At 44.1% G+C, this 130636-nt stretch overlaps 2 protein-coding genes across 3 annotated transcripts; both read left to right on the top strand.

Annotated features, from left to right (window-relative positions):
• Positions 1–20442: 20442 nt before the first annotated feature.
• phf12b (PHD finger protein 12b) lies at positions 20443–99516 on the top strand. 2 transcript variants are annotated; one of them, XM_078422341.1, is made up of 15 exons: positions 20443–20926; positions 21482–21663; positions 60578–60650; positions 61651–62068; positions 68832–68952; positions 71966–72098; positions 73961–74125; positions 76358–76516; positions 77448–78312; positions 81029–81163; positions 82549–82698; positions 87514–87612; positions 91076–91158; positions 94209–94347; positions 98362–99516. In XM_078422341.1, exons 1-15 carry the CDS (start codon positions 20861–20863, stop codon positions 98688–98690), a joined length of 3117 nt encoding a protein of 1038 aa, XP_078278467.1. In that variant the 5' UTR covers positions 20443–20860; the 3' UTR covers positions 98691–99516. The 2 variants fall into 2 exon arrangements, with proteins under 2 accessions (XP_078278467.1, XP_078278468.1); XM_078422342.1 differs by having other exon boundaries at positions 91130–91158.
• Positions 99517–107897: 8381 nt separating this feature from the next.
• Positions 107898–121421, top strand: LOC144606180 (dehydrogenase/reductase SDR family member 13-like). Its single transcript, XM_078422028.1, has 6 exons — positions 107898–108093; positions 108622–108740; positions 112186–112313; positions 113515–113522; positions 117620–117919; positions 120457–121421. Exons 1-6 carry the CDS (start codon positions 107967–107969, stop codon positions 120720–120722), a joined length of 948 nt encoding a protein of 315 aa, XP_078278154.1. The 5' UTR covers positions 107898–107966; the 3' UTR covers positions 120723–121421.
• The last annotated feature ends 9215 nt before the right edge of the window (positions 121422–130636 follow it).

Below are 130636 nucleotides of genomic sequence, written 5' to 3' on the forward strand. Positions count from 1 at the left end.
AATCAGTACCCCGTTCCTGCCTTCTCCCCATACCCCCTGACTCCGCTATCCTTAAGAGCTCTATCCAGCTCTCACTTGAATGCATTCAGAGAATTGGCCTCCACTGCCTTCTGAGACAGAGAATTCCACAGATTCACAACTCTCTGACTGAAAAGTTTTTCCTCATCTCAGTTCTAAATGGCCTACCCCTTATTCTTAAACTGTGGCCCCTTGTTCTGGACTTCCCCCAACATTGGGAACATGTTTCCTGCCTCTAACGTGTCCAACCCCTTAATAATCTTATACGTTTCGATAAGATCTCCTCTCATCCTTCTAAATTCCAGTGTATACAAGGAGAGGAGAGGGAACCGGGTCTGGCCCATCGTGCCCTCGAGGTGTCGGCTCCGGGAGCCCCCCTCCCCCCCACCCCGGGGCATAAAGGTGGGCGGGCGAGGATAGGAGAGGGACGTGGGTTCGCTGATCGATCCACACAACCGAGGAAGGCAACGGCTGGAGGCCCTGCAGCAGCCTGGGGCTCGCCTGGATCGGGCCCCGCTCACAACAACTGGAGCATGGACTGGAATTGGAAAATGCCCCTGTAAATTGACTTTAGTGGATGAGAAGGTGGGATAACATAGAACTAGTGTGAACAGGTAGACACAAAATGCTGGAGTAACTCAGCAGGACAGGCTGCATCTCTGGAGAGAAGGAATGGGCGACGTTTCGGATCTAGACCCTTCTTCAGACTCAAAGTCACAGGAAAGGGAAACGAGAGATGTAGACGATGATGTAGGGAGATCTAGAACAAATGAATGAAAGATATGCAAAAAAGTAACAATGATAAAGGAAACAGCGGCCATTGTTAGTTGTAGCTAGGTGAGAATGAAAGCTGGTGTGATTTGAGTGGGGGGAAGGATGGAGAGAGAGGGAATGCCGGGGTTACTTGAAATGAGAGAAATCAATGTTCATACCGCTGGGCTGTAAGCTGCCCGAGCGAAATATGAGGTGCTGTTCCTCCAATTTGCATTTAGCCTCAATCTGACAATGGAGGAGGCCCAGGACAGAAAGGTCAGTGTGGGGATGGGAAGGGGAATTAAAGTGTTTAGTAACCAGGAGATCAGGTAGGTCCAGGTGGACTGAGAGAAGGTGTTCAGCAAAATGATCGCCAAGTCTACGTTTGGTCTCGCCGATGTATAAGAGTCCACATCTTGAACAGCGGATACAGTAGATGAGGTTGGAGGAGGTGCAAGTGAACCTCTGCCTCACCTGAAAGGACTGTCGGGGTCCCTGGACAGAGTCGAGAAAGGAGGTAAAGGGACAGGTGTTGCATCTCCTACGATTGCAGGAGAAGGTACCTGGGGAGGGGGTGGTTTGGGAAGGGATGAGTTAACCAGGGAGTTGCGGAGGGAACAGTCTCTGCGGAAGGCCATCGAAGGCTGTCAGTGGATATATTTAAGGCAGAGATAGATAGATTCTTGGTTAGTTATGGGGAGAATGCAGGAGAAAGGGGTTAGGAGGGAGAGAAGGATAAGCCATGATTGAATGCGGAGTGGGCTTGATGGGCCGAATGACCTCATTCTACTCCTATCACTTATGGTCTTATGTGACTAGTGGTGGGATCCCGTTGGAGGTGGCGAAAACGTCAGAGGATTGTTAGCAGACAAATGTCAGATGTTGTCTGCCTTGGCTGATGGGATGAAAGGTAAGGATTAGGGGGACTCTGTCTCTGTTGTGACTAGGGGGAAGGGGAGCAAGGGCAGAGCTGCGGGGTACCGAGGATTCACAAGTGAGGGCCTCATCGTAGATGAGAGAGGGGAATCGCCGTTCCCTAAAGAATGAGGACATCTCGGATGTCCCGTTGTGGAACACCTCATCTTGGGCGCAGATGCGGCGTAGACGGAGGAATTGGGAGTAGAGAATTGAGTCTTTGCAGGAAGCAGGGTGGGGAGATGTGTAGCCGAGATGGTTATGGGAGTCAGTGGGTTTGTAATAGACGTCAGTCGATAGTCTATCCCCTGTGATGGACACGGCGAGATCAAAAAAGGGGGAGGGAGGTGTCGGAGATGGTCCAAGTGAATTTAAGTGCAGAATGGAAATTGGTACTGGTCGGCGTAGACCCGGTGGGCTTAAGGGCTAGTTTCCACGCTGTATCTCTAAACTAAACTTCAGAGATACAGGCCCTTCGGCCCACCGGGTCCGCGCCGACCAGCGATCCCCGCATATTAACTCTATCCTACACACACTAGGGACAATTTTTACATTTACCAAACCAATTAACCTACATACCTGCATGTCTTTGGAGTGTGGGAGGAAACCGAAGATCTCGGAGAAAACCCACGCAGGTCACGGGGAAAACGTGCAAACTCCGTACAGACAGCGCCCGTGGTCGGGATGGAACCCGGGTCTCCGGCGCTGCATTCGCTGTAAGGCGGCAACTCTACCGCTGAGCCACTACGCCGTCCTAAAGTAAGGAAACAGGCAAAGTGATATTTTATTTTTGACAAAAGCCATCAGGTTCTCCCACTGAATTGATGGGGTGCCGTTACAACCAGTAACACGGTGGCGCAGCGGTAAAGTTGCTGCTTTACAGCGAATACAGCGCCGGAGACTCAGGTCCGATCCTGACTACGGGCGCCGTCTGTAAGGAGTTTGTACGTTCTCCCCGCGACCTGCGTGGGTTTTCTCCGAGATCTTCGGTTTCCTCCCACACTCCAAAGACGTGCATGTTTGTAGGTTAATTGGCTGGGCAAATGTAAAAATTGTCCCTAGTGGGTATAGGATAGTGTTAGTGTGCGGGGATCGCTGGGCGGCGTGGACCCGGTGGGCCGAAGGGCCTGTTTCTGCGCTGTATCTCTAAATCTAAAAAAAATTGAATCTATTTCTTGGCACTAAAAAGGTAATCAGATACTTTTGGCTGCAATAAGATGCATTGCCAGCAGGGGAAGTCAAGAGTGTTTCATTGTCATAGGTACCGCAACACAGCAATTACATTCTTACTTGAGGCAGCTAAACAGGCCTGGAAACCCAATACTCAACGGATAACATAATACCACAAACAAACAGAAGAAGTTCAATAAATAAAAACAAACAATATTAGGGCGGCACGGTGGCGCAGCGGTAGAGTTGCCGCCTTACAGCGAATGCAGCGCCGGAGACCCGGGTTCCATCCCGACTACAGGCGCTGTCTGTACGGAGTTTGCACGTTCTCCCCGTGACCTGCGTGTGTTTTCTCCGAGATCTCCGGTTTCCTCTCACACTCCAAAGACGTGCTGTTTGTAGGTTAATTGGCTGGGCAAATGTAAAAATTGTCCCTAGTGGGTATAGGATAGTGTTAATGTGCGGGGATCGCTGGGCGGCGCGGACCCGGTGGGCCGAAGGGCCTGTTTCTGCGCTGTATCTCTAAATCTAAAAGAAATTGAATTTATTTCTTGGCACTAAAAAGGTTATCAGATACTTTTGGCTGCAATAAGATGCATTGCCAGCAGGGGAAGTCAAGAGTGTTTCATTGTCATAGGTACCGCAACACAGCAATTACATTCTTACTTGAGGCAGCAAAACAGGCCTGGAAACCCAATACTCAACGGATAACATAATACCACAAACAAACAGAAGAAGTTCAATAAATAAAAACAAACAATATTAGGGCGGCACGGTGGCGCAGCGGTAGAGTTGCCGCCTTACAGCGAATGCAGCGCCGGAGACCCGGGTTCCATCCCGACTACAGGCGCTGTCTGTACGGAGTTTGCACGTTCTCCCCGTGACCTGCGTGTGTTTTCTCCGAGATCTTCGGTTTCCTCCCACACTCCAAAGACGTACAGGTTTGTAGGTTCATTGGCTTGGTGCAAATGTAAATTGTCCCTAGTGTGTAGGATAGTATTAGTGTAAGAAAATAACTGCAGCTGCTGGTACAAATCGAAGGTATTTATTCACAAAATGATGGAGTAACTCAGCGGGTCAGGCAGCATCTCGGGAGAGAAGGAATGGGTGACGTTTCGGGTCGAGACCCTTCTTCAGACTGATGTCAGGGGGGCGGGACAAAGGAAAATTATAGGTGGAGACAGGAAGATAGAGGGAAAACTGGGAAGGGGGAGGGGAAGAGAGGGACAGAGGAACTATCTAAAGTTGGAGAAGTCAATGTTCATACCACTGGGCTGCAAACTGGCCGGTGTGGACTCGGTGGGCCGAGGGGCCTGTTACCGCGATGTATCTCTAAACTAAACTAGTGCGAAACAATCAAAAGGCCTAAGTCTTCAGTGCAACCAGGTAATATTTGGAGTGTCAAGAACCTGATGCTTGTTGAGAAGAAGTTGCTCCTGAAACTGGAGGTCACAGTTTTCAGGCTCCTGTACCTTCTTCCCGATGGCAGGAGTGAAATGAGAGCGTGGCCAGGGTGGTGTGGGTTTTTAAATGAGGAAGGGTCAGAAAGGTTTCAGTTTATTATCACATGTACAGTGAAAAGCTTTTCGTTGCGTGTTAACCATTCAGCAGAAAGACAATACATGAGTACAATCGAGCCATTTACAGTGTACAGAAACAGGATAAGGGAATAACGTTTAGTGCAAGGTAAAGCAGGCAAAGTCCGATCAAGGATAGTCTGAGGGTCATCAAAAGGTAGATTGTAGTTCAACACTGCTCTCTGGTTGCGGTAGGATGATTCAGTTCCCTGGTAACAGCTGGGAAGAAACTGTCCCGAATCTGATGGTGAATCTTCAGGCACGACTGAAGAAGGGTCCCGACCCGAAACGTCACCTATCCATGTTGTCCAGAGATGCTGCCTGACCCACTGAGTTACTCCAGGACTTTGTCACCTACTTTGATAATGCCGGCTGCCTTTTTGAGGCAACGTATCCTACAATGGTGTCTCTTCTGAGGGATTCTATTCATTGCATTCATCCCAATATTGTTTTTGAGGAGAGGGGGAGGAAAAAAACCATTTAGTTAAATGTTGTCCAGTCCACATTAGAGTCTATAAAGGGTCACCATTTTCACTTAGAGAATGGTGGGTATATGGAAAGGTGCTGCCAGAGGAGCTAGTTGATTCAGGTATAATAGCAACATTTTAAAGGCATTTGAACAGGTACATGGATAGCAAAGGTTTAGAGGGATATGGGCCAAACGTAAGCAGGTGGGACCCATGTAGATGGGTCTCAGAGTCACAGAGTCATACAGCATGAAAACAGATCCTTTGGCTCAACTTGCCTCTGCCGACCAAGCTGCCCCATCTACAGTAGTCCCACCTGCCCGCGTTGGCCCATATCCATCTATCCATAGATAGACACAAAATGCTGGAGTAACTGAACAGCAGCTCTCGAGAAAATGGATAGGTGCCGTCTCAGGTTGGGGCCCTTCTGCAGACATCACAATCCTTTATATTATTTTAATCCCTCTAAACTTGTCCTATCAACATACCTATCCAAATATCTTTTAAATGTTGTTATGGTACCTGCCCGAACCTCCTCCTATGGCAGCTCGTTCCATACACCCACCAACCCTCTGTGTGAAAATGTTGACCCTCAGGTCCCTATTAAATCTTTCCCCCCTTACCTTAAACCTATTAATAGGAATCTGAGGGGTAACGTTTACACACAGAGGGTGGTGGGTGTATGGAACGAGCTGCCGGCGGAAGTAGTTGTGGCTGGGATTATCGCAACGTTTAAGAAACAATTAGACAGGTACACGGATAGGACAGGTTTAGAGGGATATAGGCCCAAACGCAGGAAGGTGGGACTAGTGTAGATGGGAAATGTTGGTCGGCATGGGCAAGTTGGGCTGAAGGGCCTGTTTCCATGCTGTATGACTGTATGACTATGTCCTCTGGTTCATGATTCCCTACTCAGTGCATCTATTCTGTCTGCCTTCACTATTATATTGTTCTCATTATAAAGACGGACATTCCGTCAGCCTATTTCAACATTTTTAATACCTCTCAAGCGATCACTTTGCATCTCTGGACGTTCACAGCTCCCTGCCATAATCAAGTCTTCTCTTCTATTTGCTCCTGTATGAATCGCCTCAGACTTTCAACCACTCACTTCATCCATCAATGTCTCTTTGAAACGTTATGCTCCGATTTACACTAATTATCGCACCATTAATCTTTGTGTCATTGGCAAACTCAAATGTATGGCTCTCTCCTGCATTCTCTCCATCGCTAATAAATTCAGTCAATGGCTCAGGTTTCAGTTCACATCCTCATGGGACTCCACTTTGTCACTTTCTCCCCAGCTGTTATTAGGCAGCTCAACCATCCGTCAACAGCTGACCTAGCTAGCATCTACCTCGTTGGAGACCCTCAGCCTGTCTTTCAGAAGGGTCTCAACCCAAAACATCAACATCCATGTTCTCCAGAGATGCTGCCAGACCCGCTGCACTCATTATCCTTAGAAGACGCACACCTCCAGATTCAGGGACAGTTTCTTCCCGGCTGTTATCAGGCAACTGAACCATCCTATCACCAACTAGAGAGCGATCCTGAGCTACCAACTACCTCATTGGAGACCCTCGGACATTCTTAAATCGGACTTTAATGGACTTTATCTTGCACTATACGTTATTCCCATTATCCTGTATCAGCACACTGTGGGCGGCTCGTTGTAATCACTAATAGTCTTTCTGTTGACTGGCTAGCACGCAACAAGAAAGCTTTTAACTGTACCTCGGTACACGTGACAATAAACCAAACAAAACTAAAGTTCTCGAAGGGCTGAATGGCCAACTCCTGCACCTATTTTCTAAGTTTCTATGTTTCTATGTAAATCAAGTGGTCTGTTTTCTCCGGAACATAGAGCAGAAGATATCAGCCATTAGCACTCATCACCTGATGAAGATTCCAATGGGCAGTAGGGGGAGGAAAATGAAGACTGTTCATTGAGGAGGAGGAGCCAGCGCTGCCGTCGCAGATGCGGCTTGCCTGCAGTCCGTCTGTCTTTTGTGTTTTTTGTTGTTTTTGTATGAATTGTAGTTTTAATATGGTGTAGTGTTTGTATGTTATGTGGGGGGGAGGAGGGGGTGGGGGGGTGGGAGGGAACGGGAACTGTAAAATTCTCTCTCCCGAACGGAGACGCGACCTTTGTTCTGTGTCGTGTCTCCGTTCCCGTTGCGGCCTACCATCGGCCATGCACCTGGGACCACCTGGGGTTCTGGTTCGCAGAGCCCACGGCCCGGACTCACCACCTGCGGCGCTGGCTGCCTGCGGATGCTGCGGGAGCGGCTGCGACTTGTCTCCGGAGGCTCCGGCGCGGGCCGCGTGGACGTCGGAAGCCCGCAGGCCCCTGGATGGGGGCTGACATCGGGAACTCCGGCAGCGGCAGAGGCAGCTTGTTCGCCCGCCCCGAATCGCGGGGCTTGGGTCGGCCCACCACGGACCTTTCACCGCCCAGCGGGGGCTTCAATATCGGGAGCCTCGACCGCCCCGACGTGGCAAGTTCAACAGCCTGACCGCGGGACAAGACGGCAGGGAAGAGAAAAGACATTGTGGCCTTCCATCACAGTGAGGAGGGGTCTGGAGGAGACTCACTGTGATGGATGTTTCCTTTGTTTGGTGTTAGTTTGTGATTGTATGTGTTATTGCATTTTTATTGATTATTCTTATTGGTCTTATTGTTTCAACTGCGGGTAATGTTTCATTTCACTACACATTTATGTGTATGTGACAAATAAACGACTATTGACTATTGACTATTGACTATTGACTGTTCCATCACTGACCATCTGAAGAAGGGTCTCGACCGGAAACGTCACCCATTCCCTCTCTCCAGAGATGCTGCCTGACCCGCTGAGTTACTCCGGCATTTTGTGTCAATCTTCTGTTCCTTGCCTTACCAAGGATATCACAATAGCTCACATCCACTGACCAAAATAATGATCAAAGCTTCCCTCTCCTCCCACATTTAACACAAAGTTTCGTTTTATTTATTATTGTCACATGTACTGTGGTGCAGTGAAAAGCTTTTTTGTTGCATGTTATCCAGTCAGTGGAAAGACTATACATGATTACAATCAATCCGTAAACAGTGTATAGTTACAGGATAAAGGGAACAACATTTAGTGCAAGACTAAGTCCAGTATAGTCCGATTCAAGATAGTCCGAGAGTCTCCAATGAGGTAGATGGGAGGTCAGGACTCTCCCTAGTTGGTGGTAGCACTTGCACGTGATAGCCCAGCTGTTGGCGGTTGTGCAGTAGAAAACAGAAACAGAAACACATAGGATGGTTCAGTTGCTTGATAGTAGCTGGGAAGAAACTGTCTCTGAATCTGGAGGTGTGCGTTTTCACACTTCTTTATCGCTTTTCTGTTGGAAGAGGGGAGAAGAGGGAGTGGTCCTTGATTATGCTGCTGGCCTTGCCGAGGCAGCGTGAGGTGAGGACGTAGTCAATGGAAGGAAGTGTGGTCTTTCCAGCTCTACAAGGTGCTGGAAAGGCCACATTTGGAATATTGTGCGCAATTTTGGGCACCATATCTGAGGAAGGATGTGCTGGCTCTAATGCCAGAATTCGAGGGCCTGAGCTACAGGGAGATTCAACAGGTTAGCCAAAGTCTAATGTGCAGGAAGGAACTGCAGATGCTGGATTACACCAAAGAGACACAAAATGCTGGAGTAACTCAGAGGGACAGGCAGCACCTCTGGAGAGAAGGAATGGGTGATGTTTCGGGTCAAGACCCTTCTTCAGAGTCTGGAGACGGAGACACGGAGATATGGAAGGGTAACGTGTGAAAATGACAGATCAAAGGGGACAAAGTTCAAAGAAATGTAGAATGGATCATTGTTAGCTGGGTGGAAGGTGACAACGAGGCATACAGTCATTAAAATGTAATCAGGTGGACAGTGAAACGAGTCAGAGAACTAGGATGGGGAGGGATGGAGAGAGAGAGGGAAAGCAAGGGTTACTTGAAATTAGAGAAGTCAATATTCATACCAAAGATAGACTCAAAATGCTGGAGGAACTCAGCGAGGCAGAGAAGGAATGGGTGACGTTTCAGGTCTTGACCCTTCTTTAGATACCACCAAAGATAACAGAGCAGAGCAAGATAGACCACTCGACCCTAAAAACCGTAGTATGTCATGGCGCCATTTTAGTAGGCAGAAACTTGCGGACACATTTAAAAAGAAAAATAACAAAAATCTGTGAAGTGATCGATGAGATATATTCTGAATCAATCTGAAGAAGGGTCTCGACCTGAAACGTCACCCTTTCCTTCTCTCCCGAGATGCTGCCTGACCTGCTGAGTTACTCCAGCATTTTGTGAATAAATAACTTTGATGAGATATATTCTGCATTTTTATGGTATCATCACACATACTGTTCCCCCACAACACTGATTACACTGCGCGAGGCATAGTGAACAGCCGGTTTTGCTTACTAAAATGGCGGACGTTCCTCTCCTTTGCGTACTACACTTCAGTATAGGCGATTTCGACGGAGTGGTCCATCTTGATCGTCTGGTATCTTTGGATACCACTGGGTTGTAAGCTGCCCAAGCCTACTAAGCTGTCTAAAGTCTAAAGTTATACAAACTGACATAAATATATATTTTTAATAAAGGTCAGGTTGGAATAAAGATTGGAAAATCCCCACGGCAGATTGCAACTTGATGTCAAGTTACCTACATAGAAATGGATTTGATTGCTGTTGATTTGTTTTATGAAGACCTGAACGGGCAATGCAATTATCTTGGGAGAACCAGAACTGATGGCACTGTAGACTCACAGTAGACAGAGTCTTTGTCTCATTGCTGATAGGAATCACTGCCTTGATTGCACATACAAGGATCACAACTTCATGCCTGAATGTCACCTGTAATCTTTCTTGCAATCAAGTAAAATTGTTAGCTGGCAGTACAATGCTGTGATATCATAATTGGACATAAGTAACCTCAATCATTCCAGAGGTGACCTCAGACTAGGGTTGCCAACTGTCCCGTATTAGCCGGGACATCCCGTATTTTGGGCTAGATTGGTTTGTCCCGTACGGGACCGACCCTTGTCCCGTATTAGTAGGGTTGCCAACTTCCTCACTCCCAAATAAAGGATAAAGGGTGACGTCACCCTACTACCTATTCCTACTACCATGACTCCACACTTTGTTACACTATATTCCATCTGCCACTTCTCTGCCCACTCTCCCAACCTGTCTAAGTCCTTCTGCAGAGTCCCTGCTTTCTCTACACTACCTGCTCTTCCACCTATTCTCACATCATCCGCAAACATGGCCACAAAGCCTTCAATCCCCTCGTCCAAATCATTAATATACAACGTGAAGAGTAGCTGCCCCAGCACAAGCCCTGCGGAACTCCGCTAGTCACTAGCAGCCAACTAGAAAAAGACCTCTTCATTGCTACTCTTTGCCTTCTGCCAACCAACCAACCAACCAACCTGCTATCCATGCTAGTATCTGCCCTTTAATATCATTGGCTCTCATCTTCCTTAAAAGCCTCACGTGTGGCATTTTATCAAAGGCTCTTTGATAATCTAGGTAAACACCATCTACTGGCTCTCCTTTGTCTGTCCTACTATTTACTTCTTCAAAAAATTCCAGCAGATTCGTCGGGCAAGACCTCCCCTTCACAAAGCCATGCTGACTTCAGCCTATTTTACCATGAACTTCAAAGTACTCCGTAACCTCATCCTTTATAATCCATGTACTAAAACTCTCGTTTGTTATCTTGTTTGTGACTGAACTTCAGCCAAAACGGTACACGATAGCGCCACAATTTTAGGCCCACCTTACTCACCATTGTCACTTTAGTGATAATGCAAGTAGTTTTATTGAAATCGGTCTTATATTTTTTAAGTTATTCACATTTTAAAGTTTAAAAGGAGGGGAGGGGAGGAGGGAGGAGGGTAGGGGGAGTGGGGGAGAATGGAGAGGGGAGGGGGGGTTGAGGAGAGGGGGGGGGGAGGACAGGGTGCTACACCAATGCAGGAGAGGTTTGGGCCCAAAGGGTCCACTTGGTCTAGTGGACTCTAAAATCTTACCAACCATTGAAGTCAGACTCACCGGCCTATAGTTCCCACTATTCTGCTTTGGTCCCGTCTGGTGCAGTAGGGTAATATTGGCAATTTTCCAATCATCTGAAACCACTCCTGACTCAAACGATTACTGAAATAACACTTAACATTTATGCAAATGTCTTGCTATAATGTCATGAATATTAACTTTTAACATTCTCCCTGTAGTGGATGTTAAGCTAATTGGCCTGAATTTTCCAGCTGCCCTTATCAATAAAGGGGTTACATTTGCTATTTGTAATCTAATGAAATCTTGTCTGAACCTTTGGTATTTTTAAAATATACCATCTCATCAGTCACTTCTTTTAAGAATTAAAGGTAAAGTCTATCATAGAGTCATACTGCGCGGAAACAGGCCCTTCGGCCCAACTTGCCCGCGCCAACCAAGATGCCCCATCTACGCTAGCCCCATCTGCCCGCGTTTGGCCCATATCCCTCTAAACACGTCTTATCCATGCACCTGTCCAAATGTCTTTCAAATGTTGTTATTGTACCTGCCTCAACTGCCTAAAAGGAATTTAGAAGGATGAGAGGGGATCTTATCGAAACGTATAAGATTATTAAGGGGTTGGGCATGTTAGAGGCAGGAAACATGTTCCCAATGTTGGGGGAGTCCAGAACCAGGGGCCACAATTTAAGAATAAGGGGTAGGCCATTTAGAACAGAGATGAGGAAAAACTTTTTTAGTCAGAGTTGTGAATCTGTGGAATTCTCTGCCTCAGAGGGCAGTGGAGGCCAATTCTCTGAATACATTCAAGAGAGAGCTAGATAGAGTTCTTAAGGATAGCGGAGTCAGGGGGTATGGGGAGAAAGCAGGAACGGGGTACTGATTGAGAATGATCAGCCATGATCACATTGAATGGCGGTGCTGGCTCGAAGGGCCGAATGGCCTACTCCTGCACCTATTGTCTATTGTCTATTGTCAACGACCTCCTCTGGCTTGTTCCATACATCAACCTACCTCTGTGTGAAAAAGTCGCCTCTTGGATTCCCGTTAAAACTTTCCCCTCTCACCTTAAAATGGTGTCGCCTGGTTCTTGATTCTCCAACTCTGGGTAAAAGACTGTGCATTCACCCTAACTATTCTGGACCCCAAAACCTATCAACCCATACTCCAATAGTTTGCTCAGGATGTTTGAGGTTTAGGTTAAGGTTTACTATTGTCACGGGATTGTAATTTCACTCGGTGCACGTTTAGTTCAGTTCAGTTTATTGTCACGTGTACCGAGTCAGCAGAAAGATAATACATGATTACAATCGAGCCACTTACAGAAACATGATAAGGGAATAAAGTTTAGTGCAAGGTAAAGCCAGATCATCGTTAGAGCAAGAAATGTTGCTGTGGGAGTAGAGATTTATGAGTGTGGAGCGATTGTAATGTGTGGTTGTAGATCTGCTTCTGTGGCTAGCACGCAGTCGCCTGGGCTGGGCGCCATCTTGGAAGCAGGACAATAAACTAAAGTGCCCAGTGAAAAGCTTTGTTTTGCATGCTATCCAAACAGATCAGATCTACCGTACATAAGTACAATCAATTCAAACTCAATTTCATCACGAGTTCTTCCATCCCAATTCCTAAGTTATAGCTATTTGGGGGACATTACTTACATCCTCTGGAGCTAAGACTAATGCAAAATACCTGTTTCATTCAACTGCCATTTCCTTTATCCATTATCAATTCCCCAGACTCACTTTCTAAATGCTCACTTAGTTAAGTCTTCTTTAAATATGTATAGAAATTCTTAAGATCTATTTTTATACTTGTATCTTGCTTTACCATTTACTCTATTTCTTTTTACTTCCTTTTACTCTTTCAATCATTCATTGATGCGTTTTAGATCTTTTCTTCTAAACTGCCATCCGTCTTTGTACAATTTAATTTCTTTCCTTTAACTTTGACAATATCGTTGGCATTTTTAGTTAACCACAGATGGTGAGTTTTCTCGTGATTTTTCTTTCTGGTTGGGAAGTGTCTATTCAGTGCACTCTAAAAGCTTCCCATAAATCTATCCTCTCATAACCTGGCTAAATGCTGAGATGAGCTGCCTGGATAGCTCACAACCCAACAGTGTGAACATTGAATTCTCCAACAAACACTACCTTCCCCCCCCCCCACCCCTACTTTCCCCCTCTCATCCCTGAACCCACCAGGACATGCACCCACTTTCCCCAAAATCCCACCTCCCATTCAATACCTCTACTTCCTTGTCTGAATCAGATCAGTCTGAAGAAGGGTCTCGACCCGAAACGTCACCCATTCCTTCTCTCCAGAGATGCTGCCTGTCCTGCATTTTGTGTCTACCTCTACATCCTTAGAAGATTGAGGAGATTCGGTATGTCAACGAATACTCTCTTGAACTTGTACAGGTGTACGGTAAAGAGCATATTGACTGGTTGCATCACGGCCTGGTTCGGCAACTCGAATGCCCAGGAACAAAGATGATTGCAAAAAGTGGTGGATACTGCCCGGTCCATCACAGGTACTGACTTCCCCACCATCAAAGGGATCGTCACTGCCTCAGAAATGCAGCTAGCATCATCAGAGACCCACACCACCCTGGCCACACACTCATCTCACCCCTGCCATTGGGAAGAAGGTACAGGAGCCTAAAAACTGTAACGTCCAGGTTCAGGAACAACCTCTTCCTTACAACCATCAGGCTATTCAACACGACAACCTCCAAATAGGCTCCGTTCTATATTAACATGTGGGACATTATTTTTGATTTTGCACTATTATTGTTTACAGATGCTCCTCGACTTACGATGGGGTCACGTTCCAATAAACCCATCGTAAACCGAAAATATCGTAAGTCGAAAATGCATTTAATACACCTGATCACGTAGCCGTAAGCGAACTGCAGCTCACTGCCGTCGCCCAGTGTTTGCACCATCGTAAAGTCTACATATCGCAAGTCGAAGCATCGTAAATTGAGGGGCATTTGTATTTATTTGTCCATTTGTTTTTTCCCAGATATATACTGAACATTTACTCTGGGTTTTATACAGTTCTATGTTTACATATCTGCTGTGTTGCTGCAAATAAGAATTTCATAGTTCCGTTTTGTTCCTTGCATTAGTTCCGTTTGTGAATCTGTGGAATTCTCTGCCTCAGAAGGCAGTGGAGGTCAATTCTCTGAATGCATTCAAGAGAGCTCCCCATCACCCAGAGAATCCAGTACAAAATCCTCCTCATAACCTACAAAGCCCTCCATAACCTGGCCCCATCCTACCTGACCGACCTCCTCCACAGGCACACTCCCACCTGCACCCTCCGCTCTGCCGCTGCCAATCTCCTATCCCCCCACATCCGGACTAAACTCAGATCCTGGGGGGACAGGGCTTTCTCCATCGCTGCTCCCACCCTATGGAACTCGCTACCCCAACTGTTAGAGACTCCCCCACACTCACCACATTCAAAACATCGCTGAAGTCTCACCTGTTCAGTACTGCCTTCAACCACTGAAGGTCACCTCACCCTCTGTCTCCTTTCTCTGTTCATTTATTTATTTACTTATTTATCTATTTATTCATTTCCCCTATGTTCTCAAAATCTCTGTAAAGCGTCTTTGAGTATATGAAAAGCGCTATATAAATAAAATGTATTATTATTATTAAGGATAGCGGAGTCAGGGGGTATGGGGAGAAGGCAGGAACGGGGTACTGATTGAGAATGATCAGCCATGATCACATTGAATGGCGGTGCTGGCTCGAAGGGCCGAATGGCCTCCTCCTGCACCTATTGTCTATTGTCTATTGTTTTGGGACTTATATGACAATAAAAACTCTCTTGACCCTTCCCCCTCCCTTTCCACTTACACCCCTTCCTCTAGCTTCACATTTTACACCTCTTTCCTTATTTCCTTATCTCACAGCCTGTTGCCCTTTCATCTTAATTTGGTCTGGAGATCCAGCATGGAATCAGACCTTTTGGCCCACCGAGTCCAGACTGACCATCGATCACCCATTCACACTAGTTCTATGTTATCCCACTTTCTCATACACTGCCTAGACGAGAGGCACTTTACAGCAGCCAATTCACTTACAAACCTGCACGTCTTTGGGTAGAGGTGAATCGGACAGTACCCTAGCTTATGGAAGGGCCGTTCAGAAGCCTGATAACAGAGGGGAAGATGCTGTTCCTGGGTCTGGTGGTGCGCGCTTTCAAGCTTCTGCACCTTCTGCCGGACGGGAGCGGGGAGAAGAAGGAATGACCGGGGTGGGACAAGTCTTTGATTATGTGGGCTACTTTTCCGAGGTTGCGTGAAGTGAAGATGGAGTCAATGGTGGAGACCATTGTGGCTGGTCCACGACAGATCATTGATGATAGTATATTAGGAGCGCTCAATCAAAACTGAGGTATTTAAGAACCTTGTCTCATGGAATCTTACTGCTGGAGGACTACTTCAATGGTGATATTTAAAGGTTCAGTTTTGTTTATTGTCACGTGTACCGAGGTACAGTAAAAAGCTTTTGTTACCTGCTATCCAGTCAGCAGAAAGACAATACATGATTACAATCGAGCCATTTACAGTGTATCGATAAAAGATAAGGGAATAACGTTTAGTGCAAGGTAAAGCCAGCAAAGTTCAATCAAGGATAGTTCGAGGGTCACCAAAGAGGTAGATAGTAGTTCAGCACTGCTCTATGGTTGTGATAGGATGATTCAGTTTCTTGATAACAGTTGGGAAGAAACTGTCCCTGAATCTGGAAGTGTGCGTTTTCACACTTTTGTACCTCTTGCCTGATGGGAGAGGGGAGAAGAGGGAGTGGTCAGGGTGTGATTCGTCCTTGATTATGCTGCTGGCCTTGCCAAGGCAGCGCGAGGTGTAGACGGAGTCAATGGAAGGGAGGTTGGTTTGTGTGATGGATGGAAGTAGACATGCTGGTCGCCCCTGTGCATTGCGTTCAGACCTTTGTAACTGAGCAAACTCACTTCTCCACCCTGTCCTAGCCTCTTGTCCTTCCTAAATATGATGTACCCTTCAAAATTCAGGTCCAAATCTACCTTTAGACTTTAGAGATACAGCATGGAAACAGGCCCTTCGGCCCACCGAGTCCATGCCAACCAGCCATCACCCTGTACACTCGTACCAGCCTACACACACTAGGGACAATTTGCAATTTCACCGAAGCCAATTAACCTCCAAACCTCTACGTCTTTGGAGTGTGTGAGGAACCGGAGAATCCGGAGAAAACCCATGCGGTCACAGGGATAATGTACAAACTCCGCAGAGCCAGAACTCGTAGTCAGGATCGAACCTGGGTCTCTGGCGCTGAGAGGCAGCAACTCTACCGCTGCGCCACCGTGCCGCCCCGACCTCATTCTGTATATGAGTCTAGATAATAGTCATCGAACCAGATTGATTTATTTCTACTTGTGCTCTTAATTCATCAATTGTGTGTTGTGAGAGAGTTTAAGAATCTGAGCAGAGTCATTTGTTCCGAAATGGTGCTGTTGTAAACCAGTCAGTGCAGAAATGAACTGGCTGTTTTCCAAGCATGGCCCTCGTATTGTTCACAAGTGGCCAGATTAATTGTTCACCGGCTGATTCATTTCAATTCATTTTCCTGATAGGAAATGTAAAACATTCAACGAGTACTTGACCCTCGTGGCAAGCAGGGATTGAAAATAATAGGCCCATCCAATTGCCCAGGAGCTCCAAGCTTTGAAGGCCCAGTATGCTCAGCTAACTTGGGCAGCACGATGGCGCAGCGGTAGAGTTGCTGCCTTACAGTGAATGCAGCGCCGGTGACTCAGGTTCGATCCTGACTACGGGCGCCGTCTGTACGGAGTTTGTACGTTCTCCCCGTAACTTGCGTGGGTTTTCTCCGAGATCTTCGGTTTCCTCCCACACTCCAATGACGTACAGATTTTGTAGGTTAATTGACTGGGTAAATGTAAAAAAATTGTCCCTAGTGTGTTAATGCGCGGGGATCGCTGGGTGGCGCGGACTCGGTGGTCCGAAGGGCCTGTTCCTACCCTGTATCTCTAAATCTAAAAAAAATCTAAACTTAAAAATAAGTAAGAAACTGGATTCCACTGAAAAAAAATTAATCAAAATAATTTTAGCGATACTGGGAATTTTTTGCTCCATTAATTATTAAATTGATATTTACAGAATGGAAACAGACCCTTCAGGCCCACCGAGTCCACGCCGACCATTGATCACACTAGTTCTATGTTATCCTACTTTCTCATCCACTTCCTACACACTAGGAGCAATTTACAGAGGGCCAATTAACCTACAAACTTGCACATCTTTGGAGAGTGGGAGGAAACCAGAGCACCCAGGGGAAACCCACTCGGTCAAAGGGAGAACATGGAAACTCCACACTGACAGCACTCAAGATCAAGATCAAACCCGTGTTTCTGGCGCTGTGAGGCAGCAGCTCTACCCGCTACGCCACCCCTTGTGATGTTCCCACTAGTTCTACGTTATCCCACTTTCTCAACCACTCCCTACACACTAGGGACAATTTTACAGAGGCCAATTAACCTACAAACCTGCAGATTCTAACACTCAACTACACACTCAGGGATAGACACAAAAAGCTGGAGTAACTCAGCGGGTCACACAACATCTCTGGAGAAAAGGAAAGGTGACGTTTTGGGTCGAGACCCTTCTTCAGCGAGCCTGGGGAAATGGAAACAAGAGATGTGGACGGTGATGGAGAGAGATATAGAACAAATGAATGAAAAAAAGTAACAATGAAAAAGGAAACAGACAAAACAGCTGTTTGTTAGGTGAGAATGAGTTACAGACAATGAGGCTCAACAAGACGACTTTGACGCTGGTGCAACTTGGGTGGGGGAGGGATGGAGCCACCTCCAGTTTAAATTACATATGGAATATTTTGGAGGACCAAGAACCAAGAATTAAGAGAGAGGTGGGATGCAAGGGTTACTTGAAGGTAGAGAAATCAAAATTCATACCACTGGGCTGTAAGCTGCCCAAGCAAAATATGAGGTGCTGTTCCTCCAATTTGCGCTGGGCCTCACTCTGACAATGGAGGGACAGAAGGTCAGTGTGGGAATGGGAAGGGAAATTAAAGTGTATGGCAACCGGGAGTTCAGCTAGGTCCAGGCGGACTGCGCGGAGGTGTTCAGCCAAACGATCGCCCAGTCTACGTTTGGGCTTGCCGATGTATAAGAGTTCACACCTTGAACATCTTGTTGAGTCTCATTGTCTGTACTTGTTCTCACCTAATAAACAGCTAACAATGGCATGTTTCCATTTTTGCATATCTTTCATCCATTTGTTCTATATCTCTCTACATCACCATCTCTATCTCTCGTTTCCCTTTCCCCTGACTCTCAGTCTGAAGAAGGGTCTCGACCCAAAACGTCACCTATTCCTTTTCTCCAGAGATGCTGCCTGACCCTTTGAGTAACTCCAGCTTTATGTGTCTATCTTGGGTTTTAAAGCAGCATCTGCACTTCCTCCCTCCCCACTCAGGGAGGTGTACAATGGCCAATTAACCAGCCAAACAGCACGTTTTTCAGACTCTGGCATGAAACCCGGAATCTGACACCCGGCAAAAACCCACGAGGTCACAGGGAGAATGTGCAAACTCCAGACATCCATATTAAGAAAAAGCCTATGCCCACCTGGCCAATCGATCCAGATCCTGCGGCAATCTTTCACAACCATCTTCACTATCTGCAAAACCACCCACTTTTGGATTGTCAGCAAACTTGCTCATCTGGAGTGTGTGTGGGGAAAGTTTGTGCCACGTTGCAGGCGGTCACGCAGCGGTAGAGTTGCTGCCTTACAACGAATGCAGCGCTGGAGACCTGCGTTCAATCCTGACTACAGGTGTTGTCTGTATGGAGTTTGTACGTTCTCCCCATTTCCTTCGTGGGTTTTCTCCGAGATCTTCGGTTTCCTCCTACACTCCAAAGATGTGCAGCTTTGTAGGTTAATTGGCTTGGGAAATGTAAAACATTTTTTTATTGTCCCTAGTGGGTTTAGGATACTTTCAGTATAGTCCCTGGTGGATTCTTCGGAAGTGATGACCACAAGGTACAAGATCTTGCCCTGTATGTTCTCATCCAAGTCATTGATGTGTTTGTAAACTGCCAATGTACGCAGTCTTTGATTCGTGTGACTACTCTAGTGAGTAGTAACCCTACTCTAGTGAGACCGCACCAGGAGTACTGTGTGCAGTTTTGGTCTCCAAATTTGAGGAAGGATATTCTTGCTATTGAGGGCATGCACCGTAGGTTTACTAGGTTAATTCCCGGAATGGCGGGACTGTCAAATGTTGAAAGACTGGAGCGACTAGGCTTGTATACACTGGATGAGAGGGAATCTTATAGAAACATATAAGATTATTAAGGGGTTGGGCACGTTAGAGGCAGGAAACATGTTCCCAATGTTGGGGGTGTCCAGAACCAGGGACCACAGTTTAAGAATACGGGGTAGGCCATTTAGAACGGAGATGAAGAAAAGCTTTTTCAGTCAGAGAGTTGTAAATCTGTGGAATTCTCTGCTTCAGAAGGCAGTGGAAGCCAATTCTCTGAATGCATTCAAGAGAGAGCTAGATAGAGCTCTTAATGATAGTGGAGTCAGGGGGTATGGGGAGAAGGCAGGAACGGGGTACTGATTGAGAATGATCAGCCATGATCACATTGAATGGCGGTGCTGGCTCGAAGGGCCGAATGGCCGCCTCCTGCACCTATTGTCTATTGTCTACTCTGTATTTTTGTTTTGTTTTGAATAAAAGCATTTTGTATTATATTAAAACAAACGTCTGCTCTCTCTCTCTCTCTCTCTCTCTCTCTGTTGCACACCTACCTGCCTCCCCCAGATGCTGACTGACCTGCAATGACTTCCTCAGGGAGGGAGTCCCATTTGTCCTTGTGACTACAACGCCCAGAATCCCTCGCGGCGCGGGCGGGCCAGCCGGCGGATAGAGCATGCGCGGCGGGGCGACCGTGCCTCCTCCTCCCCCATCCCACCTCCGGGCGCCTGCACTTCCCAACTCCGACCAGCGGCGGCAGCAGCGAGCTGAACGGAGGACGCATGCGCCGTGTGCACCCTACGTGGGGAGGGGAGGGATGAGAGAGAGAGAGACGGGACATGCGCAGTAGGAACAGGCCGTGTGCACGGCCGCCAACACGCATGCGCGGTCGCGTCGGCGCCTCGCTCCCGCCAACGCGCATGCGTACGCACCCTGGCGCCGCCACGCCCCTTCTCTCTCTCTGTGTCTCGGTTCGGCGCATGCGCGTTTGACTCGGGCCGCCGCTCCCCCTTTAACGCGCCACGCATGCGCCCGTGGAAGCCGGCGCAGGTTTGCCGGCACGCTTGCGCACTAGCTGCTTGTCCCGGCGGCACGCCTGCGCAGAAGTGGCGGCGGCGCCGGTGCCGGCCGAGTGGTGCCGGCGCGCATGCGTGCCGTGGTGTCTTCACCCCCTCTCTGGGCGCGGCGCGTGCGCAGAGTGAGGGCGCCTGTGTGTGGGGAAAGTTTGCGCCAAGTTGGAGGCGGAGAGCCCGCGGGCTCCGAGTGTCCGTGTGTGTGCGCGCTGGCGGCCCGCAGTAGCCCTGGCACCCCGCCGCACGGCCGCACCAACCTCAAGCCCAACCCCGCCCGGGGCCGCTCTCGCACCCGTACCCATGCGACTCGAGGCCGCTGCCAGCGCCGCCCGGCCCAGGCTTCATGTGGGCTAGGCCGCGGCCTAACCCCGTCCCTGCGCTGAGGCAGGCCGGCCGGCCGGCCGCTGCCCCTCGACCCTCGCCTCGGTCCCGCCGCACAACCCGTCCGATTATTCCCGCTGCTGCCTCGTCGCCCTGAGTGAGCCCCCCCCTCCCTGGGCTTGGGCCTGCCGGCGCCGCCACACGGCCCGCCCCGACCCTACCGCCGCCGTGTTGAATGTGGGATAAAATGGAGACCAAGACCATCGTCTACGACCTGGACACCTCCGGAGGGCTGATGGAGGTGAGACTGACTCCTTCCCCGCCTCCCCGGCTGGGGTGGGGGGTGGGTGGGAAACCACCGCCACTCTCCCCCGGGCGCGGACAACAGCGGCCCCGATCGCCCCCAAACCCCTTTTGTTGCTGCGCCCCGCAAGTGTCCACCTCCCGGGAAGTCCATGGACCAAGTACCGAGCCGGCTCTGCTGGAGCCGCCGTGCAGTGTCCCCTCGATCTGCCCACAAGGCCGCCTTCTCTCAACGCCTTCTGCAACTTGGTCCACATCTTCCTCGCTCGACCAAGGCAGGGGGATACAATCATAAAAATAATAAGGGCATGAAATGCTCTGGATCTTCTCGTCAGCCCCCTTTTGTTAACGCGTTCTGCAAGTGTCCACATCCTGAGAGACTTCCAATGGAAGGGGGAGAGGGGGGGGGGTGGGTGAAATAAACCTTGTAGTATAATCCTGTGCTGCTGATTTTATTTTAATTTTCTGTTTTGTTTCTTTTCTCCCGCTTCAAAATCAACCCTACTCCCATCCCTCGCCGTTAACCTGAACTCGAACCCGTGCGTGGCTGCAGAAAATCCAAGCCTTGCTGGCCCCTCCGAAGAGCGAAGAGAGCGACAAGAAGGCGAAGAAGCTGGAGAAGGAGCCGCGGCGGAGCGGCCGGGCTACCAACCACGACACCTGCGATAGCTGCAAGGAGGGAGGCGACCTGCTGTGCTGCGACCACTGCCCGGCCGCCTTCCACCTTCAGTGTTGGTCAGTTACTCCACACAGCACCCTCTTCCTCGCTGTCATTTGCAACCCTGCCTTTCGCTGGGCCGTGCAACAGTGACCTGGTTTATTTGTCAGCTTTAGGTGCTGCCTGTGTGGTGTGGTTTGCATTTGGCTGCGATTGTTTTCATTTTCCTACCTAAAAGGCTTGCGATCGAAATCGTACTTGTGTCATTGGGTGTCTGTTATGTGCACAGCGTTAGCCCATGACATGTTCAACTAGGGTCGGGGTGAGAACCGGAGCCTCCCCATCTAAACTTTAGATGTGTAAGAGACCAGATTATGCTTCACCGTTGAAGCCAACCCCATTATTCAGGGGAGGCGACTGCTGTCACTCGGCTAGGACCTTGCCAGTTATGGAGGCATCTCTCCCTATAGGCCTCCCTCTTGACTTTGTAAAGAAGGGTTGCACAGATCGGGCTGTGTGTGTGTGTGTTTTGGAGTAAGGGGGTGTTGCTAGGCTCTCGTGTCTATGTTTTTCTTCTTCCCAGCCTTGTTTTGTAGTCGCAGATTGCTTCCTGTTGTGCTCAGGGGCATGGTCCCTCAGCTTTGCGCTGAGGCGGATGCCTTCCTTTCCTTCACTTTGTGTGTTTGCAAATACGCAACATGGCGACCTCCGTTTAAATTATATTTTCGATTCGCAGCGCCATTTTAGTTGACTTCTCGTTTCGGGTAGTTACTGTCAGATTTGGGCTGAGTTCGCAGCGTTCTTGGTGATTTTGGAAGGAAGTGCTGGAGTTTTAAGGAAGCTCAGGCGTTAGTTTTCCTTTATCGTGACAGCAATCTCGAAATAGCTATTTTAATTTAAAGGGTCCCCCTATCAGAGTACTCATGTTATCTTTTGATGTAGTGTGGATCATTTTTGGTCAGCGTTTTATGACAGGCATTCCTTGTTGATGTAAACGCGTCTTAAATTTTGGTACTGATGAAGATTTTTTTTTAACTTCCACAGTACGGTCTGTGTAACTGCCATTAAAATTCATTGTCTTCAGAATATTTATTCATATCAGACAGGGCAATTAATATTGTTGTTGGATACAGTAATGCCAGAAGCTTCAATCAGGGGAAGATAAACGGGGTTTTTTCAGTCAGGTTAATTTGATACTTGAATAATCCGTCAAATAATATCATTGCCACCCCCCCCCCACAATGTTTTAATAAACTGATTTAGTAGGCCTTTAAGAGCCCCATGTAAAAAAAAACATTACACACTACCTGTGTAATTAGCTCAATTCTGATATCTAGCTGGAAATTTTCAATATCATGAAGTATTTGCAGTGTTAAAATTCAGAATTGTTATTTCAGTATACGAGGAATAATTATGAATTATGGCTCTATGTGTGTAGGATTTACATATTTTTATTTCCAGTAATCTGGAGGTCCAATTCGTCACTATACATTTTTAAATCGTATGTCATATTTTCCTTTGAATCTGTATTTAGTGTTTCTCCTAACATTATCGTCAATAAATTCGGGTTTATCCATTCTTGTACCTGGTTGGCTTGTTTTCCTAAGTGCGTAGTATGTTCCATACACTCAGTTCAGCCATCCCATTTTGATGAGAGAGCAAGGAATGGTCTTAACTGAAATACTATCGATTGGCTTCTGTACCTCAACTTTGGGCATGAAAGCAAATTCAGTCTTGCAGCAATGTGCCATTTCATAATTTGTAAATGTCGGTACAGAATTTGATTTTGAGAGTTTTTGTTGGGTATTAAGCATTGGAATTTGCTGGATATCGGAAGCAGAGTCTGTGCCATGCATTTTACATGTATGGTTCCAGACCAGAATGCTGACCATTCATTCATTCAAGTCAGACAGTTTTAATCTGTGATTCAGTTCTTATCTTGAAAACAATTACAAGTTATGGATTTGTGCATAAATAGTTTCTTATGTTTTTTTTGTGTACTTGGTCTTGACTTTTTCCCAGGCTAGATGATTCTAAACCCACAAGGCATAGGGTTAAGGTGAGAGGGGAGAATTTAGAAAGATGAGAGGAGAACTTATTGAAACATATAAGATTATTAAGGGATTGGGCACGTTAGAGGCAGTAAACATGTTCCCAATGTTGGGGGAGTCCAGAACCAGGGGCCACAGTTTAAGAATAAGGGGTAGGCCATTTAGAACGGAGATGAGGAGAAACTTTTTCACTCAGAGAGTTGTAAATCTGTGGAATTCTCTACCTCAGAAGGCAGTGGAGGTCAATTCTCTGGATGCTTTCAAGAGAGAGCTAGAAAGAGCTCTGAAAGATAGTGGAGATGGCAGGAATGGGGTACTGATTGTGAATGATCAGCCATGATCACATTGAATGGTGGTGCTGGCTCAAAGGGCCGAATGGCCTACTCCTGCACCTATTGTCTAATGTCTATTGACTCGGTGGTCCGTATCTAGAATGCACTGCTGGAAAAAACTTTTGAAGTGGATATAGTCACGAATGTTAAAAGACTTTTTTGCAGATATATGGATAGGAAGGGTTTAGAGACCTATGGACCAATTGCAGACAAATGGGACTAGCTCAGAATGCCAACTTGGGTAGCATGGACAAGGTGGGCCGAAAGTCCTGTTTCTGTACAGCTCGAGGTCCCAAACCTCAATTGTTTAAGAGTAATGCAAGTTCTTTTTTGTTGTGGCAGAGTATATGCTGCCGTAAATACTATTCGTTTTTACATTTTCAAGGCACTGGATAAAATATTTTTTTATGGAACTTTGTTAATGATACAACATGCTGATGGATAAACAGCAGTTAATATTTTTTAAAAACAAGTTCATTGTCGTCACCTTAATCACTTTAATCATGTATTTCTGGTCAACATTGTACCTCAAAGTTGTATGTTGTTCCATTCTCATCCTTTTGAGAAGATCTGAGTTTGATTGCTTCACCATTTACGAGATGTGTATAGAGGCGTGCATGCAACAGACTAGGGTCTGCGCCCTAGAATTTGCTGCGTGTATCTATCCAATATTAGTTATTTTTCTTCCCTTACAACCTATTTATTTGTCAAGCTTTGGTGATCTCTTCTAGGTCATTCCATTTGGTGATCTTATAGAGATGTATGAAATCATGAGAGGAATAGATTGGGTAGATGCATAGAGTCTCTTCCCAGAGTTAAAGAATTGTGGACCAGAGGACATAGGTTTAAGGTGAAGGAGAAAAGATTTAATAGGAATCTGATGGATAACTTTGTCACAAAGGGTGGTGGATGTATGGAACGAGCTGCCAGAGGAGGTAGTTAAAGCTGGGATAATCGTTACATTTAAGTAACAGGTATACAGGTACATGGATAGGACAGATTTGGAGGGATATGGGCCAAACACAGGCAGATGCGACTAGTGTAGCTGGGTAAGGTTGGCCGATGTGGGCAAGTTGGGCCAAAGGGCCTGTTTCCACGCTGCATGACGATATGGAATCCAGCTTCACCTTTATTTGATGACATTCCTTTGGAATGTCTGGGTAGTATACAATGTTTAAAGGTGCAATCTAGTTAGAAGTTGCTGTGATTAATCCATTGATTGGTTGGAGCACTCAGAGAGGAAGAGAAACATAGAAAAGAGAAAAATAGGTGCAGCAGTAGGCCATTCAGCCCTTCGAGCCAGCACCGCCATTCAATATGATCATGGCTAATCATCTAAAATCAGTACCCCCTTCATGCTTTTTTCCCCATATTCCTTGATTCCTTTAGCTGTAAGAGCTAAATCTAGCTCTCGAAAACATCCAGTGAATTGGCCTCTACTGCCTTCTATGGCAGAGAATTCCAAAGATTCACAACTCTAGGTGAAGAAGTTTTTCCTCATCTCAGTCCTAAATGGCCTACCCCTTATTCTTAAACTGTGACCCCTGGTTCTGGACTCCGCCAACATCGGGAACATTTTTCCTGCATCTAGCCTGTCCAATCCTTTAAGAATTGCATATGTTTCTTTTAGATCCCCTCTCATCCGTCTATATTCCAGTGAATACAAGCCCAGTCGACCCATTCTTTCATCATATGTCAGTCCCGCCTTCCCGGGAATTAACCTGGTGAACCTACGCTGCACTCCCTCAATAGCAATAATGTCCTTTCGCAAATTAGGAAACCAAAATTGCACACAATACTCCATGTGTGGTGTCACCAGGGCCCTGTACAACTGCAGTAAGACCTCATTGCTCATAAACTCAAATCCTCTCGCAACGAAGGACAACATGCCATTCTTCACTGCCTGTTGTAGCTGCATGCTTACTTCCAGTGACTGATATACAAGCACACCCATTGAAGGTATTTATTCACAAAATGCTGGAGTAACTCAGCAGGCCAGGCAGCATCTCGAGAGAAGGAATGGGTGACGTTTCGGGTCGAGACCCTTCTTCAGACTGATGTCAGGGGGCGGGACAAAGGAAGGATATAGTTGGAGACAGGAAGATAGAGGGCGAACTGGGAAGGGGGAGGGGAAGAGAGGGATAGAGGAACTATCTAAAGTTGGAGAAGTCAATGTGCATATCACTAGGCTGCAAGCTGCCCAAGCAAAATATGAGGTGCTGTTCCTCCAATTTCCGGTGGGCCTCACTATGGCACTGGAGGAGGCCCATGACAGAAAGGTCAGACTGGGAGTGGGAGGGGGAGTTGAAGTGCTCACCCACTGGGAGATCAGACCAAGCACACCCAGGTCTTATTGCACTTCCTCTTTTCCTAATCTGACACCATTCGGATAATAATCTGCCATCCCGTTCTTGTCACCAAAGTGGATAACCTCACGTTTATCCACATTATGCTGCATCTGCCCACTCACCCAACCTATCCAAGTCACCCTGAAATGTTCTAGTCATTGGCAAATGTACCAAGGCAGCACTTCTTTCTTTTCATGAGATGTTTTGAGAAGATAGCAGTGAGCTGCCTTGAATGGCTGCATCTGTTGAGTTTGTAATTGTTCGTTACCAGCAATGTTTTGCAGACTTCTGTAACGTGCCTTTTTGTGGTAAATTCATTTGTTGGACTCCAACCTAACTTTAACATTCACATCTCCTGGATTGCATTCCCCAATGATGTATTACAGATATTCAATGTACATTTTATTCTTGATGAAACTGGATCAGAATTTTGTGTATATCTGATGCCGAGTATGTTTTACATTTGTTAGTGTTCTTGGAGGATGTGGTTTATCAGCTCTGCATCATCAGCTTTGTACAAAAACGTACCTACCATTTAAGGCCAGCACACCTTGTGCAGAATATTGAAAATGCTGGATATAAAATATGGAAAGTTCGGGAAATATTACGTCAGGGTATGTAGTAGGGGGAAGAAAATTTATAATTTCAGGTAGTTGTAGTTCATCGCTGTATTGGTTGGGCTTTTGATTGAGTTTCAGTAAACCAAACGCACTGTTCAAAACTTTTTCCATTTGTTTAAACAGAGTGAATATTTTGTACTGAAAGGAGGTCATAACAATAGTTCATTGGTAAAAAAATTGAGGTCATGCATGGCATACCCCTCTGCTTCACATGGGCAGGAGACTTAATAAATGTACTCGATTGAGTTCTATCTCCGCAAATCTCACTGATTCCAAGGCTTGCAAGTTCAAACAGGAAGTTATGATATTCTATGCCAATTTTTGAAGTAAATGAACAATACATATGTTTTAAGAGTGGGCTGCAGTTTTGTATGGTCAGGCAACTTGAATATTTTTGGATGGGAGCATTTGATGTCATGTGATGTTGAAAGTGCTGGCATGTATTACAGTGTTAAAGGAGGCATTGAGTTTAAGAGTCAGGAAATCGCGATGCAGCTTTATAGGACCTTGGGAAGGCCACATTTGTAGTTTTGTATGTAATTCTAATTGCTACATTATAGGAAGAATGGAGCCTTTGGAATGGGTGGAGATCAAGTTTACCAGCACCATGCCTAGATTAGGGGGTATTCGCTCCGAGGAGGTTGGACTGCCTTGTCTATCTGGAGAGTTGGAGGTTGAGTGGGGATCTGATGAATATATATAACATTAAGAGACATTGGTGGGGTAGACAAGACCGAGGAAAGAAATTCCAAATACTAGAGGACATTACTTTAAGGTGGGAGGGGCAAAGTTTAAAGATGATCTGTGGGGCATGTACACAGAGGGCGGTGAGTGCTTGCAATATGCTGCCGGGGGTGGTGAGGGAGACAGGTATATTAGACTTTTGGATAGGGATATGGACAGGAAGAAGATTGAACTTTATCGCCTTCCATCACAGTGAGGAATGTGGAATACATTGTGGTGGATGTTTGTTAGCTTTTATGTGGGTGTGTGTCTTGTTGCTTTTCACTTAGTATGGCTGTGTGGTAACTCAAATTTCACTGTACCTTAATTGGTACATGTGACAATAAACTGACCTTGAAACTATGTTCAGCCAGATAAAGGTTGGTCGTGGCCTCATAATCGGCACAGACATTGTGGGCCAAAGGGGCTGTTCTTGTGCTGTACAGTACTATGTTCTATGCTTTCAATCACAAATAACATTTTCTTACACAAAAGTGCCGAGCAATGACTGTCTCTAAAACAAGGATTTTGCCACTGTCTTCACCATCTACATCCTGAGGGTTCTATTGATCACATAACTGGATCAGTCACATAAATATTACCCCAACAAATCCTGCATTTTGTGACATCCCTCCTGAAACTCTTAATGGATATTTCTTGCATGTCTGGATGCATCTTAACTCCAATAGCATTAAAACGTTCATTGCCATCCAGGATTGAGCAGTTCCTATCCACTGCCATTCATAGATACATAGACACTAGGTGCAAGAGTAGGCCATTTGACCCTTCGAGCCAGCACTGCCATTCAATGTGATCATGGCTGATCATCCGCAATCAGTTCCCCATTCCTGCCTTCTTCCCATATCCCTTGATTCCGCTAGCCCTAAGAGCTCTATCCAATTCTCTTTTGAATGCATCCAGTGAATCGGCCTCCACTGCTTTCTGAGGCAGAGAATTCCACAGATTCACAACTCTGTGTGAAAAAGTTTTTCCTCACCTCTGCCAATCAGATCTGCCAACAGTGCTCGCAGTGTGCATCAACATAATACACTTCAATTACTTTGGCAAAGCGGCACAGCCCGTGGAGCTGGTGCCTCGCAGCACCAGAGACCAGGTTCCATCCTGACCTCGGGTGCTGTTTATGTGGAGTTTGCATATTCTCCCTGTTTGGGCTTTCTCTGGGTGCTCTGGTTTCCTTCCACATCCCAAAGACCTGCGAGTCTGTATGTTAATTGGCCTCTATAAATTGAGCTAAATGTGTCGGCACTCGATAAGAAAGTTTGATAACATCAAACACAGTGGAATAACATCAAACAAAGTGGAATAACATTGATCACTAAACAGGTCCTTCGGCTGACAAGTTAAAAGCATAGAAAATAGGTGCAGGAGTAGGCCATTCGAGCCAGCACCGCCATTCAATATGATCATGGCTGATCATCCAAAATTAATCCCCGTTCCTGCTTTCTCCCCATATCCTTTGATTCTGTTAGCCCTAAGAGCTATATCTAACTCTCTCTTAAAAACTTGAGTTCACACTGATTGACGGTTGGCATGAACGTAGTGGGCTCTAGGGCCCGTTACTGTGCTGCATCTTTTCAATCAAACTTGCCTAGGCTGCAATGACAGCAGGCCCCAAATCTGTGACCTGACTCGTTAAAGAATAACGTTAAGTATTGCGCGAGAGCATGACCATTTCACAGTTGCATGCACTCTGTCTTGAAAAAGAAGTATATAAAATTGTTAGGTAGACACAAAATGCTAGTGTAACTCAGCGAGTCTGGCAGCTTCTCGGGATAGAAGGAATGGGTGACGTTTCGGGTCGAGACCCTTCTTCAGACTGATGTCAGGGGAGGGGGCGGAACAAAGATAGGATGTAGTAGGAGACAGGAAGACCAGTGGGAGAACTGGGAAGGGGGAGGGGATAGAGAGGAAAAGCAAGGACTACCTGAAGTTAGAGAAGTCAATGTTCATACCGCTGGGGTGTAAACTACCCAAGCAAAATTGTTAGGCTGAGTTTATGAGTTCCCTTCAATTTCCAACAGCAGTCCGTTGGGACCTGAAGCAATTGAAACTGGTGGTGAGCCAATGCCTTTGGTGCATGGAAGCATCACCATCTGCAGGTGGCCCTCCAGGTTGTTCATGGTGCAGACTTGGAAATGTATCCTAGATCCTTGGTCTAAATCCTGGATCAATGGTGTTGCCTTCACCAGAAAGACGCAGTGATTCAAGGTGGTTCAGCAACATCTTCTCAGAGGCAGTTAGAGAGAGTAATAAGTGATGCCCTTCCCACTGCTGCCCAGATCCTGAAAAGTGAAGAATTTTTTTTTAAATCCCAAGTATAACTGGGCCATTCTTTGGAAAATGAACCAAAATGTCACACAGGTGACCAGGCGTCATTGCATAAAGTAATACATTAAAAAAATTCTTATGAGATATTAATCTTATTCATTGCTATTTTCCAACCTACAGAACTATAATGCATGTCTGTTAAAGATAGCTTTTTAAAATTCAGAGTTTGTAAGATAAAACTGAGATGAAAAAAATGCTTCCGTGTGAGGTCACACACGTGACCAGTCATATTTGACCTCTGACTCTGAGCAAACATTGTCAGCGTAACATATAAAAATGTCACTTGATAAACTTTGACATATATAAGTCATCTATACAATACAAAACAACATACCTGTAATGCTTTCAGAATTAGAAGAGATGTATTCCACAAATTTTCACATTTTTTGGTCACACACGTGACTAAGAATGGCCCAACTTACCATAGTGGTTGGTGGATAAAGTTAAAATGTTCTGATTCTACCTGTTTCTGTGGAAATTAACTTCTTTAATGCTGTGAGCTGCAGAGCTTTGAGGCAGTGATCTATTGTTTGGAAACTCTGGCTTTATCATCATATCATCATCATATATATACAGCCGGAAACAGGCCTTTTCGGCCCACCAAGTCCGTGCCGCCCAGCGATCCCCGTACATTAACACTATCCTACACCCACTAGGGACAATTTTTACATTTACCCAGCCAATTAACCTACATACCTGCACGTCTTTCTGTACTCTTGGCTGATGCATTTCTCTCTGCTGTCTATCATTGCTGCCGTTCCAATTTGTTGGAAGCAGGAGGTTAATTTTGGCAAGGCTAATGTACTTTTAATAAAGATGGTACTTCAGTAGCAGTCTCGAACAACTAAATAGTGACTGTGGAAACTAATCAATTGGGTGAAGCACATCATTTATCTTTTGATGCTTGCACAGTAATTTTAGCAGAGCAACTTATTTTTTCCCCAAGTGAAGTATTTGTGAATGATTTTGACACTCAATTTTATTTACAAATGATATTTACCAGTTGAACTTTTTAATAAATGTTTGCAACACATCAAATCCAGTGATTTCTTTTTTTTTCTCCATGTCTTCACTGTGATTTCGATGGACTGCAATGGTTGCAACAAAAATTAATTAGACAGACAGATGTTTGGGTCTTAAACACCAGAAAAAAAATCTTTCATTCTGATCCTATAACTATCAGCGTTTCCACTTTAAATCTGTGCCTTTGGAAATTGATCTCTGTGCAGTCTGTTGACACAAGTTATGAGGAGAAACATTGGAATGTGAGGGAGAGATTCTTTTTTTGTGCGTGGCTTCTAACATGGAGCTTCATAGTACTGTAAGTTAGTTAAAACCATTTATTTCTCTACCTTCTCTGAGCTCCCACCTCAGTTACCCATCTGGACTGACAATCTAATCCATTAGAATGACCTTCTTGAAGTTGTTAAAAATAACCTCAGATAGATGAATGAGAAAATATGGGATTTTAACTATGGCAGTTCGTCATCCAACCTGCTCGGAAGCACTTTCTTTCTGATGCTGAGTTGCTTGTCAGCATTTTCTTTTTATATTTATGGTTGATTGTGGTTTATCTCCTGAAGTTAATTATGTCATTTGAAAGCCAAAACTGTATGTAATCCTGTATTAACCTCTAATGAGTCCCCATTTAACCTGCTGTGCCATAATATGTGTTGCTGTGGTAGATCTGGTTCTATGCAATTGAAGTATATTAGGACATCATTGAGAGCACCACCACAACAAATAAGTAATTTGCAATATCAAAAGTAGATGCCAAAACCCTTAGTTTTATTTAGTTTATTGTCACCTGTACACATCACTGAGGTACAGTGAAAAGCTTTTGTTGCGTGCTAACCAACCAGCAGAAGGACTATATATATATAACTACAATCAACCCGTCCACAGTGTACAGATGCATGATAAAATGTGCAAAGTAAAGTCTGATTAAAGATTGTTCAAGGGTCTTCAATGAGGTTGCCAGATCTGAGAGGCGATTAAGAAGAGCATAGTTAAAGTAAGAAATGCTGCAGTTGGAGTAGAGGTTTAAGAGAGTGGAGTGATTGTAATTAGTGATTGCGGATCCGTTTCTGGGATCAGCACGTAGTGAGTCGCCTGGCTTGGGTACCATCTTGGAAGAAATTAAGAATATAGCTCGTTGTGTCTATATATTTATTTGGTGACTGTTAAGATTTATTCCCCAATCGAGTTCACTATTTCATATTGAGCAGTACCACAAAGGTGGTGATCTAACAGGTCATCGTGACCATGACTGAATGGTAATGGTAAATTGTGCTGTGACGTTAATTTGTATGCTGCTACATTTTTCCATGTCTAGGTGCAATAGGTTTAATTTTCAATAGTTCAATGGTAATTTATTATGACATTTTCCTTGTTACAGTGAAGTTCCTTTTTTGCACACAGTTCGTCAAAATCTTGCTATTCATAGGGACAATCGTACTCGAGTACAAAACAGCAAGATTATAGATTTCACTGAGGCAGTACAGAGTAGTCGCCTCATTTCGACACCATCTTGCATTCCCTCCCACTGCTGTGACCCCTCTTCGAGCCCCTTTGGTGAATAGGAGCCAATCGGATTTTTACACACTTTAATATATTAAAGAAGTTAAAAACTTAAAGAAGATAAAATTTTAACATTGTTACAATTGAAACTAAAGTTTTTTTTATAGTTACATTTAAAATTATTAAGTTAAGATTAATTGGATCATGTAAAGTTTTATGGGATGATTTACGGAGACCACAGGGAAAGTTTTCTCTCTAATCTTTCTGTCGAGATGAAGGGTCTCGACCTAAAGCATTTCCATCTTCTGCTGCTTGGCTTGTTGAGGTCCTCTAGCAGCACACTATTCTGCTGCAGATTCCAGCATATGTGGTCTCTTGTTCCTCCAGAAAAGAAATTGTGTGTTGACCGTTTATTTAAATGAAGCAGGGTGCACTTAAGCTGTAAAATTGAAGAAAGCAAAATAATGCTGTATTAAATAATATTGCACACATTGATTTGAAAGTTTATTTCAATTTCAGTTTGAGTTGAACTCAATTTTTGGACATTTATTGGATTGTGAAAAAGTGATCTTTGGTTTGAGTTTAAGAAAAAAAGCAATGTATTAGTTGCTTTATCGTTAGTTGTTCTAAAAATAAAATTAATCTTCTGTTCATAAAAATAAATGGGCTGGAAGATATTGTGCAGCAAACAGGACTGATCTGTCTCTTTTTCTGCATACATTGACATTATTTAGCAAGTGATACTTTTTGATGTTTGGCCATGAATGATTGGTGTAATTGAACTGTCCCATAATGGATTAAACAGGAAATTTCCATTTATATGGTGGTCTCAGTGTTGAATTCAGAGCATCTCGATGCATTTCACATTTCATTAAGTAGGTTTAGAAGTGTAATCACGGCAGCCAATTTGCCCACAGCAGACTCTACAAATAGCAAAGGGGTAATGACAAAACAAACTCTTTTGTGATATGGTTAAAGTTACCAGGGACAACCTCCCTGCTCTTCAAAGTAGCCCCATGAGATCTCTGATGACAACCTGATGAGCAAAAGTTTAACATCCCAGGTCCAACACAGTAGAATTTTTGGGCTAGAGTTCTTCGAGTGTGATTTAGACTTACAACAATTTGGTGCAGACAAGGGCTACTGATTGAGCAACATCTGACATTCTATTGATTTGACTGAAATCATGAACTTAAATAATGTCTTTTGCTTTCTTGTCTAACCTTATAACTTGTAATATACCTCCCTGGGAGACATCTTAAATTTATGTTTGTTATTTTAAATCACCATTTGGTTGAATGTTTATTTTAAAGAAGGACAAGGGCGCAGTAAACTGCAAATGCTGGAATCTTGAGCAAAACACACAATGCTGGCAGACCAGGCAGCATCCGTTGAGGGGATGGACGGGCGATTTTTCAGATGGGGGTCCTCCTTCAGACTGATTGGAGTGGGGGTGGATTAGAAATAGGATCCTGATCATCTGTCCATCCCTCCACAGATACTGTCTGACCCGCTGAGTTCCTGCACCACTTTATTTTTTGCTTTTGGATGGGAGAGCCCTGTGGAGTGTTGTAGAGCAGAGGAATCTACAAGTGCAGGTACACAGTTCCTAAAATGTGGCATTACAGGTAGATAGGGTGGTCAAGAAAACTTTTGGTACAATTACCTTTATCAGTCTGGGTGTTGAGTATAAACGTTAGGATGCTATGTTACAGTTGTACAAGATGTTAGCGAGGCTGCATCTGGAGTATTGTTTATTTTTGGTCATCCTACGAAGGATGTTGTTAAGCTGTAAAGAGTGCAGAGAAGATTGACAAGGATTTTGCCAGGACTTAAGGCCTGAGCTATAGGGAGAGGTTGGGCAGGCTAGGACTATATTCCTTGGAGCACGGGAAGGTGAGGGGTGATCTCATGGAGATGTATAAGAACCTGAGGGGAGTAGATAGGGTGAAAGCGCAGAATCTTTTACCCAGAGTTGGGGAATCAAGAACCAGAAGATATAGGATAAGACGAGAGGGGACAAATGACATTGGAACCTGTGGGGCAATGTATTAGATTAGGTAGCAGTTGATCAAAAGTGATTATTATTATTATTAAAGATTGATCTTTGATTTAATCTCAAGGAGAATGACTAAAAATCTACTTTAATCTTTAATAATACTTTAATTTAATAAGTACGCCTTTTTGATTTCAAAGTGCTGTAGCATTTCACTGATCTGGATTGGTACACATTTTCTCTTTTTTTTGGTAAGTGCATAATATTGAGCGAGGTGAATTACCATGGCTACAGATTTGTACTTTTTTGAATCAATGATAGTGCGGCACTCGGCTTCATTTTCCACATTCTTTAAGCGGTCTTAAGTTTGTTTTAGTTTTAGGTCTGTTTTATTCTGATTTGCTCTTTGCTGGTTCCTTCGCTGCTTAAACAAAACCCAGTCTTTACATTGAGCGTCTTGTTCCAACACTGGAATGAACTTGTAAGACATGCTAAAGAATTGGCTTTCCAAGTTTATTAGTAAAATTAGGGTCCTGGGGTTTTCAGCACTGTGTTCCAAGAATGATGATGTAAAAGTGAAGTGATGTTGCTAGTTGAGGATTACATTGCACACTCCGCACAGCAAAGGCTCTGATTCTGGAAAATTTCTTCTCGTGACATTGAATTACACTGAATTAATAGGACAGGAGAAAGTTGAATATGCAGTGTATTTTGTGTTTCATGATAAGATTTGGGTTAAATCCTGACCTTAAATGCTGTCTGTGTGCAGTTTGCACATTCTCCCTGTGACCACATGGGTTTCCTTTGGGTTCTCCAGTTTCCTCTCGCATCCCAAAGACATGTGCGTTTGTAGGTTAATTGACCTCTAGAAATAACAGTGTGTAGGGAATGGATGAGAAAGTGGGATGATATATAATTAGAAGATTCACAAAATGCTGGAGTAACTCAGCGGGACAGGCCACGTCTGTGGAGAGAAGGAATGGGTGATGTGTCATGTTGAGGCCCTTCTTCAGACTGTGAGTCAAGGGAGAGGAAAACGAGATATAGCAGGGTGCAACGGACATGTATGGTGTGAAAAGAACAGATCAAAGCAGACGATGAAAACACACGTGTCTGTGGTAGCGAGTCTGGATGAAAACGTGGTCGTGAAGCTGGAGAGCAGGAGGAAGGACTTGTGTGAACTGGCGATTGATGGTCTGTGTGAACTCAGTGGGCTGATGTGCCCGTTTCCATGCTGCATCTTTCAATCAATTAATACGTTGTAAATAACATATTTTGCTTGCAATGGCATTTTTAGTTCTCTGGTGTCTCAAATCTTGGGATGGAATGTGGAAATTGTGGAGACGAAGTTTTGGGAGCCAGATGACTACATACAGAAATCGTTGTGGTGAAATTTGATTTTTTGCAAAGGTATCTAAAGTTTTTTAAGTTTATCGTTGCTGTGATTGCATTTAATTTTTATTGAGTTTTTATTTCCTGGTATTGTGTTTTGCATTGTAATGGAAATAAACCTTAGTAAAATGTATTATCTTATGTACTATAGAGAGCAGAGACAAATGCATCCAGTTGCACATCTTTTGGCAGTAAAATGCAATGAGGTAAATCTAATACAAATCAAATAAAAAGGATCATTTCCGTAAACAGTTGTATCCTTTATTACCCATCAATGATTACATCGAGCCCACATTCTGTCAACCTTTAGACTGCCAATTTATCCTTCGTCACATCGTTGCTTCTACCACCACAACCCAACTGCTGCTCAGACTCTCAATGCTTGTGTCACCTCTGGAACCTACCAGTACACGGTCTGCGAGCCAGTTTCCATGCTTCATACTCCATGGACTTCTTTACCCAAAACTTTGGGTACAATACAATACAATACAATACAATATATCTTTATTGTCATTGTACAGGGGTACAACGAGATTGGGAATGCGCCTCCCATACGATGCAATAAAACAATTAGCTAATCAGTATTAATTTAAACAACCCAATGAAAAAAATGAGAACAGTTTTAAAACAGAATAATGTGCAAGTAGATCTCTGCCTGTTCACTGTGCGATGTGACCATCCGGCTCAGCAGGACCAATCGGTCCTGTTGAACCGGATGGTCACATCGCACAGTGAACTGGCACAGATCTACTTGCACTTTATTCTGTTTTAAAACTGTTCCAATTTTTTTCATTGGGTTGTTTAAATTAATACTGATTAGCTAATTGTTTTATTCATGGCAGCTATGGCCCTGGGGATGAAGCTGTTCCTGAATCTGGAGGTGCGGGCGTAGAAGGCCTTGTAGCGTCTGCCCGATGGTAGAAGTTCGAACAGACTGTTGCAGGGGTGTGAAGAGTCTTTGTGGATGCTGGTAGCTTTTCTGAGGCATCGTGTGTTGTGGATGCCCTCCAAGGCTGGTAGCTGTGTTCCAATAGTCCTCTGCGCTCTATGGACTACCTGTCTTCTGAGCTCTATGGACTTCCCATGTCCACTTCAGAACGTCCCAGTGTTTTTCGGCAATAAATAACTTTTGAAGTGTCGGAATGTAGAAAGTCAGTAATGTTTTGTAACCTTTGTTTTTGTGAATGAGTGTTTGTGTGATCTGCAGATTAGATATGGGCGACCTAGAACAGATTTCTCATTATTTACAATTGAAGCAGTTGTCATATTTCCTGAATTTGTTTTTCTCCAAGGTGATGATCTCTCAGGTTTCTGGGGCTGGTGGTGAAATTCTGAGTACATTTCCTCCGGTCACTGGCTTCATTTTTCACATATAGAGCATTGTATTGAATGAAGTCGGTTGGAATTTGGAGAAAAATACTAATAGCTTTTGTTTTAATATTTCCAGTGTAACAACAATTATATAAAAGTTATGGCGGATTTCTATTGAGCCCGATTTTAGTATGGCATTACTGACAAATGTTAGTCATAAAGCAGCCTGACCAAAGTCCTATAGACCTGCATCATGACTTCCTGACTCCTAGATTCAATGCCCCTAACAATGAAGGCAAGCATACCATGCTTCTTCTTTACCACAATATTGATTTGTGCTGCCCCCTTCAGTGAGCTAAGAACTTGGATGCCAAGATCCCTCTGTGCATCAATGCTGTTGAGGCTTCTTGCCATTAACTTTATGTACTCCTTGCATTCAACCTCTCAAAGTGCAAAACCTCACACTTGCTCGGGTTAACTTCCATCAGCCATTTCTACAACCATATATCCCACCGTATCTTCCGGCAGCGTTCCCCACTGTCTACAACTCCACCAGTTTTGGTGTCGGAAAAACTTTTTCTGTCAGAGAGTTGTAAATCTGTGGAATTCTCTTCCTCGGAAGGCAGTGGAGGCCAGTTCTCCGAATGCATTCAAGAGAGAGCTAGATAGAGCTCTTAAGGAAGGCGAAGTCAGGGGGTATGGGGAGAAGGCAGGAACGGGGTACTGATTGAGAATGATCAGCCATGATCACATTGAATGGTGGTGCTGGCTCGAAGGGCCGAATGGCCTACTCCTGCACCTATTGTCTAAACCTGCTCTGTAACCCATTTACATTGACATCCAAGACATTTATATATATCACAGACAACAGAGGTCCCAGCACAGATCACCGGGGAACTCGCTGGTCACTGACTTCTAGCCGGAATATCTACCTTCCACCACAACCCTCTGTCTTCTATGAATAAGCCACTACTGAGTGCATACAACAAAGTCGTGAATCTCCTAATCTTCCCGATTAGCCTACCATACGCCTACCTATCCGAAGCCTTACTGAAATCCATGTAAGCAACATCCACCGCCCCATCTTCATCAATCTCCTTACTCCTCTCCGTTAATAATTCAATCAAGTTAGTGAGACATCTCCTGCTACATACAAACCATGCTGGCTATCTCTAGTTAGCCTATTCTCTTCAAAATGGAATCTTGGAGCTCCGGCAGCGACAGAGGAAGCGTGTTCGCCCGCCCCGAATCGCGGGGCTTGGGTCGGCCCGCCGTGGACCTTTCACCGTCCGGCGCGGCCTGGAATAGGCCGTAGACCTTTCACCGTCCGGCGCGGCGCTCCAATGTCGGGAGCCCCGACCGCCCCGACGTGGCAAGTTCAACAGCCTGACCTCGGGAGAAGACGGCAGGGAAGAGAAAATACATTTTGGCCTTCCATCACAGTGAGAAGGGAGGAGACTCACTGTGATGGATGTTTCTTTTGTTTGGTGTTAGTGTATGATTGTATGTGTTATTGCAGTTTTATTGATTATTCTTATTGGTCTTAGTGTTTCAACTGCGGGTAATGTTTCATTTCACTACACATTTATGTGTATGTGACAAATAAACGACTATTGACTATTGACTATTATCTCTAATAATTCTCTCCAGTACTTTCCCTACCACTGATGAGGCTGACTGGTCTATTGTTCTCTGGATTCTCTCTACTTCTCTTAAACAAGAAGGGAAACAGATATGTTTCAGTTGTTTATACACAGTGACATACCAGTTATTGCTGCTGCCACACAGCCAGAGAAACTGGAGCTCAGTCCTGATATTGCATGAATTTTTGCATCTCGATTGCACGTTCTCATGTCTTTATATACTGTATGCTTTCCCCCTTGCACTCCAGTTTCTTCCTGCACTGCAAAAAGGTGCTGGTTGACACCTCAGTTTAATACTGTATATAGCTGCTAGTGTAGATGAATGACAGGAAAATCATGGGTGGGGAACAGAGGGAGGTAATGGAAATGTGAGAGGGAAATTTTGATTATTGTGAATGAGTCCTCGATGATTGATGTGGATTTTGGGCCTTTTTTATGCTATATGGGCTTGTTAGTGGACATGTCCTTTGATTTGATCAATTTAGCATCATCGTGTGGCTATTGTGCAAATGATGTAGGTTAATTGGCTGGGTAAATGTAAAAAAAAAAAAATTGTCCCTAGTGGGTGTAGGATAGTGTTAATGTGCGGGGTTCCCTGGGCGGCACGGACTTGGTGGGCCGAAAAGGCCTGTTTCCGGCTGTATATATATGATATGATATGATATGATATGATGCAACATGACATTTAGGAGCAATAAGGATCAGATAAGGCAGAAGGTAGACACAAAATGCTGGAGTAAGTCACAGGCAGCATCTCCAGAGAGAAGGAATGGGTGACGTTTCGGGTCGTCACCGAAACGTCACCCATTCCTTCTCACCGGAGATGCTGCCTGTCCAACTGAGTTACTCCAACATTTTGTGTCTATCTTCAGTTTAAACCAGCATCTGCAGTTTCTTCCTTCACACCAGATAAGGCAGTTTCCTTATATATTTATGCACAAACTGTATCAAATAAAATAAGCCTTTGAGTTCAAAACTATTGGTCAGATTCATTATTACTTGTGTTACTGTCTTGGAATTGTTTACCTAGGCATTGCTACTTTTTAGAGTGAAAAAAAAACTGATGCTTATTGCACTCTGAGTTTGAATAATTTTTCTGAATAATAATGTTGCAAACAATTATTAGAGACATAATCAAGAGGGTTACAGGCTCTAATATCATTCTCTTTGCCATTGTATCAAGAAAATGTAGAAGAACAAAACCTTGCATTGGTTTTTGAAGTGTTTATTGCTTCCAAGATTATGATCAAGGATAAATGGGTGGGCTAGGTATATTCTGAAAGCTGCCTGTTCTTGTTCTTGGCCTAATTTGCAGTGAAAATGTTGTATCAGCTTTTATTTAATGAATTTGCTTAACTTCAAATTGAGAATTTTAACCTGCATCACTATCAGTTTCCTGAACCCGACTCGAAACATCGCTAAACTATGTTCCCCAGAGAAGCTGCCTGACTTCCTAAGTTACTCTGGCACTTTGTATCATTTTCAGTTTTACTGCTTAAACGAGCCATATCACGAAACAGCTCAGATGGGTTTGCACTGATGATTTAACATTTTATTAATCAGTAAAATCTGGATAGTCAGAATGATCATTTGTTTTCCATCACGTTGATTCAGATCAAATGATCCCACTTACTCTTCTGAAAGGTAATTTTTCACTTTGCTGCCTCAAGGGACAAATTTTAGCTGGTTTCACTTTTCAGGTTTAATTTGGAGATGGAAACGGACTCTTTGGCCCATCAGTTCACGCCAACCATTTATCACCTGTTCACTTTAGTTTAGTGTTATCCCACATTTCTATTCAATTCCCTACACACTGGGATCAATTTACAGAGGCTAATTAACCCACAAACCCACGCATCTTTGTAGATGGATTAAAATCTGTTTTAGAATACTATTAAGGGATAAATATAGTGTAATTATAGATTTAAAATGTTATAATGAACCAAACTTCAAAGACCGGGTTAGATGAATATTACTTATTTGCGGCAACTGGTTGGATTTGTATGGTGCATTTACACAGTGTATGCCGAGGCACTTCATTAAAGCAAAAGATAACACCCAAGTCATGGTAGGTGGGCAAAAGGTTTGGCAAAGAGATAAGTTTAAAAGTGCTTTCTTTTGTTGATCACCGAGGTGGAGGATGTTCCAGATCATGAGTCCTGGAGAACTGAAGGCACTGATGGAGTAATCGGTTTTAAATCAGGATCAGGAATTGGATAAGTGCAGGGAACCAATTAACCTACGAATCTAAGTTTTTGGAATTTGAGAAGAAATCAGAGCACCCGGAGGAAACCCACGCAGTCACAGGGAGAACTTCCAAACTCCATACAAACAACACCCGTAGTCAGGATTGAACCTGGGTGTCTAGTGCTGCAAGGCAGCAACTCTGCCACTGTGCCACCCCTCTGCGAAGGGGCAGAGTAAACTAAATAGGTTACTAAAAGGCAGTTAAGTGGCTGGATGAGGAACAGCAAATGTTCAACTTTGATAGGGAGATTGGAAAGCCATTGGAAAGCTGAAAAATTATGAGCCAAGTAAATGATATTCAAGAGAATTATGTGTCCTTGAGTACAAAATACAAAAGACTAATATCTCTCTATAAATATTTATCCATCTGCCTATTTACTTATCTACCTATATATAGATAAATTAGTTGCAGTTAACAAGTTGACCATTTACTGAGAGTAGGGTGAAGTAAGAGTTCTTACCAGAACACAGAAACAACACACCTGCGGTGCAGTATACAGTTTAGATCTATTTGTCAGAGGAAGGGGAGTGTAATGAAGGTTTATTGTAGTCCTGAGATGAGGGGAGCTGTTCTAGAAAGAGAAACCGAGTGCAAACTGGCCATGTGGAGTTGAGAAAGATAAAAATTGATCTGGTGGAAGCATGTTATTTCATTGGAGAATCTGTGAAGAAACACATAAACTTTACAGCCTTGGAAACATGGGACAAGTTTTAGGATAAGTAGGTGACCATCGAATGGAAGTTTCTCATTGACCACACTGATTAGGAAACAAGCTTGAGTGGCCGAATGACCTATGCCTGCTTCTATTTCTATGCTTTTATTGTAAATCGTACTGTTTCGACATCACTGTAGACAGAATGTCATAATTATACTTAATTGCTCTGCCAAAGACAATTGAGCCTGCAAAGACTTCTTTTTAATAGTTAATCTTTGTTATGTCATTGAAAATTTAGCATCCTCTCCCTTTTGAACTTCCTTACTAATGGCTGCACAGATAACAACAGATGTTTATTCTGCTTGCACAACATCCTTATTGGAACTGACAAACATTTCAATTGCAAACAGTATTCAAATATTTAATCTGCTACTCCCTTTGGTTGTGATTTATCATGCCAATCTTTTATACATTGTAGTTAACTATCATTCAGGTAAATGCACTTTGTGGTGAAGTGTGGTCTACTTATTTTTTGAATTAACTCAAAATAATTAGTATAATCTTTTATTTCCATACTATATCAATTTTTTTGGCATTGTCGTAAATTTAGACCCCAGGTGTAACTAAATTGCTTTTCTAAACTTATCTCGAGTAACTTTACTTCATCATGATTTACTCAAAAGTTTTGTAAAAGCATTCTACGTAAACATTTGGGCTATTATTTTCTGTTTGCTGTTGAAAGCCACAATTATTAATTTACTCAAAGTAGTGGATATCAGAAGACCTCATTAAAAGGTAAATTTCAGAGATAATATTTTGCCACCATCTATCTATCTGGTTGCAGTGTTGTCTGTTGTATCACAACGACCAGATTGATTATAAGATTCCCAAGGAATGGTTCTCTGCCACCTCTCAATACATATGGCCATGTGCACACCTAGCACCCAAATTCCACGCCTTTTAAAGTTGCAAAATGAAGGAAAAACGTAGACTCTGTATATTTGGTGTATTTTATACAAAAGGAGCTATAGTACACAAATATAGTGTAAAAATCAGAAGATACATAGCAGTTGTTGAATGCTGGCTTCTAAGTTCGTCACTTTTTGGGGTTCCGTGAACCTGGAGTCATAGGTTCATGCTGACAAGGTGCCTCACCTGAGGTAGTCCCATTTGTCTGCATTTGGTTCATATCCCTCTAAACCTTTCATATCGGTGTACTTTTCCAAGTGACTTTTAAATGTTAGACACAAAATACTGGAATAACTCGTCTCTGGAGAGAAGGAATGGGCGATGCTTTGGGTCGAGTCCCTTCTTCAGAAAGAGTCAGGGGAGAGGGAAATAAGATATGGAAGGGTACAAAGAACATGTGTGAAAAGAACAGATCAAGGCAGACGATAATCAAGGAAATATACAATGGGTCATTGTTGGATGAGGGGAAAGTGGCAACGAGGCATACAAACAGTAAAATTAATCAGGAGGACAGTGAAACTTTCAAATGTTGTATCTGCCTCAACTACTTCCTCTGGCAGCTCGTTCCATATACCCATCAACAACATGGCCAGGCTTAATAGGAATTGGAACAATCTTATTAGATGAGTTGTTTTGCCAGCATTGTGAGGCAAATCTAGTGCAAGCATGTATTCATGGTTGCTCTTTTCCAGAAAGAAAGGTAACAGCCATCAGCTGTGGTACAGAGAGCCAGTTCAGTTCAGTATCAGTTTAGTTTATTGTCACATGTACTTGTTACGTGCTAAATTAAATTGCATCAGCTGAAATTTACCTCGGTGTCCATGGTCTTCATCTCCCACCACAAAGTAGAGATCCTTGAAATTGAACCAGTGTATTAAGGATGGATATTTTGTGCCTATCTTCGGTATAAACCATCATCTTCAGTTCCTCCCTACACAGTGTACTAAGGAACTTTGTTCAATGTGTTTGCACCTGTTGAGCTTTGAATTGCACGGCCATTTAGTCCATTATCACCTGTGTCAAGTGGCCTGACTACACCATTGTCTCATCTGCTGCTAAAATTCACGGGCCTCACTTGTTCTGCTCTATTTAAAACTGGCACTGATTGATATCCTAGCTCCACTTACGAACTTCCATTAAATCCTGTTTGCCTATGCCACTTGTGCTTTTCGACATGTGTTTGGTCCTGCTTAAGTAAAAGGAAGATCGCTCATGTCCGTATGCTAACTAGATGTAACGTAGAGAATCAGTGAGCACAATCTGTATTCTTTAGCTATAAAGCGATTTCCATCAGGAACTGGAGAAATACTGGGGGAAGAACGAAGGGGGGGGGGCAGGCCTGGGGAGGGGGGGGGCTGTTACTTTAAGCGCCCTTTATCGGCGACTATTTGCATACCTTGGCATACGAAAGGATTTCACTGTGACTTTCACATGTAACAATAAAGTATTCTATTCTATTCTAGTTTAGAAATTGACGAGCATGAAAAAAATGGGGAAAACAAGGTCTTAATTTCTAAAATGACTTCTGTGTAACCACCCCACAGTAATTAGACTTAATTGTATTTAAAGAACACAGTCTGTAAATGTCACCATGGTGGCTATCGAAATTTACAAGTAATTGCTTCTATCTTTTCCAATGATACGCAATTAATGTAATATAAAACCGTTTTTTAAGCTTGCAGTAACATAAAATTCTAGCTATTAAAAAGGACTTTATTTTTGAAAATCTCATGGGAAAATTATTTCATTTATTGCGAGTTTGAAACTTTCTATCTCCGTTGACACCATTGTTTTTATGATGGGAATTTATATGGCGAGGTTTCCTAGAAACACAACAATTGTGTTCTTTTCAAATTTTTCCATGAGTCTCCTTATCTTTATAATCTTCCCCAACTGCTTTTTCAGTTGCTTTTAGGAGTAGATGTCAATTGCTGTAATATCTCTTGTGGCTTTGATAAATCTCTTCTGAGGTACCATGAAAGGTCTTGCTGCGTTAATGTTGCATTTGTTGCTGTGAAGCAGAGTTGAGGGATGTCACTTGGGAGTGACTTGGAGAACTTTGAAAGCAATAGGATCCATTATTGTGGCTCAGTTTGGAGTTTGGCCGAGAGGATCCTGGAAAGCCAACTCAGTCAATTGAGAAAATATGTCGTTAAAACCAAAACCCACTGTGATTATGTGTATAATGCCATTCGATATACTTATCCAGTGCCTTACAGACCCATTAAAATACTTTTGGAAGTGTTATTACTCCTGTAATATAGTTTAGAGAAACAAGGCCCTTCGGGGCTTGTACTAAGTATACAAACCCATGCCTATTAACCTACAAACCTGTACGTCTTTGGAGTGTGGGAGGAAACTGAAGATCTTGGAGAAAACCCAAGCGGTCACGGGGAGAATGTACAAATTCCGTACAGACAGCACCCGTTGTCGGGATCAAACCCGGGTCTCTGGTGCTGCAAGCACTGTAAGGCAGCAACTCTACCGCTGCACCACTGTGCCCTAGGAACATTTTGTATGACAAAAAGTTGCAAGCAGCAAGATGATTGAAAACAAGCTATTTCAGGCTAGATCATTGTATTGCCCAGTGCTCCTATCTTAATAGTGCTATTTAAAGTTCACCTGAAATGACACGTAAGACTGATTTAAGTTCTCATTCAACAAATAACATGTCTGCAACAGTCCTCCATTACTGTATAGAGGTGTTGCTCTAAATTTTGTGCTCAGATATTCAAAACACTCTCAGCTTTCTGTGAATGAGGTGCTAATGCTACATTAAATTAAGGCCAACCTCTCAGCTCCGGTGATGACAGTTTTGCCTTGCAGCTTCCTTTAACCCCCTGCCGAAGAAGTTATATCTACTTGAGCTCAGTTGTGTTTGGTTAGTGTATGTCTACTATTGAACAAGAAGCTCACCATTAATTTGCAGACTGCAAAGCAAGACAAAAGGGAATAGTTAAGGACCCTGCCTTTTTGAGAGAAAAAAAGGTAGTTATTTGTGATTTTGGACAATATCCTGAACAAAGATATACACAAATTGCTGGAGTAACTCAGCGGGTTAGGCAGCATCTTCAAAGAAAAAGGATGGGTGACATTTCGAGTCGGGACCCTCCATCAGACCCGACCCAGAACGTCACCCATCCTTTTTCCCCAGCGATGCTGCCTGACCTGAATTATTCTAGCCTTTTGTGTCTATCTTTGGTATAAACCAGTATCTGCAATTTCTTTTTCTACGTTATCCTGAACAAATCTGACCATGATGTTTATGACCTCTGATTTTTAATTGTGCCACATTTTAAACACACCAGTGCCAAGGCTGCACTGACCATTGGACCAACACTGACACAAGAATACCTTCCTCTGTTCATTTTGGGAACCATGTGTAGCCAATCAGTGTAAATCCCCATTTCTTTGATGTTAGTGTTCTAACGGGTCATCTTTTCCGATTATGTCTGCAAGGCACCCCGTAAAATGATATCGATAGGAATCTTGGAGCTGCTTGCAAACATAACCTAGGAGGAGGAGATCACTCAGTCCCTCGAGCGTAATCCAGCATTAAATGAGATCGTGGCTGATCTGATTGTGATCTCCATTCCGCATTCCCGGCTACCCTGGTAACCTTTTATCCATGCTTATCAAGAATCGATCTCTGCATATAAAATATGCAGACTCTTCGTTAGGGCGATGGAAACAGAGCTCCAAAATCCCTTAACTCAAAAGCAAATTTTGTCTTGCGTCTGTCTTAAATTGAACCTCCCATTTTATTTTAGCAGTGACCCATTCTATACTCTCCCAGAAGGGGACCATCCTCTTTAGGTTCACACTTGGGACCTTGCAAGTTTACAATCAAGTCATTTATTTTCTAAACTCCTTATGGTTACAGCCCCAAATAGTTAAACCTTTGCTCATTGGTCAACCTGCTAAATCCAGGCATTAAGATAGACACAAAAAGCTAGAGTAACTCAGCGGGCCAGGCAGCATCTCTGGAGAGAAGGAATGGGTGACGTTTCGGGTCGAGACCCTTCAGGTAATTAAGTAAACTGTCTCTGAACTGCTTCCAATGGATAATTATCCTCCCTTTAATAATATAGAACACTCTTTAAACATTGGATTTCAAATGTCATGGCTTGCTTTGGTGCGTTCTTTAGTGAGAGAAATGATAAAATTTCGTTGTGACGTTTTGTGATGCTCTTTTGCTAATTCAGCAATGGGAAATATTTATTTTAATTTGGAATAAATATTGGAATGATACAATTATCTGTATCGCTTGGTAAATGTATGCCAGCTGCTCAATGCATGTTATTCATTATTTTGCAATTATTGGCAATATCCACAATTGAAGGATTTTTTCCCATTTAATTTTTTTGTAATATGTTTCTGTGATTTCTGTAATCACATTTCTGTGATTATTGATCTTCCCTGTCCACTCTCTTCCATGAACGAGTTTGCATGTTATCACTTAAACAAAAGACTTTCATCTCATTATGTCTGAGTATCAAGAGAAATGCTGGCAAATTAACTGACTTTATTGGAAAGGGGTGACAATGATTTGACCATAGGACAAAATATGATCAATTAACTAATTCTATTTATCTTATACAGAACTTTGATGATAATTTCTAAACTTTGGGAATTGTTTGGTGTTACTTGCACTACATTTTTTTTAAATTACACATTTGATTTATTTTGTAAATTTCTCGTATTTTGTACCTACAGAAATATATTTTCATGCCTCAACTGTCTCCACCTATATCCTTCCTTTGTCCCGCCCCCCGACATCAGTCTGAAGAAGGGTCTCGACCCGAAACGTCACCCATTCCTTCTCTCCCGAGATGCTGCCTGACTGGCTGAGTTACTCCAGCATTTTGTGAATAAATCGATTTGTACCAGCATCTGCAGTTATTTTCTTATATGACTTTTATTACAGTTGTCTCTTTTTTCAAATGGTTTTTTAACCTGAAGACCTTCAATTGGCCAGTTCTTTCTTCTAATAACTGTCTTTGGTCTTATTAAAACTGTTCTAGAGAACAAATGGTGTAAATTCCATAGCTGCCAGTAGCAGTTTGATCAACCACTTCCTCAGAGCTTCTCAGTGGAACTTCATTGGGCTGGTTCTAAGTGCAGGTTGTTGAAAGTACCAGTATTGCCAATTGGTGTGGAGAGAATTTAAAACATTTTTTGTTCCAAACTGGAAGGGCAGTCGTGTATGTTGTCCCTGAGCTACGGTATTCCAGTGACATGTTTGCGTCTCCGTGTATCAAATGCTTTCAGGCTTGATCCTAAAATCAGAATGTTTGCATCTTCATTTAAAAAGTTGGCATTTGTTTAATTAGCGCAATGATATTTAAGCTACCTCTTTTTTTTGTGCAAGCAAACAAAAAGCAGTAGAAGAGCAATGGGCTGGATTGTGCTGACCGTTTGCCACATTAGTCAATGGCAGAGCCCTGCCTTACCACTTGGATCCTGCACCGTCAGCCCTGACATTGATTTCAATGGAAATTGCAGACTAAAGATGTAGGAAATAACTAGGGATGCCATGTTACTATTCATTTGTTAACATATTAATGTTTCTGGAATACTGTAGCTCAGGGACAATGTACACGTGATTTTTAGCTTGTATTTCTATATTAGATCAAATGATTTAACAGTTTGTTGGCAGGTACCTCTTTGTGTTCAAGTAAGGCTTGTTCCAACTAATTTCAATGTGGAATTTGATCGAAAGAAATGAGAGACCTTGCTCTGTAATTGCTGATATTGTCAGTTTACAGTGCACATCCTCAATGCATTAGACTCAATGCGAGCATTTATTCCAAGAGGGCTGGTATACAAAAACAAGGATGTAATGTTGAGGCTCTACAAGGCGCTGGTAAGGCTGCATTTGGAACATTGTGAGCAATTTTGGGCACCAAATCTGAGGAAGGATGTGCTGGCTCTGGAGAGGGTCCAGAGGAGGTTTACAAGAATGATCCCAGGAATGAGTAGGTTAACCTTCGATGAGCGTTTATCTGCACTGGGCCTGTACTCGCTGGAGTTTAGAAGAATGAGGGGGGACCTCATTGAAATATACAGAAAAGTGAAAGGCTTGGATAGAGTGGATGTGTTGAGGATGTTTCCACTAGTGGGCGAGTCTAGGATTAGAGGTCATAGCCTCAGAATTAAAGGATGTTCTTTTAGGAAGATGAGGAGAAATTTCTTTAGTCAGAGGGTGGTGAATCTATGGAATTCATCGCCAAAGAAGGCTGTGGAGGCCAAGTCAGTGGATATTTTTAAGGCAGAGATAGATAGATTCTTGATTAGTACGGGTGTCAGGGGTTATGGAGAGAAGGCAGGAGAATGGGTTAGGAGGGAGAGATAGATCAGCTACGATTGAATGGCAGAGTAGACTTGATGGGCCGAATGGCCTAATTCTACTATCACATGACCTTGGATGTTAATGATTTGCCGAAGGGCAAAATAAGTAGTTCTCTTTCTTGGACATTAACATTCTAGAAGTGGAGACATTGGGAACTGAGGGAGCTAGAATCTTGTGATTGGCCTTACCTATCCATGTCCTTCAGAGATGCTGGCTGACCTATAAGTTACTCCAGCACTCTCTGTTCCATACAACATTCTGGAAGTATCCAGTATGAAGCTTTTTTCTGTGATTTCCAACTCGTGTGGCTACTAATTAGTTGTAAAGTAAGCAAATACTGTGTCAATGTTTAGTTGATTAGTTGAAAAATAAGCAAATGCTGTGGCAATCTTTACACCAAGCACATTGAATGTTGGTAGACACAAAATGCTGGAGTAACTCAGTGGGTCAGGCAACATCTCTGGAGAAAAGGAATAGGTGACGGTTTGGGTTGAGACCCTTCTTCAGACTGAGAGCATTTTGTGTCTCTTCGGTGTAAACCAATATCTGCAGTTTCTGCCCACACATTGAATGTTGGATCAGCAGGTAGAAATGTTGCCTCACATCTCCAGTTTCCTGGGTTCTATCCAGATCGGTGCCGTCTGCCTTGAGTTTTCACATGCTCAGTCATTTCAGGTGAGGCAAAGGTTCACTTACACCTCCTCCAACCTCATCTACTGTATCCGCTGTTCCAGGTGTGGTCTATATATCGGCGAGATCAAGCGTAGGTATGGCGATAGTTTCACTGAACACCTCCGCTCAATCCGCCTAAACCAAGGGTTCCCAACCTGGGGTAGATTTACCCCCAGGGGTAAACTTTGCCTTCCCAGGGGGTAAATTTGTTGATTTGGGATTTGTACTGTTTTTTTCAATTACAATTTTAAAAAAATGTATTTAGTTTAGAGGTAGAAATGTTGTTTGATGTGTTCTCATTGTCTGACAGTGTTTGATTCTGGTATACGGTATCTGTTCATCATTAGTTGGTCATAAATAAGTAAAATAACATTGTTATGTGCTATTATTATTATTTGAACTTAAAATAATAATGTTAAAAACAGTATTTTAAAAATTCCCCATTGTCGATTGCATCATTATGGAAGAAGTGAATGAATGAATGAATGAATGAATAAGTTTATTGGCCAAGTATGTGCGTATACAAGGAATGTGCCTGGGTGCTCCGCTCACAAATGACAACACAAACATACAGTTAACAATTAAGAATAAAGCGTAAACACATCAAAACAATAAGGATACAACATTACGGTCTAAACATGTGGGTGAAAATAAACCAGGGCAAAAAAGAGACTACAGACTTTGGTTATTGAGTAGAACTCTCACTTGTGGGAAAAAAAGCTGTTTTAGTGTAAATTCAAATTACTGAGCAGGATGGGGGTAAATTTACTTTCGAAAAGTTGCCATGGGTAAACGGGACGAAAAAGGTTGGGAACCCCTGGCCTAAACCTTCCTGATCTCCCGGTTGCTAAACACTTAAACACCCCGTCCCATTGACCTTTCTGTCCTGGGCCTCCTCCATTGTCAGAGTGAGGCCCAGTGCAAATTGGAGGAACACCACCTCATATTTCACTTGGGCAACTTACACCCCAGGGGTATGAAAATTGACTTCTCTAACTTCAAGTAACCCTTGTTTTCCCTCTCTCTCCATCCGTTCCCCTTCCCACCAGTCTTACTGTCTCCGACCACATTTTATCTCTGTTTGCTTTGTTGTTAATTTCTCCCAGCTAACAACAACATATTCTACTTTTTCCTTGATCCCCATTCCCCTTGTCCTGTTTTCACACCTTACACTTCCTTATCTATGTACCTCCCTCTCCCCTGACATCAGTCTGAAGAAGGGTCTCGACCTGAAACATCACCCATTCCTTCTCTCCAAAGATGCTGCATGTTCCGCTGAGTTACTCCAGCATTTTGTCTATTTACATAGATTAGTTGTTATATTCTTTTGTTCAGTTTTAAATACATGGAAGTTACTTTTATTTTCAAACTTTTAAAAATGGTTGGTGCTTTCCAGTATTAACCAGAGGAATTTCAGTGACAAATCTGTGGCTAAACCAGGACTGTAGGTATGCTTCTACTCTGGAATGAAGACAGGAAAATGTGGGCAATGACTCAAGGAGCCAGGTGCCTTCTGTTAGTCTGGTAGGATGTGGCAAGTTACATCTTATCCAAACTCCATCTTCCTCTACCGACTCAATTTTAATCAGATGCTCGTTTTTAAGGTCAGTGGTCTCGATGAAAAACAATCATTCTTGTTCAAACTAAAACGTCGTGAGTAGTTTTATTTCTTGGGTACAAAAAGTATATAAAAAACAGTACATTTGAGGATCACTTTTTTCATCCTTTCTGAGTTAAAGATTTCTATTACGTTCCTCATGTAACTATAAAAGTGAGGAATTGTAATGTCTTTAGCACGGCACAGTGGCGAAACGGTAGAGCTACTGCCTTACAGCGCCAGAGACCTGGGTTCGATCCTGACTACAGGTGCTTGTCTCTACGGAGTTTGTACGTTCTCTCTGTGACCTGCGTGGGTTTACTCAGATCTTCAGTTTCCTCCCACACTCCAAAAGCGTACAAGTTTGTAAGTTAATTGGCTTGGTATAAATGTAAATTGTCCCGTGTGTGTGTGTGTGTAGGATAGTGTAAGTGCAGGGCTCGCTGGTCGGCTGAAGGGCCCGTTTCCACGCTGTGTCTCTAAACTAATCTAAACTAGAATAGTAGGGTTAAAGTATAAATTCAGACCGACCAATATCAGGTCTGACTGATGTAATTTGGGCAGTAAGCTGTCCTGTTTTGACTTTTGAATACTTATTGTTGCAAATTGAGATGCCTGGAATATTATCAAAGGGAGTGAAGGAATACATAGATAATAAACCTGCTGTAATCTTGTTTGTTACTACATTTAAGCGAGGTCTGTAAATTTAAACAAATCGTTTTGGAAATGATCGCCAAATTATTTGCAAAATAGTGTGATATGAATTATTCTGCCCATTTAAACTTGTAGATAATGAAGGCAACGTTTAGTTTTATCACATGAAGCTGGCAGTGACTTAGTTTGTGTCTCTGTCATGATCTGTAAATTTAGGTTTTGCTCTCATGTACTATAATAGGAAGCTAATGAAAACGCAGATCTACTATGTAAGCTCAAAACATATTATGGGGTAGACCAATTAACTGAAGGAGAACCAAAGACAATGCATCTCTGTATTCACACACAAACCCTTGGTTTGTGAAATCTGTAAGTTTATAAAGTTCAACTTTGTAATACTCATTTTATTTCTTTGGGAAACCTGTAATGTGCTTTGACGCAGTTCAACACATGGATAAAGTTTCCCACGAATCTAAAAGGCTTCTCAGGCTTAAAGTGAGAGGGGACAGATTGAAGAATTACCTACATGGCAGCATTTTCACTGAGGGTAGGTCCGTATCTGGAATGAGTTAGCAAATTTAAGAGTCGTCTTTAAATACAGGAGAGGTGCCGGAAGACTGGAGGGTGGCAACTGTTGTGCCTCTATTCAAGAAGGGCTGCAGGGAAAATGCTGGGAACTAGAGGCCAGTGAGCTCAATATCTGTAGTTGGAAAGTTGTTAGAGAGTATTCTGATGTATAGGATAGATGGGCATTTAGACGAACAACGGCTGATTAGGAATAGTCAGCATGGGTTTGTATGTGGAAGGTCGTGTCTCGCAAATCAAGTTTTTTGAAGACGTGATGAAAAAGGCCAATGAGGGCAGTGGACTCCATTCCTTGGAACACAGGAGGATGAGGGGTGATCTTATTGAGGTGTATAAAATTATGGGAGGAATAGATCTGGTAGATGCATGGAGTCTCTTGCCCAGAGTCGGTGATTCAAGGACCAGACGACATGGGTTTATGGTATAGGGGAAAAGATTTAATAGGAATCTGAGGGGTAACTTTTTCACACAAAGGGTAGTGGCTATATGGAACAAGCTGCCAGAGGAGGTAGTTGAGACTGGGACTATCCCAACCTTTAAGAAACAATTAGAACGGTACATGGATAGAACAGGTTTACAGGGATATGGACCAAGCGCGGACTGGTGGGACTTGTGTAGCTGGGACATGTTGGCCTGTGTGGGCAAATTTGGTCGAAGGGCCTTTTTCCACACTGTATGGCTCTATGACGATGTGAGTAAGTTATCGAAGCAATTGCAATTACAACTTTTAAAAGACATTCAGACAGATATATGGTAGGAGGGTTTAGAGAGATATGGACCAAATGCAAGTGAGATGAGCCCAGTATGCCTACTTGGACAGCATGGACAAGTCGGGCCAAAGAGCCTGTTTCCATGGTGTATTGCTCTGACATATAATAATAATAATAATGCATTACATTTATATAGCGCTTTTCAAACACTCAAATGTATCAATTACTTAGAGAGTGTAGGAAAATAACTACAGAAGGTATCACAAAATGCTGGAGTAACTCAGCAGGTCAGGCAGCATCCAGGAGAGAGGGAATGGGTGATGTTTCGAGTCGAGACCCTTCTTCAGTCTGAAGAAGTGTCTCGACCCGAAAAGTCACCCATTCCCTCTCTCCTAGATGCTGCCTGGCCTGCTGAATTACTTAGGGAGGGCTAGTTTGTTTGACCAATCTGCAAATAACCACTTAAACAAGAAGGTTTCGTTATTCTTGAATATTCAAATTATATTTGACAGCTGTACATCATTGATTTACCAAGGTGCGTGCATAGCAATTGCATTCATACTAAACATCTCTGTTGAAATTCTTATTGTCACTTCTGTTGGAATTGCCATTATTTTTAATCTCCTCCTTTGATCTTGGCTCGGCTACTAGTATTTTGCTTGTGGTTCTGAAAGTTTGAAACCCTATATGAAAGGGGCTGTATTAACTGTTAATGTCCACATAATTTATGTATGGCTGATTTAAAGTTTAAGGTCAATAGAATCATTAACTCCAATTCCCTGTTGTTGACATTTTTCGGTGATCAGATTCGGGATCTTTTTCAGGTTTTGGGAATGTTACATGTTCATATTGATATGTGAAGTGTGTACATATTGGTGTATGACGTGACAGAAAATTGTTTCAGCATTTGAGCACAATTGATAAACAGATGTGTAAGAAGGAACTGCCGATGCTAGTTTACACTGAAGATAGACACAAAATGCTGGAGTAACTCAACGGGACCAGGCAACATCTCTGGGTAGAAGGAACGGGTGACATTGCGGGTCGAGACCCTTCTTCGGACAGATAGACAAATAATTTATTTTGAGGCGATGAAAAAAGTATGATGATACTTTTTGTCACATGTATCTAGGCACAGTAAGAATCTATCTTTGTTTTGCATACAATCCAGTAAAATCATACTACAGATAAGCACAATCGTAGATAAGGACAAAAGTACGATTGTAGTATAATAGTAGACTGTGCAGAGTCGCCATGTTTCTGGTGCCAATAAAAGTTTCAACTTTTTTAAGAGTGCAGTCTTATCTTGGCCTTAAAGGCCTGCTGCCCTGGCCATGCTGATCATCTTCTCCGTCTGCTGCGATCATGCAAACAACCCTTTGTCCAGCATCTGCCACCATTGCAGTCCTCCTTACCGGTTCCCAGTCCATAGGGTCGTGCAGGAGACGAGCCTGGGACAACTTCAGGTATGTTCCAGGTTCTGTTGCGGGCGAGCTGGGCCTGCTGTCGAGGTATGGCCGCAGCTCACCGGGAGCTGAAATATTATCATACTTTGGGGATGTATGTTTTGAGGATTGCTGTTTCACTTCTTGGGTTGTTACTTTAGCTGCACTTCAAAGGTTCCTCATAAAGATCTATAATGATCGAAGCTGGCTTGTGCTACTCATCTGGCCGACCTGCAACTTAGTTCAAAATGTAGTTTTGCAGCTGAGTATTTTGTACCTGAGCTTCAAGTTTCAAACTTGCCAACTGTAAGACATTTCTTTCCTCCCCCTACTTTCATAAAATGTTGTCTGAGTGTAAATAAGTTATTCATTTATGTAACGGGTGAACAGCTGCCCATGGCTAATGCAAAAACCTGCTGAGCGCCATCCCAAAAAGATGCCTCGCTGAATAGCTTGTAACTCTGGCTGATCTGTTTGTGTTATTCTCTCTTTTTCAAGTTTTCCCCAGCTCTATCATGCTTCAGAGCAATTACGTTGAAGAAAAACATTGATATATTAGTAATGAACTGCGCTAAAGAATTACCTGCAATAGTTAGTGAAGAGTGGGGCAGCTGTTTTATGATTTAGAGGCAAATGAAGTTGCAATGTAGGAGTAGTTGAACCTGGCTCAGGTAGATTTTGTCTGCTGTTAGATGGTAGTACAGTGGCGCAATGGTAGAGTTGCTGCCTTACAGTGCCAGCGATCCAGGTTCGATCCTGACTGAGGGTGCTGTCTGCACAGAGTTTGTGCATTCTCCCTGTGACCGCGTGGGTTTTCCCAGGTGCTCCCGTTTCCTCCCACATTCCAAAGACGTGCAGGTTTGTAGGCTAACACCCCAGCGGAATGAACATTGACTTCTCTAGTTTCAAGTAACCCATGCTTTTCCCCTCTCTCTATCCCTTCCCCCATTCCAGTTCAACAACCAGTCTGAGTATCTCTGTTTGCTTTGTTGTTGCCTTCTCCCAGCTAACAATGGTCTATAGACAATAGGTGCAGGAGGAGGCCATTCGGCCCTTCGAGCCAGCACCGCCATTCAATGTGATCATGGCTGATCATTCTCAATCAGTACCCCGTTCCTGCCTTCTCCCCATACCCCCTGACTCCGCTATCCTTAAGAGCTCTATCTAGCTCTCTCTTGAATGCATTCAGAGAATTGGCCTCCATTGCCTTCTGAGGCAGAGAATTCCACAGATTCACAACTCTGACTGAAAAAGTTTTTCCTCATCTCAGTTCTAAATGGCTTACCCCTTATTCTTAAACTGTGGCCCCTTGTTCTGGACTCCCCCAACATTGGGAACATGTTTCCTGCCTCTAACGTGTCCAATCCCTTAATAATCTTATACGTTTCGATAAGATCCCCTCTCATCCTTCTAAATTCCAGTGTATACAAGCCTAGTCGCTCCAGTCTTTCAACATATGACAGTCCCGCCATTCCGGGAATTAACCTAGTAAACCTATGCTGCACGCCCTCAATAGCAAGAATATCCTTCCTCAAATTTGGAGACCAAAACTGCACACAGTACTCCAGGTGCGGTCTCACTAGGGCCCTGTACAACTGCAGAAGGACCTCTTTGCTCCTATACTCAACTCCTCTTGTTATGAAGGCCAACATTCCATTGGCTTTCTTCACTGCCTGCTGTACCTGCATGCTTCCTTTCAGTGACTGATGCACTAGGACACCCAGATCTCGTTGTACATTCCACATTTTTCTTGATCTCCATCCCCTTTGTCTTGTATTTGCATCTTTCACTTTGTTATCTGTGTGTCTCCCTCTCCCCTGACATTAGTCTGAACAGCACCTCATATTTCGCCTGGGCAGCTTGAGCCCAGGGGTATGAACATTGACTTCTCCAACTTTAGATAGTTCCTCTGTCCCTTTCTTTCCCTCCCCTTCCCAGATCTCCCTCTTTCTTCCTGTCTCCACCTCTATCCTTCGTTTGTCCCACCCCCCCTGACATCAGTCTGAAGAAGGGTCTCGACCCGAAACGTCGCCTATTCCTTCTCTCCTGAGATGCTGCCTGACCTGCTGAGTTACTCCAGCATTTTGTGAATAAATACCTTAATCTGAAGAAGGATCTCGACCTGAAACTTCACCCATTCCTTCTCTCCGGAGATGCTGCCTGCCCCGCTGAGTTACTCCAGCATTTTGTGTCTCAGGTTTGTAGGTTAGTTGCAGGTTGTCTGTAAATTGTTCCCAGTGTGTAGGATAGAATTAGTGTATGGGTGATCGCTGGTTAGGGTGGGCCGAAGGGCCTGTTTCCACTTTGTATCTCCAAACTAAACATTTAATATTCTCTCGTCCAAATGAATGTTTGCTGTGCAGTTGAAGGTATTAACCAGCAGGAGGAGCTGTTTGTACAGTAATGCACCCTCAATGAATGCTGAACTTCCAATATTTGAGTAGCTGCCAGACAAAGGCAAGTGGAATGTTATTTTTGCATTTGCTCTCTGTAGACACCTCTGCATATGGAAATTAAACCTTATCACATGGAGCATTGTAACTAATATTTACCTTTGTTTGTAAGCATTAGGGATAGTGCGGGCAGATTTTGGATTTGTATTCATATTGGAAAATAATCATTGGAATGGCCAAAAGCATGTTAAATGATGTCTTTAAAGCTTTATAATAATAAAATTGGTATTGACTGCAATTTTCCATTTTGCATTAATGAAAGTAGGAAAGGAGAGAGAGAGAAGTAGTATAAGAAAATAACTGCAGATGCTGGTACAAATCGATTTATTCACAAAATGCTGGAGTAACTCAGCAGGTCAGGCAGCATCTCAGGAGAGAAGCCCATTCCTTCTCTCCCGAGATGCTGCCTGACCTGCTGAGTTCAGCATTTTGTGAATAAAAGGGGAGAGAGAGAGTTTATCTAAAGGTACCGACTGGCTGGCGAGTGAAAAAATAATTGAATCATTTATAGCACTTTTGGTCATTTGTGTCTCTGAAGATTAGAGTAACTAAACATAACGGCGGAATAATGTTACGGAGGTGGTGGAGGTGTTGTGGTCAGAATGTCATCTATTTACTGCCCTTTTGATCAAGTCCAAAAAGCCCTTGCCTGGTCCTGTCTTTGTGTGGTTATGCACAATGCTAGTATTGGTTTCGTGCCTAGAACATTAAAATATTGGAAGTGTGGGAATGGCTCCTTCCTGATTGCAGTTGGACAAATCAGAAAACATCTGTTTTATCTGAAATTATTCTCTTTATACTGCTCAAGGTCTGGGAAGTTTTTATCATTTCATTCTCTAATATTAGTTTGCAACTCCTTTTTTTAATCTATGGGAATCTATTTATTTTGTGTCACGGGGTGATGTCTTATTCTGTAGTGGGATTTCCAGCCACTTTACCAGAGTAGGCGAATCGAGGACCAGAGGACATAGGTTTGAGGTGAAGGGGGGAAAATTTATTAGGAATCTGAGGGATAACTTTCACACAAAGGGTGGTGGGTGTATGGAACAAGCTGCCAGAGGAGATAGTTGAGGCAGGGACTATCCCAACATTTAAGATATAGTGAGACATGGATCGGGTAGGGATATGGACCTAATGCAGGCATGTGGGACTGGTATAGCTGGGACTTGTTGGCTGGTATGGGCCAAAGGGCCTGTTTTCACACTATGACTCTGGGTGGGTCCTTTTTTTCTGGCGGGGAGGTTATACTATCTTATGCAGACCATTCGATTTGACAACCTCTGCTACTGACAGGTGCTGCTGGTTTTTCAGGTGAGTTTTTCATTGCCACATAAGGCTGTTGAGGCCAAGTCAGTCGATATTTCTAAGGCAGAGATTGACAGATTCTTGATTAGTACGGGTGTCGGGCTACGGGGAGAAGGCAGGAGAATTGGTTTAGGAGGGAGTGATAGATTAGCCATGATTGTATGGCGGAGTGGACTTGATGGGCCAAATGGCCTAATTCTGCTCCGATGACCATGACCTTATGACCCTTCAGACTGAGTGGGAGTTGGAGGGAAAGCTGGAAAGGAGAGGTGAAGATGAGACAAAGCCTGGCAAGTGATGGTTAGATGTAGATGAGGGGGTGAGGTGGTGGTGATTGGCAGATGGATGGAATAAGTGACTATGGTTAGAAAAGGACTCGAGTTGTAAGATAAGTAGAAAGGACCTGTACACATTGCAAGTCTTTCTTCTAGAGAGTAAATTTAGTGAATTAGTTATAATCTAGGGGCAAGTTGTCTGCAAAAAAAACAATGAATGTGTAGCAGTTAAACAGATTGCATAAATGAAACTCAACTTCAAGTCATGGCATTTGCTTGCGTTCACAGTTTTGAAACAAAATCTTGGATCCATGGGGCACGGGATCTCTGCTTAAACATGCTGCGAGTTTAGTGTTGCAAATTAAACTAGTATGGGGACATCTGATATGTTTTGTTTGAAGTAAAATGGCCTGCACAATCCGTAACTGCAAGGATGATTGTCAGAAAAGAACATTTGTTATCTAACCCTATATAATAAAGCCTTTAAATTCAAAGCAGGAAAAGCCAAATCTTGATGTGTTGCACAAATGAAATATAAAGGGCAGGAAAGCAGCACAAGTTGTTCAGGCTTGCGCTTCACTATGCCAGCCAGATCGGCGTGACTGATTGAACTTTTTGCTCTGCCTCACCCTATAGAAAAATAACAACATTGCCGAAAATGAGAGGCGCAATAATAGCCCCAAAGCAGCTTTGAAAAACACTGTTCAGTGAATGTATTCAGCGAATTTATTTAAATGTTGGCAGTGGATGTTTGTAATAGATTGCATCACCCTGAAAATAAGTTAAAACTTGTGAAGTGTTTTATAATGTTCTTGAACCTTAATTAAAGTAATAAGGTGGCACAGTGGCATAGCAGTAGAGCTGCTGCCTCACGGCGCCAGAGACTCAAGTTCAATCCTGACCATGGGTGCTGTCTGTACGGAGTTTGTATGTTATCCCTGTGACTGCGTGGCTTTCTCTGGTTTCCTCCCACACTAAAAAGATGTATAGCTTCATCAGTTAATTGGCTTCGGTAAAATTATAAATTGTCCCTAGTGTGTTGGATAGTGTTAGTGTCCAGGATGATTACTGGTCTGCGCAGACTCAGTGGGCCAAAGAGCCTGTTTCTGCGCTTCTAATCCCATACAAGATATTATCTTATTATTAGTACGAGAGTCCTAAACTAATTAGGCGCACTCTAGTTGCAGATTTGCTCTGTGAGGCCAGGCTCTTTAGCCTGAGTTTGCAGCCTTACAGCACCGGCACCAGCTCTTTAGACTAGAAGAGCTGTTTAGGTTCCCTTAAAGTAGCACCCTTTGTTGGGTTTATTGAATCAATTGTGTGGCATGGTGGCGCAGCGGTAGAGTTTGCAGCCTTACAGCACCGGCGACCTGGGTTCGATCCTGATTACGCAGCTGCCTGTATGGAGATTGCACATTCTCCCCGTGACCTGTGTGGGTTTTCTCCGGGTGCTCCAGTTTCCACCCAGATTCCCAAGACTTACAAGTTTGTAGGATAATTGGCATGGTAAAATTGTAAATTGTCTTTAGTGTGTGCAGGGTAGTGTTAGTATGCGGGGATCGCTGGTTAGCACGGTCTCGGTCGGACGAAGGGCCTGTTTCTGCGCTGTATCTCTAAATTAACTAAATTGGAATTTCCAGTTCAAACTGCGTGGTGTTGATAGTCTGATGCTCCACAATTTTCATCTTTTCTGTTCCCTGCAAAATGCTATAATATTTCTAAATTTAGTATTTAAACAGTGCAAAGTTCCAGAAGCTGCTGGCTGAATTTTCTCTTGTCTTTGCAGTAACCCTCCCCTCAGTGAGGAGATGCTTCCACCTGGGGACTGGATGTGTCATAGGTGCACAGTTCGTAGAAAAGTAAGTAAATCATTATTTAATAAAAAAAACATAATTGTACCATGCTTCATTGATTCAAGAAAGAATGCATTGCACCTTCTCATATTTCTTCCCCCAAGGCCAGTTTAATGGAAATTTGTAGTTCTTTTAGTACTAAATAGCGATTATTGTAGGCAAATTTCTGATTATATTTTTGTACATCTCGGCTGATTTAAGTGCACGCACTAATTGCTGTAACATTCATTGTAAGATGGTCAACAGTCCTTTTGCAATGCAGTGCTCTGTAAACACAAGGGACTGAAGATGCTGGTTTTAAAAAAAGACCCGCTGGAGTAACTCAGAGGGTCAGTCAGGCAGCATTTCCATAGAATATGGATTGGTGATGTTTCGGGTCGGGATCCTTCTGCAGACTAAAGAGGGTTCCAGACCTGAAACATCGCCTATCCATATTCAGCGTCAGGATCCTTCTTCAGTCTAACCCTTCTTTAGTTTAAAGAAGACTCCCAAACCGAAGTATCGCATATCTATGTTTTCCGAAGATGCTGCTTAACCCACTGAATTACACCAGCACTTTGTGTCTTTTTACAGTACTTTTTACTTTTTAATTGTGTTTGAACCTATTGGCTCATTTCAGCTGTACAGACATTTAGCACATAATGTTGTCTATCTCAGCAATATTTCTTTTTTATATTATAAATGTAATTTTGTTTTGTTGCCTCGAGGACCAAAGGACGTAGGTTTGAGGTGAAGGGAAAAAGATTTAATAGAAATCTGAGGGGTAAATTTTTCACAAAGGGTAGTGGGTGTATGGAACAAGCTGGCAGAGGAGGCAGGGACTATCCCAATTTTTAAGGAACAGTTAGACAGGTACAGGACAGGTTTGGAGGGATATGGACCAAACGCGGGCAAGTGGGACTAGTGTAGCTGGGACTTGTTGGCCGGTGTGGGCAAGTTGGGCTGAAGGGCATGTTTCCGCACTGTATCATTCTATGACTCTAATAAATTATATTTTCTTTTCTAGAAGCAAGAGAAAAAAGAAAGACTAAGCCAAGTAAATGGAGTTATGGACAAGCAGACGGTTAAAAGGACAGCCTCGCCTACTGTGGACATGGAATTCCCTGACAAGCACCACAGTAAAGCATTGGATTCCAGGGTGGACAGTAACTGTAGAGCATTTGCACAAGCAAAAACTTTGGAAAGGCGTGTCAGTCGGCCTGGCACACCGACGTCTAACGCAAGCACCGACACGCCCACCTCTGAGCAGAACGATGTGGACGATGACATGATCGATGTGGACGATGACAATGCTGCCATGGAGATAGACTGCTCACAATTGCAAATAAGGAATCCATTTGAAATACTTATAGCAGCAGCCATGGAGCGAAATCCAACTCAATTTCAACTTCCAAATGAACTGACATGTACCACAGCACTTCCAGGTGAGGGATCCGGTGTAACTACACTTAACACATTGCTTAATTTCTCATTGAGAAACATCAAGGCTTCATCTGCTAATATCCCAAACACACTTGCAACCTGTAACAATTACAGTGCAAGTTTGATAGGAATTGCATGTTCTGCAGTTGTACAAACCGTATTGGTCATTCGCTTATTATTCTGGTGATAAATATTTTGATCATCACACTGAGGTTTTCAGTTGTATGAATAACTTCGAATCAATGTGCTGTTTCAATATTTGCTGTGTATTTTCTTTGGGCAGTTGATTCATGACAATGATTGAATTTGGTTTGTTAAGATTATTTGGGTTGGTATTTGCATTTACGTAGACCCCTTTTAGATCATTAAGACTCTCCAGAATGAAACTGATTTAGCAACGCATAAACTGGAGTTGATGTTCCAAATTAAAATGTTTACGTTTTTAAAATAACCAGCCTTCTGTTAATCAAAATATCAATGAATCTTGACCAAAATTAAACTGCTGGAATAACTTGGCCCAATGAGTAGAAATAAGGAACTGCAGATGCTGGTTTATACCAAAGATAGACACAAAATGCTGGAATAACTCCGTAGGTAGGCAGCATCTCTAGAGAGAAAGGATGGATGATGTATCAAATCGGGACCCTTCAGTCCGAAGAATGCATTCAAGAGAGAGCTAGATAGAGCTCTTAAGGATAGCGGAGTCAGGGGGTATGGGGAGAAGGCAGGAATGGGGCACTGATTGAGAATGGTCAGCCATGATCACATTGAATGGTGGTGTTGGCTCGAAGGGCCGACTGGCCTACTCCTGCACCTATTGTCTATCGTCTATCCATCTTTAGAGGTGCTGCCTGCCCCGTTGAGTTACTCCAGCACTTTGTGTCTATCGTCGTAATGGGTGTATAGCTCCTGGTTCATGCATTTATGCTGAATATTTAGCGGAAAGTTATCCACATTAGATGCAGGTGCATTTGGGAAAAGTTGAGCAGCTAACATATTGCTGTTTGTCACAAGAAAATGTTTAGTGACTGCAAGAGCACAGAAAGATGGGAGCTAGTGTAGATCACTTGTCCCAGTAATCAATATGATCGTGGCTAATCTGTTGCAGGCCTCGCCACCTCTTCTATGCCGGTCCCATATCATCTTCTCTTCCATGAACTTCAAAAAAAAGTATCTAGCACTTCATTTATATTGGTTTAGTTTAGAGATAATAGAAACAGGCCCTTCGGCCCACCGAGTCCGCATCGACCAGTGATCACCCCGCACACTAACGCTATCCTACACACACTAGGGACAACTTATAATTTTACCAATCCAATCAACCTACAAACCTCTAGGTCTTTGGAGTGTGGGAGGAAACTGGAGATCCTGGAGAAAACCCACATGGTCACGGGGAGAACGTACAAATTCCGTACAGGCAGCACCTGTGGTCATTGTCAAACCTGGGTCTCTGGCGCTGTAAGGCAACAACTCTTAACGCTGCACCATCATACCGCTGGGTCAGGACCCCCCTTCATTCTGATTGTGGGGGGGGGGGGGTGAGGGGGATTCTTGTGATTCCTGCTGCTCTCTCTAACGGGGGTTCCGTGAGAACCTCTCTCACTCTTCCCCCTCTGTGATTCCAGCTACACTCTTCCCCCACCATCTGACAGGCAGTCTGAAGACGGGTGCAGACCCGAAACTTCACCTAACCATGTTCTCCAGAGACGCTTCCTGACCCGCTGAGGTACTCCAGCACTATGTGTCTTTTTTTTGTAAACCAGCATCTACAGTTCCTTGTTTCTACATCTCACTTACAGTTGGTACCCTGCAATTTAAAATAACAACAGATTTGTAACAAAATACTAATTGCTCAACACAATGGGACGGAATAGTTCAGTTGTTCTTGCAGAACATTAGTTGTTGACTGTGATTGAAGATAAAGATGAATGAGACTAAATTTATAATCAGTTAATAAGATATTAAAATTTCTTCTGATTTAAGTCAATATATCTGGAGTTGGAATCTTTTTTGCCTTGCGAACCCCTACTCACTGATTTTAAATCATGAGAGGTAGTCGTGTCCCATATTCACAATCAACAATATTGTGCTGCGCATTAAATCGCCTCGTGGAATTCTATCCTTAACTACTTTCCCATCTTTTAATTCATCGTGTATTAGTTTTCAAGCATGCTCACAGAGACATAATGAACTGGAGATGCTGGAATCAAAATAGTGAAAGAACTCAGCAGGTCAGAAGGGTCTAAAGAAGAGTCCTCGTCTGAAACTTCGCCGGTCCATTCCCCCGTCAGATGTTGCCTGACCCGCTGTGTTCCTCCAGCATTTTGTGCTTCACACAATCTTGTTCAACTGTGTTAATATATTTTTAGGTTATTGCTTTAACTGTCTGCACAGTTTTAAAACATTGTTGTTCTCTTATGCTGCGGTTGCTTGTTTGGTTTCATGAATTAAAAGTGCATGGCTGTTACATGAAATTGCCCTGTTGGCCCCTTGAATTAAAAAATAACAAAAGGCTATCGTAATATTTTGTTAAACAAGCATATCCTTGGTCAATGGTGCTGGATTTTATGTTGGATGGGGAAATGGAGGAAACAACCTTAGAATCATATAGCGTGGAAACAGGCCCTTCGGCCCAAGTTGCCCATCCCAACCAAGATACCTCATCTGCACTAGTCCCACCTGCCCACGTCTGGCCCATATTCCTCTAAACCTGCCCAAATGTCTTTTAAATGTTATATTAACTGCCTCGACTATCTCCTCTTTGAACTCGTTCCATATACCTACCACCCTCTGTGTGTAAAAAGTTGCCCCTCGTGTTCCTATTAATCCCCCCCCCCCCACCTTAAATCTATTGTCCTTGATTCCCCTACTCTGTGCATTCACGCTATCTATTCCCCTCATGATTTTGCGCGCCTCTATAAGATCACCCCTCATCCTCCTGCGCTCCAAGGAATAAGAGCCCTAGCCTGCCCAACTTCTCCCTACAGCTCAGGCCCTCAAGTCGTGGCAAAAATCCTCGTAAATCTCCCGAGTTCTAGTTTTTTGTTTCTGATTGATTATTAATAACTTAGAATGTACATGATGATGGGGATTCTTACATGACTGCACTTTCGTACCAACCTGTATCATTAACATCCAACCAATTCTTGACACAACTCTTGCATGACCGCTTGTGTGAGGTTCCAGACGAGCAGAAGATCAGAAAACCGATATATTATAATATGTTTTCAACTGAGGGGATAACTTTACTGTCTTCGTACTTTCTAAATGCACCGTGCAATAAAATAGACTGAATAATGTCCATCAGAGTTTGCCTTGAGAGGGATATGGTGACGCAAGCAATCTTTAGAATTTTTTTAATTCAGAAAATTGCTTATTTAATCAATTGTAATAGAAGTGCATTCCTAATCAAAACTGATTTATTTCATCAAGCATAGTGCCTCAATCAAACCCCATCAGGAATTTGAAAACTAGAAAGAGACTTATTTTGAGAATGTGTTAACATTTAATTGTCTGCTTTCAACTCTAATGTCTACCTGAATAATAGAAACAAGGAACTGCAGATGCTGGTTTACAAAAGAAGACAAAAAGTGCTGGAGCACCACTGAGCTACTCCAGCATTTTGTGTCTTTTCCAGCTGAATTGTGTCTTGATTTCCCTGCTTTTAAAAATCAGAATAATAAGGATAATTGTGTAATAACTGTCACACTGGTAGGAAATCCTTTGGCAGTAATTGCAACAAATCAGTGGATTGTACTTGTTTATTCTCTCAGTCCAGTTGGCACATTTGATTTTCCTGCCATACCTATTACATCCTGAAAATACTGTTGCCAAATATACTTTCTTGCACTTCACCTGAAACTCCATTCTTCGTAAGAGTATCAATGACAATTTCTATATGAAAGGCACATTGTGCCGATGTTGATGTATGTGCTTTTGACTGGTATTAGGAAGTGTGAATTAGAGGAAAACTTTTTTTGCATGGGATAGAAATTGAACAAGGCAGTGCTATAGGGCATTTTGACCATGATGATCTGCGGAGCATGTCATACTCTTTAACCAACTTATTATTAAGTGCGGATCCTCTAATTCAAGAGAGAGGTGGTTTTAACTCTTAGGGCTAAAGGAATCAAGTGATATGAGGAAAAAGCAGGAATGGGATACTGATTTTAGATGATCAGCCATGATCATATTGAATCATGTTGTGAATCTGTGGAATTCTCTGCCTCAGAAGGCAGTGGAGGCCAATTCTCTGAATGCATTCAAGAGAGAACTAGATAGAGCTCAAGGTTAGCGGAGTCAGGGGGTATGAGGAGAAGGCAGGATCGGGGTACTGATTGAGAATGATCACATTGAATGGCGGTGCTGGCTCGAAGGGCCGAATGGCCTCCTCCTGCACCTATTGTCTATTGAATGGCAGTGCTGTTTTTATGGAACAGTGGCGCAGCTGGTAGAGCTGCCTGGATAGAGTGGATGTGGAGAGGATATTTCCACTAGTGGGAGTGCCTGGAACGAGAGGCAGGCTCAAAATAAAAGGACGTACCTTTAGAAAGGAGATGAGGAGGAATTTCTTTAGTCAGAGGGTGGTGAATCTGTGGAATTCATTGCTGCAGAAGCTATAGAGGCCGTTGATGGATATTTTTATGGTGGAGATTTATAGATTCTTGATTAATATGGGTGTCAGGGATTATGGGGAGAAGGCAGGTTAATGGGGTTGAGAAAGATAGATAGATTAGCCATGATTGAATGGCAGAGGAGACTTGATGGAACGAATGGCCTAATCCTGCTCCTTCAACTTATGCACTCCATAGTGTCAAAGATCCAGGTTTGATCCTGACCTCAGATGCTGTCTGTGTGGAGTTTGTACGTTCTCCTCATGTCCCCATAGGTTTCCTCCAGGTGCTCTGTTTTCCTCCCGCACTCCAAAGACGTGTGGGTTTGTAGGTTAATGGGCCTCTGTAAAATTGCCCCCCAGTATGTAGGGAGCAGATGCAAAAGAATGAATTAATTAATAAGTTTATTGGCCAGGTATGTACACATGCAAGGATTACAGACTTTTGGTTATTGAGTAGAGTTGTGCATTAAATGGCCTCATGAAATTCTATCCTTAACTACTTCCCCATCCTTTAATTCATCGTGTATCAGCTTTCAAGCAAGCTCACAGAGACATAATGAATTGGAGATACTGGAATAAAAATAATGAAAGAACTCAGGTCAGAAGGGTCTTCATCTAAATAAACCAGAGCAAAAAGAGACTATAGACTTTTGATTATTGAGTAGAGCTACTACTCGTGGGGGAAAAAGCTGTTTTATGTCTGGCTGTGGCTGCTTTGACAGTCCGGAGTCGCCTTCCAGAGGGAAGTGATAACACAGAGCTAGTGTGTACAACTGATCTGTTGGTTTAGATTTTGTGGGCCGGAGGGCCTGTTCCCATACTGTGTCTTTCAATCAATCAACTATACGGAACAGAAACACTCCCTTTAATCCAAATGACAATGCCAATCCTCTTGTTTATCTAGACTAATCCGATTTACCCACATTAGGACCATATCCTTCTATGCCTTGTCTATTTATGTTTGCCTCTTAAATGTACTAATCTTATTCCATCAACCGGATATCAACCATTCCTTATGCAAAACGAAGCTTGCGCTGAGATCCCCTCTAAATTTCCTGCTTCAAATTATGCCCTTTTGTTTTTGATACCCCTACCGTGGGGCAAAAGATTTTGATTATCTACCCTATCTGTTCATTTCATTAGCAAGTACAGACACCTCACATTTTATGCCTGTTTGATTTATGCATTTTTCAAATAACACGCTTGTTTAATTAATACCAGAACCTAACTGAATAATTACCAATAATTAACATGTATTTTTGATATTAATGGCTGCTTAAATGTTAAAATTTATCTGTTTAATTTATGGGGTTTTCTGAATTACGTGCTGCTTTTCTGGAACGCAATGGCCTCGTAAAACATGCGGTTGCCTGTATATCAAATTGGAAACATATTCAATATAAATTATTTTTTAATTGTTAACATATTTTATGTAACTTTCCATGCTGTTCCATAATAATGTTACAACATCATCAACATTGTATTTAAATAAACGTAGATATTTTCTTTTCGGATTTTCTTTCAAGATCAACTTTGTGTTGTGTGTTTATCTCCTTCCAAGGATTCTGAGGTGGAGAAGTCTCAATTGAATATGCAAGTTAAACTTGTTTTTTGTATGTGCGCGTGCGTGTGCATGATTTGTGTAAGAATAAGGGGCGGGCCATTTAGGACTGAGATGAGGAAAAACCTTTTCAGCCAGAGAGTTGTGAATCTGTGGAATTCTCTGCCACAGAAGGCAGTGGAGGCCAATTCACTGGATGTTTCCAAGAGAGAGTTGGATATAGCTGTTAGGGCTAACGGAATCAGGCGATGTGGGGAAAAAACGGGAGTGGGGTACTTATTCTGGATGATCAGCCATTGTCATATTGAATGCCGGTGCTGGCTCGAAGGGCCGAACGGCTTATTCCTGCACCTACTTTCTATGTCTACGTCTATGCATGTGTATATATAAATATATACACACTGAACTTTTTTCTGATTTATTATATTGTTTACAGAGTACTATGTTTACATATTGTGTTGTGCTGCCGTAAGAAAGAATTTCATTGTTCTATCTGGGACATATGACAATAAAATACTCTTGACTCTTGAGTAAGAGTTAAAGGGGTAGAATTGGTCACATAAATAATGACACATAATGTATCATGCAGGTACCAGTAAAAGGAGAAGAAAAGAAGAAATAACGGGGAAGAATGTGAAGAGGGCACAGCATGAACTAGACCACAATGGCCTGGTCCCACTGCCTGTCAAAGTTTGCTTCATTTGTAACAGGTGGGCATATCATTTTTACATTTTGCTTGCATGATGATTCCCTGGATGTAAAATTGAATGTGAGTTTAAAGTGGGTTTCATAAACCCTTTTGTACTATTGAGCTCTCAGATGAGACACTTAAACTCAATGGCAGCGATGTGCTAGATATTATGGACCCGAATGCAAATTTGCTGTGATCCTCTTTCAACCGTGTTATTTAATACGTTATTTCCATGATAACAGCTCACCAGTTTAAGAATCTGAGTCCCCCATTTAGTCATGTTCAGGGAACCATTTACAGCAGGCAAGCTGATTGATTGAACTTCGGTGCTGTTCGGCAAAAGTGGGGTTTCACAGAGACACAGCATGGAAACAAAGCCCTTTGGCCTAACTTGCCCACACCGAATAGCATGTCCTATCTACACTGCGTGCGTTTGGCCCATGTTCCTATAAACCTATCCGATCCATGTGCCTGTCTAATTGTTTCTTTAACGTTGCAATGGTACCTGCCTCATCTACCTCCTCTGGCAGCTTGTTCCATATACCCACCTTTGTGTGAAAAAGTTACCCCTCAAATTCCTGTGAGGTTTAATTTCTCTTTCCCCATCCCAGCCTATCACCCCAAACTAGACTTTTCTAAATAGACAGGATAAAAAGGAAGATAGACACAAAATGCTGGAGTAACTCAGCAGGACAGGCAGACAAAATGTTGTAAGAAGGACTGCATAAAAAGGAACTTGGCTTTATTACTAAGTGGTAAAATCTTGCCAATTGTCAGGCCATTCAAATTCTGAGAATTTGTTTTAAAGACGAGGACTATATACTGGAACTAAAATAACTGGAGAATTTGGCTGTAAAATTCACAGCGTGCTGAATGGCACATGAAGGGCATACTTTCAATATTGTGTTGGGTTGGCTTCTAGCGTGACCCGAAACAGAAGGATGAGAGGGGATCTTATAGAAACATAAAATTCTTAAGGGATTGGACAGGCTAGATGTAGGAAAAATGTTCCCGATGTTGGGGGAGTCCAGAACTAGGGGCCGCAGTTTAAGAATAAGTTGTAGGTCATTTAGGACAGAGATAAGGGAAAAACTTTTCTGCCAGAGAGTTGTGAATCTGTGGAATTCTCTGCCACAGAAGGCAATGGAGGCCAATTCATTGGATGTTTTCAAGAGAGAGTTAGATATAGCTCTTAGGGCTAACGGAATCAAGGGATATGGGGAGAAAGCAGGAACGGGGTACTGATTTTGGATGATTAGCCATGGTCATATTGAATGGCGCTGCTGGCTCGAAGGGCTGAATGGCCTACTCCTGCACCTATTTTCTATGTTTCTAAGTGGAAATGAGGTGGAGGTCTTTTCCAACATAATGCATCCCATGGTGCATTTGTTCCTGCCCACGCTAATATTCTTTCAGTAAATAAAATGGATTACTAAAAACATATTGAGGTGCTGGAAACTAAATTTAAAATCATGAAAAAAGTAGGCTTGCAGCTTCTATGGGTAGAAAGTGTTTCATCAGAGGTCTGGTGAAAGATCCCTGAAACATTAATCTTCTCTTTGCATAGTTTTGTCCTAACATGCTAAATGTTCCCAGCGTTTTCTGGTTTTAATAAATGCATTTGATTGTTTGAAAGAAATTAAAACAAGATTTTACCTCAATGTCACTCAAATATCCAGATTGGAATCTCTAAACTTTGTAATGCTCTTGACATTCCTTTTATGAATTTACAAATAAATTATTTATTCGTTGGGATAATTGGCAAACTTAATTGTGTCCTTTTCCTTTAAAGGCCCAATCATTTATGTGTACCTTCAAATGCAAGGGAACTAGCATTATATACGTAAATGTCATCTTCTTTCACACCCGGGGCGTCCGGTGGCACAGCGGTTGAGTTACGGCCTTACAGCGCCAGAGATCCGGGTTCAATCCTGACTGCGGGTGCTGTTTGTGCGGAGTTTGTATGTTTTTCCCATGATCGCGCGGGTTTTCCCTGGGTGCTCTGGTTTCCTCCCACATTCCAAGGACATATGGATTTGTTGGTTAATTGGCTTTGGTTAAAATTGTCCCTAGTGTGTAGGATAGTATTTGCATCCGGGTGATTACTGGTTGGCGGGGATTCGGTGGACCGAAGGGCCTGTTTCCATGCTGTATCTCCAAACTAAACTAAAAACTAAACATCAACTTGGCTATATGCACTGTTCAAAAGAACAGTGAGAAATGCCAGATAGAAATAAACGTTCATTCAGTGTTCCTTGCATTTGGTAGCTTCAGTTCCCATCAGATTCTATTTGATGTACTGCACTATTGTTATCCAAGTAGTTAAAAGCCAATCAAATATGCTCAAAGACTTGCGAGCATTGAAATGAATGAACAGAACAGATAATTTAAGCAATCGTTTCTGTAGCCTTTCCTGTGTATGTGAACAATGATGCTGGGGGAGAGAAGCAAATTATATTTGAAAAGTTTTCCCAGGGATCAGAGGCTGGTGCGGAAAAATTAAACATGGTTTAATACTCAATACCGGACAAGCAGAAGACTTGGTGATTTATCTGCTCAGCAAACATCCTGATACAAAGAGTAAACTTTGAGGCTAGTCGGTTCGAATTCGAAAGTGGGGTATAATCAGATTTACTTAAAACTGCTCGTGGCTTAAGATTTTATATCTTTGCTTCTGGATATAATTTTGGTCATGCAGAAAGCGCAATCTCTGACTTGCATTAATTTCAAAGTATTGAGACCATTTCCAGATGATTGCCTCGTTAAATATTTGCCATATGATTGGGAGCAGATGTTCCCCTTAATTACAGAAGATCATCTGATTAAAGCACACATATAAAATCAGGAACATTTGGGAAAAGATTATAACAATATAGCTTTTTTTCCCTCCAACTTTTATCTGTAAGCTTGACCCTTGGTCACCACTCTCCCATGGTAAGCGCAAGAGGAGGCTAATCTCTGCCCTTTCATTTCTTCTTGATTTTTGCTTCAATTGACAACTTGGAAATGACAGTGTGCTGCTTGCGTTGCAGGAGCTGCAGAGTGGCGCCCCTTGTCCAGTGTGATTACTGCCCTTTATTGTTTCACATGGATTGCCTGGACCCACCTCTTACTGCAATGCCAATGGGAAGATGGATGTGCCCCAATCATATTGAACATGTGGTGGTAAGTCATTGTGCACTTCTGACAAGGGCAGCACGGTGCCGCAGTGGTAGAGTTGCTGCCTTACAACGCCAGCGAGCTGGGTTTGATCCTGCCTGCGGGTGCTTGTTTGTACGTTTTCCCCGTGATAACCATGGGTTTTCCAAAGACGTACAGGTTTGTAGGTTAATTAGCTTGGTAGGATAGTGCCAGTGTACGGGGATCGCTGGTCGGAGTGGACCCGGTGAGCCAAAGGGCCTCATTCCGTGCTGTACCTCTAAACTGAACTATACTAAACTGCATGCACTGGAACTATCTCTGTGCTAACTTCATATTTCAACGTTGCATCAAATGCAATATTACTTATTCTTATATTGTTAAATTGCTGATCAGTTTATGTTTAAGCAGCTCAAGTTTGCTGATGTTGTCTGGGATAGAATGCTCACAATATTTGGGGCAAAGTTTGGGGAGAAGGAACAAGAACAATTTTTAAGACGAGCAGTTCCATTATATTTCCCGAAAGGCTTAAATGATGTTTAATGCAAAAAATCTTAATCTTCATTAACTTTAAATTTGCATCGCCTCAAACTCTGCATGGAAATGTTTCTAATAAATTATTTGAGGCAGGATCAGCTTCACAGAAAAGTTTAGAGGTTGAAGTGTTAATCAGGGAGTCATACAGAATGGAAACGGGGTCTTTGGCTCAACTTGCCCAGGCCAACCAAGATGCTCCATCTACATGAGTCCCACATGCTTGTGTTTGATGCAACTGACTATTTCTGAACTAAATTTTCTTCCAAACCAGTTTGCTATGTTTTGGGCCATAATTCCTCTCTCGCATTCAAGTTCAGAGTTAGCAGTGTTAGATAATGTTCTTAATTTTTTTTGTTCAGCCTTCACCTAGCTTTCTTTGCTTTGCTTATTGCCTCCAGCGATGTTAAATATCGGAAAATAGATTCCCTATAGGAGATGCTGTGCATTGCGCTAATCCATCTGTCTGAAGCCTGAATAGTTTTAGAATTGCGGGGCAAGTTTATTTAAACACAGAGTGGTGAGTGCCAGGAACGCACTGCCAGTGGTGATGGTGGAGGCAGACAAAGATTGTGGCGTTCCGTGGCTTTTAGATTGCCATATGGATTTGTAGGCAATATCAGGAAATGGAGGGCATGGATCATGTGCAGGAAGATGAAATTAGTTTAGTTTGGCATCATGAAGCTTGTGGGAAGAAGGGCCAGTTCCTGTGCTGTAGTGTTTTATGTTTTATTCAGTGGATTGTGATAGGCTATATAGTAACTGATTTAATTCTTATACAGAGTGTAAGAAAATAACTGCAGATGCTGGTACAAATCGAAGGTATTTATTTCACAAAATGCTGGAGTAACTCAGCAGGTCAGGCAGCATCTCAGGAGAGAAGGAATGGGCGACGTTTCGGGTCGAGACCCTTCTTCAGACCTTCTTCAGACTCCCGCCCCCCTGACATCAGTCTGAAGAAGGGTCTCGACCCGAAACGTCACCCATTCCTTCTCTCCTGAGATGCTGCCTGACCTGCTGAGTTACTCCAGCATTTTGTGAAATAAATCTTATACAGAGATTGTTTCAGTCTATCATCTCACTTTCCTGACATTTTAGGTGTGAGGAAAATCAGTGTAAAATTGAATAAAGGAAAATAATGTGACACTTCCTAACATATCCAGAGTGTTTTAAATTTCCTTGCCTAGAGAAAGCATTGTTCTACTCCGGTTGTCTTGATGACATTCGCTTGTCGGTTTGTGTACGCGTTTCACATAGTTTATTTGTTGGTGACTTGCGCATTAATGAACAGCACAGATGTTAGGCCCAACATGTCCGTCGGATCATGCTTCCATTTTCATTTCTTACTCCTACAGCTTAATCAAAAGAATATGACGTTGAGCAATAGGTGCAGAATATTTGACAAGTTTCAAGACCGAATATCACAGCATGCAATTAAGATTGACTTTCTAAACAAGATCCACAGAAAGCATCCACCCAATCGCCGACTTGCAAAGCCAGTGAAAAGGAAAAACATGAAGGTATGTGATATTCTGATAGAAACTCATGGAATAATACAATTCAGTATTATTATATAATTAAATAATTTCTATTGAACCCATCTAGGTTGTTCCATGTAAATGTTAAAATCATGAATTCATTTTGGCATGATTGGGACCAATCTGAAAACTGATCAAGTATAAGATATCTTCCAAATTTGCGGGGGAAAAAAGTTTAATATTCCCTTGATGTGGAATGAATGCAGGGGATTGTTTACGCTGTGAGCTCTGTACAGTGAAAGTAATTGATATGATGTAATTAAAAAATGCAGACGTATAAACTCAGACTTTATATTGACCAGCAATTTAGTCTGGGACAGTCTAGTCAGCATGGTTCTGTTACACATTGGGCTTCACTATGTAGAAAAATCTGGGATTAATCAATAAAATCTTATATCCTCATTGTCACTTGAAAGCATGCCCTTAAGCTTGGCTTTATTCATTTGGATTGCTTTATTCCAAAAAAAAAAAAAAAGTTCTTCATACAAGTTTCCCAGTTTGGAGTATTCTTGGATAGTGTTGCTGGTCCCACACTGCACAGTGTGATTGACTGATATTTAAGTATAGTTGGAACAAACTAATTTTCAATGCGACATAAAATCACGTCAGTATTATATTTTCTATTGCATTCGTTGTTATCATTCTCGGATTCAATTTAAGAATCTTTTGCACAATTTTCAGTTGACACTATTTTTCTGTGCTTGCTGAATGTTAGAACCTTTCTAAAACCAATATTTTAGCATCTAGAACGTAGGATCGGCCATTTTGTCGACGGAAATCACATACATTGGTTTCAAGAAGGATAGGTTAGATAGATTTGGCAGTTGAATGCACTGAGAAACACCTGTTGATATTATTGCAAATACTGGATAATTCAGTGTTAGTTTTATCATTTTAAGGATCCTAACATTTGCAGAGGAACTAAATGCCTGAGTGGAATTCCTTTTGTTGCAGTTAATATTTTCTCCATTCAGTTACTGTGAATGTTTCATTATTGTTCCTCTGATCTAAGCACTCTATGATCATTTATTTAGGCTACCTGGGTTGCCATGACATTTTACCTGCTAAGAATTTTGGGTAAGTGACCAAGGACACAAAGTCCTGTGTAAGTCCCCTTCTCTTACTCCCCCCTCAAATAATAAGTCGCTCAGTTAGATTAGGATGGCAGGCGCAGGAGCAAGAATGTACACATTAATTGCGAGCGGAGTGATTTGGTCTATCAGTGATTCTTAGCAAGGGTAGCTATCCCAAGTCAGGTTGCCTAACTAAGTGAGTGCTTTTACCAGAGGAACGAGAAAGGAGTGAGGAAGTTTCTCTGAGATGTAGTATATTTCTATTAAATTCATCTGTAAAATTTTAGCACCAATTATTTGAAATTTACCTACTTGCTGGGATTTATTGGTTTTACATGAAGCCATTAAAGATTTGAATGAAATTTGAGTATTAATGATAACCTAACCTGTTTGCTAGTTAATCTTAATGACAGATACTAATCATTGAATTTGTTTTGCTTAAAGATGGAGCAAAATTATATAATATTTTCATCAATAAGATTCAATTCAATCTGAAGAGTACTTATCCATTTTAATATATCATTGTATTTGAGATTGTTAATCCACAGACCATCCACAGAAAATGTGAGACCTTCTATGTATATATTATGTATATAATATATATATTTAAACAACGCATTTCCGATTGAAACTTCCAGTTGGAGATTCACTAGACCAAATCTTAAATTGCTTGATTTTTGTTTTTAAATGGCAGTGAATTCTAAATTGTATATTTGGTGGATAATGCAAGGTTGTAAAATAAACTGTCTTGTTGCCTCCTCGTTTGTAGAGAAGGGTTTTATGCCTTGTCAGTGTACTTTTAGATTGGAGATTAGTGAATACACTATTCATATGATCATAGTTGTCAGGGTGTTCTGATGTAAATTGAATACAGTTCTAATATTTGCTTAAATATAAATATCTTGGGATGATGTTTGACCTGGGAATTGCTGACTTGTTTGGGTACAAATGTGGAATAATTATTTTAGCAATACTGGGATGGTTTGCCTGTAGTTCCCAATGTCAGTGTGCTCTTGCCTAACTTAAAACAAAACTTGCTCATTCAACAGATGATGCGAAAAGTCTGTGTTTTATAGTTCTACGGTTGCTCATCTTTAAATTCATTTCAGCAGATAACCAATTGTATTCACTTTTCCTCCAGGTCCCTGAAGCAATTAAGGCCCAGTACCAGTATCCACCGCCTCTCCTTCCTCCGGCAGGAATCCGTGATGGAGAGCTGATATGTAGTGAGGCTCCCACTAAGTCACAAAAGCACCTTTCCAACTATGAGCACTTTGCCGCTGAAGAGGAACAACAGGAGGTAATAAGGGGAATGACAGCGTGATCTGGATCTTTTGATACTTTATTGTCACGTGTACTTGGTACAGTGAGATTCTTTGTTTGCGTACAGTACAAGTATGCAAAAATCGCCACACAATGGGGGGTGAATCTGTGGATTTTTTTGCCACAGAAGGCCGTGGAGGCCAAATCAATGGATATTTTTAAGGCAGAGATAGATAGATTTCATGATTGGTGCAGGTAACAGGGGTTATGGGGAGAATGGGGTTGAGAGGGGAAGATAAATTCGCCATGATTGAATGGCGGAGTAGACGATGGGCCGATTGGCCTGATTCTGCTCCTATCACTTATGAACATGGAAAGTATTCAATATAGTCCCTCTTCCTTCTCCTCCACCTCCCTCCCCTTAGTCCCTCTTTGTTCTCGGCACACACACCCCCCCCCCCCCCCCCACACCCCCCCGCTGGGCCCTTCTTTGTTTGTGCTGGATTTTGTTTTAGCAAGAAAATCTGATCCTTCGTGTTAATAAATTGGCAATGAGATCAAAATTGTGTCTTGAGTGGATAATGCAGGGTTGAGAAAGTAACTGCCTTCTTGCCTCCCTATTTGTAGAGAAGGGATTTGTACTGTATCAGTTTATTTTTGGATTGGTCTATTATCATTTGATGATTGGATTTTCTTATCGGCCGAGTTTTCACTTGACATGCCCAATATTTGAATAGAGATTTATTCTTGCTGTTCAGCTTGGTCAAGTTTTGTAGACAGGCACAAAAAAAGCTGGAGTAACTCAGCGGGTCAGGCAGCATCTCTGGAGAAAAGGAATAGGTGACGTTTTGAGTCGGGAACCTTCTTCAGACTGACCCGATCCGTCTCAACCCGGAAAGGAATAGATCATGTTTGCTGTAGTTTTGAATTTATTTATCCTTTTAACAATACTTTTTCTCTCCCTCTAGTGGCTTCGTAGTGTTGTTGCACTTCAGTGCAGCATATTCAAACATTTATCTGCTAAGCAGATGCCATTATTTTGGGACACTGAACACGCTGACAAAGTGGATATTAAGCCATGTGCCCCAGCGCAGTGTTCAGCGGACAGCTCTTTAAGCAGCGCGCATCAGACGGCCGGAAAGAAACCATCGTCCCCATCACTGACTTCATGCAATGTTACATGCACCTCAGGGATCAACAGCCAGAATCCTTCAGGTTCCTCCGCACCACAGCAGCCTGGCGCTGCAGTCACACAGGAAGAAAATGCCCGTACTTTACACCCCGAGACCTCGTGCAAGTCGTCGAGCGGCGGGACTTCCAACGGACCTTTGTCAGCAGAGGTGAAAGTAAGCCGGCCTTTCCCGTGCGCGCTTTCATCTGAACCGTCCAGGCAGCTGTCAGACACGCAGAGACCAAAGGGACAACTAACGCCACAGCTGCCAAGCCAAGTCTCTGGGCAGGCGTGGCTGCATTCTCAGCTGCGACCAACCACCCCACCAGCAGCCGCCAACCTACAAAACCATTTTGTGGGAGCGATTGTCAAGACGGAGAATGCAGGCGGACCCATTTCATGCTTGCAACGAATTCCTATCAGTGTGACCAGTGTTCCCGCTTCTTTATCTACTTTGTGTGCCAGTTCTGAGATCACCAGCAGCTCGCAGCTAAAAAGCATCGCTTCGGTACAGATAGCTGGGCGGCCGACCACGTTCATGGCGAAGGTCGTCACGACATCCTCTGCTATGGCCAGGGCTATTACACCTCCAAGAGCAGTGGCAGACAGTGTGTCAACACTGTTGGGACCTTCAAGGAACCTAATTTCACCAGCAGCCACAGGTGGATAGCTTGTTTTTTTTAAAATCCAGTTATTATTTCCTTTCATCCACAGTAAAATTATTATTTAAAGTGGTGTTTGGTTAATTTTGTGATGTTTGAACAGTCTCCATCAAGAGATCCGAAGACTTAAGTTGCTAAAACACTGAAAATCTACAATGATAACTCAATATTTCCTTCAATTTTCTGATCTTATGGAGCTGTACATGGGCGGAATAGATCGGGTCGATGCACAGAGTCTCTTGGCCAGAGTTGGGTAATCGAGAGCCAGATGTCATAGGTTTAAGGTGATGGGGCGGGGGGGGTGGTTAATAGAAACCAGGGCTAATTTTTTTACACAAAGGGTGGTGGTTGTATGGAACGAGCTGCCAGAGGCAGGCGCTATCGCAACATGTAAGAAACATTTAGACAGGTACACGGATTAGGGTAGTTTAGAGGGAAATGGGCCAAACACAGGCAGATAGACTGGTGTAGATGGACATGTTGGTCGGTGTGGGCAAGTTGAGCTGAAGGGCCTATTTCCGTGCTGTATGACTCTGACTCTATATCTGCCTAATTATTTGTGTCACAGAAGGCCATTGGGTCCATGCCTGCTTCCAACAGTGATCCCATACCCCACCCCTCTTTACCCCACCCCTCTTTCCCCCATCCTTACACCCTCCCTTCCTCTGGCTTTGCATTTCACTCCTCTCCTTATCTAATACCCTTTTTGTTTCCTTTCCATCTCCAACCGTTGTCACTTATTCTACCTATCTGGCAATTAAATCCCACCTCATTTGTATCTACTTGGCTTTGCCAAGCTTTGTCTTGCCCCTCCTTCTCTTTTCCAATATTTCCACCCGCTGCTATGTCTAAAAAGTCCTGCCCAAACATCATCTGCCCATACCCTCCACAGATGTTGCCAGCTCCACTAAGTTACTCCAGCACTGTTGTGCTCAAGATTCCAGCATCAGGAGTTCTTTGTGTGATCCCATGTCCCCATTTACCTGTACCCACAATGCATCTCTCACTAATTTCCCTTTGTCTAGGACCAGAGGGCACAGCCTCAGAATAAAAGGACGTTCCTTTAAAAAGGAAATGAGGAATTTCTTTAATCAGAGGGTGGAATTCAATGGCACCGATGGCTGTGGAGGCCATCATTGAATATTTTTATGGCAGAGATTGACAGGTTCTTGATTAGTACGGGTGTCGAGCGTTATGGGGAGAAGGCAGGAGAATGGGATTGAGGGGGAACGATAGATCAGCCATGATTGAATGGCAGAGTAGATTTGATGGCCTTATTCTGCTCTTTTGAATTTATGAATCCTGTGTTCCTGGAGCTGTGAGACAGCTTCCTTAACTGCTGCGCCACCATGCTGTTCCACCATGATGAACTATTCTTTCTGTGGGGACTCGTGCACTCATGACAGTTTCATCAGCGGGCTGCCTGTTCCCCATATCAAGTTCGATTCTTTTGCATTGCTCGGTTAATGGGGTACTCTGGGGCTATTCTATCGTAGCAGAACGTGTCACAGATTTTCGCTACAAGGAACTGCAGATGCTGGAATCCTGAGCAAAGCACAAAGTGCTGGAGGAACTCAGCGAGTCAGGCAGCATTTGTGAAGGCAATGGACAGACAACATTTCGGGTCGGTGGTCTTCTGCAGACTGAATCAAACTGAAGAAGAGCCCCAACCTGAAATCTCTAATGTCCATTCCTGCTAGGTTCAGAGGGATATGGGCCAAACACAGGCAGGTGGACTAGTGTAGATGGGGCATGTTGGTCGGTGTGGGCAAGTTGGGCCAAAGGGCGTGTTTCCACACTGCATGACTCTATGACTCTAATCGGTTAGATGGGTGGAGTTGCTGCCAGTTTGTTTAGTCACAGAATTTGGGTTAGTTGACGTGCTAGTTTCAAATTGAAGATTGTTTTCCACTTGATTGTTGTGAGAGGCTTTTGGAACATGTTTTTTAAAAATAGTATCACTCTGGAGCAAATAATATGCGGACAGTATACTATATCACAATCCTTTAAAGCAATATGTCAAATTTGGGTGAAAATATCTGAATAGACCAATGTTAAATTCTTGTATGAAGTGTGATAGAATCAAGATTCAATCATATTTTCACACAGCTCTGAAGTCAGATATTGGGTACATTATAGAACAAACATGAGTTGTTCAGAATCTCATGCTGCATACTGATCGTTGATTGAAAGTTCTTCATTGATCTCGTAGCTTTAAAAATAGATGAATTAAAATGTGGACTATTTGTACATTCAGTTTGGTTTATTGTCCCGTGTACCGAGGTACGGTGAAAAGCTTTTGTTGCGTGCTAACCAGTCAGCGGAAAGACAACACATGATTACAATCGAGCCACCCACATTGCACAGATACATGATAAAGGGAATAACGTTTAGTGCAAGATAAAGTCCGATCAAGGATAGTCCGAGAATCAAGGTCTTGCTCTTTAACAGTAGGAAATATCTTTCAACTGTAGAAGTAAAAATTGAAAATGCACTTGGAAGCTGTGTTTGGAAAGTTAGCATTTGATGGTTGGGCTTTGAATGCTTTTTATCTGTGACTGCTGTGTTTGGGAATCTTGTACCATATTTGTTCAACAGTAATGATGCACAGTGCCACTTTATTGGTTGGTTGGATTGCGTTGATTCTCATTGAACTTGAACAGATTCTGTTCCAAAACTGGTAATAACGAATATTATTATTTTTTTCCCATAATAGGTAAAGTGAGTCCAACTGTGCTGTCAACAGGTGTGTCAGTGGGAAACAAACCAGTTCCCCTAACTTCTCCATTAAATACTTCAGTTATGTTTGACCTTGCCAACTCTCTGCAGGCAGCTATGGAAGGAAGTGGAGGTAAATGTTTTGACAATTTCTCCAGCTCAACATATTTTCTCCGGTTGACTTTCCATTTGGTAGATGAAAGGATTTTGAGTTTTGCATGCATACCATTTCTACCACTTGGTCCGAAATGTAAGAACATAGAAGAGTACAGCAAAGGAACAAGCCGTTCCGGTTTTGCCTTTCCACCTCATTTGACTTGTGCAAATGCCAGGTCTCATTCTAGTTATAAATTGTTTCATATAAATTGTCTGTTGGGAATGAATTACCAGGAATGCCCAACGAAACATGACTGTCAATTTTATATAAATTTGGGATTTGTTCTGGTTATGCTCATCATTATTTTAAAATGCATCAAATATTGCTATAAGATTTTTAAAAACCCACTCACTCAATCTCAATTTCAACTTGTGGGCAATTGTACAATTAAATGTATCTCTTGGTGAAAACAAAGAGAAATTGTGGAAATAATCCACAAATATTAATGTCCAGTAGTAAGTGCCAAAGCTAAATTTCATGCTGGAGTCAATGTAAGCTTAGTGGTAGTAGGGAGAAGAACATTGTGGAGCAAATGATTCGTTTTATTTATTTATTTATTACATTCAAAATTAATAGTTGTCAGCTAAATTGCATGGGATGGGGAAAATACAATTGTAAATGGGCAGGACTATGGCACAGCGGTAGAGTTGCTGCCTTACAGCGCCAGAGATCCAGGTTAGATCCTGACCACGGGTGCTGTCTGTACGGAGTTTGTACGTTCTCCCTGTGGGCTTTTTCTCCGGATGCTCCAGTTTCCTCCCATACTCCAAAGACGTACATGTTTGTAGGCTAATTGGCTTGGTAAAATTGTAAATTGTCCCTAGTGTGTGTAGGAAAGTGTTAGTGTGCGGGGATCGCTGGTTGGCACAGCACAGTGGGCCAAAAGGCCTGTTTCCACGTTGTATCTCCAAAAAAAACTTTAAAAAAATTAATGTTTACAAAAGTGTTGACTCACAATTATATTATTTAGTAATGACATTTGTCGTGATATTAGTTTAAATTCCAGAAAGTTGGAATAAAACAATATATTGCTGGAAATGCTCAACAGGTCAGGTATCACTCATGGAGGGAGAAACACTTAACATCTCACTTAAAGTCTCACTTGTTCAGCACTGCCTTCAACCACTGAAGGTCACCTCACTTTCTGTCTCCTTTTTCTGTTCGTTTACTTATTTATCTATTTATTCAATTCTCTATGTTCTAGAAATCCCTGTAAAGCGTCTTTGAGTGTTTGTAAAGCGCTATATAAATGTAATGCATTATTATTATTATTATTAATCTATTTGTGTTAATTGGAATTTTAAATAGAAATTGTTTGAGACCTTCAGAAGAAACTACAATATTGTTTTGTCCTTTTGCAGAGATTGAACTCAGTAAGCTGGATGAAAAATTGATTCAGGTACTGGCTTGGCAGAGAATTCAGCAGCTGTTTCCTCCCAAAGCATCCTCGCTACCATCAGTACTTAGCACCTCGAAAACCCAGACAAGTGCTGCAACCACGCAGACTGAAGGTATGCATTCAATTGTCTCTCGTTTCAGCCCATCTGCAGCTCAGACTCAGTTGTGCGTCTTATCTCTGATTGGATGAGGCTCTTCACGGTACCACACTGTCCCCTCATCTTCCTAAACATCAGCACACCCGAAACATGTGCTCAGAACTTATTAGAGTCAAACAGGCCTTTCCGCCCAACTTGGCCACACAGCCCAACATGTCCCAGCTACACCAGTCCCACCTGCCCATGTTTGGCCCATGTCCCTTCAAACCTTTCATAGAAACATAGACATAGAAACATAGACAATAGGGTTGGATCATACAACTGCCGCGGGCTATGCCTGGGTAACAGCGCAGGAGACAGAGCCCGACGTATAGTAGTTGACAACCTGCTGAAAAGCTGTGACATTTTATGTTTACAAGAAACGTTTTTATCGAAACAGGACTTGGGAAAATTGAACTCTTTTAATGACGATTTCCACGGGGCTGGTGAGTCCACTACTGACCTATCTATGGGAATAGTGAGAGGAAGGATAGCAGGGGGAGTGGCCATCCTTTGGCAGAAAAGGATGGACTCTGCTATTAATGTCATTAGGCTAGAAGTTGACTGGTGTATCGCTATACAGATAAAAATGAATAACAAAGAGGTTACTATCCTCAATGTATACACACCGTATGAGTCACAACAAAATGAAGACGAATACCTGATTAGATTAGCTTTTATAAATTCTTTTATTTCTGATAATCATTCCACAAGTATCTATGTAGTGGGTGACATGAATGCTGACCTATCAGACTAAAGTTCCTTGTTTGCAAAGCATATGCTGCAGTTTTGTGTCGATAACACTCTTATATTATCCAGCCAAAAGCTCCTACCTGCAGATGGTTATTCTTACATAAGTGAGGCCTGGCACTCTACATCATGGCTTGACCACTGCATTAGCACTGCTGATGCTCATGATATTCTAAGATCTATGGAGATTGTGTATGAGGCATCTATGTCTGATCATGTTCCTTTTGTTATGGCACTCGATTGGGGCAGTCTCCCGGAGATGTCTCAGGAGGTTAATAGTGCCTGTAAGGCTAAACTGGATTGGTCTAAGCTCTCAGATGAGGATGTGATGTTATACTATGGGAGAACTGATGTCCTTCTAAGTAATGTATATCTACCCAGAGATGCGATTATGTGTACTGATGTGAATTGTAATAACAGCGCTCACTGTAAGGACCTCTGTGCTATGTATAATTGTATTGTGGGTGCTGTGTATGAAGCTAGTAGGCCATGCTTTACTCACTCTGATAAAAGACACAGCATTAAGCCAGGGTGGAATAAACATGTGGCTGCTCATCATGCTGAAGCTAAGGATGCCTTTAAGGCTTGGGTCCTGGCAGGTAGGCCCAGAGAGTGGCCTGTCCTGGATCACAAAAAGCTTAGTAATGCTCGGTATAAATATGCAGTTCGTTATATCAGCAAACGCGAACAATTAATGAGAGCAGACTCTATGGCTGATAAGCTCCTTGGTAACGATGTTACTGGCTTCTGGAAGGAGGTGAGAGCTCTGAACAGAGGCAGTACATCGTTACAATGTACCATAGAAGGAGTCTCAGGAGCCGACAACATAGCTGATTTGTGGAGGCAACATTACTCTGAGCTATTCAATTGTATTAAAAGTGATCCCTACAAAGTGGGCAACATTGCCAACAGTGACAAAGTGGGAATCACAGCCAATAAGGTCTATCAAGCAATCACACAGCTAGCTGATAACAAAGCTAGCGGCTTAGATCAGATCACTGCAGAGCACCTCAAGCTTGCAAGCCCGAGGGTTGCTGTCCTTCTTGCAATCTGTTTTACTGGCCTTATGAATCATGGTCTGTTACCGGACTCCATGTTGTCCGTTACTCTGGTGCCTGTCATCAAGGACAAAGCGGGCAAGGTGGGGAGCTTGGATAATTACAGACCGATTGCTCTAGCCAGTGTGTTATCCAAAGTCCTGGAAATAATTTTATTAGATAGATTATGTTTTTATTTGGGTACTACAGACAACCAGTTTGGCTTCAAGGCTAAGCATGGTACTGATTTATGTATCTATGCCCTGAAGGAAATGGTTGAAATGTATAGAAGGCAGAATTCCTCTGTGTTAATTGGTTTTATTGATGCCTCTAAAGCTTTTGATCGAGTCAACCATCATAAGCTGTTCCAAAAATTGAGTCAAAGAGGAGTGCCTAACAGTATAATTAGGGTCCTGGCATATTGGTACGCCAACCAGAGCATGCAGGTCAAATGGGGTAATGCAGTCTCTGTAACATTTGGTGTTGGTAATGGGGTTCGCCAGGGGGGGGCTACTCTCACCAGCCCTCTTTAATGTGTACATGAATGATTTATCTGAACAGCTTAGAGGCTGTAAAACAGGATGTATGATTGGTAACACCCTGGTAAACCATCTCATGTATGCCGATGATCTGGCGGTTTTTTCTCCCAGCAGTGCTGGGTTTCAGCAGATGTTGAATATATGCTCTGAGTATGGTGTCCAATTTGACGTGAAATACAATGCTAAAAAGAGCGTTGTCATGATTTGTAAAGTAAAAGGGGACAAAGATCTAGTCTTCCCATCATTTTACCTGTCAGGGCAGGTTCTATCTGTCTGCTGTAAAGCTAAGTATCTGGGACATGCCATCACAGATCGAATGTCTGATGATGAGGACATGTATAGACAGCGCCGCATGTTGTATGCACAAGCTAACATGTTGGTTAGGAAATTCCACTGGTGCTCAGGAAATGTCAAGATAAACCTGTTTAGAGCGTACTGTACTCCTCTTTACACTGCTCCTTTGTGGATAAAGTTTAATAAGTCAAGCATTCATAAACTTAAGGTTGCCTATAATGACTGCATGCGCATATTGCTTAGAAAGCCAAGGTGGTGCAGTGCAAGTGAACTGTTTTGTAGTGCAGGAGTCAATACGTTTCATGCCCTGTTGAGGAATCTCATGTTTAAATTTATATGCCGATTGAATGGTTCTCAGAATTCCATCATTGTGCTGCTGGTAAATCCTGGTTTCAGTGCCGTGAGATACCTGTCACCTATGTGGAAACATTGGTATTGTTGCCTTTTCTAATTTAATTTAATTTAATATGTATATACTGTGTGCTGTATGTGTATATGCCACTGTATGTTTCTTTTTTTTTTCCTGGTCAGATGTGCAGCACTTTGGTCAACGTGGGTTGTTTTTAAATGTGCTATACAAATAAATTGACTTGACTTGACTTGACTATTCTAATGGACCATGAGTCTGCTTAATAAATTTAAAAAAATTAAAAAAAAATTAAAATAGGTGCAGGAGGAGGCCATTTGGCCCTTCGAGCCAGCACCACCATTCATTGTGATCATGGCTGATCATCCAGAATCAGTAACCTTCTCCCCATAATCCTTTGATTCCACTAGCCCCTAGAGCTCTTTCCTATCCATGTGACTTATTCTGCACCACTTCCCATTCCAACATATTCCCTCTGGTCACTGAACTAAAATAGTTCCTGCGTTCAAAATTCTTATCTTTGCGTTTCAAAGTTTTAATGCTCCGGACCTGTCATCTTCTCCAGTTCCATACCGTTGCCTCCCCTTAGAAATTGGTCACCTGTCGGTTTAATTTAGAGATACAATATGGAAACAGGCACTTCGGCCCACCCGCTCCACACTGGTTCTATGTTATCCCACTTTCTGCATCACTCCCTCGGGGAATTTGCAGATGTCGATTATCCCACAAACCTGCACGTCTTTGGGATGTGGGGAGAAACCGGAGCACCCGGAGATGCACAGGGAGAACGTGCAAATTCCACGCAGACAGCACCCGAGATTCGGATTGAACCTGGGTCTCTGGTGCTGTGAGGCAGCAGCTTTACCAGCTGTGTCACTGCGCCGCCCACTGTCTTTCCCCATTCTCCCCCCGCCCCGTCATTTGTAACCATGTCCTCTGCTTCATTCCAAACTGATCTGGCTTACGATGACACAAGAAACTGCAGCTGTTGGTATCTTGAGCAAAGCACATTGCTAGAGGAAGTCAGCGGGTCAGGCAGCATCTGTGGAGGGAATGGATAGGTGACATTTTAGGGTGGGATAGAAACATAGAAAACAGGTGCAGGGGTAGGCCATTTGGCCCTTCAAGCCAGCACCGCCATTCAATATGATCATGGCTGATCATCCAAAATCAGTACCCCGTTCCTGCTTTCTCCCCCTATTAGATCAGTCAAAAGAAAGGTCTTGACCGGAACATTGCTTGTCCATTCCCTCCACAGACACTGACCCGCTGAGTTGTTCCAACACGTGTGATTGATTTGGTGTATATTAGACTCATTAAAACTTTTTATGTGATTATTATCTCCCCTTTAAATGGTCACATTACTCAAAGTACAATTTTCCTGTACATATTGGTCATGTTTTTATTAAGTCATTTAGAATTTAGTTTCTTATTGCCTTGTGTGTCGAGGTACAGTGAAAAGCATTTTTTGTTGCGTGCTAACCTTTCGGGGGAAATACTATACATGATTACAATACAGATACGGGAGAAAGGAAATAAAAAACGCTGCTATTGAAATAAAGATTTAAAAGAGTGGAGCGATGGTAATGAATGATTGCAAGTCTATTTCTGGGACCAGCAAGCTAAGAGACGCTTGGCCATCTTGCATCCAGAAGCTGCCAGCTTTGATGATTTGTCAGTCACTATATATTGAAATTATTAACTTGTTAACTTAAATTTCAATTATATTTTGAATTGAGTGTTTCCTGTTCAACACTAGACCAACGCTGCAGCTTTTAACCTTAAGTTTTTTTTTACTTTTTAGTTCCAGTGAAAGAAGTTCAGGCACGAGCTGTGTTTTATCCTCTAACGGGTAAAGGTCAAGCTGTTAGTATGTGCTACAGAACACTTTATATAGGAACAGGTGAGCAAAACCCATCCTTTAAATGGCTAATTGAACGTAATATGATGTGCAAGTGGCTGATACCTGCAGTACACCCTTTTCTGTGCTGATTTCTCCTGTTTACCAGCATTGTTTCAGAAATTGTATAGAGAGGTCCTCCTGATGCTGGTATATACCAAAGATAGACGCAATGTGCTGGAGTAACTCAGCGGGTCAGGCAGCATTTCTGGAGAGAAGGGATGGGTGACCTTTTGGGTCGGGTCCCGTCTTCAGACTGGAATCAGAGGAAGAGTCCTCACCCGAAACATAACCTATCCATTTTCTTCAGAGATGCTGCCTGACCCGCTGAGTTACTCCAGCATTTTGTGTCTACCTTTTTGTTTGAAAAATTGTTTGATATCTATAAATCTCTTTAATTTTGAAAAAAGAAGCTTCATTGTTGCTACCCCGTCCCTCCCTCCCTCCCTCCCTCCAAAACAGATTTTAGTTTAGTTTAGAAATGCAGCGCGGAAACCAGCCCTTTGGCCCACCATGTCCACCCGACCAGCCATCCCAATACACTAGCACTATCCTACACACCCTACGGACAGTTTACAATTATTACCAAAGCCAATTAACCCACAAACCTGGACCTCTTTGGAGTCTGGGAGAAAACCGGAGCACCCGGAGAAAACCCACGCTTTCACAGGAAGAACGTAGTGACTTCGTACAGACAGCACCTGTAGTCGGAATCGAACCCAGGTCTCTGGTGCAGTTGGGCAGCAACTCTGCTGCTGTGCCGCCCTAACTTAATTCTGATTTAACTTGAAAAGGTGAATGTTTGAAAGATAAATATGTCAGATTCAGATGACTATCTGTCAAGTTGAGGGCAGTACAGCTGGTGTGGTGCTGCCGTCCCACAGTGGGTTCGATCCTGGCGTTGGGTGCTGTCTGTGTGGAGTTTGTACGTTCTCCACGTGACTGCGAGGGTTTCCTCTGCCTGCTCCAAATTCCTCCCACATCCCAAGGACGTGCAGGTTTATAGGTTAATTGTCCTCTGTAAATTGCCCCTAATCGTTAGGTAGTGGTAGAGAAAGTGGGATAACATAGAACGGCGGGGCCTCGTGGTCGATGAGCCTGAGGGGGGAGGGGAAGACGATCGGGATCTGACGTGGGGCGACCGCCGTGTGGGATGGTGGGAGAACAAAGGGGGACCGGGTGGGGGGGGGGGAGACTCTAGTTTAGAATCCTCTGCCCAAGGGATTAGTCTGTTTGTTTGTTCGTTTGTTCCGGTGAAGGCGCTGTGCACACGGCAGTCAGACAACAGTCGCATGTCTTTTTATTTTTGTTTTCACTTTTAATTTCAAGTTTTTGTGTCCCTTGTGTGTTGTGACTGTCGTCGGACCAATTTCCCTCCGGGGATGAATGAAGATTCATCGCATCGTATCTTATTGTAACGTGTGAACAGATGATTAATGGTTAGCTTGGTGGGCCAACTCTTCCATGGCTGTTTTTCAAAATTAAACGAAACTGAATATTTTTTAATTTATTAGTTTCCTGCCAAACTGGTTTATTAGGCATTCAAAGCAGAACCCATAAATAGTATATTTTTTCTGAAAAAGCGAGAAACAATGAGTTGCAGAAAATCTCTTTCTGCTCAGAGGTACATCTTTACCTGATGTTATTCAACTCTGATATTGAGCAGACAGGTGGCTGGAGAAATTAATCTGTCAGATCAGGTTACATTTCCCATCATTTACTTTGAGCAGATGTTGTTAGACTGGTTTACCAAATTCACCCAAACAAATGCGTAGAGTTTAATAAATGATTATATTTAGCTGTGTGTACTGCATATACGGACCTCCTCAGTTGCTGCAAGTAAGAATTTAATTGTTCCATTGTTGGCACATAGGACAATTAAACACTCTGACACTTGACTCTTGAAGCACATCTGGCATGCATACCACTGACAAGTTGCTCCTGTAGCATATATAATAAACGTAACATACTCCCTTTCTGATTTGAGCACGCTCTGTCTTTCTGCTTGTGCACTCTCCCTGTTAAGTATTTCTACATTGCTTTCTAGCTTCTGATCTTTTTCCGCCTGACCGAGACACACTACCTCAGCCTATAGCTGCCTTCATCTTTTAATTTAGTTTAGTTTAGTGATACAGCACGGAAACAGGCCCTTTGGCCCACCAAGTCTGCACTGACCTGCGATCCCCGCATATTAACACTACACTACACACATTAGGAACAATTTTACATTTACACCAAGCCAATTAACCTACAAACCTGTACGTCTTTGGAGTGTGGAAGAAAACTGACGATCGTGGAGAAAATGCACGCAGGTCACGGGGAGAACGTACGAACGCTGTACAGACTAGAACCTGTAGTCAGGATTGAACCCAGGTCTGTGGCTCTGGAAGGCAGTAGCTCTACCACCGTGCCGCCCATTTTCTTGGTTTCTCATACTACGATGTGTGGTGCTCTCACTTTCTCAGTCTCCCTGCCTCTTGTCTGCAGCCATCTCAAATTTTCTCTCTCTCTACCGTACTTAAGGTCATAAGTGATAGGAGTAGAATTAGGCCATTCGGCCCATCAAGTGTACTCCGCCATTCAATTATGGTTGATCAATCTCTCTCTACTAACCCTATTCTCCTGCCTTCTCCCCATGACCTCTGACACCTGTACTAATCAAAAATCTGTCTGCCTTAAAAATATCCAATGACTTGGCCTCCACGGCCTTCTGTGGCGAAGAATTCCACAGATTCACCACCCTCTGACTGAAGACAATTTTCCACATCTTCCTAAAAGAACGTCCTTTAATTCTGTGGCTATGACCTCTAGTCCTAGACTCCCACTAGTGGAAACATCCTCTCCACATACAATCTATCCAAGCCTTTCACTATTCTGTATATTTCAATGAGGTCCCCCCCCCCCCCCATTCTTCTAAACTCCAGCGAGTACAGGCCCAGTGCCGACAAACGCTCAACATAAGTTAACTTACTCATTCCTGGGATCATTCTTGTAAACCTTCTCTGGACCCTCTCCGGAGCCAGCACATCCTTCCTCAGATATGGTGCCCAGAATTGCTCACAATATTCCAAATGCAGCCTGACCGAGCGCCTTATAGTGCCTGAGCATTACATCCCATACCTCTCTATGCAACCCTGACACTAACTAACTGCTCGACAGCTGTCTTACTCTGAGTCTATGTTACATCGTTCCATGGTTATTTCTCACCCTTGCTCCCTTTGTTGCTCTGCAGTTGTATTTTCTCTCGCACTTACTTGGTCTATATGCTGCCAGCTGCTTGCATATCATTGATTTTGTGGTGTACCGATTTAAATGATGTTTTCCAATGTAGTGACATAGTACATTACGTTCTTTGAATGGATCAAGCTTATTTCTGGGCATTTGTGTTCCTTAATGTTTTGAGGGCAGGCAGGAAAAATGCAGACAGACTATTGGAACTGAAATTTGCTTTCTTGTTTCTGTTCAGGTGCCGACATGGATGTGTGCCTTACAAATTATGGTTATTGTAATTATGTTTCAGGCAAACATGCCTGCATATTCTATGATGAGGTAAGGTTCAAATCCTGTCCTTGAGAGCAAAATACGTCACTTTACAGTCCATGTGGGAGGGAACTGCAGGTGCAGGTTTACACCGAAGACAGACACAAAATGCTGCAGTAAGTCAGGCAGCATCTCAGGATAGAAGGAATGGGTGTCGTTTTGGGTCTGAAGAAGGGTCTCGACCAGAAACATCACCCATTCCTTCAATCCAGAGATGTTGCCTGTCCCGCTGAGTTACTCCAGCATTTTGTGTCTATCTTCACTTTACAGTCTTCTTTACTGAGACTTGGAAAGCTAGAAAGCCCCAACTAAGCTCATCCCATTTACCCGGTTTGACCCCTTATCCCTCTAAATGTTTCCTAATCATAAACAAAAAAAATGTTTTTATTGCAAGCAATAATTTCATTGTTCTATTTTCGGTACCGATGACTCTTAATCTAAATGCAGATAATTGTAGTTTCTTCACTTTGAAATAGGTTAGATATCAGCTAATAAACTCGGCCTATGATTAAAAATTGTGGATTTGTGGTCAATTTGGAAAAAGACCAGTTATTTTGAAGCCAGTGGGTTAAGATTGAAGTTGGGGCCTAATTGTAGCTGTGTTTATCATATCATCATATCATATATATACAGCCGGAAACAGGCCTTTTCGGCCCACCAAGTCCGTGCCGCCCAGTGATCCCCGTACATTAACACTATCCTACACCCACTAGGGACAATTTTTACATTTACCCAGCCAATTAACCTACATACCTGTACCTTTACAACAGGTAATTTCTAAATGAGAAATCGTGGGCAATGCCTCTCTGATAATTCAGTCTGAAACAAGGGACATTGTTGATGTGTACACTAAAATCATAAAAGGGAGAAGCTAGAATGGTTGCGATAAAGCTTCTTGAATGGTATGGGCGTCAAGGGTTGTAGGGTGAAGGCCGGATAATGGGGTTGAGAGAGAAAGGCAGATCAGCCGTGATTGAAGGACTGGGTAGATGCAAAGGGCCGAATGGTCTCATTCTTCTCCCATGACTTATGAACTTATTGGGAGATGAAATATATATATTTCTGAAGTCAAGTCAATTAATTACCAGAGAAAAATTTCAAAGGAGAATGAATCCAGTGAGGGACTCGCACTTGCACAGGCATCGTGGGTAGGTTGGCTTCAGTCACTGAAACAACTTCATATCCATGGCAGTGGAATTGCATAAGATAGCATTGATTTTGTTTCAATAGACAATAGGTGCAGGAGTAGGCCAATCAGCCCTTCGAGCCAGCACCGCCATTCAATGTGATCATGGCTGATCATTTACAATCAGTACCCTGTTCCTGCCTTCTCCCCATACCACCTGACTCCGCTATCATTAAGAGCTCTATCTGGCTCTCTTGAAAGCACCCAGAGAATTGGTCTCCACTGCCTTCTGAGGCAGAGAATTCCTTAGATTTACAATTCTGACTGAAAAAGTTTTTCCTTATCTCCGTTCTAAATGGCCTACCCTTTATTCTTAAACTGTGACCCCTGGTTCTGGACTCCCCCAACATTGGGAACATGTTTCCTGCCTCTAACGTGTCCAATCCCTTAATAATCTTATATGTTTCGATAAGATCCCCTCTCATCCTTCTAAATTCCAGTGTATACAAGCCTAGTCGCTCCAGTCTTTCAACAAATGACAGTCCCGCCATTCCGGGAATTAACCCAGTGAACCTTCGCTGCACTTCCTCATATAAGTAGATATAACTAGTCTGAAGAAGGGTCTCGACCCGAAACGTCACCCATTCCTTCTCTCCCGAGATGCTGCCTGACCTGCTGAGTTACTCCAGCATTTTGTGAATAAATACCTTCGATTTGTACCAGCATCTGCAGTTATTTTCTTATAACTAGAAAGACTTTGAAAGAAATGGGATAAGTGGAGGGTGGATGTGGAGGGGGATTTTACATGTTGCACCTGTACCCTGAATCTGCCTTACTTGGGGCCCCACTCAGATAGGAACAGACACTAAATTAAAAACATCTTGCCGATCAGTGGTGGGTTTCTCGAACAAATTGGTTTATTGAAGGACTTAACAGTACACACTGGGAAACACTCAGAGAAAACCCAAAGTGTTTCAAAGATTCACAGCACACACAGCTGTTCATATTCTCTCAGCACAATGGTTCCATGTGGATTCTACATTTTTGAAACAATTCCTCATTGATCAATGCCTCTGTAACCTTTCCTCTTTGTCTTTCCCCGGAGTTATCTTTAACCTCGTGTTTCCCGTTATTTTAAAACCCACTCCCCATAATATCTAGCAAATGGCCACAACCAAAGACATTATTTCATGGGTAGACACAAAATGCTGGAGTAACTCAGCGGGCAGGAAGCATCTCTGGAGAGAAGGAATGGGTGACGTTTTGGCACGAGACCCTTCTTTTATTTTCTGAGCAGTTTTATTACCCTCAGCTTAGTTACCAACTTGCAATGTTTATTTCAACTGCACGAGCTGTGCTGTGAAACCTAAACACCATGATAAAATCTATTTATTGCCTCACTAACATCCTTGGGTTCCTTGTGTTGGTCATTTTTCCATCATGCTTCCCCAGTATGTAAGGTCTTGGGTTAAACAGGTTATAAACCACTCGCCTTCCTTATAATTGCCGACGACAGTGTAAATGGGCATCTGATCAGCACAGACTAACTGGGCCAAAGGGCCTGTTTCCATGCCATGTGACTCAAGAGTATGGTTAGAAGAAACTTGGAGTAAGGGGGAGAAAAATTCACCCCCTTCAGTGGCTTCTGGTGTTGTATTTTAACTGACGTGTGAAATTCCTATTAAGTGAAGCAGAAGTTGGCAGAAGTTTAATTGCTGTTTCCACCTTTGCTTTATTTGGTGGGGGGGGGGGGGGGGGGGGGGTCTGCCTGATAAACAGTTTAACCCATAAAAATCTAAGGGTGATTTTGGAGACTGCTCCAGAACTATTGAACGATTTTTTTTTGTTTGTTTGTCAACAATTGCAAATAACACAATGTTTAAAACAAAATCTTGCTGACGATTTAAAATTGTGGTGCATTATCTGATTTTAGAACACAAAACACTATGAATTGCTGAACTACAGTGAACATGGGACAACTGTTGACAACGTGCTCTATTCATGTGACTTCTCTGAGAAAACTACACCCACTCCACCAAGCAGTATTGTTGCCAAAGTTCAAAGTGTAATAAGTAAGCATTTACTTTTCACATTTCCCAAAGTTAAGTTGATGTGTAAATTTTTACTACTTGTTCTGTACTTTTGTCATGATATAAAATGATTCAGCGCGGCGCGGCAGGGTAGAGTTGATGCCTCACAGCGCCAGAGACCCGGGTTCAATACTTGCCTCCGGTTTCTGTCTTTGTGGAGTTTGCACCTTCTCCCTATCACCGTGTGAGTTTCTTCCGGGTCCTCTGGCTTCCTCCAAGATCCGAAAGACGTGCTGGTCTGTAGGTTAATTGGCCTCTGTAAATTGCCCCCAAAATATAAGGAGTGGATGAGAAAATGGGATAACACAGAACTGGTGTGAACGGGGGATAGATGGGCGGAGTAGACGGTGGGTCAAAGAGCCTGTTTCCATGCTGCATCTCTAAAACTAAAACGACTTTTCCCTGTGACCAGTTCTCCCATCTCCCATATCCCATCAACTCTTCTCTCCACCGTCACTGAACCGTAGAAATGACCTGTATGCTGATACTCGGGGGAGAGGGAAGGAGGGGAAGAGAAGAAGAGGCATTAGAGTTGTAGAGAGAGAGAGAGACAATCGGTGTGTTTTCCTCCCACTCTTTCTCGCCAACACTTTTCCATATCTCTTTTACTTATTACAGCCTCGTTTCCCCCCCCCCCCCCCTCCCCCCCCACCTCTCCCATTGTAATATTTCACACAAAAAATGTGTAACAAGCCATCTGATCATGGTCCAGACATTGTAAGAAAATAACTGCAGATGCTGGTACAAATCGAAGGTATTTATTTCACAAAATGCTGGAGTAACTCAGCGGGTCAGGCAGCATCTCGGGAAAAAAGGAATGGGTGACGTTTCGGGTCGAGACACTTTTTCAGACTGATCAGTCTGAAGAAGGGTCTCGACCCGAAACGTCACCCATTCCTTCTCTCCTGAGATGCTGCCTGACCTGCTGAGTTACTCCTGAATTTTGTGAAATAAATGGTCCAGGCATTTGTCATTGATGGATTGGATAAAATCAGCGGTGTGCTTGGAGCTGGAGTTGGAGGAGTGTTGAGTTCTGAAACTTGTCAGAGCAAACTGGTGGAGCTGGTGTCTCAGATCTCCACTGACACAGGTTCAATCCTGACCTCGGGTGCTGTCCGTGTGGAGTTTGCATGCTCTCCCTGTGATTGGGTTTCCGGTTTTAGTTCAGAGATACAGCGCAGAAACAGTCTCTACTGCCCGCTGAATCCGCGCCGACCAGCGATCGCCCTGCACACTAACACTATCCCACACACACTCGGGACAATTTACAATTTTTACCTAAGCCAATTAACCTACAAACCTGCACGTCTTTGGAGTGTGGGAGGAAGCCGGACCCGGAGAAAACCCACACAGGTCACGGGGAGAATGTGCAAACTCAGTACAGACAGCACCCGTAGTCAGGTTGGAACCCAGTTCTCTGGCGTTGTGAGGCAGCAACTCTACCGCTGCAAGACTGTGCCGCCACCTTTCTCACAGGCCACTATAAGTTGCCACAAGTCTGTCAAGGAGTGAGAGGAAGTTGGAAATATGGGGTGAGTAACATGGGTCAGTGGGGAAAAATGGATGCTTGATGGTTGGTGTGGACTTTGTGAGGGAGGGTGTGTTTCTAGAGGAGGATACAGAGCTTGGTATAAATTCAGTGGAATTTAGGAAATTTTTAATTTTCAGGGAATTTTAAATTTTTTATCCTTGGGGATTATTAAGGCAGTACATTTCTTTTTGTGGGCCAATCAAAATTATTGGTATTGTCTCACAGTCGACCAATGGTTTAGTTCAGTTTAGTTTATTGTCACGTTGACCGAGGTGCAGTGAAAAGCTTTAGTTGCGTGCTCACCAGTCAGTGGAAAGACAAAACATTTTTTGCTATTGAGCCGTCCACTGTAGATACATGATAAAAGGAATAATGTTCAGTGCAAGGTAAAGTTCAGTAAAGTCTGATTAAAGATAGTCCGAGGGTCTCCAATGAGGTAGGTGGTATTTCCCAGGACCGCTCTTTAGTTGTTAATAGGATGGTTCAAGTTGCCTGATAACAGCTGGGAAGAAACTGTCCTTGAATCTGGAGGTGTGCGTTTTCACACTTCAGTACCTCTTGCCTGATGGGAGAGGGGGAGAAGAGGGAGTGACATCTTTGATTAAGCTCGCATAATTTGAAACACTGATTAACTCATGAATAACGTTTTTAATTGCCTGACAGCCCTTTAATTAAGCCTTTTAAACCAAGGATATAAAGTGTGACTGCAAAGTATACTGCTGTGCTCTAGGGAGCAGAAGCTTAATTATGTAGGGAGGAACTGCAGATGCTGGTTTACACCAAAGACAGACACAAAATGCTGGAGTAACTCAGCAGGACAGGCAGCATCTCCAGAGAGAAGGAATGGGTGACATTTCAGGTCGAGACCCTTCTTCAGGCCCTTGAGAAGCTTAATTATATTGCAAAGTCTCACTTGTGGAAATAGGCCTTGGGCTCAAACTGTGAAGATGGAGAGTGGCCCATATCTGTTTAGCTGGAGCCCCGGTTAAAGAAATAGCACCAAAGACAGAAGGAATCTCCTGCAGGGTGACTGGCTTCTCCCACTGTGCTGTTCCACTCGAGGAAGCTGGAGCTGCAGGGAGAAACAAGGGGATAGCTCGCTCGTCAAATTGCCAGTATCTCCTTAACGGAAGCACTTAGATTTGGTTTTGTTTAGTGATAAAACGCAGAAACTCTATCTGACACACACTAAGGGCAATTTACATTAATACCAAGCCAATTAACCTACAAACCTCTAGGTCTTTGGAGTGTGGGAAGAAACGGGAGATCCTGGAGAAAATCCACGCGGTCACGGGAAGACCGTACAAACTCTGTACAGACAGCACCCGTGGTCAGGATCGAACCAGGGTCTCTGGTGCTGTGAGGCAGCAACTCTACCGCTGCGCCACCATGTTGCCCCATGTGTAAATGTACAAATATCTTCACTGGACAATATCAGGTTTGCAGAATTGACGCCACTGACTTGACGTGGAGAACACAGAACAGTACAGCACAGGAACGGGCTCCTCGGACCACAATGTCCGTGTTGAACATGATGCTAAGTTAATCTCCTCTGCCTGCATGTGATCCATATTCCTCAATTCGTATGTGGCTTCACCACCAGCCCTGACAGCTCGTTCCAGGCACCCACCATTCTGTGTAAACCAAACTTGCCCCGCACATCTCCTCATCTACTCCCTACGCATTAGGAGCAATTTAAGGAGGCCAATTAACCTACAAACCTGCACGTTTTGGGGATGTGAGAGAAACCGGAGGACCTGGAGAAACCCACACAGTCCTAAGGAAGCCCACAGGGAGCTGTGCTGCCTTCAGGTATTCTAATGGATTAAAGCTGATTTTGAAAGTAGGAACAAAGAACTGCAGATGCTGGTTTATACCAAAGATAGACACAAAGTTCTGGAGTTAATCAGCGAGTTAAACAGCATCTCTGGAGAAAAAGGGTGGTTGACGTTTCGGGGTCGGGACCCTTCTTCAGAATCTGAAGTGTCCCAATCTGAAACGTCACATATCCTTTTTCTCCAGAGATACTGTCCTGACCCGCTGCGTTACTCCAGCACTTTGTGTCTATCTTTGAAGTAGCATTTTTTTTAGTTTGGTTCAGAAAGTTTGGTTAGCGCGGAAACAGGTCCTTCGGCCCACCGAGTCCGTGCCGATTCACGGCACACATTAGGGACAATTTACATTTACATCAAGCCAATTGACCGACAAACCTGTACGTCTTTGGAGTGTGGGAGGAAACCAGTGTCCCCGGAGAAAACCCACGCGGGTCACGGGGAGAAGGTACAAACTTCGTACAGACAACACCCGAGGTCAGGATGGAACCCGTGTCTCTGGTGCTGTGAGACTGCTGCCGCTGCGCCACCATGACATGCCATGGCGTTCTCGCACATGTTGAACAATCCAAAGTTTCCCGTCGACCCGCCCGCCCCATAATTATTTCTGTTTTTTTTTTTGTTTTTTTGCAGAATATTGCAAGAGCAGAAAGGAAGAGGAGGAGCAGGAAGAGACAGTGATGAGTTCCCAGGCCCAGGGACCGCAGGGTAAAGCGTGCAACTGCAAGGCCAGCAGCTCCAGTTTAATAGGGGGCAGTGGCGCGGGCTGGGAAGGCACGGCCCTGCTTCACCACGGCAGCTACATCAAGCTGGGCTGCCTCCAGTTTGTCTTCAGCATCACGGAATTTGCAATGAAGCAGCCAAAAGAGGAGGACGGCCTCTTGCACGATGCTGACCTAGAACAGAAGCATTTGATGAAACTTCATCAAGTCCCAGTGTTACGATCCAACTCTGTTCCATGAGAGTTTCTGACGTGTACATAGGACTAAACAGGGAACCATGAACCGAATAAGCTGTCTTTATACTGCATGGAATGAAGTCTCTTCAGCATTTTTTTTTTTTTGCCCTCCCCCCCCCCCCCTCTCTCCCCTCCCCCCCAACCATTTTTTGCTCAGATTTTGTGGGCAGTTGCACATAGAATTTGTATAATGACTTCTCTTTTAAATATGTAAGTTGTCATAGTTGTAAATGTTGACCGAATGAGAAGACGCAGCAAAGTCCTGTCCGAAGGTCATGGCAAAGCCCTCAGTAGAACGAACTGGAAAAGCCAAGGATACATTCGGACTGCATCCCTAAACATGTACAAATAATCAAAGACTTGTTATATTTTGTGCCAGTGACAATAGTTTTTATAAATATGTGCAAAGTTTTCATAAAAGGATATGTTTATCTACTCTGATCATTGTCTTATTTAATGCATCTGGGAGTCCCTACGAACCAGGTGTTTTTCCGCTACTTTTGCACTACGAGTAGCTGCTGTGAACTGATTGGAGGAAAGAAATCTTTCAAATATCAATGGTATTTTATTTGACTGAGAAGGAGAAAGTGTTAAAAGTAGAGTCTGTGTCAATGCTCCTTTAATGGTGCAGGTGGTTTTTAAATGTGTAACACGCTAAAAACTTGTGGTATGGCACCAGTTGCCGTTGTGTTGTATTGTAGTGTAAAAGTTTGTCGTAAGCTTGTTAAGGTCCTTTTTCACACAATAGTTTAAATGTAAATAGTTAATGTATTGTTTCAGATTTTACAACAGACACTTTCATGTATTCTGTATATAAAAATTTGACTCCAAGTTCCTGTCTCTGCCTGTCTATTATGACTGTAAATACATCAGATTTTTTTAAAGAAAAACTTTTGTTGCAGTTGAATATTTTAACACTGATTACAATCATCAGTCATTATCACCCATTTTCTTCCATATCTTCTAGGTGTGAAACAAGCTTATTCCTCTTCTGCAAGTGTGTAAGTGGTGTGCCTGTCTTTGTCATGTCCGATCGATGTTATTATAGTTTGATTTTTCTTGATTGTGGCTCGATGAATTTTCGAAATGGCTTTGGGGGCTCTTTTTTAACTTCTAATTATTTCAGATTCTTTTTATTTCTCAGTAAACAGGAAGGTCTTGTCATCGGATTTCAATGGCCATGGATGTTCCCGACTGGTGGGCCTTTGTGATTCTGTCTTGCAGTGATTGTTCAGATTTCATGCCAGTTAAAAAGCTATAGTAAGCTATAGAGAGGAAAATAGCCTGACAATTTTGAGCCACTCTTGATATCATTTGGCAGCAAAAGTACTTAGTTACTGCATAACTGCTTCGGGTTATGCTGGCATTAAACCTTTGGAAAAGTCCCAGAGTAAAGCAAAATATAGATTGAAGCCATTTTAACGGGATTTCCATTCTTGATATAGATTACCAGTTGTTGGAACCAATTTTAAGCCAGGGATCTAGAAACATATTGACCCATCAAGATCTGCCCTCGTGCCTGTATCTGGAACATAGTACTCAATTGTCCCGACCAGAAACGTCGCCTGTCCATTCCCCTCCCCAGGTGCTGCCTGACCTGCTGAGTTCCTCCAGCACGTTGCATTTGCTCAAGATTCAAACATCTACAGTTTCTTGTGTCTTGATTTTACTCTTCAATTATCATGATAGCCAGCAAGCTGATTTGAGGCCCACGAAATGAAAAACTGAAGACCGCAAGCATATGATCGGTGATTATTAATAATTTACAGCCTACATCTTGATTGGCATTACTTGTACTCCTCGGGAAACTGATGGGAAAGATGGATTGCTGCTGCCATGGCTACAGGTAAACAAACTTTTCAATCATTACCATTAGTTTAGACAGCGCGGAATCAGCCCCTTCGACCCATCGAGTTCGCATCGACCAGCAATACCCACACATTAGCTCTACCCTACACACACTTGGGACAATTTACACTAAAAACCAAGCCAATTAACCTACAAACCAGTACGTCTTTGGAGTGTGGGAGGAAACCGAAGATCTCAGAGAAAACCCATGCAGGTCACAGGGAGAACGTACAAACTCCGTACAGACAGCACCCGTAGTCATGATCAAACCCGGGACTCTGGCGCTGGCGCTGAAAGGCAGCAACTCTGCCGCTGCGCCACCGTGCTGCCCGTCTTGTCCTTTGCCATTGGATCACGCAAAACTACTTTTATTATGAACTTTATAAAGGATTTTGAAAAATTGATGTAATGGGAGATCGCGATGAAAAGAGGCAACGCAAGTAGATAGAGTGGTAAAGAAGACATGCGGCACGGTTGCCTTCGTTGGTCAGGGCATTGAGTGCAATAGTCAGGAAGTCAAGATGCAGCTCCACAAGACTAGGGTTGGGCCGCAGTTGGAGTATTGCATGCGAAAGGGGAAATCATGGGGATTTACGAAGGGGAAATCATGCTTGACAAATCTACTGGAATTTTTTGAGGATGTAACTAGGAAAATTGACAAGGGAGAGTCAGTGGATGTGGTGTACCTCGACTTTCAGAAAGCCTTCGACAAGGTCCCACATAGGAGATTAGTGGGCAAAATTAGGGCACATGGTATTGGGGGTAGGGTACTGACATGGATAGAAAATTGGTTAACAGACAGAAAGCAAAGAGTGGGGATAAATGGGTCCCTTTCGGAATGGCAGGCAGTGACCAGTGGGGTACCGCAGGTTCGGTGCTGGGACCCCAGCTATTTACGATATACATTAATGACTTAGACGAAGGGATTAAAAGTACCATTAGCAAATTTGCAGATGATACTAAGTTGGGGGGTAGTGTGAATTGTGAGGAAGATGCAATAAGGCTGCAGGGTGACCTGGACAGGTTGTGTGAGTGGGCGGATACATGGCAGATGCAGTTTAATGTAGATAAGTGTGAGGTTATTCACTTTGGAAGTAAGAATAGAAAGGCAGATTATTATCTGAATGGTGTCAAGTTAGGAGGAGGGGGAGTTCAACGAGATCTGGGTGTCCTAGTGCATCAGTCAATGAAAGGAAGCATGCAGGTTCAGCAGGCAGTGAAGAAAGCCAATGGAATGTTGGCCTTCGTAACAAGAGGAGTTGAGTATAGGAGCAAAGAGGTCCTTCTACAGTTGTACCGGGCCCTGGTGAGACCGCACCTGTAGTACTGTGTGCAGTTTTGGTCTCCAAATTTGAGGAAGGATATTCTTGCTATGGAGGGCGTGCAGCGTAGGTTCACTAGATTAATTCCCGGAATGGCGGGACTGTCGTATGTTGAAAGGCTGGAGCGATTGGGCTTGTATACACTGGAATTTAGAAGGATGAGGGGGGATCTTATTGAAACATATAAGATAATTAGGGGATTGGACACATTAGAGGCAGATAACATGTTCCCAATGTTGGGGGAGTCCAGAACAAGGGGCCACAGTTTGAGAATAAGGGGTAGGCCATTTAGAACGGAGATGAGGAAGAACTTTTTCAGTCAGAGGGTGGTGAAGGTGTGGAATTCTCTGCCTCAGAAGGCAGTGGAGGCCAGTTCGTTGGATGCTTTCAAGAGAGAGCTGGATAGAGCTCTTAAGGATAGCGGAGTGAGGGGGTATGGGGAGAAGGCAGGAACGGGGTACTGATTGATAGTGATCAGCCATGATCGCATTGAATGGCGGTGCTGGCTCGAAGGGCTGAATGGCCTACTCCTGCACCTATTGTCTATTGTCTATTGTCTATTGAAAGGAAGAATGCCATTAAGCTGGAAAGAGAGCAGACATGTACGCACATGTTGCCAGGTCCTGAGGGCCTGAGCTATAGAGAGATAGGCTAGGACTTTATTCCTTGGAGCGCAGGAGGATGAGGGGGTGATCTTTTGGAGCTGTTTAAGATTATGAGGTGGATAGATAGGGTGAATGCAGAATCTTTTACCCAGAGTAGGGGAATCAAGAACTGGAGGATGGGTTTAAATTGAGAGGGGAAAGATTTATTGGGAACCCGAGGAGCAATTTTCCTTTACACGGAGTGGTGGGTGTATGCAATGAGCTGCCAGGGGAGGTAGTTGAGGCAGGTACTATAACATTTAAAATACATTTATACCGGTCAACGAAAGGAAAGGGGTCTATTTCGAGGATTATGGGCCAAACACAGGCAGGTGAGAGGGGATCTTATCGAAACGTATAAGATTATTAAGGGGTTGGACACGTTAGAGGCAGGAAACATGTTCCCAATGTTGGGGGAGTCCAGAACAAGGGGCCACAGTTTAAGAATAAGGGGTAGGCCATTTAGAACTGAGATGAGGAAAAACTTTTTCAGTCAGAGAGTTGTGAATCTGGAATTGTCTGCCTCAGAAGGCAGTAGAGGCCAATTCTCTGAATGTATTCAAGAGAGAGCTAGATAGAGCTCTTAAGGATAGCAGAGTCAGGGGGTATGGGGAGAAGGCAGGAACGGAGTACTGATTGAGAATGATCAGTCATGATCACATTGAATGGCGGTGCTGGCTCGAAGGGCCGAATGGCCTACTCCTGCACTTATTGTCTATTGGTAAGACTAATGTTGATGGGGCATCTTGGTCTGCATGGACAATTTGGGCTGTGTGACTCTGGGCGTTCTTGGTCCTTGGATTTCAAATGGAATAGGTATTAGGAACTTTGTTGGTATTCCCATTTACACTGGACCAATTAGCACTAAGAGCAAAGAGGGGAATTGTCCAACAAGGGGCGGCACGGTAGCGCAGCGGTAGAGTTGCTGCTTTACAGCGAATGCAGCGCCGGAGACTCAGGTTCGATCCTGACTACGGGTGCTGCACTGTAAGGAGTTTGTACGTTCTCCCCGTGACCTGCGTGGGTTTTCTCCGAGATCTTCGGTTTCCTCCCACACTCCAAAGATGTACAGGTATGTAGGTTAATTGGCTGGGTAAATGTAAAAATTGTCCCTAGTGGGTGTAGGATAGTGTTAATGTACGGGGATCACTGGGCGGCACGGACTTGGAGGGCCGAAAAGGCCTGTTTCCGGCTGTAGATATATGATATGATGATATGAAGGATATTTTACTTAAGCAAAGTGCTGGAGGAACTCAGTAGGTCAGGCAGCATATGTGGAGGGAATGGACAATGACATTTTGGGTTAGGACCCTTCTTCAGACTACATAGTTTAGCTGGATTCCTCCAGACCTTTGTGTTTTGATCATGATTCCAGCATCTGCAGTTCCTTGAGTCTGCAAGATATTGCTTAATCTGCTTCTGGAGAATGGGGCGAGTTAAAAGTGTACATTTTTTGATCAGGGAACATTAAAGAAATGGTAAGACACAAAATGCTGGAGTAACTCAGTGGGTCAGGCAGCATCTGTGGAGAACATGGATAGGTGACGTTTCACAAAGTGCTGGAGTAACTCAGCGGGTCAGGCAGCATCTCTGGAGAACATGGACAGGTGACATTTCGGCTCAGGACCCTTCTTCGGACATGGTGATCATAACACAAGAGGATTCAGGTCAATTATATAAGTGGATAGATGCAAGGTGGAACCAAAAGGTGACAGGCAAAACTGACAGACAAATCCAAGACTTGCATTGTGAAAAAATGCAGAGAAATGTTAATCAGGAAAGGGGTGCTAAGGATGTCAGATTGGTAATAATAGGGGGAATGAAGTTGGCTACAAAGAATTAGAGGAAATTAAAATGGAGCTAAATAGAACACGAGATTAGCTGTCGTCATCAATAGGAATCCAAACATTGTTAAGACATAAATGGTCACACATGGAGGAGCAGTGGGACTCGAGGGCAAAATTAGGCTGTATTAATTTAGCTTATTGCCACTGTACTGAGGTACAGTGAAAAGGTGTGTAGGAAAAAAAACTGCGGATGCTGGTCTAAATCGAAGGCAGACAGAAAATGCTGGAGCAACTCAGTGGGTCAGGCAGCATCTCGAGAGAGAGAAGGAATGGGTGACGTTTTGGGTCGAGACCCATCATCAGTCTGAAGAAAGGTCTCGACCTGAAACGTCACCCATTCCTTCTCTCCTGAGATGCTGCCTGACCTGCTGAGTTAGTCCAGCATTTTGTGAAATAAATACCTTGTGGTAGATGGTAGCTCAGGATCGCAATAGTTGCTGGCAGAATGGTTCAGATGCCTGATAAAAGCTAGGAAGAAACTGTCTCGGAATCTGGAGGTATGCGTTTCCACACTTCTGTATCTCTTGCCTGATGGGAGGGGCGAAGATGATGCTGCTGGCCTTGCCGAGGCAGCGTGGAGGTGTAGATGGAGTCATTGGAAGGGAAGTTGGTTTGTGATGGTCTGGGTTGCGTTCACAATTCTCTGCAATCTCCTGCGGTCCTGGACGGAGCTGTTCCCAAACCATGCTGCCATGCATCCCGATAGAATGCTTTCAACGGCACATCTGTAGAATTGTAGAACGTTAAGTTACTTAATGAAAACAGTTTTTCTTCAAGGAAGAAGATGACTCCAAAGCAATGGTGAGGGAGGAGACGGTGAAGACACTGTGTAAATTATTCATTGTATTTTCTATGTTCGTTATATGTAAAGGTGATGCTAGGGCACTGAAACATTAGTAAATATTGCTCCCATACTCAATAAAAGGGAAGGATAAACTCAGTATCTCCAGGCAAGTCAGTCACACCTCTGGGGTGGGAGATGAATGATGGCAAACTGGCACAGATTTGCTACGGGCAACTCGTATTTAACTCGCATAGATGGGGCACCTTGGTAGGCATGTACAAGTTAGGCCGAAGGGCCTGTATTGACCCTGTTTTCGTGGTGTTCATTGGAATCAGGAACAGCTTCTTCCCCTCTCTCATAGGGCTTCTGAATGGTCCTTCCATAAGCTCGGGTTCTGTTCGATTCACCTCCACCCCCATTGCGGACATTGGACTTTGAAGTCTCTGGAGCTGGTGCGCTACAATGCTGAGAACTCTATTCTGCACTCTGTATCTTCCCCTTTGCTCTACTGGAGTTTGGCTTGATTGTGTCTGATTTGATTAGACAGCAAACAAAACAAAGCTTTGCCCTGTACTTTGGTACACGTGACAGTCATAAACCTGCACCAGAGTGAGAAACTAAAAAACACAAACATTAGTGAGGAGTAAGAATAGTGGGAAATATGGACAACAAAACTGAAAGCAAAATAAAATATTTCTCATATGTTCAATTTTGATTTTGCATTATATTAGTTTTTTTATTTATATAACATTTTATTAATAAAAATGTCAAGGGTTTTATTAACATATTTATATATATATATATGTCCCAGTTAGAACAATGCACTGTAATTCTCACTTGCTGCAGCACAACAGAATATGTAAACACAGTACACTGTAAACAATATCATAAACGAGAGAGAAAAAACATAAACATAGTACTCTGTAAACAATATCATAAATGAGGAAAAACAGTTCAGTGTGTATATAGACACATATTCACTTTGCATATATATATAAATATATATATATATATTATTCTTTGTTTTTTATATGTATATACATGTGTGTGTGTGTGTGTGTGTGTGTGTGTAGACACATTCACTTTGTATATGATTCAGCGTCCACACCCTCCTACAGAAAGCCCAAGCCAGATGGGCAGGCCATGTCGTCAGAACACCTGAGAGTTGACTGCCAAAACAGCTTCTGTATGGAGACCTGTGACAGGGCAAGCGCTCAGTAGGAGGACAGAAGAAACGGTTTAAGGACTGCCTCAAAGTGTCCCTCAAAGACTTGGACATCAACCTCAGGACTTGGGAGTCTCTTGCTCTGGACCGTCCAACCTGGCGTAGCAAGCTCACCACAGGAGCCCGTGCAGCAGAGAACAGACGCACTGCAGAGGCCCAGAGGAAACGCACCGCGCGCAAGGCCCGGGCTACCTCCACTCCCACTGCAGCACCCATCCACTTGTGTCCTACGTGTGGGCATGCCTTCCGGGCCCAGATTGGCCTCACCAGTCACTCCCGGACCCACAGTCACCAATCCTCCAACTGAAAGTGAAGTCATGGTCATCTTCCAACCGAAGGACGAACAACATATATATATATATAAATATTATTGATTTTTATGTGTACGTATATGTATATACGTGTGTGTGTTCGTATATACATATACATACGTGTACACATAAAAACAGACAACAAGAGTGCAATAATAACATAGTTATGTAGGTCCGAGCTTATTTGGAGGTTATCGTGTTGCATAAAAACATAGAAAATAGGTGCAGGAGTAGGCCATTCGGCCCTTCGAGCCTGCACTGCCATTCAATATGATCATAGCTGATCATCCAACTCAGTATCCTGTACCTGCCTTCTCTCCATACCCCCTGATCCCTTTAGCCACAAGGGCCACATCTAACTCCCTCTTAAATATAGCCAATGAACTGGCCTCAACTATCTTCTGTGGCAGAGAATTCCACAGATTCACCACTCTCTGTGAAGAAATGTTTTCTCATCTCGGTCCTAAAAGACTTCCCCCTTATCCTTAAACTGTGACCCCCTGGTTCTGGACTTCCCCAACATTGGGAACAATCTTCCTGCATCTAGCCTGTCCAACCCCTTAAGAAAAACTTTCTCATCTCGGTCCTAAAAGACTTCTTATCCTTATCCTTAAACTGTGACCCGTGACTTAAACAGTGTTTAAATAGCCTGGTGGCTGTAGGGAAGAAGCTTATAACATTTATCAAATAGATCTCTTTAATTTATTGAGCTCGTTGTTTGTTTATTATAATCATCTATTGAGAACTGCGTTTACAAGCGAATGTGTAAAACGCTTGACAATGTCCATAGATTTGACAGTGTAAGAAAATAACTGCAGATGCTGGTACAAATCGAAGGTATTTATTTCACAGAGTGCTGGGGTAACTCAGCAGGTCAGGCAGCATCTCTGGAGATAGGGAATGGGCGACGTCTCGGGTCGAGACCCTTCTTCAGACTGATGTTTCACAGAGTGCTGGAGTAACAGCAGGTCAGGCAGCATCAGGAGAGAGGGAATGGGTGACGTCTCGGGTCGAGACTTGGTTAGTGGATGGTGGGAGGGTATAAAATTGTGAAGGAAGCCGTCAATGAAAGCAGCCGGAAGAGGGCAAGTGTTTTGTGCGGCTCCTTTTCTTCTCCCTTTTGTGTGTGTGTGTGTGTGTGTGTGTGTGTGTGAGAGGGATTAGTTTGAGGCAGCTGTGTTGTGTTGTGTTGTCTGTGCCTCAGGAGTGTGGTGCAGCAGCTAGCAGTGGGTGGTGGTCCAAGCAGGCGTTTGTATCCATTCTCTCGTGTTGGTTACATTCGCAGTGGCGGCAGCGGCAATGGTTACATGGATTGTCGCCTCTGCAATAGTCATCGCTCTGTACATTTTGATCTACTACAATTTCCTGACCGGGGTTCCATGCCGGAGCGACACCTCGCTGAAAGGCAGGACGGCGATAGTTACAGGTACAGGGGACAAATAGACGCAATAATAATAAAATTAATAATAATAATAATAATAATAACAATGCTGGGAGTAATTCAGCGTCTCTGGAGAGAAAGGGAAACGTGAGACCATCCTTCCTTCAGACTGGGACAAACTTCAGACCTTGTCCACACTCCAAACATTGAACGCTTTCCATTTCTCCCACTTTGTAGCCTCGTTTTTCTTTGTGTTGTGTGTTCACATAATGCTGGAGTAACTCAGCAGGTCGGGCAGCATCTCGGGAGAGAAGGAATGGGCGACGTTTGGGGTCCTGACCCTTCTTCAGTCTGATCCTTCTTTGTCCACTTTGAAGAAGTTCTCCTCCTCTCTTCGACGAGGGTTTAGCAACATGCTCTCTCGTTGCTCCCCCTCTGTGATTTATTTTTCTCTCCCCCCCTCTATATTTTTTCTTTGCACTTGAATTCATCCGGTGCAGTTTCAACGTTACATTCAGCTGATTGCATTTGTGTGGGGTTTGTTTTCATTTTAATGTTGTTGTGCGTTTCAAGGTGCAAATAGTGGGATTGGGAAAGCGACGGCGTTAGACTTGGCCAGCCGGGGAGCCCGTGTGATTGCGGCTTGCAGGAACAAACAGCGAGCAGAGGCGGCGATCCTTGACATCAGGAAGGTAAGGAGGGAGACCTTTTGTTGCAGCCAAGTTTGTATAGAAGACACACACACGACATACTCGTCTCTGGAGAGCAGGAACAATAGACAATAGGTGCCATTCAATGTGATCATGGCTGATCATTCTCAATCAGTACCCCGTTCCTGCCTTCTCCCCATACCCCCTGACTCCACTATCCTTAAGAGCTCTATCTAGCTCTCTCTTGAATGCATTCAGAGAATTGGCCTCCACTGCCTTCTGAGGCAGAGAATTCCACAGATTCACAACTCTCTGACTGAAAAAGGTTTTCCCTCATCTCAGTTCTAAATGGCCTACCCCTTATTCTTAGAATGTGGCCCCTTGTTCTGGACTCCCCCAACATTGGGAACATGTTTCCTGTCTCTAACATGTCCAACCCCTTAATAATCTTATACGTTTCAATAAGATCTCCTCACATCCGTCTAAATTCCAGTGGCGACGTTTCGGGTCGAGACCCCTTCTTCCGAAACGTCACCTATTCCTTCTCTCCAGCAGGGAAAAGAAAAGTGTGTAGGAAAACATAGTACTCTGCACTTCAGTCTGAAGAAGGGTCTCGACCAGAAACGTCACCCATTCCTTCTCTCCTGAGATGCTGCCTGACCTGCTGAGTTACTCCAGCATTTTGTGTCAACCTTCTCTCCAGTGATGTTTCCACCAGGACCAGAGGGCACAGCCTCAGAATTAAAGGACCTTCTTTCAGGAAGGAGATGAGGAGAAATTTCTTCAGTCAGAGGATGGTGAATCTGTGGAATTAATTGCCACGGAAGGCCGTGGAGGTCAAGTGCAGATGATAGATAGATTCTTGTGTAAGAAAATAACTGCAGATGCTGGTACAAATCGAAGGTATTTATTTCACAAAATGCTGGAGTAACTCAGCAGGTCAGGCAGCATCTCAGGAGAGAAGGAATGGGTGACGTTTCAGGTCGAGACCCTTCTTCCTCATATTCTGTCTGAAGGAAGGATCTCTTACCCGAAACGTCACCTATTCCTTTTCTCTACAGATGCTGCCTGACCCGCTGAGTTACTCCAGCACTCTGAAACGTCACCTATCCATGTTCTCCAGAGATGCTGCCTGTCCCGCTGAGTTACTCCAGCACTCTGCGAAACGTCGCCTATCCATGTTCTCCACAGATGCTGCCTGACCCGCTGAGTTACTCCAGCACTCTGTGAAACGTCACCTATCCATGTTCTCCACGGATGCTGCCTGAGTTACTCCAGCGTTTCGTGTCTATCTTTGGGAGAAACCAGCATCTGCAGATCTTTGTTTCAACATTGCGATTGGAAAAGCATGTTCAAGAAAGTAAACGGTGCTCTTTGTTTGCAACACCACCCTAAACGTTACGAATGAACTTGGAGCAAAATACCGCAGTTACTCCAGCATTTTGTGTCTATTTTCGGTCTGTGTGGTGGACTGGCGGTAATCTCTGTCTGGAGTGGGGGAGGGTGGAACGAAGTGTACCTACTGCCTGTACCTGCCGCTGATAAACATAGTTTATGCACTGGTGCTGATAGCAGGCCTTGACTAAGCAACGTGACTAACGAGCTTTAATAATCTACTGGACCCTCTGCTGTGTGCAGGAGGAGGTAGCAGCCTGGCTGTGAGACCGGAGTATAGGTGTCAGGGGTTAGTCATAAGTGATAGGAGCAGAATTAGGCCATTCGGCCTATCAAGTCTACACCACCATTCAATCGTGACTATTCTTTCTCTCCGTCGTAACCCCATTCTCCTACCTTCTCCCCATAACCTCTGACAACCGTACTAATCAAGAACCTATATATCTCTGTCTTAAAAATATCCACCGGCCTGTTTCCATGCTGAATCTTTAAGCTAAACTAAACTCAAATTAACTTCACATCCCCACACAGACCTTTCTGTCCTGGGCCTTCTCCATTGCCAGAGTGAGGCCACTCACAAGCTGGAGCAACAGCACCTCATATTCTGCATGGGCAGTTCACAACCCAGCGGTGTTAACAACAGCCTGAAGAAGGGTCTCCACCCGAAACGTCACCCATTGCTTCTCTCCAGAGATGCTGCCTGGCCCGCTGAGTTACTCCAGCATTTTGTGTTTTGCTCAAGATTCCAGCATCTGCAGTCTCTTATGTCTTCAAATTACCTGTAGTTTAGCCCAGGGCTGGAAAAGAAATGTTGAAGTGTGTAGGAAGGAACTGCAGATGCAGGTTTAATCCGAAGATAGACACAAAATGCTGGAGTAACTCAGCGGGTCAGGCAGGATCTCTGGATAAAAGGAATAGGTAATTTGTTCTATATCACCGTCTCTATCTCTCATTTCCCTTTCTCCTGACTCTCAGTCTGAAGAAGGGTCTCCACCCGAAACATCACCTATTCCTTCTCTGATTAATCCTCTCCTGATTTTGTGCACCTCTAAGATCGCCCCTCAACCACCCTCGCTTCAAGGAATAAAGTCCTAGCCTGCCCCAACCTCTCCCTGTAGCTCAGGCCATCGAGTCCTGGTAACATCCTCACAAATTTTCCTTGTACCCTTTCCAGCTTGACAACATCTTTCCCATAACATGGTGTCCAGAACTGAACGCAGTACAAGTAGTCCCCAGGTGACGATGGGTTCGACTTGCGATAGTTTGACTTTGCAATGGTGGAAACAGCCGCTCGCTTCCGTCCACGTGATCGCGTGTATTACAATGCATTTCGACTTGCAATGCTTTCGGTTTCCGATGGGTTTCTCGGAACGGAATCCCATCGGAGGCTGAGGAGCACCTGTACTCTAAATGCGGCCTCACCAGCGTCTTACACAACTGCAACTTGACCTCCCAGCTTCTGTACCGTACTCTGCCTGATTGTACAGGGCATTGGTGAGACCGCACCTGGAATATTGCGTACAGTTTTGGTCTCCTAATCTGAGGAAAGACATTCTTGCCATAGAGGGAGTACAGAGAAGGTTCACCAGATTGATTCCTGGGATGGCAGGACTTTCATATGAAGAAAGACTGGATAGACTCGGCTTGTACTCGCTGGAATTTAGAAGATTGAGGGGGGATCTTATAGAAACTTACAAAATTCTTAAGGGGTTGGACAGGCTAGATGCAGGAAGATTGTTCCCGATGTTGGGGAAGTCCAGAACAAGGGGTCACAGTTTAAGGATGAGGGGGAAGTCTTTTAGAGAAAGTTGTTTTTCACACAGAGAGTGGTGAATCTGTGGAATTCTCTGCCACAGAAGGTAGTTGAGGCCAGTTCATCGGCTATATTTAAGAGGGAGTTAGATGTGGCCCTTGTGGCTAAAGGGATCAGGGGGTATGGAGAGAAGGCAGGTACGGGATACTGAGTTGGATGATCAGCCATGATCATATTGTATGGCGGTGCAGGCTCGAAGGGCCGAATGGCCTACTCCTGCACCTATTTTCTATGTTTCTATGAAGGCCAATGTGCCAAATGTCTGTCTGTTACTTACAGAAGAGCGGCAACAACCAAGTGATCTACATGCACCTGGACCTGGCGAGTCTCAAATCAGTCAGGGCTTTTGCAGAGACCTTCTTGAAATCAGAACCACAGTTACATTTGCTGGTCAACAACGCAGGCAAGTATCAAACTGTCCCATTGTACCCAGCGTCCAACCCAAGCAACTGCCCGCATTCTTACGGCTCTAACTGAGACCGGTGCGCAGGGACTGGTAAATGTTGAAGGAAACGCCAGCATCCCACCAGAAATATTTAAAATTATGAGAGGAATCGAGAACCAGAGGACATAGGCTTGAGGTGGGGGGGGGAGATTTAATCGGAACCTGAGGGGTAACTTTTTCACACAGAGGGTGGTGGGTGTATGGAACAAGCTGCCAGGGGAGGTAGTTGATCCATGGACAATCGCAACGTTTAAGAAACATTTGGACAGGGATAGAACGGGTCTAGAGTGATATGGGCCAAATGCAGGCAGGTGGGACCAGTGTAGGTGGGGCATGTTGGTCAGTGTGGGCAAGGAGGGCCGATGACTGGTGAAGGGCCATGACCCAATACGACACCCATTTCTTATCTCCAGAGATGCTGCCTGAGTTACTCCAGCATTCAATAGACAATAGGTGCAGGAGGAGGCCATTCGGCCCTTCGAGCCAGCACCGCCATTCAATGTGATCATGGCTGATCATTCTCAATCAGTACCCCGTTCCTGCCTTCTCCCCATATCCCCTAACTCCGCTATCCTTAAGAGCTCTATCTAGCTCTCTCTTGAATGCATTCAGAGAATTGGCCTCCACTGAGTCAAAGTCAAAGTCAAAGTCAACTTTATTGCCAATTTCCAGTTAGTTTACACAGACAGAAAATCGAAATACCGTTTCCCACAATCCCGAGGAATAAAGTGCATTAAATTAAGTTAAAATTAAAAAGGCACAGCAAACAACAATCAATATAAAATATAGTCACTTCAATGAAAAAAAAAAAGATGAAGCTGAATATATTACAATAAAAAAATAATGAACAGTAGTGCAAAGCCTGTCGATAGCAGCGTTAAAAAAAGTGTCTGGTGCTGGATGTGCGTGTGTGTGGGGTGTTAAAGTCCAGGTCCAATGGGGGCAGGGGAGAGAGGAGGAAGGGAGGGGAGAGAGTTCAGCATCCTGACAGCCTGGTGGAAAAAACTGTTCTTTAGTCGGGTGGTGCTCGACCTCAGGCTGCGAAACCTTCTCCCTGAAGGCAGGAGGGTGAAGAGGCTGTTGGAGGGGTGGGAGGGGTCGGAGGGGTCACCCACAATGCTTAATGCTTTGCGGGTGAGGCGGGTGGTGTAAAGGACCAGGAGTGTTGGGAGTGAGGCGCCAGTGATCCTCTCAGCAGTGTTCACTATGCGCTGCAGGGTCTTGCGGCTGGAGGCTGTGCAGCTTCCGAACCACACAGTGATGCAGCTGCTGAGGATGCTCTCAATGGCGCCTCGATAAAAAGTGTACATGATGGGTGTGGGGGCTCCCGCTCTCTTCAGTTTGCGGAGGAAGTAGAGGCGCTGCTGGGCTTTTTGGCGATGGACGTGGTGTTGTTGCTCCAGGAGAGATCCTCGGTGATGTTCACCCCCAGGAATTTGGTGCTGCTCACCTGCTCCACAGCAGCACCATTGATGGTCAGTGGGTGGGGGTGTTGGGTGTGCGTTCTCCTGAAGTCGACAACAATCTCCTTTGTTTTCTCCACATTCAGGAAGAGATTGTTGTCTGTGCACCACGCGGCCAGCTGGTTCACCTCCTTCCTGTAGTGGGTCTCGTCGTTGTTACTGATGAGACCCACCGCGGTTGTGTCATCCGCAAACTTGACGAAGTGGTTGGAGCTGTGGGTGGGTGTGCAGTCGTGGGTCAGCAAGTTGAAGAGCAGGGGGCTTAGCACACATCCTTGTGGGGCCCCCGTACTCAGCGTGATGGTGTCCGATGTGTTGCTGCCGACCCGTACAGACTGGGGTCTGGCAGTGAGGAAGTCCAGCAGCCAGTTGCAGAGAAGGGGGCTGAGGCCCAGATTTGTTAGTTTACAAACCAGCTGCTGGGGGATGATGGTGTTGAATGCTGAGCTAAAGTCTATGAACAGCATCCTAACATATGAGTTTTTAGTGTCCAAGTGGGTGAGGACTGGGTGTAGAGCAGAGGAGATGGCATCGTCAGTGGACCGCTTAGCTCGATATGCAAACTGAAACGGGTCCAGGGAGGGGGGGAGGTTGGATCTGATCTGCTTCATGACCAGCCTCTCGAAGCACTTCATGATGGTTGAAGTCAGCGCTACAGGGCGGTAGTCGTTGAAGCAGGATGGAGAAGACTTCTTGGGCACAGGTATGATGGTGGTTTCTTTGAAGCACGAGGGAACAACAGCTTGGCTCAGGGAGATGTTGAAGATGTCTGTGAGGACATCTGTGAGCTCAGCTGCGCAGTCTTTTAGCACACGACCAGGAATGTTGTCAGGTCCAGAAGCTCTCCGGGTGTTGATCCTTAACAGTGTACTCCTCACACTGCCTGGAGACAGACAAATAGCCTGGTCGTTGGGGGGGGAGTTGTTTTCTGCGCAGGTGTGTTGCTCTGTGCTTCAAAGCGTGCGAAGAAGCCGTTGAGGTCGTTCAGGAGAGAGGTGTCACTGTCACAGGTCTGTGGTAAGGGTTTGTAGTCCGTGATAGTCCTAATACCCTTCCACAGGCTTCGTGTGTCTCTGCTGTCACTGAAGTGGGCTGTGATGCGCCGGGTGTAGTGTTGTTTGGCTTTCCTGATGCCACTGGAAAGGTTGGCCCTGGCTGCTCTGAGACCGGCTGGATTGCCCTCTCTGAAGGCAACGTTGCGGACCCTCAGCAGCCCATGGACCTCCCCTGTCAGCCATGGCTTCTGGTTAGCCCGGATGGTGATGGCTCTGGTGTGGGTCACATCGTCAATGCATTTGGTGATGTAGCCTGTAACTGTCTCTGTGTATTCCTGGATGTTGGTTGTGTTGTTGTATGTTGCTGCCTGCTTGAACATGTCCCAGTCTGTAGTCTCAAAGCAGTTTTGGAGTGCAGCTGTGCTGTCCTCTGACCACACACGTACCTCTTTTGAAACCGGTTTGGTGACTTTCACCCGGGGTCTGTATGCCGGTTTCAGCAGAACGGTGAGGTGATCAGAGAGGCCGATGTGGGGGAGGGGGGAAGCTTTGTATGCTCCTTTGATGGTCGTGTAAACAAGGTCCAAGGTGTTGTTTTCTCGTGTTGGGAAATCAACATGCTGGTATACTTTGGGCATGACAGTTTTTAGGTTAGCATGGTTGAAGTCCCCAGCTACGATGAGAAAGCCATCTGGGTGTGCTGTCTGCTGCTCAGAGATGGCCCGGTACAGTTCGCAGAGTGCCTCCTCTCTGTCCTTGTTGTTGGAACTGGGAGGGATGTAAACAGCGACTAACAGGATAGCTGTTAGCTCCCTCGGGAGGTAGAAAGGCCGGCACTTCACAACCATAAACTCCGCCAGCGGTGAACAGTGTTTGTAGACCAACACAACGTCCCGACACCAAGCATCACTGATGTAAACAATCACACCGCCGCCGCGAGTCTTCCCCCCACTAACCGTAGCTCTGTCCGATCGGTAGCATGTTAGCCGGTCGAGCTGAACAGCGGAGTCCGGGATGTTGTCATTAAGCCATGTTTCCGTAAAAACGTAAACACAGCATTCCCTCACCTCACGCTGGGTCGACCGAAGAAGTCTTATAGTGTCCATTTTATTGTCCAGTGAGCGTACATTAGCCATTAGCATGCTGGGAATAGCCGGTCTGTGTGGGCTAGCCGCTAGCCTAGCCCGGATGCCTCCGCGCTTACCCCTCTTCTGCTTCCTCTCACACCGCCTGCGGCGTCTCCTTTCCAGCCGGGGGGCAGCACTCGAGGCCGAGGTCAGGCAGAGTATTCTGAGGCCGCTAAGTTCCTCTGCAAGCGTAGCGTCCAGTGTTGATGATGTTGTTGTTTTCTTGTCCAGCAAGAACTCACGACTATACTGTCTACTGCTGACTGTCCAGAGTTGTTGAAGTGACAAACTTGACGAACTTGAAAAAACATTAAAAACACTCGAAAAATCGGGAGAGCGTGGGGCCGCTGCGTCTGCACGCGCCGCCATTTTTTTCTGAGGCAGAGAATTCCACAGATTCACAACTCTCTGACTGAAAAAGTTTTTCCTCATCTCAGTTCTAAATGGCCTACCCCTTATTCTTAAACTGTGGCCCCTTGTTCTGGACTCCCCCAACATTGGGAACATGTTTCCTGCCTCTAACGTGTCCAACCCCTTAATAATCTTATACGTTTCGATAAGATCTCCTCTCATCTTTCTAATTCCATTCGGTGTAAACCAGCATCTGCAGTTCCGTCCTTTTACTCGAAATGCTTTACCAAAGAGAAGGATGCTGCAGTATATCAGTGGAGATGGTGGCCGTGATGTTAACGGATGAGGAGGAGGAGGAGGAGAATATAGAAAGGGCACTGTACATAAAGCATCTCGGAGTCCATGAACACATTCTGAACTTTGCATCTGCTTGTTTTCCCCATTACAAAGTCCCACAACGACCGTGTTGATGGAAACTCTGTGTAAACATCTTGTGGTTGGGTTCAGCCGTTCCCACCAGGTGTGGGAGCAGTCAGGGTAAGACCCATGGCCTGTGTACTTTCCACCAGTCATGGTAAGACCCATGGCCTGTGTACTTTCCACCAGTCATGGTAAGACCCATGGCCTGTGTACTTTCCACCAGTCATGGTAAGACCCATGGCCTGTGTATTTTCCACCACATCTACAGAAAAAGCTGATTATGTGGAATTCTCTGCCACAGAAGGCAGTGGAGGCCAATTCACTGGATGTTTTCAAGAGAGAGTTATATTTAGCTCTTAGGGCTAAGGGAATGTGATCAGCCATGATCATATTGAATGGTGGTGCTGGCACAAAGGGCCGAATGGCCTACTCCTGCACCTATTTTTCTATGTTTTCTACTCCAGGCCACAGCAGGTCGGCAGAACCTAAAGTTTAATTTAGAGATACAGTGCAGAAAAAGGCCCTTTGGCCCACCGAGTCCGCGCCGACCAGTGATCCCCGCACACTAGCACTACCCGAGGGATTTCTCCGAGATCTTCGGTTTCCTCACACACTCCAAAAACGTGCAGGTTTGTAGGTTAATTGGCTTGGTACAAATGTAAAGTGTGTAGGGTAGTGTTAGTGTGTGGGGTGATCACTGGTTGGTGGGCCGAAGGGCCTGTTTCCGTGCTGTGTTTCTAAACAAGGTGCTGGCTTAAGAAACACGACACAAATGCTGGAGTAACTCAGCGGGCCAGGCAGCATCTCTGGGAAAACGTCCTGCTGAGTTATTCCACGCTGTATCTCTGAACTACAGTAACCAAGCTGACTGAGGAGTAACGCAGATGTCGCCACCTACAGGTACTGGACAAGTCGGCCGGACGGCGGACGGGTTCAATATGGCCTGGGGGATCAACCACCTGGGTCACTTCCTGCTGACCGGGCTGCTGCTGGACCGCCTGAAGCTGTGCGCTCCGAGCCGCGTGGTGGTGGTGACCTCTATTACACACCGCCTGGGTAGAGTGGACCTGACCAACCTCACCTCCACCGGAGCGGGCTACCTCAACAGCCTGGTCAGCTACAGCACGAGCAAGCTGTGCAACGTGCTCTTCGCCAGGGAGCTGGCCAACCGCCTGGAGGGCACCAACGTCACCATCTACTCTGTGCACCCAGGTGAGCAGTCAGTGGTTGGACGAGCAGCAGGATCGACACTAAAGCCCGCAGTAACTCAGCGGGTCGGGCAGCATCTCTGGAGAGAAGGAACGGGGGTGACGTTTCGGGTCGAGACCCTTCTTCAGACAAAGAGAGATTGGACAAATCTCTCAAACTATAGACAATAGACAATAGGTGCAGGAGGAGGCCATTCAGCCCTTCGAGCCAGCACCGCCATTCAATGTGATCATGGCTGATCACTCTCAATCAGTACCCCGTTCCTGCCTTCTCCCCATACCCCCTCACTCCGCTATCCTTAAGAGCTCTATCCAGCTCTCTCTTGAAAGCATCCAACGAACTGGCCTCCACTGCCTTCTGAGGCAGAGAATTCCACACCTTCACCACTCTCTGACTGAAAAAGTTCTTCCTCATCTCCGTTCTAAATGGCCTACCCCTTATTCTTAAACTGTGGCCCCTTGTTCTGGACTCCCCCAACATTGGGAACATGTTTCCCGCCTCTAATGTGTCCAATCCCCTAATTATCTTATATGTTTCAATAAGATCCCCCCTCATCCTTCTAAATTCCAGTGTATACAAGCCCAATCGCTCCAGCCTTTCAACATACGACAGTCCCGCCATTCCGGGAATTAACCTAGTGAACCTACGCTGCACGCCCTCCATAGCAAGAATATCCTTCCTCAAATTTGGAGACCAAAACTGCACACAGTACTCCAGGTGCCGGAGTAGCTCAGCGGGTCGGGCAGCATCTCTGGAGAGGAGGAACGGGGGTGACGTTTCGGGTTGAGACCCTTCTTCAGACCTGCTCCATGGAGCCACTGAGTGGCCAAAGCCCAGAACTGCGATGACTGATTCTATTTCCCATTGGAAGCATTAAATCAGTCATCGCAGTTCTGGGGTTTGGCCACTCGGTGGCTCTATGGAGCAGGTGGCCCCTGACATCAGTCTGAAGAAGGGTCTCGACCTGAAACTTTAACCATTCCTCCCCCCCAGAGATGCTGCCCGTTCCGCTGAGTTACTAAAGACATTTAGTATAAGAAAATAACTGCAGATGCTGGTACAAATCGAAGGCATTTATTCACAAAATGCTGAAGTAACTCAGCAGGTCAGGCAGCATCTCGGGAGAGAAGGAATGGGTGACGTTTCGGGTCGAGACCCTTCTTCAGACTGATGTCAGGGGGGCGGGACAAAGGAAGGATATAGGTGGAGACAGGAAGATAGAGGGAGATCTGGGAAGGAGGAGGGGAAGAGAGGGACAGAGGAACTATCTAAAGTTGGAGAAGTCGATGTTCATACCACTGGGCTGCAAGCTGCCCAGGCGAAATATGAGGTGCTGTTCCTCCAATTTCCGGTGGGCCTCACTATGGCACTGGAGGAGTCCCATGACAGAAAGGTCCGACTGGGAATGGGGGGGGGAAGTTGAAGTGCTCGGCCACCGGGAGACCGGTTTGGCCAACGCGGACCGAGCGCAGGTGTTGAGCGAAGCGATCGCCGAGCCTGCGCTTGGTTTCGCCGATGTAAATAAGTTGACATCTGGAGCAGCGGATGCAATAGATGAGGTTGGAGGAGGTGCAGGTGAACCTCTGTCTCACCTGGAAAGACTGTTTGGGTCCTTGGATGGAGTTGAGGGGGGAGGTAAAGGGACAGGTGTGGCATGTCGTGCGGTTGCAGGGGAAAGTCAAAACTTTCTATATTTATACTAAAGACAGTTTGTGTCCATCCCTGATTACCTTACATTTCCAGGTGAGAAACAAGCTTACAGGATTTTGTAAGAAAATAACTGCAGATGCTGGTACAAAATCGAAGGTATTTATTTCACAAAATGCTGGAGTAACTCAGCAGGTCAGGCAGCATCTCAGGAGAGAAGGAATGGGTGACGTTTTGGGTCGAGACCCTTCTCCAGACCGATTCACAGGATTTTGTAGTCGGGATCTTGGGCGACATGGGCAAGTTGTGCTGAAGAGCCTGTTTCCAAGCTGGAGGTCTCTGAGTTTATAACTGGATGTAAAGGGAAAGTAAGAGATAGGAGCAAGAATTGCATGCCTGAGATTTGGAAAAAGATTGAGAGGCTAGGACAAAGTGATGAGGTGGATAAATGAGACCACAGCTATCAGAAGAATGATTTATCAGAAGGGGCAGCATGGTGGCGCAGCGGTAGAGTTGCTGCCTCACAGCGCCAGAGACCCAGGTTCGATCCTGACTACGGGTGCTGTCTGTACAGAGATTGCACGTTCTCCCTATGACCTGCGTGGGGTTTCTCCGGGTGCTCCGGTTTCCTCCCACACTCCAAAGACGTGCAGGTTTGTAGTTAATTGGTTTCTGTAAATTGTGTGCATCATTGTGTTCCATTATGTTCCAAAACGTACCTATCCGTGTTCTCCAGAGATGCTGCCTGACCCGCTGAGTTACTCCAGCACTCTGTGAAACGTCACCTATCCATGTTCTCCAGAGATGCTGCCTGACCCGCTGAGTTACTCCAGCACTCTGTGTCTTCACTTCATCGCAAACTGAATTCATGGCCTTCGTTTTTCTTTTCCCAGGCTTTGTGTTCACCAATGTGTTTCGTGACTTGGGCATCGTCTGTAAACTCCTGTTCTTCCCCGTCGCCTTCCTGTTCTTCCGAAGTCCGGCTGAAGGTGCTCAGACCATCATTCATTGTGCGGTGCAGGAGGGCATTGAGAAGTTCAGCGGCAGGTACTTTGCCGACTGCGGCGTTCGGCAGGTCTCTCCTCGCGCGCGGGACGATGCGGTGGCCAGGAAAATCTGGGAAGTCAGTGAGAGACTCGCCGGTCTCCACACCGGCTAACACCCCCTCCCAGAAAAACGGCAGCAATCCCTCTCGGCCAGCACCTTCAACAACATCTGTGAGAAAACATTTGAATATTTACAGCTTTTGTTTTTTTAACAATTTTGGGGGGGAAAATGGTGTAAAATTTATAAAACATATTTAAATATAATAACAAAGTAAATTAGCTTCGAGTTCTTGCAGAGGACGAAGAGATTGTACTATGTCATGATTTTTCAAATGGTAAACCTTTCATTCAAGTGTTTAATCTAAAAATATTTTAACCTGCTTTATCACAATGTTTGTCAGTGGAGTTTGCTGTTTTAAAAATTTGGGGTGGCATGGTGGCGCAGCGGTAGAGTTGCTGTCTCACAGCGCCATTTGATCCTGACTACGGGCGCTGTCTGTACGGAGTTTGTACGTTCTCCCCGTGACCTGCGTGGGTTTTCTCCCACACTCCAAAGACGTGCAGGTTTGCAGGTTAATTGGCATTGGTAAAATTGTAAGTTGGCCCTAGTGTGTGGGATATTGCTAGTGTACGGGGTGATCTCTGGTCAGCTGGGACTCGGTGGGCTGAAAGGCCTGTTTCCACACTGTATCTCCAAATTGTAAAAGTAGTGCTGACTAAATTAAAAAGCATTTAGTATAAGAAAATAACTGCAGATGCTGGTACAAATCGAAGGTATTTATTTCACAAAATGCTGGAGTAACTCAGCAGGTCAGGCAGCATCTCAGGAGAGAAGGAATGGGTGACGTTTCGGGTCGAGACCCTTCTTCAGTCTGATGAAACATCGGCCATTCCTTCTCTCCTGAGATGCTGCCTGACCTGCTGAGTTACTCCAGCATTTTGTGAAATAAGTACCTTAAATTAAAAAGCATGATCATTTTCCACATAATCCACTTTCAACAAACTCCACCGACAAACATTGTGACTAACCAGCTAAAACATTTTTTAGATTAAACTCTCGTATGAAAGGTTTACCAATTTTTAAAAAACATTAAGCTTCATCTTCTGCAAGAACACGCAACTAATTTGCTTTCCATATTATATTTGTATATTTTTATATTTCTGTACTTCTCCCACGCGGCGGAGTGTTCCGGAGACCCGCGCGGGCCCGATCCACCCGCCAAGCTACCACGGCTACCGACGACCAGAACGATGAGCGAAGACAGGAACGCGCCCCGGTCGGCCCGACTCCCCCCACAGGCCTCCCAGGGGACTGCGGTGAAGCCGGGCCTGTCTGGGCTGAAGGAGCCTCAGCGTTGTGGCGGCGATGGGACTCTCGGTGGCGGTGGGGCCTTGCGGACGATGAGCGTGAGGGGGGAGGGGAAGACGATGGGGACCCAGCGTGAGGGACGGTGGGAGAACAAAGGGGGACCTCGTCTGGGGGAGGGGGGGGTACTCTGGTTTAGAATCCTCTGCCCATGGGATAAGTCTGTGTTCGTTTGTTCCGGTGAAGGCGCTGTGCACACGGCAGCCTGACAACACTCTCTTGTCTTTTTCTTTTTGTTTTCACTTTTAATTTCAAGTCTCTGTGTAATTTCAACCTCGCGTGTTGTGACTGTCGGCAGACCAGTTTCCCACCAGGGGTGAATAATGTTTTATCGTATCGTATATTATCGTTTCGTTAAAAGTCGGCTATTTAATCCATCGAATTTTAGTTTAGTTTTCACAGCGTGAAAACATGCCGTTCGGCCCACTGAGTCTGCATTGAACAGCGATCATCCGGGTTCGATCCTGACTACGGGTGCTGTCTGTACGGAGTTTGTACGTTCTCCCTCTGACCTGCGTGGGTTTTCTCCGGGTGCTCCGGTTTCCTCCCACACTCTAAAGACGTGCAGGTTTGTTGGTTAATTGGCTTGGTATAATTGTAAATTGTCCCTAGTGTGTGTGGGATGGTGTTAGTGTACAGATTGATCGCTGTTCGACGCGGACTCGGTGGGCCGAAGAGTCTATTTCTGCGCTGTAGCTCTAAACTAAACTGAACTAATTACTCTGGGGGCTTCTTATATAGAGTATTTGTCCTTAAAGACAATTTATCAATGAGTTTTTATGACTCAGTTCTTTGCTCAGTGACTGGTGGTGTTCGATTAACACCCGTTCATCTCTCGAGAAATCTAAACAGTTTAGGATTTTGTTCAGTTGTGTTTTTTTCTACTGTCAGTTGGTGTCATAGGATGCACTGACTCAATAAAAAGTATAAAGCAAATGCCTTAATCTACTTATAAAATATACAATATACAAATAACAGTGAGTAGATTGCAGAAATAATATGCTTATACGAGCAAATACTGTTTTCATATTTTTACTGTTCTGTGGTTCATGATCACTCTTTAAATTGCATTGCAAAATAAAATGATTTTCTGTGGCAGCAGCTAATAATAGTTGCTTTAATAAACAGAAATTGTATGAATAGATACGTTTGTCTAAAATGTCTGCTATCTTCACCCATTGAAGTGAAATAAAGACTTTGTATTTTAAGTCACACTTGTTTTTAGTCTTTGCTAGTTTGTAATATTACTGAGAAATGATGTGGGGCTCTATTTTCAAACTGCTGTTTAGTTCAGAGATACACAGCGTGGAAACATGCCCTTCGGCCCAACGAGTCTGCACTAACCAGCGATCACACGGGTTTGATTCCGACTATGGGTGCTGTCTGTACGGAGTTTGTACGTTCTCCCCATGACCTGCGTGGGTTTTCTCCAAGATAATAATAATAATAATAAACATTTATTTTTTATAGCGCTTTTCCAAATGCTCAAAGACGCTTTACAAAAACAGTCAAGACATAAAAACAAACAGACAAACTATCCCGACGGAGAAGCGGCGAACAAATAGCGCCAGCGTCCTCTCACGTCAGGGTCCGGCAGTAGACAATAAAGAACACAAGACACACAATTACAATTTTTAACACAAACAGCCATCACAGTGATTGCTCCAGGCACACCCTCACTGTGATGGAAGGCAAAGAAAAGTCTTATCTCCTCCTCATTCTTCTCCCGTGGTGCCACGAGGTGATCGAGGCTCCTGACTTTTGAAGCCCCCACCGGGCGATGGAAAGTCCCAGGGCCGAGCCGAGCAGGCCGATGAAGGTCCTGAGCCCCCACCGGGCGATGGAAAGTGCCGCGGCCAGGCCACGCAGGGCGATGAAGGGCTTGCGAGCGGGTCAATCAAACCTCACGCTTCGGGGCGGTCGAAGCTGCTACGGCTGGAGCTCCCGAAAGCCGGTCGCCAGCCAGGGACCTGCGAGCTCCTGCGAGCATCTGCAGGGCCCACGGCCGAAGCCTCTGAGATGGTAAGTCCAGGCCCTGCGACCGGAGTCTTCAAGGTCGATCCCAGCTGGAGGCCACCGACTCCACGGTGTTAGGCCGTAGCACGAACGGAGACACAACACGGTAAAGGTCGCATCTCCGTTGAGGAGGAGATTAGAAAAAAAGGTTTCCCCCACCACCCCCCCACATATACAGAGTTAAAAATAAATCAAAAGAAACATTTAAACGATAACAAAGACAAAAAAAAAAAAAAGACAGAGAGACTGCCGGTGAGCCGCAGCTGCAGAACGCAGCCTCCCACTCTCCAAAGACCTACAGGTTTGTAGGTTAATTGGCTTGTTATAAGTGTAAATTGTCCCTTGTGCGTCTGTGGGGTAATGTTATCGCTGGTCGGTGGGCCGAAGGGCCTGTTTCCGTGCTGTGTCTCTAAACTAAACTATCTGTAAACTGAACTAAACTCACCTCCACCCAGGTGCATACATTTCACCACCGACCCCACCCCTCCACCAGTCACCCTGCTCTGTACACTCATCTCCAATCTCCGAGTCTATTTCCCACTGTTATTTTTAATTGTCTACTGTATGTCGTGTTGTTACTTGTGAGCAAAGCACCAAGGCAAATTCCTTGTATGCATACATATTTGGCTTATAAAATTTATTCAATTCAATTTAATTATTCAATTCAATATCCCACCCTTCGGCTTTACATTTCCCTCCAGCTTCCCTTATCTGACACCTTTTTGTTTCCTGTTAAGCTCAGTTCAGTTTAGTTTTTTCCCTTTGAAAGCGTTTCTCATTCTGTCAGCCCAGGACTCTGATTCATCCTTCTTGTACAATGCCTTCTGACAGAGCCGAGTCAAACATTTATTTAGTTTTAGTTTGGAGATGCAGCTCGGAAACAGGCCTTTCGGCCCACCGAGTCCATGCCGACCAGCGATCCCCGCACACTAACACTATCCTACACACACGAGGGACAATTTACACATACACCAAGCCAATTAACCTACAGACCTGCACGTCTTTGGAGTGTGGGAGGAAACCGAAGATCTCAGAGAAAACCCATGCAGTCACGGGGGGAACATACAAACTCCGAACAGACAGCGCCCGTAGTCGGGATCGAACCCAGGTCTCCGGGACTGCAAGTGCTAGAAGGCAGCAACTCTACCGCTGCGCCACCATGCCGCACAATATTTATGTTTAGAATTTTACTTTAAATTTACCTTGTTGTATTGACAGTGAGTTTATGTTACTCTGACCAATAAAGACCATCTTCTGTATTAATATTTTAAAACTTAATTGATTTAGGTTTACATTTATCAATTCATAACCATGTTTTATTGTCATATGAATGGATATGGGAGAGCCGGTGGATGTGGTGTATCTGGACTTTCAAAAAGCCTTTGGCCAGGTCCCATACAAGAGATTGGTGTGCAAAATTAGAACACATGGTATAGGGGGTAGGGTGGGGTCTCGACCCGAAACGTTACCCATTCCTTCTCTCCCGAGATGCTGCCTGACCTGCTGAGTTACTCCAGCATTTTGTGAATAAATACCTTTGATTTGTATCAGCATCTGCAGTTATTTTCTTATACTATTGGATAGAGAACTGGTTGGCAGACAGGAAGCAAAGTGTAGGGATTAACGGGTCCTTTTCAGATTGACAGGCAGTGACTAGTGGGGTGCCGCAAGGCTCGGTGCTGGGACCCCAAATGTTTACAATATATATTAACGATGTAGGCGAGGGAATTAAATGTGACATCTCCAAGTTTGCGGATGACACCAATCCTGGTGGCAGTGTGAGCTGCGAGGAGGATGCTATGAGGCTGCAGTGTGACTTGGACAGGTTGGGTGACTGGGCACATGCAATATAATGTGGATAAATGTGACGTTAAGAACAGGAAGGCAGATTATTATCTGAATGGTGTCAGATTAGGAAAAGGGGAGGTGCAACGAGACCTGGGTGTGCTTGTACATCAGTCACTGAAAGTAAACATGCAGGTACAGCACGCAGTGAAGAAAGCTAATGGCATGTTGGCCTTCATTGCAGGAGGATTTAAGTTTTGGAGCAAGGAGGTCCTACTGTTGTACAAGCCCCTGGTGAGATTGCACCCGGAGTATAATGTGCAATTTTGGTCTCCTAATTTAAGGAAGGACATTATTGCTATTGAGGGAGTGCAGAGTAGGTTCACCAGGTTAATTCCCGAGATGACAGGACTGACATAAGATGAAAGAATGGGTCGACTGGGCTTGTACTCACTGGTATTTAGAAGATGAGAGGGGATCTTATAGAAGCATACCCTTTAGCATACTAAATTAAACCCTTTGTGTCTATAGAAACTTAAAATTCTTAAAGGATTGGACAGGCTAGATGCAGGAAAAATGTTCCTAATGTTGGTGGAGTCCAGAACCAGGGGTCACACAGTTTAAGAATAAGGGGTCGGCCATTTAGGACTGAGATGATGATACCGAGGAACAGTGAAAAGCTTTTGCTGCGTGGTAATCAGTCAGCGGAAAGACAATACACGATTACAATTGATCCATTTACAGTGTACAGATACATGATAAAGCAATAAGATGCCATTGCCTCTTACTCCCCACCCCCTCGCCTGTATCAACCTGTCATTTGCCAGGCTTTGCCCCATCCAATTTCTCTTTTACAGTTTTGGGAGGAAACCAGAGCACCTGGAGAAAACCCACCAGGTCACGGGGAGAACGTACAAACTCCGTACAGACAGCACCCGTAGTCAGGGCCAATCTCACCAGGGTCTCTGGCGCTGTGAGGCAGCAACTCTACCCGCTGCAGTACTGTTACGGAAATCAATCTGGTCATGTTTCTGGCGTGGTGTGCATGAAACCTGTGTACTTGCTGAATGAAAGTGCTGGCAGTGAAGGCAGGCGTCAGCTGGCTGGGCAGTGGATCAGATGCTGGTACTGATGTCCCCATCTGATCTCTGGATGCTGGGCGATTGCCAGAGGTGCAGCTGTGGACATTTACGCAATGCACCGAACAAAAACCAAAACAAAACTCCAGAGTTCGGTGCTGCTAGCTTGAGTTTAGCTGAGAGATACAGCAAGGAAACAGGCCCTTCGGCCCACCGACCAGTGATCACCCCGTACACTACCACAATCCTACACACTGGGGACAATTTACAGAAGCCGATTAAATGACAAACCTGTACGTCTTGGAGTGTGGGAGGAAACCGGAGCACCCGGAGAAAACCCCAAAGGGCCTATTTCCGCGCTGTATCTCTAAAGTCTAAAGTAATGTCTAATGTCATTCAGTTTGCCCAGTTCAGTTTAGTTTATTGTCACGTGTACTGAGGTACAGTGAAAAGCTTTTTTGTTGCGTGCTAACCAGTCAGCAGAAAGACAATACATGATTACAAGCCGCACGAGGTTCGATAGCCCCGACCCGGGTAGATCGCCCAGCGCAGGGTAGTTGAAATCCCCCCCCCCCGGATGCAGGAGCTGGATCGACTCGACGAGGAGAGCCTGCCGCTGGCTATGGGAGACAAGACCGTCCAATCAACGGAAGGTTCGAGGCCCCCGACCGCTGGAGAACAAAGAAGGGAGAGATTGAACTTTCTTCTGCCTTCCATCACAGTGAGGAATGTGGAGGAGTCACTGTGGTGGATGTTCATGTTAGAGTGTATTTTGTGTGTTCTGTTGCTTTTTATTGTTTTATGACTGTATGGCAAATGAAGTTCCTCGTATGTTGCGAAACATAGTTGGCTAATAAAGTATTATTGTGATTGATTGTGAATCGATCCATTTACAGTGCATAGATACATGATAAGGGGAACAACGTTTAGTTTAGAGACCATTTGTCTCCTGCTTGTCCTGTTGCATGAGGCTAAGGTTCTGTTCTTTCACTGAGCTGAGGGCCACACGCAGGGTGATGCATAACTCTGGGTTTTGTTTGAGACTTGATGAATAGATGTGGGTGTTTCGTAACCTAGTCACAGAGGTGGATGCAGTGGAGTGTGGTGGAACATGCCCTCGGGCAAACAGAAGCCTCGTCTTGGCAGAGCGTCTGCTCGAGCTGACGCACTACAATGAAATTGAGAGTTCAATGTGAGGAGGGAAAAGATTAATTTAATAGGAAGCTGAGGGGCAACTTTTTCAGCATGGTGGGCATATGTAATGAGCTGCCAGAGGACGTAATTGAGGCAGGTACTATAAATCATATTTAATAGACATTTGGACAGGTACATGGGGTGGCACAGCGGTAGAGTTGCTGCCTTACAGCGCCAGAAACCCTGGTTCGATCCTGACCTCGGGTACTGTCTGTACGGAGTTTGCACGTTCTCTCTGTGACCGCATAGGCTTTCTCCGGTTTCTTCCCACACTCCTAAGACGTACACGTTTGTAGGTTAAATGGCTTCAGTAAAATTGTACATTGTCCCTAGTGTGTAGGATGGCTCTAGTGTACAGGGTGATGGCTGGTCGGCGTGGGCTGAAGGGCCTGTTTCCGCGCTGTATCTCTAAAATTTAAAATGTTTAAAGTGATCAAATGGGATGTGGAGTAGAATGATCATGGAAAAAACCCTATTTGCACATGCCACAAGCTGGCATCTTGTTTCAAATTCAAGACCTCTTTCGAGAATATAACTAACTTTAATTTCTGAAAAAAGACAGTCAGAGGGTGGAATTCATTGCCACAGAAGGCTGTGGAAGCCAAGTCAATGGCTATTTTTTAAGGCGGTAATTTACAGATTCTTGATTAGCACGGGTGTCAGGGGTTATGGGGAGAAGGCAGGAGAATGGGGTTAGGAAAGAGAGATAGATCAGCCATGATTGAATGGCAGAGTAGACTTGATGGGCCGAATGGCTTAATTCTGCTCCTAGAACTTATGAGCACAAGCAGAATTGGGAAAAGAGGCATTGTTGAATATTAATCATTTGACTTGAAGAAGGGTCCCAACCCAAAACTTCACCTATCCATGTTCTCCAGAGATGCTGCCTGACCCGCTGAGTTACTCCAGCACTCTGTGAAACGTCACCTATCCATGTTCTCCAGAGATGCTGCCTGACCCGCTGAGTTACTCCAGCACTCTGTGAAACGTCACCTATCCATGTTCTCCAGAGATGCTGCCTGACCCGCTGAGTTACTCCAGCACTCTGTGAAACGTCACCTATCCATGTTCTCCACAGATGCTGCCTGACCCGCTGAGTTACTCCAGCACTTTGGTAAACCAGCATCTGCAGTTCCTTGTGTCCCTATTAATCATCTAATAGAACTACTGTTCTTACCTAGTTTGTTAATTTGCCATGCATTAAGTTTATATGTACGTGGGAAAACAAAAGGGGAGGCTCGAGTAATAATCGAGTAAGGGATTATCAGTGTATAAGTAGTAGAGACAAACATCTGCAGTTGCTGGTTGATACACAAAAGAACACAAAGTGCTGGAGTAACAACAGGTCAGGCAGCATCTCTGGAGAACATGGATAGGTGACGTTTCACAGAGTGCTACAGTAACTCTGCGGTTCAGGCAGCATCTCTGGAGAACATGGATAGGTGATGTTTCACAGAGTGCTGGAGTAACTCAGCAGGTCAGGCAGCATCTCTAGAGAACATGGATAGGTGATGTTTCGGCTTGGGACCCTTACTGAGAGATGTCTTGTGCGAACAGATAAAATCCTAAAAGATGACATCAACTGCCCAAAGAAATACTAATGTGTTTCTTTGCTTCAAGCTGGAATGGTTGCAGAGCAGATACACGATGTTGTTGCCAGAACTGGAGGGTCTGAGCTGTAGGCAGAGGTTAAGGAGGTTGATACTCTATTCCTTGCAGTGCAGGAGGATGAGGGGTGATCTTATAGAGATGTATAAGATCATGAGGAATAGATTGGGTAGAAGCACAGAGTCTCTTGTCCAGAGTAGGTGAATCGAGAACCAGAGGACATAGGATTAAGATGAAGGGGAAAAGATTTAATAGGAATCTGAGAGGTAACATTTTCACACAAAGGGTGGTGGGTGTATGGAAGAGAAGGTAGTTGAGGCAGGGACTATCCCAACATTTAAGAAACAGTTAGGCAAGTACATGGATAGGATAGAAGATAGATACGAGGTTTGGAGGGATATGGACCAAATGTAGGCAGTTGGGACTAGTGTTGTTGGGACGGTTGGGCCGAAGGGCCTGTTTTCCGCATTGCATCACTCTATGACTATGTAGTTTAGTTTATTTTGTTTAGTTTAGAGATACAACACGAAAACAGGCCCTTCGGCCCACCGAGTCCACACTGACCAGCGATCCCTGTACACCAACACTATCCGAGAATTAGAATTAGGCCATTTGGCCCATGGAGTCTACTCCACCATTCAATCATGGCTCATCTCTGCCTCCTAATCCCATTCTCCTGCCTTCTCCCCATAACCCCTGACACCCGTGCTAATCAAGAACATTTCTATCTCTGCCTTAAAACTATCCACTGACTTGGCCTCCGCAGCCCTCTGTGGCAATGAGTTCCACAGATTAACAATCCTCTGACTAAAGAAGTTCCTCCTCAGCTCCATTCTAAAAGAGCGCCCTTTAATTCTGTGGCTATAACCCACTCATTCCTGGGATCATTCTTGTAAACCTCCTCTGGACCCTCTCCAAAGCCAGCCCACCCTTCCTCAGATATGGGGCCCAAATTTGCTCACAGTACTCCAAATGCAGT

Source organism: Rhinoraja longicauda, chromosome 26 (assembly GCF_053455715.1).
Source record: "Rhinoraja longicauda isolate Sanriku21f chromosome 26, sRhiLon1.1, whole genome shotgun sequence".
Lineage (NCBI taxonomy): Eukaryota > Metazoa > Chordata > Chondrichthyes > Rajiformes > Arhynchobatidae > Rhinoraja > Rhinoraja longicauda.

Excerpts from the sequence above, each read along its gene's own strand:
- LOC144606180 (XM_078422028.1), top strand. The coding sequence starts at position 107,967 with ATGGTTACATGGATTGTCGCCTCTGCAATAGTCATCGCTCTGTACATT. Across the intron at positions 108,741-112,185 it reads CGATCCTTGACATCAGGAAG|AAGAGCGGCAACAACCAAGT; the intron begins GTAAGGAGGGAG and ends TGTTACTTACAG. Across the intron at positions 117,920-120,456 it reads CATCTACTCTGTGCACCCAG|GCTTTGTGTTCACCAATGTG; the intron begins GTGAGCAGTCAG and ends TTCTTTTCCCAG.
- phf12b (XM_078422341.1), top strand. The coding sequence starts at position 20,861 with ATGTGGGATAAAATGGAGACCAAGACCATCGTCTACGACCTGGACACC. Across the intron at positions 78,313-81,028 it reads AATTTCACCAGCAGCCACAG|GTAAAGTGAGTCCAACTGTG; the intron begins GTGGATAGCTTG and ends TTCCCATAATAG. Across the intron at positions 82,699-87,513 it reads TGCAACCACGCAGACTGAAG|TTCCAGTGAAAGAAGTTCAG; the intron begins GTATGCATTCAA and ends TTTACTTTTTAG.